The sequence below is a fragment of the Talpa europaea genome (genome assembly GCF_964194135.1).
Source record: "Talpa europaea genome assembly, chromosome: 14".
In the NCBI taxonomy this organism is placed as follows: Eukaryota; Metazoa; Chordata; class Mammalia; order Eulipotyphla; family Talpidae; genus Talpa; species Talpa europaea.
This window is the reverse complement of record NC_140082.1, coordinates 10,487,965-10,632,143: the sequence shown is the minus strand read 5'-3', so window position 1 is coordinate 10,632,143 and position 144,179 is coordinate 10,487,965.

Here is a 144,179-nt window from a genome sequence, read left to right as displayed (position 1 = left end):
ACATGTACCCCAAGCCCACACTCCCAAGTGCCTCCTGCATTCAAGGCCACAGGTGATAACCACAGAGGCCAGCGGCACAAAAGCCTGAGCCATCTTCATTTACCCTGCACCTCACAATACTTACCACCTAGGCTGATGAAGGACTCCAGAGAGGAGGCGACTTGGATGAAAGCCCTGGAGAATGAGAAGCTCCTCCCAATTTGGAGACATCAGAGTTCCAGAGACAAACAGAAACCAGCTTTGTTCAAGCCACTTCCCTCGCTCAAAGCACTTCGCTGACAACCTTCCTCCCAGTTTATCAAAAAAAGAGCTACTCATGGGCATGGGGGTCAATTGGGAACAAAGCTGTTATGCAGCAAAGGACCGTGGTGACTGAGTGACTTGTGGCCTCTTTCAAAGCACCAACAACAGTCCTGGCATAAATGGCAACAACAAATTCCCGGCATAAAATATACCACTGACTCCTAGCAGACATCACTAATCGATTATAGCACACCTTCACCCTAGGTACAACTTCAAATGCCTCTCATCCCACTGATTTGAGAAAGTCACTACTCATTGATTTGGGGTGCCATGCAAGATTAAAGCCACTTTCCAACCTGACCTCAATGGTCCACTGCTTGTGTCTTCTCCATGATTGCAATAATCTCATTAGCTATTCCTCTTTCGGTTCCAAATATGCTCTTCATAGTACCCTCTGTCACCACGGAACAGACTACTTGCATTTTATCATATTACCTCTTCTCCCTAGAATGCTTTTACTTTTCTGAATTGCACTTGGGGGGGACATGATATGAAACAGTTAAATGAAATCGTGTTTACTGTGAGAATATTGCTCAGGTATTGTTCATTACTTTATATACTATCTTCTCTATGAGGCTCCAGGAGATATAAAAAATGCCTTTTTGATCTTCAAATAAACCATGGATGTGCCTCTTCTGAGCCACCAGATTTCATTGCCTTATGAACCCTCTGCATTCCCTAACTGACACATTTCTCCCATAACATTGGCTGCAGGAAAATAGCAGGCCAGGAGAGAGCTACTTGTCTTGTAATCCATGCATTAATCTCTTTCCTGGATCCATCTTATTTATCTGACTATCCCCCCACCTTTGTCTTATTTATCTTAATTTTTCTTTATTTTAACCTGATGGTTTTGGAGACTTCTGGATATTTGGGTGGGGGGGATGTTTGGTGTGAATAAACATAACTATTATGCTGATGCATGTGGGGCATTGTCCTTATGTCCAATTCATGTCAGGGTGGGGTACACCAGACTCTGTAGCCATTTCTACTCAGAGCCACCAGGGTGGGTGCTGATTAGACACACTCCTCTCCCCCAATAAACATAATCTGAGCATGTGTGTCCTTGCTTCCCTCCTTTATTTATGCTCTTAAGAACCTTTGATGACCTCAAAGCAACTTAACTCAGCCAAGAGGCATATAGTTTACCTTAAGTATTTAACACAGCAAGAAGAAAGAACAAAGAATCACAGTTCTCCATCACCTCAAACACTTGTCCAAGCCACTCATTCAACGCATGGATTTGGAAGTTTCACATACCTAAGTTTCAATCCCCACCCTGTCATTCAAAATAATGTACTTACTCAACCTCTTTTCCTAAGCCTCCCTTCCCGCTTCTGTTCAATGCCTACTTTGGGAAGCTGATGAATGGCTTATGTGAGATAACATATAAAAAGCATTTAGCATATTGCTTGGTACATGATGAGTACTTAATATTTGGCACCTCTTACTTCCTAGCTTTTATTACCCTTTCTCCCTTAACCTTGCAAATTGCGGGCTCTGCTTCACTATATCTGGTAAACATAAAGAATAATTTGACCCCGACCAGCATCTAGCCCAAGGTCAAGATCACAGGAGGTGTTCACACTTGGTTGCTGAGTATCTGGAAGAATGTGCCCTCGAAGACACCATCAATATGTTTACCATGCAGGGCAATGCTTTATTATACTGTTCTATTTCCTCTTTGCTAGCATGGGTTCTGTTCAATTTGCACCAGTTGTATTCAGAGCGCCCTCTGCTAGCTGGCAGTAGCAACAAATACCCTTCCAGACTCAGCATGAGTGTTGCGCTGAATGAAAGGAAGAAAACAGGGAATGTCCTGAGTCCCTGCTGTGTGCCAGCCAAAGACCTGGCCATGTCCATCACCCAACATGAAGTTGTGTGGCCAGTGTGTGAACAGCCATAGCAGCCCCCGTCAGGTCAATTCTCCCTGTGTGTAAATTCTACTGCCCGAGCACCTAACAATCTATATTCTTTTCCAGGTCAAATGAAATGACAAGAGGATTAAAAATGTGTCTCAGAAACCCACATGTGTGTCTCAGAGCCCAAGAAGCCAGCAACAGGGAGAGCCGTGGTTAATTTCAAGATGCCAAACAGCCAACTTTCCATCAATTTCCAGGTCCTCATTTCTCCCCCTTTATTCTCAGAATTGATGTTTATGTTTCCACCAGGATAGAGACCAATTCTCCTTGGCATCCTCCGTCAGAGAGAATCAGAAATTTTCCACCTGGGATGCTACAAATTGCATTTCTCAACACAGTTCTGGAATACGGGATATGACCAGCATCGCTAATGCTGAGTGATCAAAACTCAGGTGCTCTAACTTTATAACAATCATCATCAGGCTGTCAGAGTTTCACCAAGGGATGGAGCCTCTTATCCTCCAAGATTAAAAAAGAAAGCACTTATCAATCTGAAAACAGCTGCTGGGGCAAACGACAGCTGGATGAAGACTGCCAGTTCCCCCAGGTGACTTTGGGGAAGCTGCATTGCTCTGAGCCTCAGTTTCCCGATTTTTGAAATGAGACTAGAAGAACGACCTAATCCAGAGGACCATTGGGAGGACTAAATAACAACACTTGTGAAGCATTTAGCCCAGCCCCGGACTCATGAAAAGTGATAACTCCCATTCAAGCTGTAGCAGGCAATGAATGCAACTGGTGTTTGTCCTTCCTAAAAATATTCCTCACACCGTACCAGAGTTAAACACTTGGAAGCTCATTCATACTCTCTGAGCCAACTTCCTGCCCCAAAGTTCTCAGCCCATGGTGGTTGGACCAAAAAGGCCAGTTCACCCAACTGGACCAATCAGATCTCCAGGTGATGAACCGAAGTGCCCAAAGGAGAAGGGTCAAAGTCCCCTGCTTCCAGTCACTCCTGGAGTCAGCTGGAAAGCCAGTGTAGGGTAAAGAAAATGTCAGGCTTTTCTGCCCTTCCTCCATCAGGATAGATGATGGATCCTTGTCCTGAATGCATGCCTGATGGCGGGCACCTGGAGTAGGGTGTGGGCATAGGTAGATGGGATTCAGCTGAGTTAAGGCTGTGCTTTTAAGGGCGGCGTCACGGGGACGCCAGCAGCAGCAGCAGCAGCCGCAGCCGCAGCCGCAGCCGCAGCCGCAGCCGCAGCCGCAGCCGCAGCCGCAGCCGCAGCCGCAGCCGAAAGAGAAGCCGAGAAGCAGCAGAACGCATGCTAGAGAGCCCAGATAGAGTGAAGACTTGCTGGGGGCTGGGAGGCCTGCCAGCCTCCCAGCCCCCCAGCCAGCACCCCTGCCTGCCATATGCCTGGTGAACCCCAAATAAAAGACCTGCAAAACTACTGAGGACTCTGACTCCTCCTTTACCCGGTCTGCATGGGATCAGAAAACCTGCACTGTGGCCAGTCCTGGCCCTTACAATTGGCGTAAGTTGGCAAGATCCATGCAGACGGGTATTGGAGCCCTCCGAAGACCTGGAGGGACTAAGGAGTAAAAGACTGCCTGTGACGACGCTGGAGGCGCCATGGCGGTATAGAAGATGGATAAGTCCACGAGCTACAGGATGAGACCTGGCGTGAAGGAGACGCCCGAAAGGACCAGCCAACGACACCGGATAGGACCAGCCAACGACACCGGAAAGGACCAGCCAATGACTCCTGAGGCAGCAGGCCATTGCTGAAGCAGGGAGAGGCCAATGGCCTTGAACTGATGGACTGATGGACTGACAATACCGCCAGAAGGCAGAGGACCTTGCAGGTTGATATGTTTTGGGACCCTGGGGGTGGAACAGTTTTGTTTGTAAACCCCAGGAGATGGGAATCTGGGGGTGGCCAGTGGGCCTAGATGGCCAAAAGCAGCCTGTGCATGCCCAGCAGCCAGGTGGAGAAGAAAAGCCAACTAAGAAAGCAAAAGCTGGTGTTGATGCTAAGTTGAGCAGCCATGAGCGGCTGTTAAGCAGCCTGGGTATGCTGAAGGACTGTGAGTCTCGTAAAATCACCTGTGGGTGATGCCCTGCTCATTCTTGAGCGAGGGTGAGGAACTGAGGAACCTGTCCTTGGGGGACGGGTGGGGAACGTGGCTTGGGGTGGAGCCCAAGCCGAATGCAAAGTTTGGATTCCCGACCCATGTGCTTGTGCAGTGGGTTGGCCTGAGTGCAGGGGTCTGCGAGTCGCATGGGTGGCCATGAAGGCCGAGTGTTGGAGCGACTGCAGACAGAAACCCTGAGGGTTGGCGATTACCCCCAGCAGAATAAAATTGCCAATCCCAGAGCTAGTGCATCCTGGGGGTGGATGCTGTGTGTGCCTTGTAGCCGAGACTACAGCCAGAGAAGGCCAGGAAGCCTGATGGCTCCTGGTGTGATATAGTAGATGCCGTGAGTGATTCCCCTCCCTCGTATGAGCAGTGCCTTCGGCAGCAGATTTGGTGGCTCATCTGCTGGTACCAATAATTGTCTTTTGCACTTGGTTGGTGCCCTGCCTGGACTTATTTGTGTTCTGTTGTATTTTGTTATATTGTATTTTGTTCTATTTGATGTATTTGTTTTTGTGGGCCATGGCTGCATTGTTTGTTTGCTTAGAAAATTGTATATATATATGTATAGACTGTATGGCAGAAAACCCTGAGGGGGTGGACTGTAGGGTAAAGAAAATGTCAGGCTTTTCTGCCCTTCCGCCTTCAGGATAGATGATGGATCCTTGTCCTGAATGCATGCCTGATGGCGGGCACCTGGAATAGGGTGTGGGCATAAGTAGATGGGATTCAGCTGAGTTAAGGCTGTGCTTTTAAGGGCGGCGTCACGGGGACGCCAGCAGCAGCAGCAGCAGTAGAAGCCGAAGCAGAAGCCGAAAGAGAAGCCGAGAAGCAGCAGAACGAACGCTAGAGAGCCCAGATAGAGTGAAGACTTACTGGGGGCTGGGAGGCTGGCAGGCCTGCCAGCCTCCCAGCCCCCCAGCCAGCACCCCTGCCTGCCATATGCCTGGTGAACCCCAAATAAAAGACCTGCAAAACTACTGAGGACTCTGACTCCTCCTTTACCCGGTTTGCATGGGATCAGAAAACCTGTACTGTGGCCAGTCCTGGCCCTTACAGCCAGGCTCCCAGCACCATCTCCAGGTACACATGGGTCACCTTCATGTCAGTAATCAAGATGTGTGTCAAATGCCTTTCAATGTGGGACCCAGAGGTTAACAGGAGCATGCCAAGCATCTCAAAGGCTGAGATTTGCTCCCCAGCCCTGTTCTGGACTGAGCAGGGCCATGAATAGATGTCAGGGGAGTCCTCTGATCCCCATAATTCAAGCATTTACATATTGAAACATGGACTATCTTAATATTGCCTAATTTCACTTTCTTCTGTTATAACACTATTAAGACATGATACTGATTTTTGGAAGTTGTGTGTATATGTAGATTCTATTATCTGTGAAATTCACTTCTGGGTAGTAAAGAGAGTATTATAAAAAATTTTTCTGGGCCTCCCCGGTGGCGCAGCGGTTGAGCGCTGGGTTGGGAAGCTGCCCGCGGCCTCTGCGGCGCCAGTTCGATCCCCGGCTGCTCCCCGGCCACCAGAGGAGGGTCCCACATGGTGCGCAGACCTCTCCTGCCGCCCGCTGCTCCCCTCAGCAGTGTACTTCGGTCCTTCTGCCTGCTCTGCTCCCCGCTCTGGCTCTGGTGAATTCTCTCACCCTCCCGCGCTTCTGACTGTACCCAGTGCTTGTATAAACAAAACAAACAAACCAGCAAACAAATAAATAAAGCATGCCTCTATAAAAAAAAAAAATTTTCTTTTCTAAAAAGGGGCATTGAGTCTGAGTGAGGACTGATGCCATCTAAATGCTACTATTGAGCTTGAGAAAGTATGCCCTGTGGAACCAGGCACAATTATTGCCTGAACTATTTCAAGAGAAACTGAGCTTCCAGATGTTGAACTTCCCTTTGCAAGAGGTTCCCTTGGTTCTACTTGGTTCCTCCAGGAACAGGGGGATCCTGAATTCTTAAGCAGTCCACTCCCACCACATTTGAATAGTTCAAACGTTTAGAAAGAGTGTCTTTAGTGTGCAGCTATTGAGAATTTTGAGATAGATCTGCTTGAACTGACACAGAAAAATCTACAAGATGAATTATTAAAGACAAAAAGCAAGTTGAAGGACTGTGTGCCTAGTATGATCTAATTATTATGCAAAATACAAAACCTTCTGAGTGTGCATGTAATTGCATAGGAAAAATATTGGGACTCATAAGAACAAATCAATAACAATGGTTAACTTTAATAGGAAGAGGGAAATTTAGAGGGAGTAAGTGCATTTTTTTCCTGCATGTAACGATGTGTGCCTCATAGGTTATTGTGAAAATAAAATGAAATAAAGGAAGTAAAATATTTATTGTGAGCCTGCCATATAGTAAATACTAGGTAAATGGTAACTAAATATTTTTTAATCATAGAAAAACTTCAAAAGGATGACAACTGTGATTATTTATGGATCATATAATTTTTGCTTGCCTGTTTAAATTTTTTTTCTAAAATAAGCATTCATTAGTTGTCAAGAAGAAAGAAAATGAAATCATTCCTGTAACAGTTCAAAATACATTTAGCTTCAAGTGACAGAAATTTTGAACAGGAACCGAGACCCCAAAAATGGAGTGGGGCTAACCCTAAACAAAGTGCCCAGAAGTAGGCAGCTGCTGTTGGTTCAGCCACCAGGCCCACCTGCCATTCTTAGCTCATCTGAGTTCTTCTCCATGCTCCTCTCTTGTGCATATTCCCACAAGATGGCCGGCGTATCCACAGGTATCTCGTCTACCGTGCAAGCAAAAAGATGAGGAAAGATGCCCTCAACTGTGACTTGCCCCTTTTATTGTGAAAGACTATTGTCCCCAGAAACACAGGTCACTTCTACTTCCAAGGGAGGCTGACAAAATAAGCAAGAAGGTGTCACCATTGGCTTCAACTCATCATGCCAATGGGCAGAATAAGGGGCACCCCAGAACCCCCAAATCTGCCCATGCTAAATGGGTTCTGCCATCCACCACATCAAGACAAAACATACTCTAATGCATAAGGCCTTCAATAGAAAAGAACTTTAATACAATTAGTGTACAATAATTAGTGTTCAACAGAGAGAAGAGGAAGAAGAATATAGTTTCCAAACCAAGCACCCAAAGTTACCCAGCCCCTTGTGGGAAAGTGCCCAGCCAAACAGGGTTGGCCCAAAGCAGGGCCACTGAGGCCCAAAAGCTTGCCCCAAGTCTAAGGCACCTTCTGGTGGGATCCACAGGAAAGGGGCAGAAGGGGCCAGACAAGTCTGGAAGGAAAAGAGCAATATCAAAATCAAGATAAAAACAGCCATTGGCAGCCTCCCCATGGGTCTCTCACCCACGTCTGTTTCTTTCAAATGTCTCCTTCCATGTCCCCCAAGTCCCTGGTACAAGTCCAATGCCAAGAAGCCAGTGTGGTTTCTTCTTCACGGCTCTCTGCTCCATCTGCCTCCGCCAGTCTCCTTCCTCCATCTCCCTCTGCTTCTCTTCTACTCCCCTTCTTTTTCCCAGTCCTTCACACTGTTACAATTCCTAGCTTCACCTTCCTGCCCAGCTCCATCTTTCCTTCAGATGGGGCAGGGAAATTACACTGTTCCAATCATGACTCATAGCCAGGGATTGCATACACCACTGCCTGTAAAAAAATGTTCTTCCAAGGCCTCCCCGGTGGTGCAGGTGGTTGAGCGCAGCACTATGAAGCTGTCTGCAGCCTCTGCAATGAGGGTTCGATTCCCAGCCAGCCAGGGAGATACCCACATGGCACAGCAGACATCTCTGGACTTGCCCGCTGCTCCCCTCAGCAGTGTATTTCAGTAGATCTGCCTGTTCTGCTCCCCACTCTGTCTCTGGTGAATCCTCTCACCCTCCCACATGTCTGTCCTGTACCCCAGCTTTTGTATACATAAATAAATAAATCTTTTTAAAAAATTTCTTCCAGTAGGGGGAGGGGCTTTTGGAAAGCGGGTACACAAGTATCTGCCAAAATTTCCACACATGGAGCCTAATCTCTCTCCCAAACATTCACCATTGAGCCTAATTGTTATTTACAAAAATAGATGCATTATTAATAACTCCACTTGTAAGCTGCTTAAAATACGACATATAACTTATTTAACATTTCATGGGGAACCCAGCAGGGTCAGCTCTGAGATTTACAGACTTCCACCAAGTATTTATTTACATCCAACTGAAGTATGAGATGAAGAACAAGATTTGATCTATTCCATAGTTGGGCTTTATCCATGTTCAAACATCATCTGAAAGAGAGCTGGGCGAGGCGGAGAAGGTAACAGAAACCTAGTTATAGGAAAATGGTTCAGGTCCTTAGAGAAATGTCATCATAAAGGGACATGGAGACTTGGCAGTCTCAACAAGAAGGTATGCAGGGTAGCAGGAAGTGGCAGGTCCGGAGAAAATGCAACAGAGAGAGGATAAACCTAATGATATGTGTGTGTGCCTTGGGCGGGGGGGGGGGGGGGGAAGGATTCTAGGAAGTAGTGACGTGAAACCTCAAATTTAAGTCTAGGAAGGACACGGAATTTGTCTTCTCATTCCACAACAGAATACTGCGGATCACAGCCTGAACCACCACTTGGAGGAGAGGCTGAGAGTTCTGATACAAGAGTCACACTACACAGGTGCACACCCCGCTTCTCCCACCTACTATCCCTGTGACTTTGGACAAGTTGCTTAACCTTCCTTTCAACAGCTTCTTCGTGTGCAAATGGAATTTTTTTTCATTCATTTTGCAAAATGCACAAACCTCAAAATGTTGTGATGAGTATTAGCTAAGCGAAACAGTGTCTAGCACTTAATAAGCTCTTGCTATTTGTCAGCTATTAGCATTGTGGTGCAGAAGACTTGAGACCACCAGAGATTACAGTGGGTCTCAGACTGGTCAAGGTCAGCAAATGTTGGACACCAAAACTGAATGAAAAGTACATGTGAAACCCTGGTTAAACTCAGGTTCCCAAGTGGCCATTTCTGGACCCCTGGAGTTTCACTGTGGAAACTTAGTCCTGCAACCAAAGAATGCCAGCCTGGGCTTTCTGCATCTCTTTGTCACCCTAAAGGATCAAATTCATGAGCTACAGAAACACTTCACTAAAAGACCCCATTGTGTCACACACCAATCTCCCCCATACCTTGTCTGAACATTCCATACCCCAACTTACCCCCCACCACACTCTTCTGTCCATGAGTGTCTCACATACCCCCTCTCTTTCCTAGCAATCTGTTCTCTTTCTTCTCGGACAAGTACATCTATGTCTTTTCAGAAGAAAATACCAGTATCTCTTCTGTGGTTCTCCACCCATGGATGAGCACATCTTGCATTTGGCCTGGGGTAGGAACACTGGCAATGATACTAAATAGGCAAAGCCAAAAATTATCCCAAGAGAATGAAGGATGGAGAACATGTTATGGATAGTCATACATTCATGAATATTGTCTCTGCTTTTTACATAAGGTGCCTTTCCTTTGTGAATCTGGTCATCCAACAGATTTCTATTTGTACTGCGCACAATTCTCAGCACAGGGATAAGGGGATGGTAATACACAGTCCCTACTCTTAGGAGACCACCCTCTATCCCCTCCTGTCCCAGTCACTTCCCAGGATGGAGGATGCCCCAGATCACCTAAGATCCAGACCAGGAGAGAATGCTCAGCTCCCCCTCCCCCAAAGGTCCTCCCTGGTGGAGGATAGGATTCCAGCCTGATGACTATTTCCAGTCTCTCCATTACAGTCAGGGGAAATGAAGACACTGACTTGACAGTGGCCTTGGCAGAGCCAGAGAGAGAACCCAGCACATTTATCACCAGTCCGGGAGCTGCTGTTCAGCCTCACTGACCTGTAAAATCTACACTAAACTCAGGGTTGGCTCTTCAGCTTCTGAATTTGATTTAGGCCCTAGGAAAGGTCCCCAAGGCCTAGTACTGACAAATCACCATTTCTCAGGAATTATCTAGTAAATGTGGCTGGCTAGAGAGTGCTTGAAGCCAGCAGGGAGAGCCGAATTGTCTCATGAGCTAGGTACTCAGAACCACCAGGATCTGTTCCCCACAAATGTCTATTCAATTTGACACTTCCCCCCACTTTGTATTCATCACATTTGAAATATTAAACCAAAACCTGTCTCCTCTCAGAATATAAACTCCAGGAGGGCAGGGGTCATGTCTGATTTATTCATGGCTTAGCCCCAGAATCAAGTCCTGTGGGGTCCATGGTAGTAAATACCTATTGATTTCATCACATGTGATATGGCTTTCATAACACAGCTCAAAAAATGTGATAATAATTACAATATTTAGTCAATATTGACTCAATACCAAGTAGGGTGCTAAATAATTTACATTCATTATCTCAAACAAAAAAATCAGAGAGACAGGATTTATATCCTCACTTAGACATTTCTGAAATGCATCACTTTGGACACTTGATATAACCTCTCTGAGATTCAGTTTCCTAATATGTAAAAGAGATAAACAATAATAACATCAACATGTATGTGAAGTGCATAGATAGGAGAAATATTTTTAAAGAGCCAACCCCCTCCCAAGTACCAAAATTTTAACTGCTCATGCCCATTAATTCTCAGTAATTACATTTCCAGGAATTCCTCCAACAGAAAATTTTGTGCAGCTGTAAAGGACCATTTTACTGCAATACTGTTTAAAATAGAGAAAACTTGGCAATAACCTAAATATACATCAACAGGGGATGGGCACATAGATTATGGTGCAGTGTGGCAGTTTCTCAGAGTTGCTAAAACTAATTATCACTAATGAGGTACCCAAAAAACAGCAGAGATGCATTCTATCACAGTGCTGGAGGCCAGAAAGTCTGAAGTCAAGGTATCAGCAGAGCCACCTTGTTCTAGGTTCTAAGGTTCTAGGTTCTAGGGAACAAGCTGCCTCTTCCAGTTTCTGGAGGCTGCAAGCATTCCTTGGCTTGTGGCCACCTCTCTCTCTCTCTCTCTCTCTCTCTCTCTCTCTCTCTCTCTCTCCCTGGCTCTTTCCTTTACATACACCTCTCCTCTCTGTGTCTATCTCTGTAAATTCTTCCTCTATACCCTATCTTAAAGATACATCTGGTTGTAGTTAGGACCCACAGGATAATTCAGGATGATCTCCTCATTGCAAAGACCTTTCCTCAAAAGGTAATATTAGGTTTGTTATGGGCTGAATGTTTGTCCACCCTTCCTTGCCACACACACACACACCATGAAATTCATATGTCGAAGCCCTAACCATTCCAATGTCCAAACTCCATTTGGAGATGGAGTTTTTGAAAGGTAGTTAAGGTGAGATGAGGTTTGAGCCTTCATGAGATAGTGTCCTTATAAAGGGAGACAACAGAGATTACTTCCTCACTCGCCCACATGCACACAAATAAGGGGTCATGTGAGAATGCAGCAAGACGGCAGTCATCTATCTGACTAGCACCTTGAGCTTGGATTTCCAAACCTCAAGAACCGTGAGAAATAAATTTCAGTTGTTTAAGTCAACAGTCTCTGTTATTTGGTTATGTCAGCTCACAGTAGCTAAAACAAGGTCCCAGGGATTAGGACATGCACTTATCTTTGTAGTGACCTTTCAGTACACTACATACAGCATATAATGGAATACTATGCAATCATCAAAAAGAATGAAGCTATGCCATTGTCCAGATAACAGATGACAGTGGCTTGTATTAGGGAGGAAATGAGATGGTAATACAAAGAGAATAAATTCTGTATGTTTCTGACAATAGAACAGAAAAAACTTAAATTTTGAATGTGACCAATGAAGAAAGAAGAAGAATCCTCCTATATGCCTCTGTAGCAGGGGAAAAGGACCTGGAAGATCACACAGGATGATTTAAGGACTAAGCCTAGATTTTTGAATGCATACATATTTTTTATTGAAATTTCTTATTGAAATATAACATATCATAAAATACACAAATCTTTATTTTATGGTTCAGTAAATTTTTGCATGTGTATTTACCCATAAAACAACCATGCAGAGCACCTTATATAACATTTTCAGCATGGCAGAAAGTATATCTTGTATTCCTTCTAAGTCAATCCCCACATAAAGGTAGCCATTTTTACTTCTGTAAGTTTAGATGTTCTTACATTTCTTATATTCTTACAGTTTTACATTTTGATTTCTTTAATTGTATTTATTCTTGAAGTTCGTGCAGATGCAACTCTTTTCTATCTTGTTTCTTTCATTCATCATTATATCTCTGAGATTTATCCATGGTGTTGTGTATGTACATAGCTTGTTCTTTTAACTGGTGTGTAGTATTCCATTGTATCCAGATGGAACTCTAGGATTTGCTGATGCGATGTGAAAGAAATAATAGACATGACTTCTGCTCTGAGTCCCTGAAAGGTGAAGCTGCCATTAACGAGATGGATTGCTTTGTGGGAAGAGTAGCTATGAAGTGGGCAGAGGATAAAGATCAGGAACTTGATTTTGGACATGGTCAATTTAAATTGCTTATTATATATCCAAGTGTTGATAGTTAGTAGGCCATTAAATCATCAAGCAATAAGCAGGGGAGTGATAATAAGGGAGGTGATTACTACCAGGTAGGGTAGTGAATGATGGAGAGATGACAGGAAAAGTCAGAACTAAAAGAGGGAGGAAGCCTGGAAAGTGATCCAAGATGATGAGGAGTATACTAGAAAAATAGCCACCCCTTTGAGAGTTATAGGGGAAGCAGTGTCCTTGGGGAAAGCCAGTTAGAAAGATATCTACAGAAAAGATTTTCCAAAAACCTCTCTTACCAAGCAGACATCCTAATACCTACCCGCAAAGGCATATTAGCACCCAATATTTTGGTTGGAGACCACTGCCTGGCATTAGTCATCCAAACAGTTTTCATTGCAGCTTATCCTCTTGTTATTCTTAACATCTACAAGGTAATAAACACAACCATGACGGCATGCACCATGACCATTCCCCACGCCTGCCAAGCAAATGATTGACTCTTCGGTCTCCTGCACAAGTCAGAGTGTAGCCCTGACTGAATATCAGGGAAAAAAAGTCCCCAACCCACATCTGCTGCTAATGTAATATGTGACTTTCAGGAACTGCGTTTCTCTGACTCTAGCTCCTGCCTGTAGAGTAGGGATAAGAAGAATATTTTTTAAAAGTGTGACTTTGAGCTCAGCAGACTTAATACAAGAAATGAGATTTCACCTCCTTAGCTCTTAACTTCTTCTGAATTAACAGTAAAAATAGCAGTATCCTGGGCCTCCCTAGCACTCCCTGGTGGCGTGAGGGGTTGGGATGCAACCGATGAAGCTGTCTACAGCCACTGCAGCATGAGTTCTATCCCTGGCCGGGCAAGGAGCAACCCACATGGTGCAGCAGACCTCTCCTAACTCACCCACTGCTCCCCTCAGCAGTGTATTTCAGTCAATCCCAGTCAATCTGCCTGTTCTGTTCCCTACTCTGTCTCTGCTGAATCCTCTCAACCCCCACACCTCTGGCCTGTACCCCAGTTCTTCTATGAATAAATAAATCTTAAAAAAATAACAGTACCCTGATATTTTTAAGAAGCCCCTCACCTACATATTCTGGTGCCTTTATAGGAAAAGGAAACTTCACAGCAGGAAGGAGCTTCCCACAAGCCAGAAGAGGACTCACCGGGAACAAAACTTAGCCAGAATCTCAATCTGGACTTCCAACCTCCAGCACTGTGAGAAATAAATTTCTGTTGCTTTAGTCACCCAGGCTATGGTATTTTTTTGTAATAGTCCAAGCTGATGCCCTTGTCCCCCCCCCCCAGTCCCCCTTTCCAATAAAGAAAGTCAGTGAAGGGAAAATTTAGGAGCTGGGTGCCCTAGCAGGAAGGCAGATGGACTCTCAGAATGGCACACACCCAGGCTCAGTGAAATGCTGGACTTGCATAGGGCTCAAAGGCGTTGAGGAGCCATTCAGGGAACAGAGAGTGGATACAGTGGGATAGATGTGCATAAAAAGGCGGGGTAGGAACTGAGAGACCTATGTAAAATATACAGCCACTTCTCAGCATCAGTCAGTCTTGCCATGTGTAAGGATTGGTCAAATATGGGCCTATTGTGCCCTTTCATTTTTAATAAAGAATCTCATAATGTACATTTGCATGTGAAATCACCAGATTTTTATAAATTGTACTCTTGTATTGTCTAAACTAAACACATGTATGAGAATTTTCTAGACTGACAGCAGACAGCTTGTGGACTGTACACAAAGCTCACATAGGTGGGAGGAAGGGAGAGGAGCAGGAAAAGAACATGCTATGGTATCACAAATCTAAATTCAAATCTCGATCCAACACTCACTTGCTGTGTTACTTAACTGGTTGCATAACCTCTCTGATCACTCCTGTTGTTTGCAACATTTTGCCAGTACAAATACTGCTACTATCAACTATGCTGTACTCATGGCATTTTACATTGTGGAAATATATCTGGGTGATAAATTCCTAACGGGAGACTGAAGCATTGTAGGTTGGATTCTCTGGAACAGACATGGAGATGGAGTTTGGGCTGCAAAATGTTTATTAGGAACATATGTCTGCACAAAAACTTGTACTTGAATGTTCATAGCAGCATTACTCATAATAGCCAAAACAATGGCAACAGCCCAAATGTCCATGAACTGATAAATGGATGAATAAAACGTTGCATATCCTTACAACAGAATAGCACTCGACAATAAAAGGAAATGAACTATTGCGGCATGCTAGAACATGGATGAACATTGAAAATATGATGCTAAGTGAAATAAACCAGGCACGAAAGATCACATACCATATGATTCCACTCATCTGAAATGTCCAGAATAGGCAAATATTTAGAGATGAAACATATATTAGTGCTTGCCTAGAGCTGGAAGTTTGGTGGGAAATGAGGAATGAATGTTAATGGGTATGAGCTTTCTTCTGGGTGTGATGAAAATGTTCTAAAGTTGACTGTGGTTCACAACTTTATGAATAGAATAAACACTAATTGTGCATTTTAAATGGGTAGTTGATATGACATATAAATCCTGTTTCAATAAGGTTGTCCTAAAAACGTTGATGGGGTAGGGGAAAGAGGCGGAATTGGGTACAATGTCGACCCCATGAAGCCACTTGATCAGCCAGACACTGGCTGAGACAAAAACCCCAAGCTTTTATACCAAGAACACCCAGCCATCCTGCCCTTGTGTCGTTCAGTTACTGGATGTTGCTCTCCTCTCCAGGAGAGCAGGGCTTTAGTTGAGGGAGCTCTCTGCAGCTGTTGAAGGAGCTGACAAGTAGAAATCACCCACTGACCGCACATGCCTCCCTGCAAAGCAGCCTGTGCTCCCTTAAGGTTGGGGTCTGGGAAGTGCAATGCCATGTCTACCTTCCCAAGTCAAAAACCAATTAATTTCCATAGATATGACCAAACTACTTCATTGTCCAGATTATCACAATCACCAACAATTCTTCAACTACTGGTAATGTTTATATCCAGCAAGTGTGGGGGTGTGGGGCTACTGAACAGCAGAAGGTAAATCTTAGGAGGCCACTGAGAAATCCCTAAAATGCCACATGAAAGACTCTTCATTTTCTCCTGCAAGAGTCAGGAGACTCTGCCTGGTTCAGTTGTTTTCCCAAGAGAGCTGACATGGTGTAAAGCTATGTTTTAGAACACTTAGTCCTGTGACAGCATGCAGGATGATTTGGAATGGGAAGACCCAGAAGACAGGGAGTCTAATTAGTAGATTATTGAAATCACCCAGCCATGGCATCGGGAGGGTGAGTGGTTGCAAGAAGGGAAAATAAGGCATGGAAAGAATAAAGTACACTTGAGACTGATTAGACCAGGGAGTAAGGGGGAAGGGAACGCCTTCAAGTCAGGGCATTGGATGGATACCCTGACCCTCCCCCACCATGAGCCTGACCTCCTAAAAATCTTTCCTGTCCACACACATGTCCCTTCATCTCTACTATCTCCAGCATAATCTCTTGATTGGACAACATCACAGTCTTGTCACTGTCCTCAGAACATCCATCCTGGCTTCCAACAATCCATTCTCCTAATAGCAGTCAGAGAGACCTTCATAAAACTTAAATCAGGACCTGTCGCTGAGATTCAAACTCCTCCAATTGATCTTCATTATCCTCTGGAAGAAGGACTATTGTCTACCCAACCCCTCATCAGCTTAATGAGTGGCCTCTGCTTACCTCCCTAGTCTCATTTGTCACCACAACCCACTCTGTGACTTACTGAAATTCCTGGAAGTCTCTGAAAGTTCCATGAGCCCTCCTGCCTCTGAGCCTTCACACATGCTTTTCCTCGAGGATCAATATCCCATGGTCTGTAACCTACTCTTACTTAGCCTGTGGTGTCTGGTTACCTGATGCCTCTTCCGGGAAACCTTCCCTGACCACCACCCCTCAAGACTATTGCAGGTTGTCTGCAAAAATGGCACTAACAATTCCCCCACCTCCTTTTCCATCCATATTGCTCTTCCCATCATGAGATCAACTCTATTTCTCCACTTCTTGAGTCAAACTGTTGGCTTACATTACACAATGCAATGCATCAGAAGTGACCTGGTAGTTCTTCATATTTGAGACCTTACAGGCTACCACCCCCTCAGAGGGGAACACAGCCATAGCAGCCACAGGCACCATGTGGAGAAGAACCAAAGTCCCAGGCTATGAGTACAAAACACCACTGCAATCATCACACTATCCCACTGAGGTGCCAGTCATGTGATTGAAGCATCTTGGATCCTCCTGTCCTAGTCCAGTTGCCCAGTCAATTCCATCTGGAATAGCAACAAACCATCCCACCGAGCCCTGATGGAATTCCTAACACACTCAATTGTGAATAAAAATGTTTGCATTAAGTCACTATATTTTGGAATGTTTGCTATTTAGCAAACGATCATTTATACAATATCCCTCCTCTTAGTTTTCATATTGCTTGATCCCTTCTATCATGGTATCTATTTTATTGTCTTGTGGTTGCTTGTTAAATCTCCTCAACCATCCCCAGTCACACATACATTCAGAACCAGGAGGAAAAGGACTAAGATATGTCTTCTTCATACTCTCTTTCTGGACGTGGCATATGGTAGATGCTCATTAAATATTTGTTGGGTTACACTCCACTAAGATAGGGACACTCTAAACCAATTTAACCATTTCCCTCAATAAAACCAAGTTATCTCTCAGTCTTCCAGGGATGAGTAAATTTCCATGTGGCAACGGGTGACTAGACCTCATTACCAGGCTCTTTCTCCTGCCCTCCCCAAGGCTTAGCCAACCGTTGTCTCCTTTGGACAATCTCATTTTATGAAAGGAACTATGGGTGCCCTACCTTCAAAAAAACCTCACAACTGTTTACTGCATGCACTTGTATGAGTTTCCTGTAATGAAAACCATAAAAGTAGTGACTTAGAAGGGTACGCATTTATCTCCTTACAGTTCCAGAAACCAGAAATTCAAACTCAGTCTCACTGGGCAGGAAACTGGCTCCTTGGAGGCTCTAGGGGACACTCTGTCCCTTGCCTTTCATAGCTTGCAGAGGTCACCCCACGTTCTTGGGCTCACAACTTCTTCCTCTTGCTGCCATGTTACATCTCCCACTCCCTCCTTTCATCAAATCTCCCTCTGCCTCCTCTGTAAGAACAGCTGGGTCATATAGGACCCAACTGAATAATCTTGGACAATCTCCCATCTCAAAGTCCCTCCCTTAGTCCTTTTGCCTTATAAAGCGATGACAATCACAGATTTGGGGATTAGGAGCTGAGCATCTTTGGGGGTCATTATTCAGCCTACTACACCATCTCAGAAAGACTCAGTGAGCTGAAGTGACTGCTCCAGGCTCTGAAGTTAGAGAGTGACCAGGTCAGCACTGGAAACCAGTTCTTTTTGACTCCTACTCATTGTGGGCCAGAGTTCTTAGATTATTATAAGCTTATATGGTTATAAGCTTGTTACCTGTGCTGACACTGGTATTTAGGGAGGGATCCCTAGGGGGAGGGGATATTCAGTGATAGCCTCAGGAGAGGGCTGCCTCATGAGACACCCCGTTCCCTCTGGAAGCTTGTTGGTCTCACTCCATCTGTCCCTCTCTAACCTATCAGGAGGGATTTCCTAATCAGGTTCCAGGAGCTTTAGGATTTATGTCAAGGGGCCTCAATTTATTGAATTAATGCTGCTGAGCAGAACTGTAGCTGTTAAACAGTGTGGAGATCTGGATTTTACAGCAATGTAACTAATAAGGCTATTAACACAAACTGGGCCTGCCGCTGGCATTTATAACACCATAAATCTCTCTTCCCACTGGAAATATTTATGGGATGGCACACACTCAGAGTCCACTGCCTTTTCTGTGCTCTGCTCTCAAGACTTGGCAAGGAGGAAGTGCTGTCCCACAAGGAGCTAGTCGGAAGGGAGAAGGAAGAGGACGAAGCCTCAGCTGATTCTCAGTTCCCATCCCTCTGTTGACTGGAAACCCTGGCCATTGCTGTGGGCACATAAGGAAGTTTAAATTAGTTCTTGTGTATTTATTTCCCATTTGGGGAGCACATATCATGTGCCAAGACCTTTGTGAATCTTTTTTCTTTTGCGTAGAAGAACTGGGGTGTAGGCCAGAGGTGCGGGGCATGGAGGATTCACTAGAGACAGAGTGGGGAGCAGAACGGGCAGATCTACTGAAACACACTGCTGAGGGGAGCAGCGGGTGAGACAGGAGAGGTCTGCTGCGCCATGTGGGTCAACCCCTGGATGGGGATCGAACTCAGGCCTTAGCAGTGATAGCACTGAGACTTAACGCCTAGGCCACTGGGGAGGCCCCCTTTGTGAATCCTGTCTATGAATTCACCAGCCCCTTCTCAGGGGTAAAAGCATGTTCACTTGTGTGCATGTGTGTGTGTGTGTGCACGCGCATGTGTTTTCTCACACTGAACTTAATTTCTGTCTCGATCTCCTCAAACTCTCTAAAGGAGAACATTTAATCTTGTCTCTTCCAGCTAAAATCAATCATTTTAGTGGTTTTCTTTATCTCATTGATTTCAGGTTAAACCAAGTCAGATTTTGGATTTTTGCTCCCCTTTCCTCTCAGTGGGAAGATGCCAGGCTCCAGGAGGTGTGCCAACATGCCCAGGCCAGGTGTGCAATGCCATCTCTCTGTGACCTCTGTAGGTTCCACTGAACTATGACCTGGACCTCAGCATCACCCTCCACATGACCCTGGGTGGGGCACACCTCGTCTGGCCCACACATCCTTCACTGCAGCCAGGCCAGTGGGAGCAGAAATGCTTTGTCACTGTTCCCTCCTTTCTTTTGATCTCCACTTAGGGGGCAGGGACCACAGCTCCCTAGGGATGCTGAAAAGACACTTCCCCCAGGACGCAGCACCCACTGTGTCTATGCTGTCTCCAGTTAGCACAGCACAGCCCAGAGTCACACTGGGGACACCCCCTCAAGGCCTGCCCTCTCCCCCTGCTATCCTTTTTTTCTTTTTTTTTTAACATTTTGAGGCTTTCTCAGGGGATGTTCTGAGCACTTTACAGCACATGCTTCATTTAAGCTCCACAAGGTTAGAGCCATTATTATGCCCCTGACATAGATGAAGACACTGAGCTCCAGAAGCTTGAGGCCCTGTATAATGTCGCAGTCACTGACAGGTGGAGCCGGATTTGAACTCAGCCAGCCAGCCTTCACTAGGACAATGAACTGCAGATCTCCAAACTAAAAGTGGGGTGCTGCTCTCAACACCCTTCCAAAGCTTTGTCGCAGAGAGACATGGTTCAGTCTCACATGCATCTAAGTGTTTAATTCTCCTGCCTTCCTCCAATTGAGTTTAAGGCATTTGGGGGATAAAGAGCTTCCCAGGAAATCTTCCTAAACTCTTGTTCTTATCAAGCCTTCAGCTTTTAGATTTCCAAAGCTACAGATTTGACACTGTCACAGTGAAACAGTCACTGTCATTCTTTTTCCTCTGTGTCCTCTGTGGAGGTCAAGGTCAAGGCCTGGTCTGAAGAGAGTCTAAGATGACAGGTGAACTTGAATATTTCAGGGATCAAAGAATCCCCACAAAGGTGGAAACCACTCCTCAACCGTGCCCACAACATCACAGTCACCCTCATAGCAGTCCAGAGGAAAACAAAGGCCTTCTCTTTGTGAGCACAAGGTTGCAAAGCTCAAAAAACTCAATGACTTATCCAGAGATGTGGAACTGACAAGTTGGGAGATGAGAATTTGGACTCGGGTGTGCCTGAGTTTCTGGGGGTGACCACCCTCTCTTCTGGGAGCAGAAACTGAGTCTTGCTTTGTCTTTCTGTCTAGCCAGATGATGGTGAAACAGTTCAAGAAATACCCTTCACTGCCTGGATGCTACATACACACACATGCACACACAAAATGCAGGCACCCTTGACGGTACTGGGGATTTGGTTCCAGATGACGGCAATAAGTTAACTATTATAATAAAGAAAATCACACAAATTTTTGGCTTCCCAGTGCTTTCAAGAGTTACATTTACACCACACCAGTTTGTTAAGTGTGCAAAGCTTAATTAAATGTGACACAAGGCCTGCCCTTTTGTGCCAGAGAAATGTGTACTGTCAGAGAAATGGCACCAACACACTTGTGCAACAGAGTCACCACAAACTTTCAATTTGTGAAAGATGCAACATCTATAAAGTGCAGCACAGTGAAAGAGTGTGTCCTTACATGTCATATACATGTATGTCACACACATGACTTGCATCACATGCAGATATACTGGTGTGTATCAAATATGCTTACGTGCATACATATATCACATGTGTGCACCCTGTATACACATGCCTATGAATATGCTATATCTACATATGACACTTGTGTTCTCAATAGGTAATTTTTCTCTTCCACAACATTATGATCTTGCTGCTTTAAAATTTTCTCATGTCACTTGAAATATAACATATATTTTCCCAACATTAAATTTTCTTCTATCATTTTATGTATATGCCACATTTTGTTTATCCAGTCCCAGTTGTTAAATATTTAGCTAATTCAGTTTTATGAAAAAATGCTGCCATGAACATCTTCAGAGCTTTATCTTTGAGCACATTTGCGATAATTTCCTTAGGATTGATTCCTAGAATTGAAATTGTAGAGTTAGGTGGTGTGTGTGTATGTGTGTGTGTATGTGTGTGTGTGTGTAAATAGAGAGACATATTTATATACATGTTTATATATTAGTGTGTATATATGGTTATATATGTCTACATACATATATATGCATAGAAACACATATGGGTTTTGAGATCAAATTTATTTCCGTAAAGACCGGGTGAATTCATCCTCCTGCGATACTCTTATATGTAGAAGTGCTCACTTCTTCCCATTTCTACCTTCACCGAATGCTATCATTTTTTACGTGTCTTTCAATTTGAGAGATGAGAAGTGATGCTTCAAGAATAGCTTAATTTGTAATTTTTATGACAAGTGAGGTTAAATCAATCACTATTGAGTATCTGCTTGAGTTCAGCAAAGAGAAAGTGAGTTGGGCGGAAAAGTGAGAAAAACAGAGAAAGTTACTTAACACAAGGACCAGCCAGTGGAAAACAGCAATCCAGGGGGCAGGCTGAATGGCACAGAACCAAGGTGCTAGAGGTCAAAGTTGAGTGGGGGTTGTACGTAGGGGGCATCAGAATCTGTCCTGGAGTTGAAAGGGAGACCTTGGGGAGGAGGAGACAGGGCTGGACCCCTGAACCCCTCAAGTCATTCTCCCCACACTTGCTCAGTTCCTTGCAGCTGCCCAGATGCTCCAACATCCTCCCTGTGCTTCCACGCGCCTCCCTTCCACATTGCTAAGTCCTTTTCCTCGCCTTTCAGGCAACAGCTTCAGCGTCTCTTCCTCAGGAGCAGCATCTCAGCTCCAGACAAGTTCATGTCCCCTGTTATGGGCTCTCCCAAAGCTCTGTACTTTAAAATACATTTTAGGACAGTAATTAATTACCTCTGTTTGTAATTATTCATGCGCTGTCTCTGGACTCTAAGCCCTGGACTAGACAGTAAGTGCTGAGTGACTCTATCTATCTTGTTCATCTCTGGGTTCCTAAGACATAACAAGAAACCTGATACATAATAGCTTTGCTATATTCACCTCCTGTCTCTCAGCTCTAAATCTCCCCTTCATTATTCCTCTGTATACTACAGGCGCAAAGTCTGGAAACTACATTTTTCCTTTGCCAACAGGATCTGTCAACGGGAGGGGAGGGATTGAAGCTGGAGGAGGGAGAAAGACTCACTCCTTTGCTCCTTCTTCCTGTGGGCACAACTGCCCTTTACGCTCCTCCCAAACAAAGATGCTGATGGCCCTCCCCTGGTCATCTTATCAGCCCAACAAAGCATTATCTCCAAGTCCTCCACTCCTGCCCTCTATCCCAACCTCCACTGCCTGAATCACACCACACCCTGCTTTGACAAATGGCGCCAGTCCCCAGTTGCTTGCAGGATTCCCAGAACCAGCTCACGTGTGCCCTCGCAGGTGCCAGCACAAACTAGGGGTGCTCCCTTCTCAGAGGCTTAAGCCCCAGAGCTATGGGCCCCTCCTCCTAGTTTCTAGGCTTTGATAAGCTCATATTCTTCCCTTTTATTCCCCTGGCCAGAAGAGCAATAGCTGTTTCCTTCAGTCACTGCTCTTGGGCTATTTCGCTGTTGTGCTTTTGTTTCTCTGTCCTCTATAACCCATCCCCCCAAGTCCCAATATTAAAGTCTCTCTGTTAAAATGCCCAGTGTGGTTTATGTCTCCCTTGCTGGACCCTGATGACACACTTAACATTCAATTAAAATTTCTCTGAAGCTAGAGACCTTTCTGTGGCTAGAAAATGTGAACAACTCAAATCAAGGTTATAGGATTGACTATTTACTGTGTGGCTAGCATTGAGTGAGGCCCTCGTGGCCCGTGACGGAACAAACAGAATGAGCCAGAAGTGCCCCACCCACTTCCCAGTCTGTAAGCAGCCTCTTAAAGAGGGTCAATTAAGGCTAAAGTCTCCTCCAGCTCTCTGCTCTTGGCAGAGATTTTCAAGTGCTGTCTAATGGCATCCTGGATAAAAAAATAAAGAAAAAATTCTTTAGCATGCACACAGGACTGACTTGGTAAGGATTTAGCATTTTGGGATCCCTCATATAGATGCTAATGGCCCTCCCCTGGTCATCTTATTAGCCCAAAATGCCTGCCCCCCATTGACAAATGTCCCTGTGGCCATGTCCACCCTCCCTGGCCACTACAAGGCCACTCATGGAAGAGATATCCCCAGGGGAGAGAGAATTTGCTAATTATTTCTGACATTATCAGCCCCAGCTGAGAAACCTTTAATAAATGTAGAAGACGGTATAGTTCCACATGATACCTGCAAATTAACCAAGACAACCAGTGGAATGAAACCTAACAGCGGGTGTGACGGGGTGGCAGACTGGTAGGTGGTGGGTAGGGAAGAAGACAGCCAGGGACCTAATTAGCTAGGACAACTCCTATCCAAGCCCCTCTGTTCCCCACTGAGTCCTGACTCATGACATGTTGACAATGAAATCACCAGGAAGCACTCACACAGTCCCTTGTTAGAAACGGGTCCTGTGTGGCTTAATTGGAAGAGGGGGCATGGGAGGAGGTGGGGATTGGAAGGAAAGAAAAAGACATGGTGGGTCACAGTTGACGCTGGGTCCTCCATAAAGATGATACCATCTGAAATGGGATGGTTTAGAAGGAATTGAGGTTTTCTTCATGTTTCCCCTCTCTCCTCTCCTCCACCCACTGGTGACTTAGAGAACACCAGTGCTCAACAAGGTAGCATGACACACATCTAGTGCATGGGAATGTGGAAAAAGTAACCCCACTGAAGGAAAAAATAATGAACAACAGTTTTTAAAATATCAGAATCTGACGATGATTTTCTCTGGTCCTTCTCAACCTGTCTTCAATCCTTTCTTAAAAAATCAATAAAAATAATTCAAGTTGTCTCTCTAATAATATCAGTCTCTGGCACCTAAATTCCAATATCCTGTTTTACCTAAAAGTGAAAAAAAGACGAGAGTTTCTGGGATGGCTCACAGTCCCAGCCAATTTCATTTCCCAATCCAATTATAAATGATATTTGCCCTTTATTCCTATACCCTTTGCCCTCCACCAAAGAAAAGAATTTCTGGTTGTTTTTTTTTTTTTTTTTTTTTTTTGCTTGCTTGTTTGTTTTTATGTAGAAGAACTGGGGTGTAGGCCAGAGGTGCAGGTGTGGGGGTGAGAGACACCACCAGATATCACCAGAGACAAAGTGGGGAGCAAAACGGGCAGATCTACTGAAATACACTGCTGAGGGGAGAAGTGGGGGAGGCAGGAGAGGTCTGCTGTGCCATGTGTGTAACTCCCTGGGTAGGGAGCAAACTCAGGTCGTAGCAGAGATAGTGCTGAGATTTAACCCCCAGGCCACCAGGGAGGCCCTGCCTTGCTATCTTTTTTTTTTTTTTCCCCTAAATCCCTGGCATTAACCCTGAAGCTGACCTACCTAGAGAAGTCTGGATAATTAGGATAATTCTGGTGATCATACATCCTTGTTTTAGTCAGCTTAGGCTAGTATAACAAATTGCCATAGAATAGGCTGAGTGACTTAAGCAATAGAATTTTACTTCTCACAGTTCTGCAGGCTCTGTGTGACCGAGCTCAGAGTGCCAGCATCCAGGTTCTGCTGAGGACCCTCTTCCAGACTGAGGAAGGCCAGCTTCTCCTTGTATTTTCACATGGTAGAAAGAAAGGGCCAGCTAGCTCTCTGGTATCTTCTTACATAAAGAGCATTAATCTCATTCATGAGGGTTCCATCCTTATGACCTCATTCCTTTCCCAAAGCTCCATCTTCAAATATGGGATTAGATTTCAACATATGATTTGGGTGGGGGAGGGGCACAAACATCATGTCTATAATAATTTTCATTTTACCAGAACAGCTCCAATTTATATTTGTGCCAGTGGAATGTCTAATTTAGCATTTGCCCTGAATAAATGCTGGTTTGAATGATAAATTATATGGGCTCCCTACTGATAATAAATGTCCTTATTACTTGAGTCACTTTGAGTTAGTTTTATTCTTTGCAGCCAAAATTTTCTCATTAACATAGGATTGGAGAGAACTACAAAGGATGTGTGTACACACATGTGTGTATATGTACATGCACACACTCACATGCATTGACTACCCAAACCTTGGAATGAATGCTTTCTAGCAAGCTCCACTTAAAATTTACCATGCTTTCTTTCCTCCCTCCTTTGTAAACATCATTATTGCGGGAACAGAAAGAACACTGGAGAGAAACAAATAGTGACATTATAAACAGAATTCATCTTTTCCCAAAAGTCTCATGAATCTTTAAGACTGAGCTCAGTGCCTCCCTTATCCCCACACATTATATTCTCACCATTGTCTCAAGCACATAAAACCAGATTCCTCTTATTGCCTGTAGCTGTTTAACTTGCCCCAAAGTTACGTATCCATTGTCAGAAAAGGTATTAGCAGTCCTTGTTCTTACTCTCTCCTTCATCTGTCCTTTCCAGGCGCGCCATCTATGGCTTCAATTAGCCAGCTGCCCTGTTCCCTGCTGCTGTGATCTGCGGGTGTGGCTGATGGGCCACTGCCACAGAGGAAACTGAGCAGTTGGCTGTCGTGCCCAGCAAGTGCCCATTAGTTTTCCTATCAGCTTGGAGATGCAAACAGGTAAGCCTAACAGGTGCACCACTAACTTAAGACAAAAGCAAGTCGGAATAGTCCATACCTGCCAGCCTGGAAATAGTCCTGGCAGATACACTCTCTCTTTTATTGTTCACCTGATGAAAATCCAAATGTCTGAACTCAATCTCTAACACCCAAGGTCAGGAGCATCTGAACTTAAGAGAGAGAAGGCACTCACAGCTGGTACTATCACTCTCTCCCAAACAACAAAAACAGATGCTCTTATATTCTGATGGTAGGAACAGAAAAGGGACATTTTCAAGAGGGTGATATGATATTATGTCTCCAAAGCCTTAAGAGTGTTCATATACTTTGATTCAACAGCCCAATTTCTAAAAATTTATCTCAAGGACATAGGGGACAAATATACGTTGATAAACAATGTTTGGAACATCGCCGTAACAGAGAAAAATAGAATTGATTTTTTTTGCAGGGGATTAACAAAATAACTTGGGTACATTCATGCAGTGGTGCATGACTTTGTTGTTTTTCAAACAAGACCTGGGCAGTTTAACAGGTATAAACTGGCACCCATTCTGGAGGATGCACCAGAAACCTGAAGAGTGTTCACACCACTTGAAACAGTCACTAAAGCTGTGCAAAATGCTTCTTTCTCCAGCTCCCAGACATGAGGCAGAACGAAACTACTTCTCTAGTTGGTGTCCTACTTGCCATCTGTCTAGTTATTTCCATGTAACAGATTGTGGCTAACGAGTTACAAGCAGAAGTGGTAAGTATTAAGTGGTAAGTAACCCTCAGGGAACTCTTTCTCCCTTCATGATGACTGTCAGTGTTTGTGGTGGTGGCAATGCCATCAGCCTTGTCCCCAGATGGAGTAGACAGAAGCATGATTCAGCTGGATTCAGTGTGATAAGTGGGAGACAAGATTTGCTGTTTTAGGATTTTTAGAGGTGCTTGTAACTGCAGCATATCCCACCTATGCTGACTGATAATACTCTTTGCCCCAGCATGCCCCTCTTTAGAATGATATCATAAGGAAACACCCATACACATGGTTATACCTGTTGGAGGATATTTTGTACACAGAGACACATGTTGAAGTCTATTGATGACAAAATTTCCCTTAATCCATACACACAAAACCACACAGCAGGAAGTTCTGCAGCACAGCTACAGTACCACAAGAGTTAGGTGAAAAGCATGCCAACATCATCCATGCCACCACACTTCCTAAGAAACCCTGGGCCCTGATTTTGAATCGAGTCACCATTCCAGCTTCTTCCTTCCATCCCTCATATTGACTTTCCTTCAGAGTCCCCAGAGTCCAATCAGCTGACTTTAGTCAAGGTTTCCCTAGTCCATCAAAAATGTTCTAACTATATTAAACTTCAAAATACAGGGGTTAGAACCTCAATCTCTTTTGACCCAAGAATCTCTGAGGTTCCTATGCAAAATTATCCAATTCCTCTCCAAAAGTCGTCAACAGGGAGGAAGAGCCTTTATCTATCCCAACCATACCTGCCACATGTGTTACCCTGCAACACTGGGTTCCTTCTTGCTTTGCTTCCACATAAGCCATTCAAGCCCACCAAAGGAAGAAAGGCAACTGGAAATGTAGCAACTTCTGTCAACATTGATGAAAACAGTTTTTAAGTTTACCAATTCATCACATTATTATGAATATTGACGATGTTGACAATGTTGAGAAATAAAACAATAAGGATGGAGTAGAGAGAAGAAACATGTTTTGCCACCCAGAATAGAATTTGCCTTGGGGTCTCAGGATGGCCCATTCAGCAACAGAGCTTTAAATTTTAATGGCTCTACTGGATACACCTCTGAGCCCTAGAAAGTAGTTGGTGAAGAAAATAAACAGAATGAAAAATCCCTGAGTCTCCCAAAGTGATGGTTCCTCAGTTGCAGAAAGACCTTATAAAGTTGCCAGTAGTGGCAATTCTGGCAGTGGTAAGGGTGAGGCAGGGGAGTGTCATGCCAGTGGCAGTAATGGGTAAGCATGGTCGACCCACTCATTGGCCCAATCCTGACCTCTCAATCCACAAGGCTGAATTAATGTGACAGTGATGGTGCATTAATATTTACTAGGATTTAATATTTTATAACCAGTAGCTCACTCTAGAAATGGATTGAAAACAGAGAGGTCAGCTGTCACCAAGCAACTCAAAGCAACAAGAGAGGAGAAAGCAACCAGGGAGAGGTCAAAGCAATGAGTAGAAAGGGGGAGAACAGACAATCCCGTGATGAGACTTGAGGATCTTGGGGCACCTGCCTTCACTGGCTTGAAATCTATGAGACACAAGCATCACTAGAACATCTGGTCAACCACTCTTCCTTTCTTCCTTTCCTTCTTTCCACAACATTCTGCTTCTGTTGGCTCACCTGTCTTCCTGTGTAGGGCAGGAAGGGAAGAGACGATACCCTATTATACCTCAAAAGACAGACCAGGAAGTTAACTAGGTAGGTCAAGGCTACCAGGCTAGGCTAAGACTAGAACCTACTCGCTGCCTCCCATTGCAATATCTCCCCCCACAAATAGGTGAGCCCAACTCAGCATCACAGTTTTCCCCAAAGCATATTTGGGGAAGTAGAGTGTAAGCTGGACTGGCAGCTCTGTGAGGACAAAGACAAGATCTATCTTGATCACTAATGTTTTTTGCCTGCAACCTAGTTGGAATTCAATTTGACAGATAAGCAAAATGAATGGATAAGTCCCATGGGACATTGAATTTTAAAAGATTCCATAATCAAGTAACTGTGAGAAGAAGTAACTTGCCCTTTCTTGGAAAATTATAATGTAACATTAGAGAAGCCTTTGTCTGATTCTGTTTATCACAGAAGTTCTCAAATTTACTTAAACAGATTATCCCCACCGTTTTGTCATGTCTTAATTCTATTTTTCTGGGATATGATTTGGGGAAAACTTTCAACATCATAGAAAGAACAAGAAACCTAGAGTCAGACAAACCAACACTTAAACCCCAGATTTAGGGCCTCCCTGGTGGTGCAGGCGGTTGAGCGCAGCGCTGTGAAGCTGTCTGCAGCCTCTGCAATGCAGGTTCAATCCTGGCAGGCCTTGGAGATACCCACATGGCAGAGCAGACCTCTCCTGTCTTGCCCGCTGCTCCCCTCAGTAGTGTATTTCAGTCAGTCTGCCTGTTCTGTTCCCCACTCTGTCTCTGGTGAATCCTCTCACCCTCCCACATATCTGACCTGTTACCCCGGTTCTTATATACATAAATAAATAAAATCCTTAAAAAATAATAAAAAAAAACAGATTTACCACTTTCCAGCTGGGTTACCTTAGACAAGTTGCTTAGTGTCTCTGAACCTCTCTTTCCCCACCCATGATATATGAACTATAACAATTCCTCCCTTATGTACCCCAAGGGAGTTGTGATAAGGATCAAATGAGATCATACACATGGAAAGTAAACCATCTACACATTGCATTTGTTGCTGTTCTAAAAACTGGAATCATGTCAAGTTGATATTGCCAAGGGATTTCCATTGCAGCTTCAGGTCCTACTAGAAACTTGCCAAGGTCTGATCTCTGGGAATGTCTTGGGCCTTGAAAGTAAATTTTCAACTAAAGTGACTCTTCCTATCATAGAAAATAACCAGTTTTTGGAAAAGACCACTTGAAAATTTGTGGGAGACACAGGCCATTCACAATACCTTTATCGGGGCCTCCCCGGTGGCGCAGCGGTTGAGCGCTGGGTTGCGAAGCTGCGCGCGGCCTCTGCGGCGCCGGTTCAATCCCCGGCTGCTCCCCGGCCACCGGAGGAGGGTCCCACATGGCGCGCAGACCTCTCCTGCCGCCCGCTGCTCCCCTCAGCAGTGTACTTCGGTCCTTCTGCCTGCTCTGCTCCCCGCTCTGGCTCTGGTGAATTCTCTCACCCTCCCTCCCGCGCTTCTGACTGTACCCAGTGCATGTATAAACAAAAACAAACAAACAAACCAGCAAACAAATAAATAAAGCATGCCTCTATTAAAAAAAAAAAAAAAAAGTGTCACAATACCTTTATCGCTTGCCGCCTCCCACTATTGGAAGGTTGGAAAGCCAAATACTCAATTTCCAGATTCTCTTGGAGTTCCAGGAGTTATGGCCTGTGATATGTAAGCAGACATCTTCAATGAGGCTTGGGGAAAGGCTTTGATTTTCTGATTTAATGAAGACTCAGACAAGACCAGCACAAACTTCTCCCCACTCCCTGCTCGAAATGAGTGCAGATGTTTTGGCTGGAACAACAACAGCCATCTTGCAATCTTAAGGGAAAATACAAGAGAACTACAGAAGCATCATTCTGGAATGATGGAGCCAATGCACCAGAGCTAGAAATCACTCTCCCTCAACCTATTGTTATTAAAAAAAATTTAATTCCTAAAGCCAGGTTTATGCTACTTATAACTGAATAAAATCCTACCTAATAAAAAGTGAGAAAAAAATGTTGCATGGAGACTTGGTCTTTAAAATCAAACAAAATTACAAAAAAAAATGTTTTTTATCTCATCTTAAAACAAATTTAGGTTACAGTTAGGTTGTTGAATGATCCCATGTTCTTGTTCTTAGAGCCCAGAGTACATTACTGATCTACTTGGTACAGAATATAATTCTTCTAACGGAATTATAACTCAACATACTTAAGATGCTTCATCCCATATTTGATTTTTACAGTCAACTCATCAAGAGGAGCTTCCTCAACTTTCCCTCTCATCTCTCAATCCTCTGCGATTGTCACCCCTGCCCTTTGCAGCTGCCCATGTGGGATCACCCTCCAGATTCACTCTTATTTAATTGCCCATTTCTGCCAATGCTCAGTTGTCTGGGGCTGTACAAGAGGTGTGAGTAGTTCACCACCAGCATCGCCACCAGCTTCATGAAATCCTGAGTTTATTTATTTATTCATTCCATAAAATGTTACTGGTTTACCATTAACTTACAATACTACTACTTAACATGCATAAATTTTTGGAGTACATCTTCCCTTCTATGTGTACTGTCCTCTTCCCTTCACTCCCACCCCTTTCTCCCTGGTATCCACTATATTTTTCTAGGAGGTTTTTGTTGTTATTGCTACTGGGAAAATTCTGAATCTTACAGTCAGTTTGCATTATATTTCCTTAACACCGATGGATGTTTACAATATCTGCTAATTGAGGAAGAGCCTGACCAAGACACTGACTACCAGTTGGGGATCAATTCGTGTTGAGGGAAAAGAAAGATCTGTTTCAGGCCTCCACTGGTGGTGCAGGCAGTAGAGTGCAGCGCTGTGAAGCTGTCTGCAGCCTCTGCACCTTTTTGATCCCAGCCAGCCAGGAGGGTCCCACATGGCGCAGCAGACCTCTCCGGCCTCGCCCGCTGCTCCCCTCAGCAGTGTATTTCATCAGTCTGCCTGTTCTATTCCCCACTCTGTCTCTGGTGAATCCCCTCACCCTCCTGCGAATCTGGCCTATACCCCGGTTCTTGTATGAATAAATAAACAAATCTTTAAAAAAAAAAGTTGTCATTTTAAAATCATGAAATTAGAAATAGCTTTAATTCTTTAAAAAAAAAAAAGATCTATTTGGAAATTGACTTTTTTTTAAGATTTATTTATTTATTTATCTATCTATTTATTTATTTATTTATACAAGCACTGGGTACAGTCAGAAGCGCGGGAGGGTGAGAGAATTCACCAGAGCCGGGAGCACAACAGGCAGACTGACGAAGTACACTGCTGAGGGGAGCAGTGGGCGGCAGGAGAGTTCTGTGCACCATGTGGGACTCTCGCCTGGTGGCCGGGGAGCAAACCAGTGCTTCAGAGGCTGAGGGCAGCTTCACAACCCAGCACTCAACCACTGCACTACCGGGGAGGCCCTGGAAATTGACTTTTTAAGTGGGCAATATATTAGTGAATATTTGCATGCACAGGTGGCTGTTGAAAGTCTACAGTTGGACTTCATCTTGATTTAGCAAGAGAGGCAACAATCTGGAGTCAGTTCCAGTTCTGTCTGTGTGTGTGCCTGCTGTGTGACCTTGGGCAAGTCACATCTCCAGGATGGGACTCAGTTTCTCAACTGTCAAATGACAGGGCTGTGCTCATTTTAAGGTTTTCACCTTCTAAAAAGTCCATTATCCTTCTCCAGATTGACAAGGGGTGAGGAGTGCCAAGCTTGAGTTCAAAAACAAAGAACCTCTGACAAGGGCAACTAAAATCGCTGGACAAGGGCCTTTGCTACATCTGACTCAGGCTACACATTTCCATTTTGAGGATGCCCTGGATCTCTTAGCAGCAGAGAAGCTAATTAGATTTAATAAGAGACAAGACTTCTAAATGAAAGTACATGGGAAATATCACCCAGCTGAAGATGAACACGTGTTTGGTCTGTCGTCATTATAAAACCAGGGCCTGCATTTATCCTGGAGTCTGTGACCTAGACCGAGTGAGAGGAACAAGCAGTTCATTCATTTAGGATAAGGATTTCATCCCAAAGGAAGAACAGGATTATATACGTAGCAAAAGGTCCATGCTCCCCCATCTCTACTCTAATTCTTAACATGCATAAAGTCACTAATGCTTAAAATTGCTCAGCGGCCCCCTGCTAAACCAGCCTGTCCATCCAGCCTGGTGTCAGGCCACATTCTGACTGCTGCTGGTACCTGTCCTTGTCACTCACTGTCTCATGTCTCTTTGTATTTCAGCATCAAGGAATTTAATATTTTAAATAATGAGGAACATTGCATATACATGGAGCGTGAAACTCCGAGGAAGTGTAGCCATCCAAGGACAGTGCCCAACAGGTGGTGGTCACCATCTGTGGGGTCTTCACCCACACACACAATTGCAAGACCACTCAGGCTCAGGGAATAATAATGGGGTTTATCTAACAAACAAGGGGAGCAAAGAGTTCCTAAGGCCACAAGTAGCCAGCTAGCTCACCCTAGAGAGGGTCCACAGTGTTCAGAAGTCCCAAGCAAAAGACTGCTCTTCCAAGATGGCACCATCCCACCAACGAGGGCCTGGAGCCTGGCAGCTGGCAAGGAGTGGGCCGGGATCCAACTCAAGGTGGCAGCTGGAGGTGCTCACAGGTGGGGCTGCTGATCCAATACCCCAAGACCCCAGCAACAGTCTGAAGGTTGGGATAAATAGCATCCAATGCTGGAACAGACAACAGTGAAGGCAGCAGCCCTAGGAGATGATGTTGGACGATCTGATAAATAGCTCTTTGTGAGTGGCTGGCCCACACCAACCACCACCAGCTCAGAGAGGCACCAGTCCAGGGGTCTTCTGTGTCTTTCCAGGCAGAGGCAGCGACAAGGCCGGAGGCAGTTTTGGCTACCCAGTTACTTGCCAAATTTTTCAGCTTTTCTCCACGGAGCTCAGTCACCATGTCTTCTTCTTTCTTCTTCTCTGAAGCCAGGGACAGAGTGCAGTGAGTCTAGGCTGGGGGTCGGGTCTCGGGATCCAGGGATCACTCCTGTGCTTTCTCATCTCCACTTGTAGGGACCCCCACCCTAGATGACACCTCCTGATTGGACCATTCACCTTGCTGGCACCTGAGGGAGGGGGTGCCCACAGGTGGCAGCTTTTGGCGTGGGCAGGTAAACCCACCACACTATTCTAACGGTTCCTGCTGCTTAACCAACAATGAGAAAAATGCCAGTTTTGCCCTGCAGTCAAAACTGGGGTCCTGGTTACAAACTCTTTCTCACTTCATGGTTGTGGTCCTTCTGTCCGTCTCAGTGTTATCTTTCCTACTTTCCACTCCAACCTGCAGCCAAACTACAGATCCCAGAGCATTTTCCTCAGGTCTTTTATTTTTGCAAGAGCTGTACCCTCTTCCAGGGATACTTTCTCAATTGCAATACATTGAACTACCATTAACAAAATTCCCAATTAAAAACAGCACAAATAATAAGGATTTTTAACTCATTTGTTCAGCAGCTCAATGTCTTCCCTACCTCAGGGTGGTAAAATGGCTGCCACAGTTCCAGACATCACAACTCACACAACAGCGTGCAAAAGAAGACTTTATCTTCTCCACTCTTTCTAAAGGAGAAAAACCTTTCCCAGAAGCAAATGTTCCTAGTAATGTTTCCCCAAATTTCTTTGGACAGAAAAGTTCTTAAACTCCTAGTAGTAGAATTTGTCATTTACCCTCTACTGCAATCCTACATGTCACTAGATCTTCCCCTGGCCTCTCCTTGGCTTTTATTTTTCAATTTAGCAGCATTTACTGAGTATTACTATATACTAGGCACTTTTCTAGGCAAACTACAAACATGATCTTCTTTGGATCTTACAACAACTCTGTGAAATACATTTTGTTGTAACCATTCTAGACTTGAGAAAACCAAGTCCAGAAAGGTAAAGCAAGTTGCCCCAGGACACACAGCTGGGAAGAGGTAGAGCCAGGTTTCAAATTCAAATGTATGCAACTCCAAAGTCCAAGAGTTAGCATGCAGATTAGGGGTGTTCTGGGTCCCTCACACTTGCATATTCCAAATGGGGTCTGCCACACACTGCATAAAAAACAAAGCATATTCTTGGTGTGTAAAGACTTTAACAGGATTAGTGTGTACTGTACATGCAATAATTCAATCTTCACAACAACTCTATGAGTTAGACATATTAGTTTGGCCACTTTGCAGATGAGAGAACTAAGGCACAGAATGGTTAAGTAACTAGACCAAAAATGCAAAATCAACAAGGGAAAGAAGCAGAATTTGAACCCAGACAGACCAGCTTCAGAGCTAGGAATGCCACACAATTTTAGAAGCCGGTTTAGAAAAACCTGGTGCCCAGGAAATCCTAGTGGTGTGAGTGTGTCTATGTGCACATGTGTGTGCACATGCATGTGTGTGACTATGTAGATGGGATTGAGTATGTGGCTATACACGTGTTAGACCCTGTATGTGTATTCAAGTTCACACACTTGCACAGTGGGAAGGAGATTTACATTCTGAGTCCCATTTTGGATCCTCTTTGCATTTGAGCATGTAGCTTTTGGTTGTGAAATTCTTGCCTATTTGTTTTTCTCAGCACTCCCCTTATTCTAAAGCATGATCCCCTTTAGTGGTTCAGAGAATGATGAAAAAGCCCCCTTTGGCAAAATGGAACTTGCCTTTTAAGGGCACATAAAAAGAACTACACGACTCACTTAAACCTTTCCTACTGATAAATTATAGGGAGATTTCCTCAGTAAAGAAGACAAATGAACTGAACCGTATTTCATTTCAATGCACTTTCCTCCTTGACTCTATATATTTCTAGAACATTATTGGAAGAAGTGCTCTCCAGGAGGCAGGCCCTGGATTCATCCTGCCAGCGCCCTCCCTTCTCGACCCTCTGACCTGGTGTCTTCCTCACACGGGCCTGACAATCCATACACCCTCCCACTCTGAGGACACTGTCACCATTTGGAAATGACCAGTTCTGGGGTCACAGAGTCCACCACGCCTCTCTCCCTCTCTCCTGCCTTCATAGTCATCTTAGGCTTTCTGCTTCCCTCCCACTACCAAAACTCTCCCTCCTTCCTCTGCCCTTCCTTCTACTTTCCATATTTATTTATAAAATTAGGATGCAGGAGTGTTCAGAGGTAGAGAATTTAGGTCAGATTCAACTCTACCATTTACTACCTACGTGACCTTGGGACAGTGGTGTTTTGTTTTGTTTGTTTCAGAGCCTCAGGTCCTTCATCTGAAAATTGAGGATTATTGTGAGATTAGATGACCTATATAAGGTGCTTAGGATAATGCCTGACACATGGCAAGCACGAAATATATATTTGAAGTAACTCTTAAATTCATAATGAGTCACCATGAGCACTCAAAAGTTTCTTGCTCTAAGAATCCACCTCTGGCCAGGGGTGAGTGGTCAAGAACACAGACCTCGTTCAAATGTGAGCTCCTCAACATGGTGGTTTTGTGATCTTGCGTGAAAGAATTAAGCTCTCCAGGCATCGGTTTCCTCAGCTGTCAAATGGACACAAGAAAAACCTCATCCTTCAGGAATGTGTAAGGGATTAAATTCCTTAGGTCGGAATTCGATGCATATAGCAGGTGCTCATCAGTGGTTATTATCAGGATTGGGGTACGTCCTTCCTTTCACAGTGCACGAATGCCCCTAGCCCATTTTCAGTGCCCCTTGCTCTCTAATTGAGCTTTAACCCTCCTCACTTCCTGGTCACACAAAAACTAAGAAAGTTGGGACTCCCTGGTGGCACAGAGGTTAAAGACAGTGTTATCAAATTATCACCAGCCACTGAAGCACCAGTTCGATGCCTGGCCAGCCAGGGAGCTACCCACACGGCACAGCAGACCTCTCCTGACTCGCCCACTGCTCCCCTCAGCAGTGTATTTCAGTCAGTCTACCTGTTCTGCTCCCCACTCTGTCTCTGGTGAATCCTCCCACCACCCCCACCTCTGGCCTGTACCCCAGTTCTTCTATATCAAAAAATAAAATAAAATAGTAGAACTCATGGGAGGGAACAAAGTCTTTCAATGATGGATAAAGCTTCAGTTACACAAGATGAGTAAGTTCTAGAAATCTGCTGTACAACATTCTGCCTATAGTTAACAATACTGTGGCGTATGCTTAAAATTTTATAAGAGCAGGTGTCATGTGAAGTGTACTTACAAGTTTTAAGCCCCTTTTATTTACACCGGTATATGATTCTTGCCACTGACTTCACTGCCTTATCTCACTAGAACATGTAGAGTATTCACCCATTTCACAAATAAGAAAACTGAGGTTCAAAGCAGCTAAGCAACTTACCCAAGGTGACACAGTCACTGAATGGCCGCGTGGAGCCCAGAGTGACTAGCATCCAGGAACCCTTTCTCCTGTAGCTTCCTGACCTGTCTCTTGAGAGCACACAACCCCTTCCTGGGAATTATTCCTTGGAGGTTGCCATGATGATATTTTAGCAATATCCTTGATATTTGTCTTTGATATATGACTTTGCCTTAGGACCCCATCTTTCTGATGGAATTCTTTGATTCCACCCCTTCCCTGAGCTGAGTTAATTGCCAAGACAGTGGGGAAATTTCACCACCTCCTTGGTTCACCCAGCAGGATCCCAAGCCTTTGCAAGACAACTTTCTGATAAAGAATGTTAGATAACCTCAGTCAAAACTTTCCTAGCAGGGGATTGGAGAGGAAAAAAAGATTAAAAAGAGAACAGAGGGGGAGGGGGAGCTAGTTTTTTTTCCATTGATTTCTTTGCCAATGAGAAGTCTTTAAAAATCACTTTTTAGCTGCAGCCCTCAGATGCGTGAGCTGTTGTGCTGAGGGAGGAGGTAAAAAAAATCAAATTCTGAACCAGATCAAACTGCGATCTTTCATTTATCTGAACAGGCAGCCATCTTGGCAAATGGAAAATTGGAAAATCAAATGAAAGGAAGAGGGCGTGTATGGGATAGGGTTGTGAGGTTGGCAGAGTCTGACTTCTGAACTTCCACCTTCCCTGTCCTGCTCCCTCCCACAGGAAGAACCTGCCTTGGTGGGGGGGGGGGGGAGAGAATGTGTCTTGTCCTCCCTCTCAACTTCTTTTTCTTCTTCCCCGGTAGAACTATCACTTGGCACATCCAGTCTTGGTGTCTTTTGTCCCATTATTATTCTCTGCTGCTACCAACTGATTCCCAGGAGGGGTTAACTGATAGTTTAACCAACTGTTAATTAACTGATAATGAAATCTAAACTGTAGAGGCCCCCTGCCCACCAAACCAAGGATGTTTGGGATTGAAGGAGTAAGCACTTTAAGGAACCCAAAGTCTTCAAGACACAGACACCATGATAGAGGTATGGTAAACTGTGTTGATTGAAAGGTGGATGCTGTGAGGTATTTCCAGACTCCCTGCCCCCCTGAAAAGGGAAGGATGTTATCCAAGCTGCTGACATACTTTGAAAAGGAGAATCCTTTGCAATCAGCTCCTTTGGGGGATTACCCCCACTGAAGAAAGGTACTTCTTCCAAGGTCATGCCCAAGGTCACGCCTCCTCCCCTGGAAAGCCTGCATCCAATTACTGATTAACAGAAGCTACACAGGCTTCATGCTGAGGCAGCTTCTGAGACAAGTTTGAAAGATCATTCCCAACATAGACTGAGGTTTCTGTTGAGAATACATTACAGCTCGATTTCCTCCTCTTTTCAATCCTGCTTCCTTCCTTTTGCCCCATAGAACCTGATCCCCAAGAACTCTCGGAAAAAACCTGCATGCTTCAAAGTCAGCTTTCCTGAGAAATCCGCCTGTGACAGGGAAGAACTGTCTTCCTGGCAGAGACCATGAGCTACACAACTCCAGGGAGCCACACTTCCATTGTTCTGTCTGGGAATGGTTTCCATAGAGTTGCACAATCCTAAAGTCCTGCCTCCTGTTTGTGTCTTAAATCACCCCATCCTTCACATAAGCATCAAGGAGCACCCGTCCATCCACACTGCCAACTCCATATGAGTTCCTCCAGGTACCCAATTCTTCTACTGGGGCCTGTGCTTTCTCTGCACCACTATCTGGCCTACCAAGACATTTCCCCATATTCTGACACTTCTCCCTCATCTGTTCCTCCTCAAAATGTGCATCTCCATGTTTGCCATTAATTATGTGGCGCTGGGAAACTAGTTCTTCTTTTGAGCCTCAACTTCCTTACCTATGGTGTGGCAGAGACTGCTGATTATCTCCCAAGAGCACATGGCCACCATGTAGACATGTCCCAGGCTGCCTTGCAGTTAGGTGCCATGTGAGCACATTCTGACCAATGAAATATAAGCAGGAGGAACTGCTTGACAAGTGTAGCTTCTGCATGTGCCCCTGAAAAAAATCAAACTGTTTCCTCTCACTTCCCTTTCTTCTTTTAGATGACTTATGAAAACAGAAGAGGAACAGCTGCCTTGAGAGGACAGCCTCAGAACACCAAACTCTGCCAGTTGCACAAGAGAGACATAAGCTGCTCTCTCATTTAAGTCCCTGTATTTGAGAGCCTCTTGGTTATAGCATTTTAGTATGATCATAACCAATATTTGTAAAAGGAAGATAATAACCCTTACCTCACAGACTTCCTAGCATTTAATCACCCTCTGAGACCTTTTCTTCACCTTATTCCTGTTGAATCTCATCTCTAAAATTAAAGCTTTATAAAGAACTGAGCTCAAGAGATACAGACCGACATGAGGAATGATCTGGAGCTCAGGGCCACATAAGCCTGAGTTCACCACATACAAGCTCTGTTATCCAGGGCAAAGTCATGTTATTAACCTGCCTGTGCTTTTGTTTCTTTAACGTAAAATGAGTTGTGGTCACCTCCTAGCATAGTTGTGAAAATCAAGTGAGAAAATGTATGTAGCAAAATTATGTAAATGACTGTTACATGATAATTGCTAGTTTTGCATAAACAGACTCTCATTCAAGGGCAGTTACTGTTATTAGAACCCCAGCACATGCTCTGGAACTGAGCAGTCAGGATTTTAAGACAAACCTCCACTTGCAATATGTATGGATTTAGGTGGGTTTTTAAATCCCTCTGGTTCTTAATTTCTACCTCTGGAAATAACGTGTGTGTGTGTGTGTATGTGTGTGTATGTGAAATAGGTATATACCTGTTTACCCAAAGGATACAGAAACATTAATTCCAAAGAGCACCTGCACCCCTATGTTTATAGCAGCACTATTTACAATAGCTAAGCTTTGGAAACAACCCAAATGCCCAAAAATAGATGACTGGATCAAGAAGATGTGGTACATATACACCATGGAATATTACTCAGCATTCAAAAAAGATAAACACATGCAATTTGCAGCAACATGGGTGGAGCTGGAAGGGATCATGCTCAGTGAAATAAGCCAGAAAGAAAAAGAAAAGTACCGGATGGTCTCACTCATAACAGGAATCTAGAAAACCTAAATAAGGGACCAGGAAAAAGAATAACTATAAGAAAGAAAAAAAGCAAAATCAACAAACAACTATGAACCAGAGACACACTTGGGGGGGTGCGGGGAAAGGAGGAATTGGGGTCAAAATCAGGGGGTTGCAATTGTATGGGGAATATCAAAATAAAAAAAAAAGAAATAGGTATATACCTGAATATATCCACCTAGTAGGTTCATCCTAAGAATTGAATGAGTTGATAACATTAAACCCCTAGTAGTGTGCCAAGCAGATGGCAAATGTTCATTAAATTCTACCTATTGATTATCATTATCATAGACTCCTGTCAGGGCTGGTGTGAAAAGACTCTTCTCATAAAATTGAAAAGCAATCAAAGTTTCAGTCAAAGCATACTGTGCTCTCTGATGCACTATGAAAAATGATATTTGCCCCGTTGTTAGCAGAAACCCTCATTCTTAGAATCACACCTTCAAATTAAGGTGCATTTTCATAAAAATCCTAGCCCCAAGCCAAAATATATTAACAGGACATGAGACTACTTGGTCTATTTGATAGTGCAGCAGAAATTCACTCAGTCATTTATTCACTTAAACTTTTTCTAAGCAACTCTAAGCACAGTTCAGGCTCTTGAAGTCTAAAAAACAATAGGAATCAGTTGCTCAAGACGACAATCTTATATTGTAAAGTAAAAGGGCAGTCACTGTTAGCTGCCTCAGAAATATCTATTCTTCTTATTTCTTAGTAACAGAATCTGGGAAAGTAAAATGTCAACTGCAGGAAGTGGGTCAATATTGGTCTGAATTGATCCTAACAATCTTGTTTCCTGTTTCAGCCTCCCTTGCAGCTAAATGATGGTCATGTGATGTAAGTACAGCCAATAAATATATGCAAAATCTCCCAAGGGCATGTGTTTTCTGGTAAGAGACAGAGCAGCTGGTGTGATGCCTTTGCCTCTTTCCCTACTTATTTCTTTCTGTCATATATATATATATATATATATATATATATATATATATCTGAAACTGAAGCAGCTATCACATGATCTTAAGGAGACAAGCAAGAAGGAAAAGGCTAAGGAGAGAGCCGATACACTGGCTCTGAAATTCTCAAGCCACTCTCTGAACCAACACCAGTAACCATGTACCTCCTTTCCTTTTGTTATAAAAGCTACTACAGATGAAATTTTCCTGCAGGTAAATGTACTCCTAATTATACAGGTACTGCCACTGAATGTGGAGCTATAGAAGGCAAGTCTAGATAGGAGTTCCCAAGACATCCAAGTTGTGGGGATGATATGGAAGATGTGAAAAGGGCACTACAACTAAACCATTCCTGCTTGCTCATTTTACCAGTGACCATGATCTAATTCAGCCCAGTCACTGATGAATTTCCTCACCATGGATCCAGGTGGCTTACTGATATTGCTAAAGGGCACAGTTCATCTAAAATAATAGAGAATATGTGGCCCCTCCTCTCAAATAATAGCACTGCCCAGTGTGGACAGCCACTCTCCCCAACCCACAGCTTTCCCCTTTTCTTTCTTTTCCTTTCGTTTCTATTCTAGCACATAGCAATTCTGTCCCAAAGGCTTCCTGTGCCTTTTCAACTCAGCAATCACCCAGCGGTTGGTCAAGCCTATTAATATTTCAGCTCATTTTCCAATTGCAGGGCCACAATAATCACTGAACACAAACCATCTATTTGTCTACCCCCAAAATGCACCCAAGTGTCTCAAATGCCCTGCTGGTTACAAAATGAGACATTACTTCAGGACCTCGGACAGCACTCTTTCAGGTCAGTACAAGGTCAATTTCTCCAGAACCTCTTCCACAATCCAGGGCATGATATTGCCTCTGGACATTACTAACCAGAAGTTAAAAATCATTGTAAAAAAAAAAAAAAAAAAAAACCACTGGATGTAGCGAGACAGTCATTTCTTTTACCTGAAATACTGAATCCTCCCCAGAAGGATCTTGAGGGGTATATGCTCCTATTTATCAAGATAAAAATAATAATCATAACCATTCACTGAGCATCTGATATGTGCCAGAAATGTAAGATATTGTTGTGATTTCACAGACGAAAAGAAAGGACTAGAAATCTACCACATTACAACATACTACATGGAGGCAGTCAACCAAGCTTATAGGAAGCCTAAATATATATTTACATATTTACACGTACACAATCCTACATAGTCTCCTCTTTATTTTTTTTTATTTTTGTGTAGAAAACTGGGATATAGATCAGAGGTTTGTGGGGTGGGAGGATTCACCAGAGACAGAATGGGGAGCAGAACAGGCAGATCTAGTGAAATGCACTGCTGAGGGGAGCAGCGGGCCAGACAGGAGAGGTCTGCTGCACCATGTGGGTCAGCTCCCTGGCCGGGGATTGAACTCAAGCCATCGCGGTGATAGTGCTGAGACTTAACTCCTAGGCCACCAGGAATGCCCCCAATCCTACATATTTCTACTGATATGTCTAGTTACATTGATCTATTCAGTCCTTGAATTTGGATAAAAATAAATGATGTAGTGAGAGCTCCTTCTATTATTAACCTTATTTTATGTGCTGAAATTGAAGCAGGAAGTACCTAGCTCTTAACAGCAGCAACAGAATTTAACCCAGGCAGGCTGATCGTACCTAAGTTGACCATAAAGTTTACTGCACAAAATACCATTCTTTTGAGGGTGAAATAGTTGTTATTAATAATAAGGCCAGAAAAGCAGAAATGAATCAAAACAATTCTGGGCAAACCAGAATCTATAGTCACTCCAGCTCCAGGGACTTCAAAAAAATAATGAAAAAAAGCAATGTATTTTAAGCATTAACTCCCTCATACATTATTGCTGGGTATACATTAGCTGTTTTAATTATTATCCATCTTTCAGGGTCATGGTGAAGCCCTCTGAGATGAAAGCATGCAGTGTTTGGAGATACATAGTAACATCACGTGTTTTTTTAATGTGCCTCCGCCATTCTGCCCTCAGTGCTTTCCAACAGAGCATAAGTTCTGGCACATGACACCTGTCCTGTGTGGTATGATTCAAGGCCCACCAGCCCTGAGTTGATGAATGGCAAACCAGTGAACTGCTGAGACTGGCTCAAACACCCATATGCCATGTGCCAGACAGAACTGGGGATTCTGAAGCAGCCATTGAGGTCCCTCTGGAAGTCTGATATCTCAGCTAAATTCAGATTGGCCAATACACTCCTCCAGAGACATCACTGTCACCAGTTCTCTTAGATGACCGGCATGTCATGTTGGCATGGGGGGGGGGCTTCCTTTAGGTCGCTGCTCCTGTTTCTAATCACTAATCTGCAGGTTCCAGTTCTGCCCCTACTCTCCTCTACATTGAATCAATTCATCTTGCAGCAAGGAAAGCATTTCTATTAAGGACCACTTTCCTCAAGGTGAAATGTGCAGCTATCAAATCACAAAAATCATAGAATATCTAGATAAGAGCCAGGTTGCCTCAAACATCTCTAGCCTGGTAGCTTCGATGTACGGATCAAGAAACTGAGACTCGGGAAGAGAAAAGACTTGCCTACCATGATAGGCAGATGATTTTAGCCTTATGTAGGGGTTGGGGGCCAAACTCTGGAGTCAGACTACCTTGATTCAGATTCAGATTCTACCTCCAGTACCTTCAAGTTACTTCATCTCTCTGTGCCTCAGTTTTCTCAGCTATAAAATGGGACTAATTGTAACAGCTACCTCCTTTTATTGTGATGAGGGTTAAATGAGACAGAGAATATAAGCCTTTTAGCACATTTTCCTAAGACTCAGAATAAACACTAGATAGATGTTGCTTTTTTTATTTTTAATATTGATAGAGCTGGTGTAAGATTCTAGTCTCTTAGAAAAATTATGACTTGTCAAATTTGAAGTGAATCTTTAGAAAGGGATTTTCTTAGTTTCCAAGTTTTAGATTTTAAAATGTTTTTCCTTTGTAGCATTTAATGTTCTCAAGGTAATGAACTTGACCAATAGTTCTTTTTTTTTTTAAGATTGATTTATTTATGCATGCAAGAACTGGGGTACAGGCCAGAGGTGTGGAGGGTGAGAGGATTCACCAGAGACAGAGTGGGGAAAAGAACAGGCAGACTGACTGAAATACACTGCTGAGGGGAGCAGTGGGCGAGTCAGGAGAGTTCTGCCACACCATGTGGGTAGCTCCTTGGCTGGGGATCAAACTCGTGCTGCAGTGGCTGTGGACAGTTTCATAGATTGTGTCTTAACACCTTGCGCCACCGGGGAGGCTCCTTGACCAATAGTTCTTAAATGTATTTGTCAAAATAGTTTCCTTCAAAGCTAGGAATTCCTTGTTGTTCCTAGTCATAGACATTTGAGAAATATTGGACCTTCGATTTCCCTCTCCCCTGGAGATTCATACTGTACACAAACATTTTAAAGCTCTAAGAAGCCCTAAAGGAAAGAAGTCCACATCACGTTGTTATTCAAGCTGGCATTTTCCAAAATACTTGACCACAAAATCCTTTAAACATTCCCATTGACACTAAATCCATCAATAGGGCTTGAGAAATTCTGAATCAGATGATAATTTCTTGAAGTCTCTCACTCAAAATCAGAAGCCAAGCCCTTCATCTGACATTCCACAGCTTCCCAACCTACACCCAAAATCATTCTAGCAAATAACCCATAATTGTCACCTACTGCCCCAGCCCAAGATTACCACCAGCACTGAGTTCTGACAATCACCCTCAGAACTTTACTCTGCCACCCCTCAGCTGATCTGCTTGGACACAGGTGGACACATGACTGAAGATGAACCAAATTCTCTCCAGCAAGAGCCTAAGCTCTAAGGCTAAGGAGATGCCACAGCTCTGAAATTTAAAGTCCTCAAATCCCTATTGTTTCAGACCCAGAAATTCTTCTCCTTATGGCTTCTCCCTCAGACTCCCCCAATGTAGTGGTAAAGATGGCCACCACATTCTGTTCTCACTTCCCACAATTGTTGGCCCCGATGGGTCCCAGCTGGGTCACTGACTCCTCCTGGACCAATCACAGAGGATAAGGGAATATGTGTTTCTGATTGGCTGAACTTCAGTCACATGACCATTTCTGGTACCAGGATTGTCAAAAACCCCTCTGAATCTCCCAAGATTGAGAACACAGGAGGAGTGGTTCCCTTCCCAAAGGAAATTGAGGTTCTGTGACTGGAAGAGGAAATACATGCTAGATGAACAAAATAAATCCGTCCCCCATACCCAGGGTCATATTATGACTTTTATGGGCCTTGTGCACTTTTGTCTGCATGAGCCCCTTCCTCCTAAAAACATATATATTAAAATTTTTGACCAATAGGGATTTGAGGACTTTATTTTATGACCGTGTGGCTACAAAGACCACTGTAAGCCTAGCTGAATTACATGTAAGCTTTTCAAATTAAAACTCTGAGCCTTAAGCACTGCTATGCCAATGGATAAATCAGCCCTGATAACACCTGCTCTCAGAAAGAAACCTCCTTTTCTGCAGAAATGTGTGTCCACTTATCAGCAAGTATCCCTCCCACGCCTGCCTTTCACACCACCCCCAGCTCATCCTGAGAGCTTACGAGGAGCCAGTTTTCCTGTAGAACCAATCTGGAGAAAAGAAAGCCAAGTAAATGATGGGCTTCTTAATAAGCATAATCTGCCTGCTATGGGATTTATCAGTGTCTTGATCTGCTTCATTAACTTCCCAGTTTCTGAAAGGTGCTGGCAGCCCCCTTCATAAATCTCTAGCTTGCTGTAACCCAAGTTATAGTCATGGCTTTTATTTTTAGGATTGCATGAAGTCAGTAAACCTTTTACTTCCTTCCCCATGTTTTGAAGAGAAAGGAACCAAGGGAATATTTTCATAGAGAAGAAAACCAGAAAAAAACAAATTGAAAAGGAAGCAGACTAGTAGGACCCAGACTGCTCTGCCTTAAAAGGACTTTCTGGGTTTAGCTGGGAAATCTCATCTCTAGAAACTGACTCTGAACTACTTTGGCTGCACTTGTCAGTAAGGTGTGGCCCATACATTCTCACCTGTGAGCCATTTGTTCACACTTGGGTAGTTTTTGCCATTGTTTGCATATCAACTGTAGTGTTAGTAAATTTTTATTTACTTTAAACTAACTTACTTTTTTCCACATAAGCTCATTCTAAGCAATCCCATCCATGAGATCAAAAGTTTGAGAAACCAGAGAAATCTTTCTTGAAACATTGAATATTCAAATAGAAAATGTTTGGAGAGGGACATCCTGAGGTTTTGTGAGCAAAGCCAGTCACATGTACCCTGGGTAAGACACCTGCCCTTCTCAGTGGTGTCTCTAGCTACCTCTCCAGGCTTCGGTTTCCTGCCCAGGCAATTTCAAGATACCGTGATTCTGAAATTCCAGAGCTGAATTTAGCATTTGAACATCACAAGATTGCATTCCACTACCCCTTCTACTCTTTCCTAGCTTTTCCTTTTCTGGGTAGCATTTGAAAATGAGGAAAACCCTATATAGACTTTGAAAATAAATACACCTTTGAACAGCTCTTTCTCCCTTATTCTCTGTATGCCAAATCCACTGGATCTTATTTTTTCAGATTCATGGCCACCCAAGTTTCTTTAAAACCTCAGAGGCTTTGCACATGCTGTTCTCTCTGGAGATAATGCTCTTCCCCAATAGCTCATCCTTTAGATCTCAGCCCAAATGTTCCTTGGTCAACAAAGTTTTCCCACTCTCTTAGCACAACTTCTACCATAAGTTAGTTCTTCCTATTAAATGCTTCCATATCATTCTGTTTCTCCAGTATGTAATTCATTTTTTGATTTGGGAGATCATTTTATTAATGTCTGGACTCCTCAGCAGACTATAAATTTTCTAAAGGGAAGCAATAGCTCCTGTTTCCCTTGCCAACGTTTCCAGAAATTTCTACAGTGCCTGGTGCACAGTTGGCACCCACTTTATTGAATGAATGAATGAATGTCCAGGAGGGAGTGGTTTTGAAATTCCATAAAAACTCACATTTGTTTTTTGGTAAGCTATACTAAGGGCGCCTCAACCTTTTCACTCACAAAATTGTCCTGAACATTCAGCCTAAACCTGTCCTCATTCCTGGCAGAGAAAACATTTTACAAATAGAGTTATACCTGAACATGATAGTCTCTGAGAGCCAAGGAGAAGTCACAAGCTGTTTCTCTGCTAGAGCCTTGGGAATTTCCTCCTACTCCCCACACCAGGCAAAATCCAAATGTTCTCGATGTGTATTAATTGTGAATGAAGCCTACTGTTACCTGGTTCAATGCAATTATCTATAAAGCTGGTCAAAAACGTTGCGATGGAGGTGGTTTAAGAACAAAGAGGAGGGGAGAACGTTATTCGAGCAGCAAAGTAGGCAAGCAAAATCCATCATGGTTAATTATTTGCTCTTAATTGTCAGGAAATGAAGGATGGATGGAAGAGGGTTTAAATGGAATAATACTAAAAGTGTTCTTCTACCCAAATGCTGTAGCCAAATTTGCAAGTGAGACTTTTCATAATCCATGGGTTGTTAATTATCTAAACACGGGTCCCTTGGAGCTGCCTGAGTGAAGATTAATTAGTTTTTGAAATAATAGCTAAATTGATGTGGGGATGGAGTTCAGACTCCAAAATAATAGCTGAAAATTAGCCATCCTATTTCTTCATTTCTCTTTGCTGGGTTCCTAGAGGACATTTATCTCTGTTGCTTTTGCAGAGAGGGCTCATTAATCAAACCGGCAGATGGGCCTTCCCAAATCCGTGACGTGGAATGAAAAAGCAGCCTCGCAAAATGCACGGGAAAAGAAAAGCTGGTGATTTTCTGCATAGACTCACTCCAAACTCAGTCATGGCCAGATCCTTCCTTGTCAACCAAAGTGTGACAGGGCGCAAGCTCCAAAACTCCTTCCTTGCTCCTGAACTGGAAAATGGGCTTGCAGATGGAAATATATTCTCCCAGGACAAGGCGTGCAGCCCAAAGCCTGGGCTTCTGACTCAGAGAAGGATTTCATTTCATGCATAGAGGCTTTTTCTTATCTCTATAACTAAAATTAAGGGCTTGTTTTTTTTTCCTGTTTACTTAGCACATTATGGCACGCGCATACACACACAGAGTCAGTTTTCACCAATGTGGATGGTATGTTTGGGATGCGCTTCCTCCAAACAGTCTAAGTACTGTTGGTGAATTTCATTTCGGAGACAGGCAGTTGTCTTAATTTGGGTTTCTCCAAAATGCTGGACTTGCATGCGAGTAATTTATTTGGGAGGTGACCCCAGTAAGCCAAAATGAAGGGGGTGGGGGCGAGGAGTCAGCCATGAAGGAAAAGATCCTACACCATCTGTGTTCATGAACCAATTACCATGGGGCAATGAGAGCTCAAGCCTATTAAAAATCTTTGGAAAAATCACGTAAAACACACCTCCTCATGGTCTCCTGGAGGATGAGGGCACTGGAGCATTTATTTGATCATTCCCAGGTCCCAGTGGTTGAGGGTTTTTTGTTGGGCATTAACTCCTGACATACTTCTCCCTGATGCCAGAAAAAAGTCCTTGGACAGAAATAATAGGCACAGGTGGAATCTGTCCATAGCAGCAGGTGAATTGAGATGAGGGGATATGGGGGGTTGGCAGGGGGAGGTCTCCGACATGTGCAATGGCATCCAACCCCCAGAGTAGGAGAAGCTGGGATACAAGAAGTTGGTGACAATCCAGACATACTATACAATATATTACAAAATTGTGCATGAAAAAAAAAAAAACCACACAGTGGTGTTAGCCATGAGCCCTAAGTGAAAGTCACAAGGACAAAGACAGCCAAAATACAGCCTTAATGCAGGGTTGAGCTACTTCTCCCAGGGGCAACTTTGTAGTGTGCTTTAGAAGGATGCAGAAGAGATTCCAACCATTATCTTGGGTTTGGTTGTTCCAGAAGAAGGTGGAGAGACAAGGGTGTAATAGTTTATTTAAGAGGTGATCCTAGGAAAGTAGGGGTTATTGGTTGGATTCCCTGGACAACAGATTCTGAAGTAGTTAGTAGGCTTGATATCAATAAGGAAAGCCCTTGAAAGCAAGACCTATAAAAGAAGGGGAAAGAAGAGTGGAGGGAGAAACTGAGTCACAGTGCAGGCTCAGCCACCTCAGCCAACCCTACAAGAAGTACTGCAGGTAGGAGAACCCTTCAAGGTGTCCTAAATTGTCTGGGAGGCTAAACTTTTATAATCCACATCAATCAGCCCTTGGATGTATATTTTCCCAGAATGAGATGTGTCCTTGAGCAAGGCAGCTCCCTACAGCTGCAGCAATCCCTAAAGGGTCTGACAGCTGAAAGTCATCTGTCAACACAACTCTCAGCAGCTAGGGCACAAGTCCTTCAGTGAAGGGACACCTGGATGATGTGTCTCAGTGTCCAACACAGTAAGAGGTGGGATAAGTGAGTTAGACAGTGAAAGGAAATAAGCCAATAAAGAGTGTATTTTTGAGCAGATAACCATTACGAGCAATCAGATTATCCTACCTGGCATAGCATGGGAACTGGTCTATTTATCCACCAACTCACATCAGTCATTGGTTGAGAGCTAATCCCAAGGGGCATTAACCCTCTTGGCAGAGACTCGCTGGACTCCAGTTACCAGAGAAAGCCACAAGTCAGAGTCCCAGTGCAGCTCTTGGGAGCGCTGGATTGAGTATGCGCCATGCTCCATGGTGAGTGCCAAGGGTATGGGAGTAGGACACCCAGGGTATCCACTAAAGCAGCAAATTGTTAAGCACAAGCAACCCTTAAAGGATTTTCCCCCCATGCAAGATGGCACTGAGAAATCACACCATCTTCCCAACTACCCAATTATCACAGCACTCAGAGAACCATCTTATTTCAAACATCAATTAGAGTGATCTCCCTAAAGTGCAAAACAGAACATGGAACTCCTTCTGCTTAAAATCCCATCCTCCCGCCCTCTCTTGTGAAAAGAGTAACTCCACATTTGTTACTCTGGCTTAAATGGCCCAGTTGCTCCCTGCCATCTCTAAAGCATCTCTCCTCACTTGACTTCTATGCCCACCCAGTTATACTGCACTCATTTAGAGCCTTCAAATTCACCATATTCTCCCCATGGGTTTTGCCTGCACTGTTCCCATTGCTTGAAATACTGTTCCCTACTTTCCCACACCCCTGTAGGTTCCTCAGGTCTCGGTTTAGTGTTTCTTCTTTCAGGAAGCCTTCCTTTTATTATGGATTGGGTGGATCCCCTCCTCTTTACAATCCCCTAGGACTTGGAGTTGAACTTCTCCACAAGTTGAACTTCTCCATTGCTAGTATTTATATGCTGCACTGTAATTATTTTGTTGACATGTCTATCTTGTAAGTTTTGCAACAGTAGATATTGACCTACTCACGAATATATTTTCAGTGCCTACTGCCAATGCTCAGCACAAAGTAGTTACTCAATAAACCATGTTGGGATAAAAGTGGGGCAAAGCTTGCCACACACCCACAGCCCTCACCCCTTCCCAATATGCTCCAGTTCCAGTTCCAACAAACACTGTGAGGCTATATGGCCAACTTCACCATGGGTTATGGAGGAAGTCTTTGCTGTCTGGTCTAGCCTGGTACCAATGGAATCATGACTCTTCATGCCTGGGTATTAGGAAAAACTGATTTCATAAAGGATGGACACAATAATTCAAGAAAGAAAAAGCTTTTGTGACTTTAGTCATGGAAGTGAGGAAATGTGTGGAAGGATGGAGTTTCCTCCCAAAAAGAAAATGAGATTTGGTTAATCAACAAGAAGTATGAATTTAATGAGGATTCTATGGTGGTGGAGGTACAGAACTCATCTTTCATAGCTGCTTCTAGTAAGAGGAATGGAGATGATCAAGCAAAAATCTGGAATCATTAACAACATGCAAAGATCCAGTCTATACACTAATTGATGTCCAGGAGTGACAATAGAGTTTTGGGACCTAAACGCATCCACATATCCAAGCAATCGATATTCCTCAGGGAAGCCAGTCAAATTATCTAGACCCCAGCAGACTGTAGGCTGAAAGTAGACAGAGCTTAAAGGAAATTCATTTGTAGTCCAGAATTGGAATGGAAATCAGAGAATAAGGTTTTGACATTGGTGCTATAATTCTTCTGACAATAGATGCCTCTTTTTCCAATAGACTATAAACTCTATGAGGACAGGAATTTCCTTCATCACTTTACAAATATATGTCAGAGCCTAGCTCAGTGCTAGGTATGTAGCAAATCTTCATTAAATGGTTGTTGAAAGAGTGAATGTGTAATTAAATGCTGGAGTATCCTTAAAATCTTGCAACATCATGCTGCTATCAATTTCTCCAGTTTTGTGCCTCTCCATTGAGCTGTTGGCCAAGGTGAAGATGTGGAGGAACTGGAGTTCTCACCCATTGAAGGCAGAAATGTAAATTTCAACAAGTACTTTGAAAATCTTGGCAGAATCTAACAAAGGAGGATACATGCATATACAATTACCCCGTCATTTCATTCCTACATATATGCTCATAGAATGTGCATCTATATTCCATAAAAGACATGTAGAAGGATGTTGATAACATCACTGTTCACAGTGACCCCAAAATGGAAACCAACAAGATATCTATAGATGGTTGAATGGGTAAAATGGAGAAATAAATATTGTGGTATGATCATACAATGGAGTAGGGTGGTGAGAATCAACAACCAATGTCAGGGCCTCCCTGGTGGCACAGGCGGTTGAGCACAGCACTGTGAAGCTGTCCGCAGCCTCTGCGGTGCCAGTTCGATCCCTGCTAGCCGTGGAGATACCATATGGTGAGCAGACCTTTCCTAACTCACCCGCTGCTCCCCTCAACAGTGTGTTTTGGTTGGTCTGCCTGTTCTGTTCCCCTCTCTGTCTTTGGTGAATCCTCTCACCCTCCCACACATGTGGCCTATACCCCAGTTCTTGTATAAATTAAAAAAAAAAAAAACAGTGGCAGGTGACATTGTGTATGAATGTGACAAATATAATATTGAGTGAAAAAATCCAGACACAAAGGCACAAGTGTATGATTGAATTTATAGAAAGTTCAAAAACAAGCAAAATATTCTACTGAAAGACAAGAAGTGAATGGTAGTGACCTAAATGGGTTACAGTGAATGCCAGCTACTAGCAATAACCCGCTTCATAATCTGGGTGCTGGTTATGTGGACTTGTTCAAATTGCAAACATTCATTATATCACATTTACTTCCAATTTATGCTTTTTGCCATATTAAGGTATTTTTTTTAATTTTAATAAAAATAATAACACCTATCTAGCCAATGAGTTACAAACCAAAATACCTTCAGAGTGTACTTAATGTGTATTGAAGAAATGGGTCAGTGGGTCAGGCATGAGGAAAAAATAAGTGGTAGGAGGTTCTAGTGAACAGATTCCCAAGAGGATAAAGATTGGAACTGTTTCTTTATTCTATTATAACACGATGCCAAGGCCTGAATCTACTCAGTGGGTACAAGGATTTCTTCTTGATTCTCAAGAATGACATTCCATGAGGTATATCCAGCTGGGACACAACTTCCATTTGGACCCTCATTCTCTACTTCCTCTGCCCTGGACCCTTAGCTCATTCAGTCTATTGCTCATCCTTGTGTTCAGTTTCCAGCGCAAATTCGGGCCTTTCTGTTGTTCTGTTACTGGGTTGAAGCATGAGGAGGGGCCCAAATTCTTTAAGAAGGAAAGGAGACATACCCCGGCCCCACGGCCTCCCTTAGGATGGGTTATCAAGAAAACAAACAGATCCCTCACACTGCCAAAGCTAACCCCGTTATATATGCATTATTATGCTAAAAGAACACATCCTCCTACTGTTATATTAGCCTCAGTATATGGCGTGCAGGGAGAAAAATATGTCCCCCATTCCTCTAGCATCAAAATGACTGCTCTGTATTTTGATTAGTTGTGTACAATCTGTTTCACCTAGGAGATTGTGCACGCCCTTAGGGCATGGACTGTGTTTTCTTTTTCTATATACCTAAGTGTCCTCAAGGCATCACAGAGGAATGGAGGAGGTGCCATATGGTGATGTGCTCCGCTGGGTAGTGTTTGAAAGAAACGCTGTTGCCACTGGCAAAAGGGAGCATTTTCAACCAATGCTTGCTTGCCCTCAACAGATTGCATCTGTGTGCTGTTCTGTACACTTGTGCTTATGCCACAGAAGACAAAAGGCACCAAGCAAGAATGTGGGCAAGTGGGAGGTTGGCCCCTGCAGAAGGATGGGTCTGCATGCAGTTTGGGGTGCCTGCACTGACTCTGGGGTGTGGGATCCTGCATGTAGAGGTGATGTAAATACTCTGTTGGGATGCAATGGCCGCCACAGACACCACTCCATACCCGGCCTGACACAGGGCAGAGTTCCAGGTTTAACTTTCTTCTTAAAAAGAACTTCTGTCTTGATATAAGCACAATTAATATGTTAATTGTGGAAGATGTAGAAAATACAAGGAAGCATAAGTAATGTTTTAAACACATGCAATACTTGTACCTAGAAATAAACACCAACCCTCCTTCCAGATTTTTCTGGACCAGTCTGGAAACTGGTCTCCAAGAGTACTTCAGTGTATTTTCATGATGATTTGCCTCTGTTCCACTGCCAGGTGGGGTCATCTCCTTGGTGCCTTGTCCATGCTCATCAGCCTCTCCTCTCTCTTCCTTCCTTCCTTCCTTCCTTCCTTCCTTCCTTCCTTCCTTCCTTCCTTCCTTCCTTCCTTCCTTCTTTCTTTCTTTCTTTTTTAAATACTGATTTTTTTTAAAAGATTTATTTATTTATACATATAAGCACTGGGTATAGTCAGAGACACGGGAGGGTGAGAGAATTCACCAGAGCCAGAGCAGAGAGTAGAAGGGGCAGAGTGACGAAATACACTGCTGAGGGGAGCAGCGGGCGTGGCAGGAGAGGTCTGTCGCGCCATGTGGGACCCTCACCCGGTGGCTGGGGATCGAACCAGTGCTGCAGAGGCTGCGGGCAGCTTTGCAACCCAGCGCTCAACTGCTGCACCATCGGGGAGGCCCAGCCTCTCCACTTTCTACCGATGTGTATCTCCACAGATGGTAGGCGTCGCCTACTGCTCCCTTTCCATTCTCTGTCACGGGTATAGTTGTGGCCTGATCTCTCTACTCTGCTCCTCTCAAGTCCTTCCCTTTGGATTATCAAGAGCCTATTTTATAAATCAAGACCCTGTTTGGGGTTCTTGTTCTAGCCGCCCTAATTCTCCTTAAGGCAAGATAGATGGATGCCTCTGATTAAATAGGGGTACTCGCATAGTAGGGAAGAGAGTAAAGACAATATTCACCCAACACACAAACACACATTTCTGCATTTCATCAAGTCAAGGATGCTAGTAATTACAAGACATGCCATTTTAAAGATTTTTATCGAGAAACAGCACACACAGAGAAAAGTGTACAAAGCAGCAAGATACGAATAATTATAAAGGGACTATCTGTGTGACCTACAGCTGGGTCAAGAAATAGAACAGTGGCAGCCTTACAGAGATCTCCACTCATGATCCCTTTATCTTCCAGAAAATACCACCCGCCTGGACTTACTACCCTATATCTTGGTTCTGCCTATTGGTTTTGTATTTTCAGGATATCATATTATTATTATTAATGGCCTATCATTATTTTACATCCCTGTTGGTTTCTACACAATATAGGATTTCTCCCCTCAGCTGTGGTTACCCTAGTTTTCCCACCACCAAAGCACCCATAGTTCCCCACCATAGTCCACTGTGCACCCCTCCCTCACTGTCTTCTCCCCTCCCCCTTCCCGCTCCCCCCACCTCACCTGTTTCCTCTTCCCTCCTCTCCCAGAGGCCTCCGATTTATGGTCAGCTTCAAGCGTCAGTTTTAAAGTTTGTCTTTCTCTGGTCCTTGTTCAGTTTCTCTGTATTCCATATGCCTGTTTGTTAACCACATAAGCAGCATCATACATTATATATCCTTTTGTTTATGTCCCCTATCATTCAACATTACACTGGTGAGATTCATCTTTGACTCGCCTCTATTTTATGTAGCCCTAAGAAAGAAAAAACACTACCAATTAAACAATGGCACAAAGCTTTCTCATCACTTATAATTTTTATTTGATACCTATTTAAAGAGCTCTCTTAGACTTATTTGTTCAGACTTTCATCACATATTATTCCTTCACACTCATAAAAAAGGGAAATATAAGCCCAAAGAAATTGGTAAGGTGTCTATAAAACTCCTTTACGTTCAGAATCCAATTCTCTAAATCACTCTGACTCACAGTCAGAGATGTCCATTTCCTTTTTTCTCTTTTTTTTTCTCATTTCTTTTTTCACACATATTGTACCATCATCTTATTGATACGACTTTTCTTTAGGGTGCCCCACTACTGTCTCCAGAGGTTTCATCAAAGCTGAAGATCCCAGCCTGCAAATACGGATGCTAGAACTTTCTCAATCTTACCAGAAGAGTCAATGAAAAGTTTTTCAGACAACAACCAGGATTCACAATTCATCCCCGTATGATCTTTACCAGCTTGTTGATTGAAGTATTATAAATCTGAAGGGCCACATCAGGCTACCAGGGATAGGAACCAAGTATCCAGATACTCAGTGACAACCACAGACAAATGACTGTCCAGCAGCCCCCAATTCCCAGATGCAGCCCAGTGCCTGAATGACACAGTGTCATTAATACGTGTTTTAGTAACAATGAAATGCAGCAGTATTTTGATGTCTTTATCTTGCCTTAGAAGACAGTAGAAAATGGTCATGTGGTGGAATTATACTTCCCTAAGAAAGGGAGGGAAAATAAACAACGAGCAACGAACAATTCAGTATAGCAAAAAAATATTTGGGCCAAAAAATTTTGAGAAGCCTGTTTCAGTTGAAGTATAAAATGAAGTATATGGTGGATTTGGCTGAATTTATCTAGATTTTAACTAAAAATATTCTTTGATGTTTTATGCCTTTTTTCTCTATCAACTTCATAGTAGCTCTGCTTGCCATCACAGGGAATACCACCACCATCCATCCACCCAACTTTCCCAGCCAGAAACTTAAGGCATCTCCCTCGATCATGAGCCTCATTTCCAATCTGTGTCTAAATGGCATCCCTCTCCTTGCCTGAAGCTCCCTCCTGTCTGTCCACACATCTCCCCTTCAACAGAGAGTCCAGTTCGGACCACCATCTTTGCTCAAAGCGATGACTACAAAGGTATCGTCACAGGTCTATCCTAATCTCTTCCAGACCTACCATCATCCATTTTCCACAGAGCAAAGAAAGGCTCTTTCTAAAATATAAATCTAGTCATGCTACCCCATGGTTCTACAAAGTGATGTCCAAACTCCTTGCTATGGCTCCTCGGCTCCTGCGTTTTCTGGATGAGGAGTGCACATATGGCCTTGCCGGTGTGTTCGAACAAGTTTCAGGCACCCCACTCCCTAGACTCTGCTTTGACTGTGATGCTATTGAACTGTATCCTGTACAACGTGCCTGACCACACACAGCAGCCCTGGCCCCACTTATTGTCAGCCTCATCTCTAATATTTTTCCCCTTGCTCCTTATATTGGACCAAATTATACTAGTCCCCCAAATATACACCAATCTCTGACCCTATTTTGAGTGTGCTGTTCTGTTTTATTAGGCACACACACCTTCAAGTCTCCTTCACTTGTGACTCTTCCTCCTTAGTTTGAATGAGTCCCCTTCTATAAAGCTTTCCTTGACTGTGCAGGCTTTCTAGGCAGCCATTCATAGATCTGGTTAAAATTGTAACAGTGTAGTGTGTATAAACAATGGAATACTACTCAGCTGTCAAAAAGATAAACTGATGCCATTTGCAGCAGCATGGGAAGGGATTATGCTCAGTGAAATAAGTCAGAAGGAAAAAGAAAAATAGTGGATGGTTTCATTTATAGGAGGAATATAGAGAAACTGAACAAGGGTTAGACAAAAAAAAAAGAGACAAAACTAGAAGGCATATTATAGATCTGAGACATACAGCAGAAGTGGGGGAAAGAGAGGGTCAAAACAGGAGAGGGAAGAGCACAAGGGACTATGGTGATGGTTCACGGATGAGGTGGTGATGGGAGATTTATGGGGATTACACCTGAGGGGAGAAAGCAAATATTGTACAAAAATGAACAATGATGTAAGAAAATAAAAAATAAATATACTGTAACAGATAGCTTTTCACTTTGTGGTATAATATCTATATTCTTATTTGGTATATAAGCTACTCAAGGAAAGAAAACTGTGTCTTCACTGATATACCCCCTGCCCATCACAGGGCCAGACACAGAGCAGGTGTTCATCAAGCAGGAAATGAACGAAATAGTAGAAGGAAGGATACAGAATGGATAACCAGGTAGATGACTGAATGAATAACTGAATGTATCCACTTAAGATGAATGTAGGCAGCATTAATCCACTGGATGAACTTCACCGGGCTGCTTGATATCTCTCCAGTCTTCACTCTCCTAACCTACCACCATCTAACTTGGTCTGAGACCTAATTTGGTTTCAGATCAAATTTGGTCTGAGTCTTAATTTGCTCCGGTTCCAAAATTGCTTCCAACCTACAGTGACCAAATGTAGCCAAGAAAATACAGCATACCCAGGGAAATTTGAATTTCAGATAAGCAATGAATTTTTTAGTATCAGTATGTCAAAATGAATAATAACTTTGAAATAATAGTTTCGCTTTGACACCTACACTTTAAAATGTCATTGTTTATCTGAATTCAAATTGAATTGGGAATCCAGTATTGTATCCAGGAACTATGTTTCAACCCTGTGCAAATCCTGGACCTAACTGACCTCAGCTCCAACTGCCACCTTCTTCTTCTCAGGTCTGTCTTAGAGGGTCTGGCCTCTGTGGACTACATTTCCCAGAACCCTTTGTAAGCTGGTGGCTGGTTGACTTTGTCCAGTGAGAGGCTGAGGTGGGAGGGTGGTAAGTGACCTCTCAGCAAGAGAGTTGGTCTTTCTCTCCTTTCTTCTCAGCCTCAGGAATCATCTCTAGTAACTGCATCATGTCTATTAAATCCGGCTCCACTGATGTCTTTCTGTGGTTCCAGCATCCAAAGGGAGACTCCTGTTCCTGGTCACATCACCTCTCTCTGCTCCTGACTGGGAAGAGTAGCAACTTCCTACTACCCTGAGTGACTGCACCATTTCAATTTGGCTGCTCTGTTCTTTGCTTATCTGTATAACATATTGCCTTTGGTTCCCTTAATGCAGATGTCTTTTTGTGTTACAGCTTCAGAAGACTTCTATTTTCCTGTTGTGACCCCTCACTTGTAGCCCCCAACTCCTTGGACAGACTCCTGACGTGGTCCGTCATGACTCTTGCTCCAAGACAGTGAGCCCAGTGCAACACCCCAACACCGTCCCCATTTTCATGTCTTCCACTTAAGAGTACAGTAACAGCTCACTTCACCTGCCCTCATGTTTGGAGAAATGACTTCATTATTATTTTACGAGTAATGATTATAGAGTTGACATTTATTGAGCACTTACTATATGCAAAGCACTACTGCTTCTTCCTCTCTTTTAACTTCAATGTAACTTTATGACTTGGTACTATTATCCCCCTTGGGCAGAAGAGAGACTTGAGACTCAGAGACCAAGGTGATAAATATAAGAAGGGCAAACCCAAGCATGTGGGAACCCATGCTCTTAATTGTCCCCCCTTCTTGCCTGAGAACCCAGTCCTGTCTTCCTCTCACACCATCTCACACCCATGCCAGTTATCCCAGATGACCTGAGTGTTTTTAGTAGTTAGTGTGTAGACACTCTCTGGAGGGGTCTTTGAGTCAGGAGGCTGTATCTTGAAGCTGTTTCAAATGAAACTTTCTTAGTCATGGTGGTGGTAGTGGTGCTGCTGCTGAGCCTGTGTGTGTGTGTGTGTGTGTGTGTGTGTGTGTGTGTGTGTGTGGTGGAGGGAGGAATCACAAAGAGGGAGTGACCTTGAAATGTGCAGTGAAGTCACTCTGTGTCAGCTGTCACCATGGTGAGAAGCCAGCAGGGCAGCTCCTCAGGGGACCCAGGGAAACATGAAAGGCACACAGAGCCAGGTTGAAGGAGATGTCATTAATCAGGCAGAGGGCCTGCTGGCACTGAGGGAGTATCTGTTCGACAAAATATGAAGTGTCACCCAAGCAGCACTGAGAAGGCCTCCTGATGTATGTTACCTTAGAAAGGTCCATTTTATAACAAAAATAAATAATGAGATGAGGTTGAACCCTTCTCTCCATCACTCTTTCAGGATCCTGGGGAATTTGCAGCTAATGGAGACTTGCCTGACTCTGAACTTCACAAGCAGAAGCACATAGAGGTGCCCCCACCCTAGGGATTCCACTCCCTTAGGGCAGCTCACATGCTGCAGAACTCAATCCTGTTAGACCCTAGCTGCTGGCTTCACACAGATCCAGCTACATAACATTTACAAACCAGTACTTAATTTTAACGTGGTGTGGGCATCAGAGTGGGCAGAAAGCCAGGCAGGGACAAGTTAGCACCATTTGATTTGCCTAAGTTCCCTAATCTGGAGACAGATGCAGAAAAAAGGCAGGATCTGGTTAATCTGGAGTGCAGATGGGATACATGCCTGACAGTTTCCATCTGAGGACTCACCACATCAAACACCCAGTGTCACAGGTCATTGCAGCAATGCCCCAGGGAAGCCAATGTCCAAGGTCCTACCCACTCATTCAACATTTAACAAGTACTTACTGAGCATCTACTATGTCCTAGGCCCTATGCTGAGGGTAAACCCAGACTCTGTTAGAAAAGGCCTTTCCTGCCTTCTGTCACATTTCCTCCAGATCTTGCTCCAGGTCATCTGTTTCATTCTATTCAAAGAGTATGAACTGATCACTTCCTATGTCAGCATGGACAAAGGGCCTAGCTTTAGGCCCTTAGAGAGCCAGATCTTCTTCTCCAGGGAGGTGGTGTAGCTTAATGTGGATGAGCTTGGACCTTGGTCATCAGACAGCCTGAGTTTGAGGAAAAGCTTCACCTATTACCAGCTCCATGATCACCAACCCTGAACGTACAGCAGTGAACACAAGACAGATCCAGTCGGTGACATAAAGTGGAGAGGGTAGCAGGTCTGAAGGCAAAAGTCTGCCTTTGGACAAGTCGGCTCACCTCCCAGAACATCAGTTTCCTTATCAATGAAGTGAGGATGGTCCTACCCCCTTGACAACGACAACGAAGCTCAGAGATCATGGATATGAAAACGTTCTAGAAACATCAACGTGCTCCTCCCCCAGGGTCCTGATTGACATATGCAAATAGCTATTTGAAGACCATTGAATGAAAGGACAATGTGTGGGCAGTAATAGTGCTAGACACCCTTATTATGGGAATGGTTCACGGGGTGAGGCCGCACCCAGGAACCAGCAGTGGCAGCAGCTGTTACCACCACGAAGGTCTTAGGAGGCGAGGAAAGGAGTGGGAGATGAGAGCCTGGCAAGAGCTGTGATAGGTAGAGGAGCCACCCAACAGAAGCTGTGACGACTACCAAACCCCAGGGGGCTTGGAAATGTAGGATATGTTATTATTTGGGTGTGGCGAGGCCAAAAGATCAGGAGACAAAAGAGGGACACATGTCACGCAGGGCCACATGAGGTAGCACCAGGGTCAGTTGGGAGGCAAAGGGAGCAAAGAGAATGTGGACAAGAGTCTTTATTGAGTTTTCCCTGGGAGGAATGGACAAGGCAGGGTAAGCAAACTAAAGATGGACTATTTTGAATAATTTCAGCTGATGTTAGAGCATAGCTGACTTCAGCTGTCAGGTACCTAGCTCTGGGGTGCAGGGCAGGTGGCTAGAGGTCCAGCGTATAAGAGGAACACACACCACCAACTTACAACTTCTACTGAAGACCAAAGAGTGACCCGATGGTGTCATTTTGGGTAGAGCAATGATGAAGACGTGGGCACCTGCCCGGCCTTGCAGTGTCTCTCCTCTGCCTGCTGTGGGATCAGTGTTTGTGAAACCTGCAAAACTTCATAAGGAGAAATCAAACATTGCACAAAAATGAACAAGAAAAGAGCAGGGACTGTGGGTGGGGGGTTTCCGGGGTCACACAGGAGGATGAGGATGTATTCTCCGAGCCATTACTGTCCCAGATGTGACAAAAGCATTTTCTTGAACTTTCCAAACAAGCCTGCAGGATAAATATTATTTCCATCTTCTAAAGGAAAAGACAAAGGTTGAGGGAGATGAAGACAGTTGCCCAAGACCACAGAGTCAAGTGATTCTGTAATCCCAAAAGCAATCCCAAAGTAACCCCAAAACTTTCCCCCATGTCTGCTTCGCTCTGCAGCTCACGGTCTTTCAACTACATAATGTTCTTTCTCTGCAGGCACCACAACCAGCCACCATCAAGTGCAAGCTCCCCTCCAGACTTCCAGCCAGGAGAGCGCCCAAACCCCCTAGGTGCCAAAGCTCAAGTGTCCTAGAGGTTTACATATCAGTCTTGGAATATTCCAAAGCAGTGTTTCTGGATGACAGGGCAGCTCTGATGAAACAGTAACTCAGGAACCAGAATCTTTCTACCTCCTGGCATCACCACCTTCAAAGACAAATGACGTCCAAGGTTGCCAGGATGGAAAAGATCAGAGATTTAATAGGGGGGCGACAAAACTAGCAGGCAAGATAAATTGGAGACATTCAGCAGGGTGGGGAGAGGGGTTAAAACAGTGTCGGGAAGAGCACAAGGGACTGTGGTGATGGTGCACGGGTGACTTGGTGGTGGGAATTTTACAGGGACTACGCCTGAGAGGAGAAATCAAACATTGCACAAAAATGAACAAGAAAAGAGCAGGGTTTGTGGGTGGAAGGTTTTCGGGGTCACACAGGAAAAGGTCTACAGCATTTCTCTTTACATTCCGTTCACCTTCTCCAACTGTCACATGGTAACACCTACTTTGAGGGAGGCTTTGGAACTGTAGTCTGTCTGACCTATGAAGAAGGGAAACTAATTTGGGGAACAGTTAGTGAACCTGCCACAGTTCTGGTTGTAAATCTTTTAAGTGCTTGCAAAAGTTTTCCAAGCTTATTTTCCCTTCGGGCGTGTGCGAGGAGTTTTTATTCATGTGCCTTACAGTTTTATATTTACAATGACAGCTATTTAAAGTCAGGACAGGGCCTCCTCCATGGCACAGCGGGTTGAGTGCAGCGCTGTAAAGCTGTCTGCAGCCTCTGCAGCATGGGTTCAATTCCCGGCTGGCCAGGGAGCAACCCACATGGCACAGCAGACCTCTCCTGTCGCGTCCGCTGCTCCCCTCAGCAGTGTACTTCGGTCCTTCTGCCTTTTCTGCTCCCTGCTCTGTCTCTCATGAATCCTCTCACTGTCCCATGCCTCTGGCCTGTACCCCAGCTCTTGTATAAAAATAAATAAATCTTTTTTTAAAAAAGTCTGTACAACTCTTTGACATTCACTATCTTGCATGTTTGCAGAGGTTAGAATCTCAGGGAGAGACACGCTTTCTTTTCCCTGGAATAGAAATGAATATAGTCCCCTAAGCAATCTTGCCAAGGTCTAAGAAAATGAAATAAAGAATGAAAAGCTTTCAAAAGGAAGATATTACTCACATAGTCATCTAGGACCAGGTCTGCAAAGGAGATATGAATATACCATAAGCCAATTTCAAGCAAATGTCATCCAAGACTCTTAAGAGGTTCCCTCTTGTCAAGTTTCCCTTTATGACACATTGAAAATTTTAGGGTACATCAATAAATCATGATTTGCCATTTCCCTCCAAAGCCTTCCCTGTTGTGAAATTCCAAGTGGCTAATCCCAAGAACAATATCTTCTAGAAGATTTTACAGGCTATGTCTGGGTTTATTTTATGTTGCCCTTTATGTAAAGAAAGAACTCTTGCCCTATTCGCTACCAGCAGGGAGTGTATGATGAAATGGGCTTCCCCCCATCTGGGGAAGAAATTACACACAGCCTTAAATGCCTCCCTTACATGAGGAATTACTCAAACAGGGTTTCATGGAATAATCTTCCTGTGGATGTCAATAAGTGAGCGGCAGGAAAATGGGAAGGAAAGAAGGGCGTTTGGAGAAAAAATAAAGTGGGACAACTGGGTTAGAGAAAAGTAAAGCAATGTCTTTACTGAAGGACTTTCAGAACCTTTTATATGGCCGTTCTGGATTGACTAAAGAAGGGGGGCGTGTGGGCACTGAAGACACGAACAGCTGTCGTCCTCTCAAATGCACATCAGAGCCCAACAGGGGGGTGGACTTGCTATGTATTTACCTGAAATCACTCTCCTGAGTTTGCAAAACAAAGATCTCTGCTCTGCAAAATATTCCCACATGAGATATTGGATGCACCTGATTGTCAGATAAGGGTTTAGGGAAAAAAACCTAATACAAGTTAGGAACAGAGAGCTTGAGGTCAAAACTAGTTTTTCTGGAACCTCGTTCAATAAACCCCTGGCCCAGAGATGTGAGTGATGGGAATGAGGCTTCCTCCTTCTCCAGCTGGGGGAGGAAACTGAATCAGAGCTGTCACTGGGGACCTAGGGCAGGACTGGAAACCACGAAAGAAAAAGAGGGAGGCTGGACCACACCAGGAACCTCCCCACCGACACTGGCTGGAGCTGGGTTCCCAAGGCCCAGAATTATAAGACTCAGAAGCAGCATCATGTGACAGTCATTTGAATGGATAGGACAATCAGTGTGGGTGAGAAGGCACAGAAGCCAGAGACCACAAAGTCTACAGGAAACAGGACAGTCTCCTTTTCCATAGCAAGCTTCAAAATCATGGAATCCGGTGAATCACACCTTACACCTGCCCTTCAGGTGGTTCCAGAACGGCTCTGGCTTGCTACCCACCTCCCAGCTGCTCCTGGGGATCTGAGCAGCCTGGTCCACTGCGGTCCAGGAGCCCAGGGTCCTTGCCCAGAAAAGTACAAGTTTCCAGAAAAAGAACAAGGCTCGTGGGCTGATCATCTATCTAGGGAGGAGCTGGAGTGATCAGAGCTGGGGAGGGAAGTGTGGGGGACCAGGGTGGTGGTTTGTGGGTGGAAAATTGGCGGAAGGCCACTATATAGGGGGAGCAATAACTATACAAAGGTGACTGGCGGTGTTAGGAAATTAAAAATGAAAATTTAAAAAGAAAAAATAAGTTCAAATCCTGGGTTCAAATCCTTGTTCTTCCACTCCCTTGCGATATAACTGGGCAAATTCATCCCTCTGAGCATCATTTCTTGCTGTTCCATTTCATTATGATGACATGGGGTGATAATAATAGGACCGATCTCATTGACACATTGAGAGAATTAAGGAGAAAAAACTGGAAAATACTTTGGTTCCCAGGCACTCACGATCACCACACCTTCAAAATATTGGCCATTATCATTGTTACAGTATAGGAGTTAGAGTAGCAGTTATAGGTGGCATAGGAAACTTTTCACACAGAACATCCATTAGCTTCTCAAAGAATGCCATAGAACCTAATTTGGGAAACCAGAGGGCATCCTAGGAGACCACAGAACACAGGGAGCTACAGAGGGAGTAGACCCAGGTGCTCAACATGATAAAGACATCTGTCCTACCCAGCTCTCAAAATCCAAAATGGTAACTCTGGAGATAGCCCCAACTTCCTGAGTCACCCACAAAGCCTGGGCCTTCTGCTCACCAACTTCCAGCCCTAGCCAGGGCTTAGCAGAGTTTTTGGCTGCCCTTTCTCTGTGCCAAATGAGGATCTGCTGGCTAGACACCATCTGCTACTCTGAGATCCCCCAGACTGCCATCCCATGCACCACAGAGGCCACTGTGTTATCCTCTGCTTCTGGGGCTTATTCTGCTCCTCCAAATAGAGAGTCCTCTTCCCTTCAGACTTCACTTCGTCTACTCCAGGTTCTATGCAGTTCTAGCTATTTGAGTTGCAATGCATGGCAATCCTAAAACTTGCTAGTACTTCCAACCTGCCAGGCAATGTACTCTGTATCTGAAAGGCACCTGATCCTTTTAGGCCTTACAAAAGTTCCGAGAGGCAGGCTCTATTGAGAGGCAGGCTCTATTGCTATACCGTGTCACAGATCGAGAAAGGAAGGCTCTGGGGAGTCACATGTCCTGCCCACGTTCTCACAACCAGAGCCTGGACTAGGTCTCCTGAATGCATCCCCTCTCTCCTTCCCTCTCCCTGTTTTCTTCAGTGATCGCCAAAAAGGAGCAGAATGGCTTTAGGCAGAGAAGGGGAATGCCAGTCAGACACATTGATTTTTTTTCAGAAAAATAGCTTTCCTCTCATTGATGTCTTCCGCTCTTCAGCAAACTGGCCAGCTTCCAATATCAGAGCTCCTAGCTGGTAGGTTATTAAAGAAAGCCACCGTGAAGAATCATAAAACATAATGCACTCCTACCCTCACTGGTTTACTTTAACCCAAAATAAGCAATGTCATTTGTTCACCAAACTTTTGAGGTAAGGAGAAGGTCTTATTTTGGAACCTAGAAACCCTAATGGATTTCTCTTTTTTCTTTCTTGCATAAATCAAAGCTAGAATATATTAGCTATGATATCTAGTTCCAATTTCTTCAGCAGGCAGCATTTTAAAGAAGGAAACTGTGGAATAATCTGCATGCTGCTGCACTCTTCCCAATTTTTGTGGGATTTTTCTGCCAATCTCTTAGCTTTTGTCCTCTAAGTTGACAGCATTTCTTTGCAACTAACCTTTTCAAGTCTTTTCAAAGCATTTAACTTAGTGCTCAGAGAAACAACTCTCTTTTAACTTGCATTTCATCTGTGACATGTCATATTTAATTAAACTATACAGTTATAACAAAACAAAACAGTGGAGCTGTGATCTCCCCACCATGTCCTCCTGGCTCCCTCCCTCACCTCCCTCAGATCATTACTCAAATATTATCTTATCAATAAGATAAAATCACAGCATTCCCGACCCTGTTCACATTTCCCAGTGGTGATTATAAGCACCTGAGACAGTAAACATTTTACTTCTTTTGTTTATTGTTGTCTCCTACTAGATGTGAGTGCCATGAAGACAAAGATTTTAGACTGTTTTGTTTGGTGATATCCACCCAGTAGGTCCTCCATACCTGAAAGACACAAAAAACCTAATTCAAAAGGAAACTGCCCTCCTGTGTTTATTGCTGGACTACTTACGATAGCCAAGATATGGAAACAACCTAAACACCCCAAAACAGATGAATAGATCAAAGAGGATGTGGCACAAATACACAAGGGAATACTAACTACTCAGCCATCAAAAAAGATAATCTGATACCATGTGCAGCAACACGGATGGAGCTGGAAGAGATTATGCTCAGTGAAATAAGTCAGAAGGAAAAGGAAAAATATCACATGGCTTCACTAACAGGAAGAATATAGGGAAATCAAACAAAGAATTGGATAAAGACAAACTTGAAAGGTGACCATAGATATGAGGCACCCATGAGGGGACAAGGAGAGGGAGTAGGAAAGCTATAAACAGAGTGAGGAAGGGCACAAGAAAATATGGTGATGGTGTGTGGGTGCTTTGGTGGTGAGAGAACCACAGGGACCGCACCTGAAGGGAGAAAGCATATGCTGTCCAAAAATCAGCAACAATGTAAGAGAAAGTTACTTTATAGAAATAAATATTTTAAGTATTTAGAATACTTAAATTTATTTAAATATATAAATGTATATGATCTATGTGTGTGTATATATACACATATGTATATACATACATGTGTACCTATATACATATGTGTGTATGTTTAAATTTATATATATTTATTATGTATATATAAATTTAAACATACACACATATAGCTCAAAAACGGTGACTAGGTAGCAAAAGAAATTATCATTAAAATGAAGATGTATTACTGAATGGGAGAAAATATCTGATCAGGGGTTAACTAGCAATCTGGGGTCACTTCAATACAAATTGAGGGATTGAGGTGAACAACGCTGAGCCCAGTCCCTGCGAGAGCCTGTTAGCTTCCAGGTCACCTTTACTGCTAGGGTGCAGTCCTGAAGGAGCCCAACAAAAAGTAAGGTAGGCTCGCCAAAGCTGCCTCCTCCAGGCAGACCCTGAGCTCCCACTCCTGTGTGTCCCGGCCCTATGAGGCTGCTAAGATGACCACGAGAGGCCCTTCGTCTAGAGTTGTCAGATATTGGCCTCATCTCCCTCAACTTCCAGCCTCCCCAGATTCTGGCAAATTTTTACTACTTGTTAGCTCTCTGATGTCTTAAAGTATTGTATGTGTGTGTGTGCATGCACAAGAGTGTGTGTATATTTACATAAATGTGTATGTGTGTATGTGTAAATACCTAGACATAAGTCCTCACTTACCATCAATGATAAATTCTTAGAAACTGGGAATGAACGCTTTTTTTTAAGATTTATTTATTTATGCATACACGGGACTTCAAACTTTTTTTTTTAATTAATAAATTTTATTTTTATATTCCCCTTAATGACATATAAGGAAACTAATTTGAACACAGACTAATGGACACAGACAAGAGTTAGCTTCCTATGGCCGATTTCTGGTCACAAAATCACCAAACACCCAAATGAAGACACCAAAACACCTCTAATATTAAACAATCAAGCTTATTCATCCACTCCTTTTCCAACCTGCTGATGGGGGGTCGCAGGTGGCAGGGCGTAGCCCAGCTGCTCAGAGTACAAGGTGGGACTCTCCTGGACAGGAAATCCCACCCCCCCACCCCCGTCTCAGGCTGCATCACGCACACCCACTCCTGCGGGGAGGCACACCAAGGAGCCTGATGCTCACCTCTTTGGGATGTGCTGGAATCCAAAGCGTTGGAGAAAACCCACATAGACTGGGGAGAACCTGCCAACTCATATAGACAGTGCCCCTCCCCGATTTTTTTTTCTTATCAACATTCTAACAAAACAGTGTTGAAAGACTGTTAATGGGGGATCTCTCTATGGTCCGGTAGAAGAGCTGGTCCCAGTTACTGTCCGCCATTATCAGAAGCAAAAGTTGCTCCATTACCAGGGTGAGAAAATGGCACCAAGTTTAAGGTCCCAGGATGCGGGGCTGGCATCTGACAGGGAGCACATTCTTCACCAGGGCACCCCAGGCACCTGGTGGGTCTCGCCCCCTCCCAGTCATGATCTGCATGTGATTGCAGGGGGCTGAACACCTGGGCTGACTCTGCCCCGAAGACTTTTATCTGAGAAATGGCCTGGGGGATAGAGACATCACTGCTTTTTCATTCACTTCTAAATTGCTTGGCTGGTCTTAAACACCAGGACATTGTGCAAAAATGAAAAATGATGTAAAAAATATGTAAAAATGAATTTTAAAAAATAAATAAATAAAAGATATTACTGTTTACAAAGTGCTAAGGGCCTGCCACACCTCAGCTCATGTGCCCCTCACAGCACCCCTGCTAAACAGGAGGCATCTCTACCCCCAGTTTGCCTATGAGGAGAGGAGCATGCACAGGCATTAGACGACTTGTCCATATTCCCCAGTAGAGAGAGGGGCTCAAGGCAGATTTTGAACCCAGGCAGCCAGATTGCTAAGCCCCCACACCCAACCACCCCGCACACGGCCGCCCCAGACGACTCGTGTTAAAAGCACTGAGTTATATTTTGCAATTTTAAAATATAGTGCAATATAAAGTCTAATATATATTTAAGTATATATCTGACATATTTGAGATATTAAAAATATCTATTGAAAGGCACCCTCATGCCCGTATCTGCCACTCTGGCCCCGCCTGCTTCCAGCCCATCCCTCTGCAGGAGAAGCAGGGCTCCCGCTGGCTCCCTCCTCACAGCCCCTCCCTGGGCTTTCACGCTCCCCGGCACAGAGGAAAAATGACCAGGAGCCTGTTCTGAGATGTGTCCAGGGGCCAGACTATTGCCAGGGCCACATCGGTCTGCCTGTTGTTACCATGTCAACTCGGGCCTTTGTCCGCGACATGGTGCCCGACTCCCATTACTCACTCTGTCCTCTGCTGTCCAGCTGTGCCAATAAAATGATTTATCAGCAGGAGCTCAGGACCGGGAAGGAGACATAGGAAGTGTTTTACAAAAAAAGCCTGGCTCCCAGAGGACACACTTCTCAATCTCAGATGCCCTTCTTACACTCTGGACATTGCATTCACTCACTCACTCACTCACTCATTCATTCATTCATTCATTCATTCGATAACTATTTACGATTCATTCATTCATTCATTCGATAACTATTTACTAGGACCTACAGGTTGGCCAGACCCATGATAGAGTGGTGAACCAAGAGACAATGATGCTTCTTGGAGCTCTGAGGGCAGGCAAGTTACTTACTACAACTTATTTACAGACATAGTGAAGTATGTACATGGTATCCAGGCAAGAAGCAGGGGTCTCTCTAGCCCAGAGGGTGGCAAGATCTCAGATCTTGAACTCTGATCTAAAGGCAGATTGGAGTCAAGTCCACCAGGACAGGGGGACGAACGTGGCAGGTGGAGGATAAAGCACAAGCTAAGGCCCTGAGGTCAGAAGGAGCTTGGGCACAGAAAAGTGGGGGGAAGAGGGAGGAGAAGAGGAAGTAGGGTAGCTAGCAGGGACCAAATGCTACAGAACCTCATAGACCATTAGAAAAAAACTGGTTTTTCTCCAAAAGAGTTTGAGAAAAATCACTGGAAGGTTGTAGACCAAGGCATAGTAGGATCCTACTTGTGTTCTAGAAAGACCACTAAGGAAAACAGATTAGGAGAGAACCTGCATGGAACAAAGAAGTCCCTTAGGATCCCAGCACAGTGCTTTCCAAGTATATATAGGGAAGGACCATTATTTCCCCCAATCCATCACAAAACTTTGCTTTTGTAAAATACAACAAAAATCTGCTTGGCCATCACAACATAAAATCACTACAGAAGTTTCTAAACACTTACTTGTGATTTCTTGACTTAACTCATTGCAGACCAGTAACTGTTTCATGACTGTCAGGTGTCTGCAGAGAACAGTCTGAGTAGTTCTGGCTTCCTAAGACAGACACATGGATGGCCAAAGAGAAAATAACTTTATTTTCTGAGACCTAGTTAAGTTTCTGACACCTAGCCTCTGTTCGGGCTGCTGGAGGAAATGGTCTCAGTCCTTCCAGACAAATCTGCAGTTGGCTATTCACATACACCCAGCTGTTGATATCCTTCACCTCTCTCCTTGCCTCTTCCTCCCTGCTGCCCTCCAGGAATTCATGCACACAGCAACCTGGATGGCTTTGGTGGGGCAGGTGCTTCTCCTTTTAGTGTTTATCTGCCTCTGCCTGGGGTCACCAATTGCTCTAGGTGTAATTAGTCCCTTCTGGTCCCCGAGCTCATCTTCTGTTCTCCACTGACCTCCACCTGAATCCTCTTTTGATCCTTACTGTTCAACAGACCCCCTCATTCTGGAAGCAGGCTTCCCTCTGTCATTTCCTCCTTTCATCCCTCCCTCCAACTGGCTACATTCCTGTCCTCTCCAGTGCCACACACAACCCCAGTAGCCTTCCTCTACCCAATACCCCTCAAGGCCATCCTTGGCCTTTAGCTCATCTTGCCCTTGAAGACAGAAGAGACCAAGGTTGTTGGTTATTAGAGTACCCCAGGGGGCCACCAAGTCCCAGATGCCCCTTGACCCTTGGGTCCTGTACTTAAAGTGGTGCCCTCAGCACTCAAGAAGATGGACTAAGCACTTGTGTTCAATTCTTCTCCCCAACCTTGATTCAGCCTCTCTCCCAACCTGGCCTCTAGTCAGAGATGGGAGTCAGGGAGCTGGGTCTTGCTGACACTGATTCCCTGAAACTTTCTGTCCCACAGTCAGATCAATACTGTGAATCCCAGAGGTGATAAATCACCACCCTTGTTATCAGCTCCTATTCTGCCACCCATTCCCCGGAGGGAAGTGATTGAACACATGTACTACTCACCAATATTTCCAGTGCCTCTTCTTCCATTGCTCATATGCACTTTGGGGTTTTTTTGAAGATTTATTTTTTATTTATACAATAGCTGGGGTACAGGCCAGAGGCGCGGGAGGGTGAAAGGATTCACCAGAGACAGAGCAGGGAGCAGAACAGGCAGACAGACCAAAAGCACTGCTGAGGGGAGCAGTGGGTGCAGCAGGAGAGGTCTGCCACGCCATGTGGGAATCAAACCCGTGCTGCAGAGGCTGCGAACAGCTGCACAGCACAGCACTCAACCTGCTGCACCACCAGGGAGACCCTCATATGCTCTTTTGAATTAGATGTGCTCCTAAAATTTGTTGTGGCCAATGAAAGAGGAGCAGGAGAGATAGATATATGCCACTTCTGGGTGGAAGCAATTCAGAACTGCTGAACAATTCTCTCTCTTTCTTGCTCTTCATATCTCTCTCTCTCTCTCTCTCTCTCTCTCTCTCTCTCTCTCTCTCTCTCTCTCTCTCTCTCTCTCCCTCTCTCTCCACTCCTCCTTGAGCAAACTAAAAGCTTGTTTCCTTTCATTGATATGGAATATTCATAAGAGCAAAGCAACCTGGAATGCCAACTAATCACAAGGACATCTGCCCCAGAGTTGGCTACTACAAAGATAGTAGCCAACTTTGCAGGGGTGCAAAATAAGCTTTTGTGTGAACGCACTGGTTGTGTGTTACAGCAGCATAGCATTGCCTATCCTGACTAATCGATCACATATCTGGCCCAGACAGAGGATGGTGACAGTGAAAAGAAAGGCACCCACTCGCTAATATCTCTGCAGGTCAGCGTCTACCCAGGGGAGGTTGAGGCTCCAGGCGATGGTGATATAGTTTGGAAAAGAGGTGGCAGCAAAGATGACTGAAGTGGAAGATTGGCTGCCTGGTGAAAGGAGACAAGTCTTGTTGACTGAATAGACAGGATGAGGAGAGGGCTATGCCAGGTCCTGCCCTGGTTTCTGGCTTCAGGAATTGGGACAATGGCAGGGCCATTCCATGACATATGAAGCACTGGAAAGCAAGTGAACTGTTCCTCCCTGTCCCAAGAGTTCTGAACACAGCACGTTGCAATGGCTGGGACAGCCTGATTGGAGTACTCTTCTGATTCCAGTTTGCAAGCTTGAGAATGAGTTTTTTCAGTTCTGTGGCAGGGACTCCAAGGGACAGCCAACAGGACTCTGCTGTAATCATTCCCATTTATAATCATCAGGAAAATTCCAAACTACCAGGAGGACTGCCGTACTCCAGAAACCACTGGTATTTTAGGCAGCTGCCACAGCTGCCAGTGCTGAAGGTTTGATGGATGAAGAAGGCTAAGGAGAGTGTCTGATTTAATTGTTCAACATATCAACTAATTACATGGTGCTCATTCATCAACACAAAATGGTGGGAGGAAGAAAGTCCTCAACTTGAGATACAGAGGCAGGGGTCTCAGTTCCAACTCTGTCATTCAAGAGCCTAGGCAAGGCACCCTCCCCCCAGTCTGGGTTTCTGTGACCCTACAATGCAGGGTCCTTTACCTGGATCTTGGAGATCCTGGGAGATGCATGACTGGTCTCTAGGACATCCCAGAAATTATTCCAGAACTTTGTTTGAATGTGAAGATGTTTATATATTAGAGAAGTAGGTCTGTGACTTTGAGCAGATTCTCAAGGAGTTCTGCAACATGGAAAAAATTAAAAACCACTGAAAGTGAAGATAGACCCACCCGAGGATTGTGGGGAATGAGGCAGAAGAAGTTGGCAGGACATCACGAAGAACCTCGCAAGCCACACTAAGGAGCTTGGCCTGTATCCCCAATGAACATGGGCATCCAGCCGCATCTGGGCAAGCCAAACAAATGCCAAAATACTCAAGGACAGAACAAGGAGAAAAGAACTGAATCGCTTGTGTACTTTTCATCCAATTGGATTTATTGGACCCCTCTTGTGTGTCACTACCTGAAGTTCGAAGCTGAGGTATTGTGGTGCAGAAACTGTGAGTGAGACCGATGGGCAGAGGGCAGTGTGTATCTGTGTGTGTGTGTCTGCCTGTCTGTGTATGTCTTTGTGTGTATCTGTGCACGGGTCTGTGTGTGGTTGTATGTGTCTCTGTATATGTGTGTCTTTGAATCTGTGATTGTATGTCTCTGTGTGTCTGTATGTCTGTATGTGTCTGTGCCTGTTTATGGGTCCGTGTGTGTCTCTGTATGTCTTGGTGTCTGTACATATATTTGCATGTGTCTCTATACATCTGTGAATGTGTATCTGTGTGTGTGTCTATGTGTCTATCTGTATATGTGTCTTGTGTGTCTGTATGTGTCCTTGTGTGTTTATATCTGAGTGTGTCTGTCTCTGTATCTGTGATATCTGTATGTGAATGTACGCATCTTGTGAGTGTCTGTGAAGGCGTGTCTGTGTGTGTGTTGGCCTTGGAAAATCTGTGGGCTGGGAGCCCCATCACAGGCCCTTCACCCCCCAGTGCCCAGCTCTGTAAAACTGTGAAGGACAATGTGCATCCTGGTTAGAAAGACATGATGCTGAAGCTGCAAGGCAGAGAAGGAAGATGCCAGGAGCGAACGTCTGGGAACTACAAAGTCATCTTCCTAAAATGCAGAGCTGGGTTAGCAGGGACAGGCTGTCCCCAGCCCCCTGCCGCCCACTTCCTCTCTCCACCACTGCTCAAAGCCAGAGCTTTATTGCCAAGACCTGGAATCTTGCTGCAAGTGGATCCAGGGACCCACTCCTGGCTAGAAAACCCACCACATCTGAGCTGTAGAAATCCAGCATTCTTGGCATCTCTATTTACTGCACATTGAAAAAGGTTTTGACTGCTAAAACTTTCCCCAGTCCAAAGCCATGAGACATCAGTCTCTATTTGGGAGCTACTAGCTGGAGTCCCACAGCCAGAGAGGTGGCAGAAGGAGTGGTCAGTACGGACAGACTTGAACCAGTGACCACTGTGTGCCTCGGTCTCTTCCTCTGTCAAATGGAAATAATGAGAGTATTTTCCTGCTAGGGTGACCTGAGAATGAAGTGAGTCTAAATGTAAACGAGCTGGCAGCGTGACTGGCACATAGTAAGCACTAAAATAAACATCACCTATTATTATTATTATTTTGTTATGATGATTGTTAATGGAAAATGCTTTCCTCAAAGTCATTTGAAACTACATTGCCAGAAGAGAAAGGCAAAGGAGGGGGGAGAAGAGGAGAGGGGAGGGCAAGGAACTAAGATGTGACATGTCTGCCCATTAATGATATCAGGCAAGAAAAGAGCAAATCAATTTTTATGACACATTAATATAAATATTTTATCATATCAGAACTATCTCGGACTACACGAGATTTTTCTCAACTATAAGGTATTTTTTTGTCTTTTCCCAATTAATTATGCCACATTTCACTTAGAGGAGAAGGAGAAAGGAAGGACGAACAAAAGGAGGTACCATGGGAGGGAACAAAGTAGGGCCAAGGTAGGACGGGAGGGTGGAAGGAGAAGCTGTTGGGAATCTGCTCCCCACGTGGTAACCCGGTGCCGGGGGACATCCAGGCAGCCTCCTTAGGTTCTGAGCACCCGCGCCTTGCCAGCCTCTCTGGCTGCTCACAACCAGCCCCGGGAGTGCGTGTTCTCTACTCCAGTGTACAGATAAGGAGACCAAGGCTAGAGAGGTTAGGCAACTTGCCCACGGAGACTGGACCAAGCACCAGTTCCTGGGGTCCCCTGGGGAGGAGCCCTGTGTCCCCTCCCTCTGCCTCTCAACATTCCTCACTTACCCATTCAACAGGCATTGCTTCCAGCTCTGCCCTGCACCAGCTCTGCCCTGCCTGTGCTGGCTGCAGAAGCAGAAGTGGATGCAATATGTAGTTTTGTTAGGGGAAAGGATGTTTTGAGCAAAATCCATGCAGGCTTTGTGGATGCCACCCCCACACCATCTGGACACTGGGAACTACAAATCCCATGATCCCCAAAGGGAAGTTGCGAGGACCTAAGGGCGGGGTTAAACAGCCATTTTTCTCTGTCTGTAAATAAAACCATTCATGTTAGTGGGGTCTCGGGCACTTGGCCAGGCAGGTTTGGTCTGGGGGTGGTGAGGGGGGTGGTGTCATTTGGGATTCCAGGTCAGCCAAAGGGGTAGGAAACATTTAAGAATTCATCTCCCTCTTTTCTCCCTGAGTTGTACATTTCAGAGTGTCCTGAGCCACAATCCGGATTTCCCAGCCTCAGCACCTCTGACATTTGGGACCAGCTCTTCTCTGTGTGGGAGATGATCTGTGTACTACAGGATGTTTAGCAGCATCTCAGGCCCCTACTCACCAGATGCCAGTAGTAAACTACCCGCCCCAATCCCATACTGTGACCACCAGAAATGGAAAATATCTCTAGACATTTTCCAATGTCCCCAGTGGCAAAATCTTCCCAGTCCCCATTGAGAAGCTCTGATCTAGGGGCCACATGGGTGACTTAGGGGTTAAGTCTCGGCGCCATCACCGCTGTGGTCTGAATTCTATCCTGGCCAGGGAGCTGGCCCACACAGCACAGCAGACCTCTCCTGTCTCACCCACTGCTCCCCTCAGCAGTGTATTTCAGTAAATCTGCTTGTTCTACTCCCCACTCTGTTTCTAGTGAATACTCTGACCCCCTGCACCTCTGGCCATACCCTACTTCTTCTATGCTAAACTGAAAAAAAATTTTTTTAAAGAAGCTCTGATAAAGTAACTATGCATGCAACTTAAAAATTTTAAATGCTTTTCTCACGTGCTTAATGCAATGACTGACACATGGTTAGTGAACAAACGGTAGTGATACATCACTTCCCTGCCCTTGCTGGGGCTGCCTTCTCAATCCATCCACACAGATTTCCTGCATCACCACAGGAGATGTGCCAAGCCCAAATGAGCTGCTAATCCTTCATATTTGAAGGCAAAACCACGGCTACTAAAATTAATTTTTAAAAAACATAGCTATTAATCACATTAATATTGATAACAGCATACTATTATGCATACCATCTCTGGGCCTGGCACAGTGGGGTTGTTGGCAACGGTGGGAGGATGACTCACACTTAACAATATCTTGATGTCAGACTCTTGCACCTGCTGCACAATCAGTGTTCATTTCACACACCAACCCAAAGAGGGGAGAGGGACAATGTTTTTCAGGCTGCAATGAAGAAACTGAGGATCCAAAAAGTTAAGCAAGTTGCTTAAAGTCACACAGCCAGGAAGTAGACGGGCCTAAGCTGCAAACTTAATTCTATCCAACTCCAAAGCAAACCAGCCCCAGCACAACTGTGATGTACACCTTGCTATATATCAGAATCAGCTGGGGATTGTTTGAAAAATACGGGTGCCCAAGACCTCCCCCAGACCAACAGATCAAAATCTGTGGGAGCAGGGCTGAGGCATCTGAATTTTTCAGATTCCTCCAGGTGATCCTGATGCACAGGGAAAGTTGAGACAAACTGCTCTAAACCAGAGCTTCTTGACTTTCTAGGTGCACATGAATCCCCGGGACGGGGGGGTGGGTTACTAAATTAAAGGTTCTTATTCAGAAAGATTCTGAACCTGTGACTCTGCATTTCTAATAAGCTCCCAGTAATTGTACCTGGTGTACAAACCATATTCTAAGGAACAAGAAATGCTGCACATCCACTCTTTTCAACTGCCTACCAAATGTACCTTAGGAGTTTCCTACAGAAAGAGGTAAACTGAATTTCCTCTCTAGGGAATAACAATAATAGCCATTTATTGAATATCTACTATATGCCAAGTGCTGTGCTAAATAGGTTTTAAATATATCAGTTTATTTAAACTTCATAATAACCCTATGTGGTAGCTACTTTTATTATTATTCCTACTTTATAGGTAATGAACAGAGGCACGGAGAAAATTAAGTGACTTATTCAAGAGCAATACAGTTAACAAATTCATACCTGAGTCTCTCTTGGAACTCTTGATCCCTGGTTTTCCTGCCTACCTTAATTCAAGGCTGCATTCTGTGCAGGCTTAATCAAGTCACTTGACCTCTCTGAACTTCGTGTTTCCCATATTTATCTGGATACATCTCATCGGAAGATTATATTTTGATGTCAAACTACCCTATTCCTGAATAGGAGATACCTGTATTGAGAGTTGGGGGTCCTGTTTTATTTTGAATCTTGAACAGATGGGTGGGACTCAGGTCCCTGGGAACATAACTCTCTGAGGGGCTGCAAGGCAGGTAAAGACATCTGCAAAAGGAGATAAGGTTTTTGCCATCTCCAATAACTGGCAGCTTATTAGGGAGGAATGGCCGGAGAGATGCTATCTCCCCCCTGAAATATCAGCCAGTTTATCTCTGGCAGTGGCTCAGCCTGGGAGGGGAGTAAATATAAGAGAGTGTTCAATGGCCATGCTTTCTGTTCCCCAAGGATTCTGGGAAAAGCCACAGGCCCACACCTGGCAGGGCGGGGCACTGCTCAGGTGAGGCAGTGCGAGCTGTCCAAGCCTTCAGGGAAATAAGTGGGGGCTTGAAACTTTTTCTCAGGGTAGAATTTGTATCCAGTCTGGAAAATGATAGAGGTAAGAGATGGAGCCCGAGGGCCCTGTTCCAGTCCTTTCTGGCTGTGTGAGCCTGGACAGGTCACTGCAATCCTCAGAGCCTCAACTTCCTCCATGGGAAAAAGGGGGCAGTGTCCCTGGCCCACCTACTCCTTAGGGTTGGTAGGAGGTGTTCCAAGTGTAGTGTGGAGCTGCATGGACCTGGTGGCTATTAGGCAATGGGACATTTTTATTGTTAACAGTTATGTGTGGATTGTTCGTACATCAAGAGGGTAAGAATCTCCCATGCTTTATTTTATCTCAAACCACTTGACATTGTGTAAATATCTTAACTCATTCAGTGTGTGTATCCCCTGACTGTGAGATCAGGTTTTTTCTCTTTTGGTGTACTGACATACTACTTCCTGTGCCACACACAGCACCTGGTACCCAAGTGTGCTTGTTGAATGACTATTAGACCACAAGTTCACTTAAACTACTGCTTAGGGTGGGGTCAAATTACTTTTGTTCTCAGATTGGTTGTGAAATGAGCAGATTTAAAGGTTGGTGAATGTGGTACCAAGAGCCCAAAATTCAGTGGACCACCAGGTGTTTAGATGTGGCAATGCTCAGCCCACTGTAAAGCAGTGCTGGAGGATCCAGGGTTATTGGCAGCAGTGATAGCAGTGGGACTAGACACTGAAGAGAGGTCCCCAGTCACAATGGTCTGTAAAATTAAAGTTATAACCGTTGAGAGCTACTGGCCAGATGATGGGGTTTTATTAATACCATTTATGAGCACTCTAGGTACCAACCAAACTGACAAGAGCAAGGACCTCAATTCACTGGCATAGTGGATGCTTCAATCGGAATCAGACCTGGCTCTAGAGTGGAGCCAGACCTCGGTCAAGTCCCAGCACTGATGCTTGGTACTTGTGTGATCTGAGTAATCTCTGAACCTCATTTTCCACACTCAAGGTATCATTTTTGCTCTGTGTCTATAAAACAGGAGCAGCATGACTTTTCTGCAAAAGATCAGTGCTGTCAACAGCAATGGTAAGTCCCAGGTCCCTGCAATAACCAATAGTCCCCATTGGATAGGTGGGGAAACTGAGGCACACGAAAGTGGGGTAGATATGATCTCAGAGCTGGCAAAAGGTGAAGCTTTTCCTCAAACTCAGGCCATCTGATGACCAAGCTCCAAGTTCATCCACAGTAAGCTACACCACCTCCTTGGAGAAGATCTGGCTGTCTAAAGCTAGAGTCTTTGTCTGTGCAGCAACAAATGTTCACAAGCATTCACCGTGTCCCAGGTCATGGGTTTGTCACTGGGGATGCAGCTGTCAGTGAGTTGGAAAAAGTCCCTGCTCTCTTGGAGGGTTAAATTCAAGAGAATCCGAAGGTAGAAAATACAAGAAAGAACAAATGGGGGTGGGCTCTTTCAGCTGGTCAAGGAAGACCTCTCTGAAGATAAGACATAAGTGGTCAAATGGAATCAAATTGAAACCCATAAATAAGGCCACACATATAGGGTCAACTAATCTATGACAAAGGAACAAAGACTATGCACTGGAACAAGGATAGTCTCTTTAATAAATGGTGCTGGGAAAACTGCACTGCTGCATGCAAATGAATGAAACTAGTCCATTACCTCACACCACACAAAAACCAACTCAAAATGGATAAAAGACTTGAACAAAAGGTCTGAAACCATAAAATATATGGAAGAAAACAAAGGTAAAACACTTCATCACATACATCTCAGAAATATCTTTGAGGACTCATCCCTAGAAGCAAAGAAATGAAGGAAAAGATAACAGCTGGGACTGCATCAAACTAAAAAACTTCTGTACAGCAAAAGAGACAATAATCAAAATGAAGAGACACCCTACTGATTGGGAGAAAATCTTTGCACTCCACACAGCTGATAAGGGGCTATATCAAAGATCTACAAAGAGCTCGTGGGACTCAACAAAAACAAAGCAAACAACCCAGTCAAAAAATGGGCAGAAGCGGGCTTCCCCAGTGGCACAGCAGGTTGAATGCAGTGCTATGAAGCTGTCAGCACCCTCTGCAGCACAGGTTCAATTCCCGGCCAGCCAGGGAGATTGCCATATGGCGTGGCAGACCTCTCCTGTCACACCCGCTGCTCCCCTCAGCAGTATATTTCAGTCTGTCTGCCTGTTCTGCTCCCTATTCTGTCTTTGGTGAATCCTCTCACCCTCCTGTGCCTCTGGCCTGTACCCCAGCGCTTGCATAAAAATAAATAAATGTTTTTTAAAAAATGGGCAGAAGCACTAAAAATACACTTCTCCAAAGAGAAGCTGGTCAACAAGTATATTAAAAAAATGCTCAACATCACTTATATTCAGGGAAATGCAAATGAAAACCACAAGGAGATGCTACCTTACACCAGTGAGAATGGCACATATTTAAACAAACAAATGTTGGCAAGCATGTGGGGGGAAAGGAACTCTCTTACACTGCTGGTGGGAATGCAAACTGACCCAGCCACTATGGAAAGCTGTGTGTGGAGGACACTCAAGTTACTAAAAATGGATCTACCATATGACCCAGCAATTCCACTCCTAGGAATCTACCCCAAGGACCCAAAAACACTAATTCTAAAGAAACCTTGCACTCTTATGTTTATTGCAGCACAATTTACAACAGCTAAGATATGGAAACAACTTGAATGCCCAAAAACAGATGACGGGATCAAGAAGATGTGGTTGTGTATCTACACAAAGGAATACTACTCAGCAATCAAAAAGAAAAAAACAACAACAACTCATGCCATTCGCAGCACCATGGATGGAGCTGGAAGGGATTAAGCTCAGTGAAATAAGAAGGAAAATGAAAAATATAGGATGGTTTCACTTATAGGAGGAATACAGGGAAATCTGAACAAAGGGTTAGTAAAAAGACAAAATTGCAGGCAAATTATAGATCTGAGGCATACAGCAGGGAAGGGGAAAGGCAGGGGAACAAGACATGAAAGTCAAAAGGGGTAAATCTTAGGGGAAGCATTCAGGAAGTGAATGCCAAAAGAGGGAGTAACCAGTGCTAAGGTACATGCAGGGAATGAACTAGGCACATTCACAGGACAGAGAAAAGAAGGGTGACTGAAGCATGTGAGAGAAGAATGGGTCAAAGAGAAATAATTATGGCAGGTAAAAGCCAGGTCAGGTAGGCCAGAATAAAGCATTGGAATTTGTTTTAAGTACCTTAGGAAGCCTTTGGAGGCTTAATCAATTGAGTCACACAATCTTATTTAAGATCACTCTGAAAGCTTTCTAAAGAATAGACTAAAGGGAAGAAGAGTAGACACTGAGACATTAGTGAGGAGACCACAACAGTTTTTGGTGCAAGAAATGGTGGTAAAAAGATGGACTTCTGTTCATCAAAAGATTAACACAGGAATGTCCCCACAGCATTATTCATAGACCTGAACATAAGAAATAAGTCACATGCCCATCAACAGTAGAATGTATATTCTATATACAAATTGCAGGGTGATGGAATATTATACAGCAACGAAAAGGGAGGCCGCCTGCTACTTGTGAGAAAGTAGATGAATCTCACAGACATGATGATGAGAAGCGAGACACAAACCAGTACATCCATCTATGAGAAGTTCAAAATGGACAGAATTAGTCTATGAGGATAAGGGTTAGGAAGGAGTTACCTAGGGGCACTGTGGACTAGAAAGGAACAGGAGAGAGCTTGCTAGAGTTGGAGAGATGCTCTCTATCTTGATTTCTGTGGTGTGTTAGTATAGAAAACCCATCTAGCTATGTATTAAGATCTATGCTCTTTATTGTAATGTGTCACACCTCAATTTTAGAAGAGAAACATTAAAATAGAAAAAAAATCATAGCATGTGTCAGGCTAGTAGCCAGGAGTACGTCTGGTCCCTTCCCAAGCAATTTGGGAGAATTTCATACATACCAGGGATGACTCTGTGGCACACCCAGCCCCAAGAGACAGGCCTCCCCAAGAGAAAAATCTCCAGCAAGAGGACTAGCAGGATGAGTTCCAGCACCCCCATTCCTGCCAGCTGAACCTGCCTGGTTTTAAACAACTTTTGATCTCTGTCACCTACAGAGCCACATCTGCACTGGAAGAACCAGAACAACCACAGACTCGACTCCTCCTGCCTATTTTTAGATCAAGCAGCCTGCATTGTGATCCACAGCCCATAAAAATGATGGCAGGTTGGAGCCCTGCTGCTCAGGGAAACTTCCAGAAAGGATCCCCAGGGGCCAGTGGAAGATGGACTGGGAGTTGCTTTATTTTTTGCCATGAGACATATATCGTCAATGTTCCTTTCAAAAATCAGGAAAAAAAATTTAAAACCTCAAGAAGGGAAAATTAATTACACACAGATAGAGAGACACAAACTTAAAAATCGGGTCCCTTCTCAGCTGCCTTTTTTCCCCTTGCTTAATAACTGATCTTGACTATCTTCCTGCACCATTTAATAGACTTCAAGAGCATCTGTGTTGTTAACTGTGTAATAAAATAATAATCAATAAAATCAGACTTCATTTACTACATACTGTTCTAAGATCTTCTCACAAGTGCCTCTAAGATCTAAGATCTTCTCACAAGTGCCTCACCTTCAACCCACATGGCAAGCTGTATGTTCATTTCATATTGGGGAAACTAATCTTTCCCAGGGTTTGCCCAAAGTCAGGACACAGTCCTGTCTTACATGAAGGTGAGGCCACTTCAGGGTCAGCCAGTGATCTCCTGGGGTCCCATGTTGTGTGTGGAGTCCACACACCCCTCATCACATATCCAGATGGAGCCCATGTTTTGTTATTCAACATACAACGATGTTGAAGAGCATCTTGGAACAGACAGCTGGGATTATCAGGGCAATTTCCTCAGGGTAAATGCCTAGCCTGGGTGAGAGAGGCAGCTGGGTGAAAAGGCAAGACCCTCACCAAATTAACTACCTCCTGAAACAGCTGTGTCATTTACCTCCCGCTAGCAGGTGGAAAGTCTCTGCCTTTGTGTCCCCTCCTGCCTGTCAAAATCCCACTTAGGAGCAACACTCCACCCCTGCTCTCTCTTTCCTCTCCTTGAGCACATGGATGAGGCCTCAACCGAAGCTGACCTAGGAGGACGGGAGCATTTGCTCTATCCTCACTCCTAGACCACAAGCTCCCAGAAAGCAGAAACCACAATTTACTCATCTTTATGTCCCTCCAAGCTCCAGGGGTAGGGACAGGCATTTGCAGGGGGAAAAAGTTATATCCTTAAAGGGCAGAGTCTCACCTCCCAGCCTTCCCACATGCGGTTTCCTCTGCTTGGATCCCTCTTATGCCACTCTCATGCCAACTTATCCTCACAGCTGTGGCCTTGACATCCCCCCACTAACACCACCTCTAGGAAGCCTTCCCTGCTCCTCCCCAAGTGCCTTCTTGGCACTTCCATGGCCCATCTTCAGACCCCCATGTAATGAACACTGCTACAATACATCATACCAAGTTTCATCAAATCTGGCCACTGTCATATTGTGCAAAGCCCCAAGAAAGGGTTTCCAGAGGATTTTCCCAAGGCTTGACACAGGCCTGCCTTTTCGATGATTTTTTTAAAGAGAGAATTCATATGCCCTACAATTTACCCATTGAAAAGTGTGTTTTGATACATTCATTGGGTTTTAGTACATTGACAGATGCACGCAACCATCACCAAGTACATTTCCAGACATTTTCATCAGTTCAAAAAGAAACCCTCCTGTTAACTATCACCTCCCCATCACCCTGCCCTCCGCTCCTCCCCATCTATAAGCACCCACTAATCAACTCTCTGTTGCTATAGATTTCTCTACTCTGGATTTTTATATAAATGGAATTATACAATGTGTGGACTTAAGTAGCTGGCTGTTTTCAGTTAGCACATTTTCATCCCCCCCCCCCCCCCCCCCGCCCCGTGTATTCTAACAGGGAAAGGGAAGGTCTCAGGTTTCCTGCCCCATCCAAGGATGGGTGGAGCTGAGCAGGGAGGAGAAGCTAGAGAAGGAAAGAAGATCAGGAGCTCTACAGGAGGCACATGGAGCAGAGAGACATGTGAAGAAGCGGCACTTGCTTCTTGGCCTTGGCCTTGTACCTGGTCCACGGGGGACTTGAAAAAGACAGACGTGGGTGAGAGACCCATGGGGAGGCTGACAACGGCCGCCTTTGTCTTGGCTTGGGTTTTGATTTTGATCCTTTCCTTCCTGATATTCCTGGCCCCTTCGGCCCCTTTCCTGTGGGTCCCACCAGATGGTGCCTTAGACTGGTGGCAAGCTTCTGAGTCTCAGTGGTCCTGCATCGGGCCAATCCTGTTTGGCTGGGCATTTACCCATGAGGGGATGGGTAAATTTGGGTGCTTCATGTTTAGGGAAAATGGAGCAGGTCAGGCGACTCTTTTTTGATTCCTGTCACCAGCCTCTAGAGCCACCACCTGCAGCCACGCTTTCCTCCCAGCTTTCATCACCCACATGTGATATGGTGATATTGCAAATGGTACTTAGAAGCGGGAGCATGGCACATGCATACCTATGCTTACCAGGGCCGAGAAGACAGAGAGTATGAGGTGCACACCTTTAAGTATAGGTGCTGGGGAAGGTGATTATGAGAGAGAAGCCAGAAAGAGAGCAGGGAAGGGGTAGGGGAAGTGATGGGAGGCTCAGCTGCTGCCTGCCTCCCAGCCTCCCTGCCTCCCTCATGGCCACCTGCCCCCGTCTGCTGGTCTGCCTGAGGAACCGGTTCCCCCCTTCAGCATGAAAGGTCTGTCAAATCTACCAAGATTTCTTTATTCGACTGCCCAAATCTGCAATGAACCTGCTGATCCTGTGCCTGGTTGCTGTGACAGTGGGGAAACTATTTTATCTATTCTTTCCCTTCTTTTTATTGCACATTAGTTGTATTAAAGTTCCTTTCCAGGGCCTCCCTGGTGGTGCAAGGGGTTAAGCACAGCACTGTGAAGCTGTCCGCAGCCTCTGCAGCATGAGTTCCATCCCCAGCCAGGGAGCTACCCACATGGTGCAGCAGACTTCTCCTGCCTCGCCCGCTGCTTCCCTCAGCAGTGTATTTCGGTCGATCTGCCTGTTCAGCTCCCAAGTGTCTCTGGTGAATCCTCTCACCCCCTGCACCTCTGGCCTGTACCCCAGCTCTTATATGCATAAATAAATAAATCTTTTAAAAAATAAATAAAGTTCTTTTCCTCTGAAGGTCTTGTGCATTAAAGTATGTTTGTCTTGATGCGGTGGATGGCAGAACCCATTTAGAATGGGCAGGTTTGGGGGTTCCCAGGGTACCCCCTCACCCTTCCCTGAAGCAGCATCAGTAATTTATTCCTTTTTATGGCGGAATCCTCTTCCATGGTCAGGGAGACCACTGTAGTCTATCTGTTCATCTGATGGACACCGGGCTGCCTCCACTGTGGCTGCTGCGAAACGGTGGACGTGCTTTGATTCGAGGATGTTTTCATTTCCACCGGGTATACACTGGGCATCACAATGCTTTCTTACTGCTTAGAATTTTTATTTCTACTTACTTAGAACTCCCTTTTAGACTTATTTAGCTATCAAATTTTTTATCACATATCACTCTGGTGCATACTTTCTAAAAGAAAATAAAAGCAAAATCCACTGGCTGAGATATTCCAAAAATGTCTCCAATGCAAAATCTAGGGCTTTTAAATCATAGTTACCAGGGTCTGTGTTTACTTATAAGATGCTGGCCTCTGCACCGTGAAGAGCAACAGAGATGCAAGAATTCTTAAAACACAGCTCCTTTACTGTCTCCAGGCAAAGCTAACCTCACCCTGGGGGCTGCCAGCAAAGCTGATCTCATGCCATCTATTATCAGACACCTCCCGATGTCAGAGGGTTAATATGCAAAAAAGTCACCTGTAGGGTAAATGAGTTAAAAATCGGGCTTTTTACTCACCACTAGCACCTATGACCAGCACCTGCAGTCTTGTGAGCACACCTATAATTATGGACACCTGGGCCCAGAGAACACAGGGCATGCAAGTATGTAAAGACAGGGTCACCTGTGCCAAGGGGTGAGGGGATGCAAGGGGGGCTGTGTGAATGATGACGACTACACAGGGAAGAGACAGCCAGAGATATACTGAGAGAGAAAGCTGGTCTGTCCCCTGGTTCAGCATTAAAGGCCTGTAAAAATCTACCAAAGGCTCCAAAATTATCTTTTCATCTGCAAGAAATGAAGATGAACCTACAAGTCTGGGACAGTTGCAAAACATCATGCTGCTTAAAATTCATGCTATTCTGGGGCCTCCCTGGTGGCACAAGGGGTTAAGACGCAACCTATGAAGCTGTCCGCAGCCACTGCTGCACGAGTTCAATCCCCTGCCGGGTAGGGAGCAACACACAGGGCGCAGCAGACCTCTCCTGTCTCGCCCGCTGCTCCCCTCAGCAGTGTACTTTGGTCACCCTGCCTGTTCTGTTCCCCACTCTGTCTGGTGAATCCTCTCACCACCCCGCATCTCTTGTATGCATAAATAAATAAATCTTTAGAAAACGATTGATGCAGTACAGTCATTCCCTGTCTCTCTGTATCACACATGAAAGATCATAAGTGTTTTGAGGACAGAAGACAATCTCACCCACCCTTGTATTCATTTGTGTGTTTAGTCAACAACAATATATACACACAGCTAGCCTAGCCCCCAGGCGCCACATATTCTTATGAGATGCATTGAATGAATGGCTATTGGTCTCCTTTGGAAAACAGAACTCACTCACCCTCTACCTGGGGCCACCATCCACTTATTTCATCTTCTCTGAGCTATTTTCCCACGTGTGAGATGAGGATGGAAATGGGCTGATAAATACACCCAGGGGAGCTCCTGGCACACAGTAGGATGCATAAAAAAATATCTAAGTAATGAAAGAATTCTTATTGCTATTTCTGATTGCAGCTCGAATTTTTTGCACGTGTTTCCATGTGCCAGACACTGTTCAGTGCTCTTCCTGTGTGTTCTCATTTTTTAACCCCTCATTTATCTTCACAAGAACCTCACAAGGAGGGTGCTGATGTTATCGCCAGCTGACAGATGAGGCATGGAAAGGCGGTTGAATGAATGACTACTGGAATGAATGAATGAATGTTAACAACCCACGTATTCCACTTCTAGAGGGATAAACTGGTTTAGTTCTTTAACCTTTCTGAGTCTCACCTCTTTGTTTGTAAAACAGGGAAGTAAATCACCTGGACCTCACCGGTGGGAGCTGAAGAGGCTTTGAAACATGTGTGTTAAGCACCTGGCTCAGGTGCAAATGGACAAAATGCAGGCTGAACCACCAATATGAAAATCCGCTCACAGCTTGGGCAGGTGACCTTGGGTCGGTCACCTACATTTGAACCTCATCTGTAAAATGGGCATATGAGCACCCCACATCCGCAAGGGGGCAGTGAGGAAGCTTGAAATCACACCGGCAAAGCTCCTACTCAGCCAACCACCACCTTGGAGGAAGCCTCGGGCTCATATGGTCTTTACCCAGCCGGGCCTGCTTTCCAGGAAACTCACAGACCGGCTCCACCCTCTCCAGAGGAATCCAACACTCGCAGGCGGTGCCTGCTCCAAGCTGTCGGGCAGGCTGGGCTGACTCCAGAGGGTGCTTCCCCCAAATGAATAAATCATTACAGGAGAGCGTTATGATCCCACCAGCATCCGTAAGGACCTGAATTATATATAACAAGGCAGCAAAGCAATTTATCCCAGGCACGTGCAAGTCATAAAATGGGAGTTCTTAGGCGCCCGAGACAATTTTCAGATATTGCAGTTTTTATCAAAGCAATAAGGCCCACCAAAGGAGCGCCCTGCCCCATGGGGACGGGGACGCCTTCATCAGGTTTATTTATTATCAGAGGAGAGAAGTCTAACTCCCTTCCCAGCTTTGCCACCTCCTCCACCCACCACCCCTGCATGGCTGTTTCTCAGCACAGGGACCCCAGGATATAAGGATGAGGGGCAAGTGCCATCCTGGTGGGGACCATCAGCTGAGAGTCTCAGGGCGGGGAGGAGGTGCAGGTGTGCTCCAAATTCCTAGAGGGAAAGAGGAGCAGAAGTAGGGGTGGCAAGAGGGAAAAATGGTATGGCAGCAAGCTCTACACCAGAGCTTGAGCCCCACCTTGGCCACTGAATACAGGTGGAGAAACTGAGGCACTTATAGCTTAAGTAGCTACTTGTCCAGGGTCACACAAGAAGAGAGGAGCTTGAATGACAAGGCATTTAGGTTGGACAGCCACAGATTGAGTGCCTACTATGTGCTGGCACTAGGGACACCCCTGGCTGCCTCTCCATCCCTATTGCCAAAAGTCACCTCCATCGATGGAGGCAGCCCTCTGGGCCACCTTGCTAAGGATACTCAAGTGTGCCAAGTGCATTCCTACCTCAGGGCTTTGTCCTTGCTGTTCCTTCTGCCTAGAACACCATTCCTCCAGTTCTGCACATGACTGACCCCCTCACCTCCTGGTCTCTGCTCAAAGATGGTCTTCCTGACCACCCTACTCAAAATGGCAACTCCCTCCCATGCCATCACCTCATCACATGGGTTCTCCTGTAGCAAACACAGAGAGAATGTGGGGGTGGGGGGTGCAGGCAGGATTGGGAAAAAGGGGGAAGACAAACTGTGGCAGATTCAATAAAGCCTCATCCCACCTGGTGAAGAGCTCTACAGGCAAGTATGGCCCAATAATGCATCCCAGGGAGTCTTTGTACCCCCACTTCACATAGTCACTGGGAAAGGTATGACTGGCCAGGCTGGCTCTCTGCTGCTCAGGTAGACCATGAAGGAGCCAAAAGGTGGCTGGGAAGGGCTGTGCTGATCACATGCCATAGCTGAACAGCAACCCTTCCTTGCCTGGGGGTGAGGGGGCATGTCCCCATGTCTGCACCACTCCTTATCCTGCTCTCAATTTCTTCCCAGAACGTACCACCTCCAAGCATCGTCTCACTCCATGTACGTTGGTTAACGAGACTGGGAGATTTTCCCACTCAACTAGACTGGGAGATTTTCAAGACATCAGTGATGACTGTCTTATTCTCATTGCCTAGAACAGTGTTCAGCACTGAGTAGACATGCAATAAATATTTGCTCAATAAATGAGTACATGAACGCGCGCCCTACATTTATTACAGCAGAGTGTTTATTAGGAGACATTGACAGTGAGCAGACGATTACATTTCAACATGGTGAGTACTTTCAAAGACAATATCCCAGAGGGGAGGGGCGGACTCTAGCCCAGCCTTGGGGGTAGTATCCAGGCAGAGCTGTCTCCCTGTAAGGTCACTGCTATTTCCATGGCAGCAAGGCAGGACAAGTAGAACAGAAACAGCCTTCACTGCACGGGAGCTGCTCTATCATCTTGATATGTTGTCCATGGTTACTTAACTATTTCCTGTCTTTATATATGGCCTCTCCATCCAGGTTGTAACTACTCTGAGCCCAGAGAATATGTCTTACGTTTCTGTCTCCCCCTTAATGCAAGTATGGTGTTTTATGCCCTGTTGTCATTATTGAATAATTGCAGAGTGTACAAAGATAGCCTTTCAGGATGAAGACACTGCAGCTGTGGGTGACAAGTTTTCCAACTTCCAGTTGGGATACAAGGTCTATAAAAATAAAAGAGTGAGCACTGAGTGAGAGCCAGCTCCAGTCAGATACTATGCCAAGCACTTTGCAAACATCACACCTGTCCATTTTCAGGGCTGCCTTGCAAAGTCTGAATATTGTCTCCATTTTACAGAGGAGGAAACTGAAGCTCAGGGAGGTCAATCATTGCCCATAGTCACAATGTCAGTATGATCGAGCTGAAAGATGAGCCTGGGCTGATATTCTTCAACATTGCTCTAGCCTTTTAAGGTTCACAGGACAAATTGTTTGAAAACTGGGTGTGAGATCAAGCATTTTGACAAGGCTGAAGTCAGCAGGGTTTCTGGGTATTCGGGAGGGCAATGAGCAGGACAAATGACCATTCAGCCCTTTTCATTCTCATCTCTATAGAGATTCCAGAAGTTTTCTCTCTGCTGCCACCTGTGTCCCCACCAGAAGTAAGAACAAGCAAGTTGTCTCCCAAGATATTTATGTGATTGCATGAAGGTTGGGTGATGGTACCCAGTTGTCACAAAAATGGAAACCTGATGCTCAGCATGCTGAGAATGTTAGACTCATATTAACAGCACTTTGAGACTGATGTATAAATCAGAGGGTAATTTGTTCACTGACAAAGAGAAATTACAACCAGTCCTTTCTCTCCTGGTAAGAAGACCAGTCTGGGGGAAAGACCACAATCTGGCTTCTTAATGAGTAAGACAGGGACAAGAAGAGATGGCCATATTAATTTAATATTGAGTGGCATGAACTGAAATGACTTAAAACCTCTCATGGAAAAGAGAGTTCAAATGGGATCATAACTATCACAAGTCAATAGGCAACAATGTCTGCATCCATCTGTGGCAGAGATTTTTGGATAATGCCAAAGGTCATGGTCAACTCCTCTTCCCATGGCTGCTTCACTCTATAGGGATTAGATAAACATACTCACTTCCTTGGAACTAAAGATGGTCATTTCTGGACAATGAGGCATGATGGCAAGTTATCTTAGGAGCTTCTGGGAAGATATTTGACTTCGTGGTGAAAGGTACAGAAGCGAGAAACGTGCTCACTGTGACTACTTCTGTCCCCTTCTGCCTTAAACATGGATGTGATTGCTGCAGCAAGCCCTCTTGCAACCATGAGGAAGATGAAAAGCCAATGTGATAAGGATTGTACTACAGGCTTCCACTCTATTGTGTAAAGGTAAAAAGAGCATGGATAATGGATAACGTTATTGATCTGCTGCACCAAACCTGAAATTTCCTGCATTCAGACTTCCCATCAGAGGAGATCATTAAATTTCTTTGCTGATTAGGCTATTGTTGTTTCAGTTATCTGCTGCACTGTTACAAACCACCCCAAAACTTAGTGGCTTAAAATACCAACCATTTATAATCTCTCATTATTGTCTCCTAGTCCATGCATTGGGTAGGCTCAGCAGGGTGGTTATTCTGTTCCCTATGGTGCTGACTGGAGCTGTAGTCATCTAGAGGTTCAACTGGGAGGAGCTCCCAAAGGGACTCACTCACATGACAGGTGGTTGACTGAGAGGTCATCCTTTCTCCAAATGCCTTGAGTTTCTCAGACCATGACAACTGGGTTCGAAAAGGGAGTCTTCCAAGTATATAAAAGAAGAAACCTCAGATCTTTTGGAGCCCAACCTTGGAAATTACACAGCATCATATACATTTCCTTCTTCTTTTCAACATAAATCACATGGTGAGCCCAGATTCAAGGGGGAGGATGCTTCTTTTAACGGGAGGAGTGGCAAAGCATTTTCAGCCACCTTTCTGGACCACAGTTATTAATTTGCTTTTCTATGACTTGTAGCTGGAAGCATTTCTCTTGACCCAACTTTGCCAGTGGAACAATATTCAAAAATCAAGACTCTCTCTCTACTGGGATGAGCTGCATTGCCATGGTCAGCCTTTGTGACACTCTACCCTCTGGGCCTCCATGGCAGACTATAATGGACAGTCTTTTAAATATGTTAATACATTCATCACGTGACACATAAGCCTCATAGGCCTAGGAGCCATTCTATCTTTTTAAGGTGACTTTGCATTGCTCTGCTTTTATCTATAATATATTGACTTCATGATTTAACTCTCAAGGCAAACTTCACTCCCTCCATTTTCCAAGTGCTTGAGAAAACATCACTGTAGCACCCTAGACCTGGCAGCAGTTTTCATTAAGATGATAATTCTTGCCTTATCTGCATCACAAGAGTGTTGAGAGAAGTAAAGTGGATTGATGGCTGGAAAATATTATGCTATGAAGGATTATTATTATCATAATCAAATAAGCATGTTGTATCAGGTGTGGCTTTTTTAGTGACAAGTGACATAAAACCCAATTCAACCAGTTGATGCAAAAGGGAGAAATTTTGACTGGAAGTCTGAGGGAGTCTTGCCAGTTTCCACCTCTTGGTCCTGTTCTCCCCCAGGCTGTTTCATTTCTCATCAGGAAGACTGCAGCAATCTCAGAGATACATCCTGCTGGATTCTCTTTATGTAATTCTTCGAACAAAAGTCCTTCCCCTGTTATTGGCCCAAGTTGGCCAATATGCCCATCCCTTAACTTATCCTTCTGACCAAGCACACATAACGAACCTCAATCTCAGGACAGGATCGATTCTAGCCAAATTATATGCACTGAAAAAATTGTGTCGCCAGGAGAAGGGTGAATAACTACCCACTCTATGTGATTCGATAGAAGAGCATTGGGTGAGGTCTCTGAGGCCTGAATAACTCAGTCATTTGGATAACTCATTTATGTTCCTGGAGCTTATGTTTGGGTCATCATGGCCTTGGGTACTCTGCTGTCTTGATGTACTGTCAGGTCGTCTTTGTATCTGACTAAAAATAACTGTATTCCATAGGGATTCTTGAGAGTGAATCTGATTGGTCCAGCTCATGTACCTTTTTTTAAAATAAAGTCTAATTCCATGACTAGCCTTTGGTTCATGGACCACCCCTGGTCTGGGTCCAAAAGCTGATGGCTGGGAAAGGGGAGACACATGATATGAAAGATGGATCTTGGCAGTTACACCATGAATGAGCAGAGAACACAGAAGAGAGAAACAGGGACTGGAACTGTCATGGCAAGAAACAGAAGAGGAAGACTGGACAATCCCAAGGAAAAAAGGACTATATCCACACCTTTTTTTTTCCCATCCCTGAGAGGAAAATCAATCTTGATAGAAGACATTCAGAATAGCTCAGTTAATACTGAGTCCAAATTCTCATAGCCAACTGTTGGGGAGGAAAAGGGCTGGACTTGGAACTTTATCTTGAAAAATGCAACTAAAACTTATCAACATTATAAAATTTAGGTTACCATTTCAATGATGCATGAATTCTTATGAAGAACAAAAAGCAAATTAAGTAGTATATTTTAGGGGTGTAATTTTTCTGACAAAATCCTTCATTTCAGGTTTGGCTTTCATAGCATGATAGCAAAAAGGTCATTTTTAAAAATATTTAAGGGCTTTCCCAATCTTTCCTAAATCTCCCTTGAATCTTGATATTTACATTTTTCACTTTTGAAGTGTTCACAATTTCACTTTCTTTGTCATTTTTTTTTCTTTAGCTGCTAACTGGTTTTGTAATGATATTCAAAATATTGAATAACCCATTTGATATGGGCATTGGTCCAGCAGAACAATCCCTTGGAAAGCCAGGTGGCTACACCTGTGCATTCCAGGTAAGTGCTGGTTACTGGTTATTTGAAGGCCACCAGACCTCATGGGTCACCTGTGGTTTTCTTGCTCCTTAAGCAGGTTTCAACACTACTTTTGTCACCTTCATGGAATCCTGCATCTTGGGCACAATTTTCAATCAAACATTTGCAGTGTGATTACACTGAATATGCACCAGGGTCAGACTGTGAGAGAGAGATTGATTCTCTTTGACAGGATTCATTGGTTGTAAGAAACAGCCATCCATTCAAGGACATGTGACAGGCATTCAAAATTCAGGGGGTCCTTCAGGAAGACTGAGCCAAAAGGAAGCTGGTGTGGCAGGAAAGGATTCATGTGTTAAACAGAGAGATTCATTTAATCATTAAAAATGTTCACTGGTGTTGTCTAATTGTTGAAGAGATTTGTAACAACTCCTGCTACTCAAAATGACTTTATTTCCTCGAGACCTCCTATAATAAATATTCAATACCAGAATTATGAAAGCCTGACCTGTGTGTGAACTAGCTTGCATGGAATGTTCTTCTTGCAACCACAATGATCAGGATTTACCAATGGGGTCACTGATAGTTTTAACAGAAACATCAGGCCGACTTGAAAAAATACAATGATCATGCATGGCTCTACTATTTTCTGAATTTGCTTCTCATGGGACATGTTCAAATATCAGCCTGAGGAGAACTAAGTAGACACTTCTTGAAAGAAGGCATATAAAAGGCCAATCTGCATATCACCTACAGGGAAATGCAAATCAAAACCATAATGATACCAACTCACTCTTGAGAGAATGGCCCATATTAAAAAAAATAGAAATAACAAATGTTGGTGGGGGTATGAAGAAAAAGTAACCTTCGTACACTGTTGGTGAAAATGTAGACTGGTCCACCCTCTATGGAAAACAGTATGACGGTTCCCAAAATATTAAAAATTGGCCTATCATTTAATCCAACAATTCTACTCCTAGATATCTACCCGAAGAATACAAAACCACTAATTCAAAGGGAAGTAAGCACTCCTATGTTCATTGCAGCACTATTATAATAACCAAGTTACGGAACCAATCCATTACAGAGCAGTGGGTTAAGAAGTGGGACATATACACAATGGAATACTACTCAGCCCTAAAAACAGATGAACTCTTGCCTTTTGCAACAATATGAATGGAACTGGAAGGGACTGTGCTAAGTGAACTAAGTTGGAAGGAAAAAAACAAATTCAAATTATTTCACTCTTATGTGGAATATAGAGGGGACTAAAACAAAACAAACCCTAGAAATATGACTACAGAATTGAGGCTGCTAGAGAGAAAGGAGGTTAGAGGTGAGAACAAAGGGGGGGTGGGTGCCCAATGGCATAGGGTAAAGAATTATGGGTGCTTTGATGGTGAGGGTGGTGCAGAAATATACATCTGATGAGTCAAGAACCTATTTCCCTAAATAACATAGAGTGTTGCAAACCAATGTCACCTCAGTAAAGATAGATACAGATAAAAGTGTGTATATGTGTGTATGTATGTGTGCATGCACGTGTGTGTGTGTATGTGTGTGTGTGTGTGTATCAGCTTGAACCATTCAAACTAGAAACCCTGTTTATAAAATTCAGGTCTGGTCTCTTACTCCTCTGTAGACTTTGCCTGCTGGTTCAGGCAGGAGTGGGACTTGCTTTGCTACCCATGCAACAGAAATCACAGTAAACACAGAGGAGGAAAAGCAGATGAGTTGGTGAATTTCCCCATTTTGTTTCCTTTCGGAGACTTTGGAGTTCTCAGGGCTGGGATGGTAACAAGTCACTGGGTATCTCTTTGCCCCCAATTCTGAGGAACAACAGCCATTACTTCTCATTCTGCGATGCTAATTAACTTGAGTTGGTCAAAATCAGAAACATTTCTAAAAAGGGACTTAAGAATCCTGCAGAGGGCCTCCCCTGGTGGCGCAGTGGTTGAGCACTGGGCTGCAAAGCTGCCCCCAGCCTCCGCAGCACCAGTTCGATCCCCGGCCCCCGGCGAGGGTCCCACAGGGTTCACAGACCTCTCCTGCCATGCCCACTGCTCCCCTCAGCAGTGTACTTCAGTCCTTCTGCCTGTTCTGTTCCCCGCTCTGGCTCTGGTGAATTCTCTCACCCTCCCACACTTCTGACTGTACCCAGTGCTTGTATAAATAAATAAATCTTTAAAAAAAAAAAAAAAGAACCTGCAGACTGTGAATTTTCCTTAATTAACATATTAACATACATCCTTCTCCTGCCTGAAATCAGAGCTTATTTCAGTCTTAGAAACAGAAAAGTACGAGCATCCAAGACTAGCAGTCACTGGTTCTGCAGAGAGTGTTCTAGAAAAAGACTGAGATTCTGCATCCAGACAGGCATGGATGCAAATTTTGGCTCAGCTACTTATTGACTGCATGATCTTGGCTAATTTCACTCAACTAGTGTGTGTGCCTCAATTTTCTCACCTATAAAATGAGAAAAAATAACAGTATCTACCTACAGTGTTGTCCTACTAAGTACTAGGTGCTTTTATGACCTAACATATAATAAATGTCTAGTAATTATTAAGAATCTGACACAAAAAGACAAGATGTCCTTTTTCCCCCCCAAGCATCTATTATTTTTATTTTGTTTAATTTTTGTTTTTGTTTTTAAATTTTTCGGTTTGTTTGGTTTTTAGTTTGTTTGTTTGGTTGGTTGGTATTTTGTTTGTTTGTTTGTTTTTCCTTTGAGTAGCCACCCCTCTTCCACTGATCAGGTAGTTCAAGGGTATTAAATAAATTCACCCCAATTCCAGGGGTGACACTGTATATTAGTTTGCCAAGTCTGCACAGATTGCATGGCTTCAACAACAGAAATTTTTTCACAATTCTGGAGGCTAAAAGTCTGAGGTCAAGATGTCGACAGAGTTAATTTCTTCTGAAGTCTCTCTCCTTGGCTTTTCAATGGCCATGTTCTCCCTCTCTCTTCACAAGGCCTCCTCTCTGTGTGTCTCTGTGTCCTGATCCTCTTCTTATAATGACACCTGTCATAAAACCCTTATCTCCAAATACAGCCCAATTCTGAGGTACCAAGGGGTCAGCACTTCAATATATAAATTGGGGAAAAACATAAGAACCCACAACTTGTGACCCATTTCTAGCCAATTGCAACCCTAGTTGTAACTGATTTGATTCAAGACTATTTTTTAAACTTAAATACTGAGTTTTTTCATCTATCATATTGTGTGTTGTGAGGGTAATGTCCAATGGAGTTGCTGGGATCATCAAGCGTAAAATGCCAGTATAGAAGAAAACATAACAAAGAGATGAAAAGATACACACACAAGGAGAGAGAGGGAGAGAAATTCCGCTGTCATCAACCGAGCCCCTGGATCCAGTTGAATCTGGATCATGCTCAGCGAAATAAGCCAGAAAGAAAAAGAAAAATACCGGATGGTCTCATTCATAGCAGGAATCTAGAAAACTTAAATAAGGGACCAGGAAAAAGAATAACTATAAGAAAGTAAAAATCAAAATCAACAAACAACTATGAACCAGAGACATTCTATGGGGGGTGGGGGCCAGGGAGGGGAGGGATTGGGGTCAAAATAAGGGGGTTGCAATTGTGTAGGGAATATAAAAATAAAATTTATAATAAAAAAATACATAAATAAAAAAGAATTCACTCATATATATTCCACTAAACATACAATTTTGTGACTTGAACCATTTTAAGTTTGGTTTGTGACACCTGTAAACAAATAAGCTTTGATTGGTATATCCTCTATTTAATTACTAAGGAGTTAGTAGATCCCACAGAAGAAAGAGAAGATCAAGGGAAAGAGTTGGAAAATAGAATGAATATTAACAGAAAATTTGGCTGGTAATTGTGAGTATATAATACAAGATGAGGGTGGATTTAAGAACAGATTATTCCTCTAACCAAGCCTAATATAGGAAAATATGACTCTGTATAGCAGTTAGGGTGAGGAGTTCTTTACTAAACCATGGGCTTCTGGGATGCAGCAACAATGTCTTGTTCAGACACTCTTGTTCGTATCCCTAGTGCCCAGCATAAAACAGACACTCAAAGAATATTTGTGGGGTTAAATGGGCTTACTAAGAAATCTTTTGCATTTTATGATTCAACATAGACATCCTTTAAATAATGAATTTGTCATAATATTATATTTGCAAATTCCCAGTATACTCATTGTTGAAGAATTACATTGATAATCATACAGCAGCTGGGTATTAATTTTAATGAGGTCTAATAACTCAGAGAGGAAACTTTCAAGTTTGTCCCTCTCACCATTAGCTGACCTGTAACTGGCTCTTTCTTTGCCCATTAAATTGCATTATAATTATCTGTTGCAATCTGGAACCACTTGGCTTGGGATATGCTACAATCCCCAGTGTAAGGGGTTTAAATGGAAAAGCAAAGAATGTATGTGTGTGACATTGGATAACAGCCTTACTCTACTCAGATTGTTTCATACATCTCCATTGGCAAAGAACCCTAAACTTTAGAAACTCTGAGTTTCTATCAAGCTACTGATAATCTGTCCACCCTCCCCTCTGAAGAGTGAGAGTAAGTATATGTATCTGACACATGGCGAAGGTGTCACAAGGTTTATTGTCCTAGAATCTAAGAAAATATCTTTCAGGAGAAGAAAGGAATTTTATTATCCTGAATGTCTCTAAGGAGAGGTTCTCAATTTTCAGTTTGCTATCTAATCATCCCTGAGCAAAACTTGTCAGCGCCCTTTCTTAGGGCCCATACCCTACAAGAACCCAAGAAATCCAGGGGGAACTGTCTCCCAACAGATACATGTTGAAATTGATGGTGCCACAGTATTAGAAGGAACCTGGATCCCTGAGTGAACAGATGGAGGAGAGCATTTGTTGAGCTTTGTGGAGACTTTCCGTGAGCAAGAAATAAACTTTGGGGATGTTTTACTGTAACTGAGTCCCACGGTGCCCAGAGGCTGAGGGGCAAGGCAGTTTCGTTGCTCCCCAATCTCTGTGCCCTATGAAATGGACTCCAGTCAAGGCTCCCTGGAGCCCACAGTCCCAGGATCCTGCCCGTAGCTGAGTACAAGCTGGCATAGGCATGGACCAGGCTTTTCACTTTTATATATGGCTCCAGGACCCTAAATGGACCAAGCAGGTTCAAGCTAAATAGAACAATCAGGTTTGAGCTAAATGGACCAATCAGGTTAGAGTTCTCCAATTATCAGTCAACCTTGAGTTACTCAGATTGAAAATGGAAAGAAAGTTGACTGATGCTAAGTGTTCCAATAAGATGCTTAGGATTAAAATCAGTCCAGGGCCTCCCTGGTGGCACAGGGGTTAAAGTCTCAGACCATCAAGCTAACAGCAGCCACTACAGCAGCCACTATGACATGAGTTCCATACCCAGCCAGGAAGCTAACCCATGGTGCACAGACCTCTCCTGTCTCGCCTGCTGCTTGCCTCAGCAGTGTATTCCAGGCAATCTGCCTGGTTTGCAGATTGTCTCTGGTGAATCCTCTCACTCCGCACCTTTGGCCTACACCCCAGTTCTTGTATGCATCAATAAAAAAAATACAAACAGTCCAATCAGGCTTATAGGGTGGGAGACCCATAAGAGGATATAAGGCAGAGCAAGAGCAAGCTTGAGTCAGTCAAGAGCTGGCCTCTAAAGAGAACAAAGCATCATCAGATCACCTTTGAAGACAAAGCATTCAACATGGTCTCCAAAGAGAGGCCAGCATGGAAAAGACGGCCTCTGTGGAATTCACCAGACTTGCAGAGTCCTGGCCATTGCACCTGCCCCTGACATCACCTTCAAGGAGCACCACTGGCCTCAGCCCAGTGTCTCAAAGAGCTGTTCACTGTTGACATGTGCGAGTGGCTCACAGAGCTACTCACAGCCTCCGGTTCTCCAGCATCACCTCCCTGGGCTGTTGAGTCTGCACTGTCTGGTCCAGTGTCTGGCTCAGCCTTCTGGCTGCTGCTGTGGGCTGCTGCACTGTCACCTCATCTTCCACAAATGCCTTTTGTTTGGGATTTCTGGACATTGTGGACACTATCTGGGGTGAGACCGCCAGCCACTCATGACCTTAGAAATGCTTTCCTTTTCCCCAATCTTCTGTTTGTTAAATAAACCCTGTTGTTGTTGAACTCTGAATCTGAGTGTCTTGCAGTTGTGTGTGCAGTTGAGAACCAACTGACAGTGACCTATCACCCATGTTGGCACTGTCTTTTACATACTGTTTTGTATTGTTGTACTACCACTTGTCTATTTCACATCTTGCCTCTAGTGGCAGCTGCCGTTACTTATCCTCATTTTAACATACTTTAAACAAATTATTCTTGTATAGGAAATGAGAACGAAAAAATACATATAGCAAATTCCAAATGACAAGTTGGGGTGGAATTTGAAAGTAGATAGAAGATGATCAAGAAGTCATCATCTTACTAGTGACAGAGTAAGAGGGAACAGAATGTGATAGACATGCCCCAGCCATGCTGGAACCCATCCCCCAGTCTCGGCACATCCAAATGTCATCAGTCCAACTCCTTCATGAGCATCCACCCTGGAGCCAAAGCTGTGAATGACTTTCACACCAGTTTAGACATTTTCAGATCATCTTAAGCTCAATTACAGCTAAACCAATAATATACCCCAAATATCATTATCGGAAAATCACCAGCCGGGCCCACTAATTGTATTTACAGCTTCTTCATCATATTAGTAAAGTCATAAGTGCAGCTTGCTCTACCCAGGGGACAACCATTCACAAGGCCAATTTCCTTAGGATGAGACTTTCATATCACATCACTTTGGAACTAATGTGTCTCGGGAAATAAACTGTCAGATCAATAACATTTGCAACCAGAAAATATTTGGAGCAAATAACAGAGAAGAACCTGCAATTGATACTGACATGATCCTTACCTGACACTTGGAAACTGTCATGACTTGGAACCTCTGGGTTTTTCCAAAGGGTCAGTTTGGAGATAATTGTTCATATTCCCTGGCAAGACACAAGGAAAACTCATTATATTACTTTGCAACTCTGTTCTGGGAAACTCACCATATCATCACTGATCTGGAAAAAGCCAATATTTATTAAGTTCCTTCTGTGTTTCAGGCTTGATACCTTGAGTGGAATGTGTGGAAATAAGCCATCTTAATGGAAATCCACAAAAGGATTCAAATTCTGGATCTGAAAGTTTCCAAGGCAAACTGCTTTACTTCTCTGAGTCTTAATTTCCTAAAGTATACAAAGGAGATAATACCATCTATTTTCAGGGAGGTTTTGATGATTGAAGAGAAAGTGATTAAAATGCCTAGCTTAGTGCATAGCCCATAGGAGGCGCTCAATAAATAGTTATTGCTATGACTATAAGTACTTCTTCTTAATTGAAATTAACAAATATTCATTAAACAAATTAGTGTTCTTCCTCAGCTGGGCTATTTGAAGGAAATAAGTTTACACACAAATCTGGAGCCACCCACATAATCTTTCCAATCAAATAGAAAAAGCATGTCATTTTGTTTTTGAAGTAAAGGGGAAAATCGCTTTTTTTTCTTTATTTTTCCCCTTTATTTTTTCAGGAGAAGCCCTTGATGTAACCTGACATTCTATAAATATCAGATAAAAATTGAAACATCAATAAAGAAAGAAGAGAGCTAGAAATAGCATAGATGAGTAAGAAGTTTTAATAATCCACAGTCAGGGTAACTTTTGAGCCAGGTAGATCTGGGTTTAAATTCTAGATCAGGAATTTAGCATTTTGAGGAAATGACATAATTTATCTAAGCCATGGTTTACTCTGAGCAAAATGGTAACACCATCTTTCTCAAAGAGTTAAAGTAAAACTAAATAAGATGATAAACAGTAAGACGTATAATGGATGTGAGTTCTCATCACCTCCTTTTCATTTTTCATCCCTATGAGGCTCAGTTTTCACCAGGTACCATGGGGCAGACACTAGTCAGAAAGTGATCCACGAGACTGACAAGGTCACCTCTTCACGTTCCACATTCTAGAGGGGAATAGATAAATCACTCAGCCAATGCCACAAATCAGTGGCAGAGAATACTTCTGAGAACTTGAAAGCAATAAGGTAGGGTGTCAAAGAGTTTGCTAGGAGTTTGCCCACAGCCTCTGCAGCACCAGTTCAATCCCTGGCCGCTGGCGAGGGTCCCACATGGCACGCAGACCTCTCCTGCCACACCCGCTGCTCCCCTCAGCAGTGTACTTCGCCGGTCTGCCTGTTCTACTCCACACTCTGGCTCTGGTGAATTCTCTCACCCTCTGCACTTCTGACTATACCCAGTGCTTGTGTAAATAAATAAATAAATCTTTAAAAAAAAAAAAAAAGGATGATGGCTCTTGTCCACTCTGGACCCCCCTAAAGGGGAGTGAATCTAGGGCCTCCCTGGTGGGGCAGGCAGTTGAGTGCCACACTGTGAAGCTGTCCACAGCCTCTGCAGCACAGGTTCCATCCCGGCTGCTCTGGGAGAAACCCACATGGAGCAGCAGACCTCTCCTGTCTCGCCCACTGCTCCCCTCAGCAGTGTATTTCATCAGACTGTCTGCCTGTTCTGTTTCCCGCTCTGTCTCTGGTGAATCCTTTCACCCTCCCACAACTCTGGCATGTACCCCAGTTCTTGTATAAATAAATAAATGTTTAAAAAAGAAAAAAAGAGGAGTGACTCTAAGAACCAGTGTCTCTAGAAAGGAGAGAACAAGCAAGGGGTCAGGTCAAGCGGAGCTTATAGGGTAAATACAGGGTCACCACATGGCACAACCACTGCAGACCCCAACCCACATTGAACACACAGCCTGAGTTGCAGGCTCAGCAGTCCTGGTAGACAATATGCAAACAGTAGACACCCCAGGATACTGAAACATCAGTAAAATACAAAGTGAGCATGAGAAAATGTACATTCATTCATTCATTCATTTATGTAGAAGAACTGAGGTGTAAGCCAGCGGTATGGAAGGTGGGCAGGGAGACAGAGTGGGGGGCAGAACAGGCAGATACACTGAAATACACTGCTGAGGGGAGCAGTGGGCGAGACAGGAGAGGTCTGCTGCTCCATGTGTGGGTCAGCTCCCTAGCCAGGCATCCAACTCAAGCCTTAGTGGTGACAGTGTGGAGACTGAATCCCTATTCCACCAGGGAGGCCCACGAGAAAACATTTAGAAGAAAAAATAATGCAGTCTATGTTACCGCCAAGGATAACTAGAAAAGTTGGCTAAAACACAAACACACACTGGGCGTGCATATCACTTTTTTAACAGAGACACTGATGACTCTTTAGCATTATGGACTGAAAAGCTCAGAAGCAGAGCAAAGGGAGCTACTAAAAGGCAGGGATGGGCCTCCCTGGTGGCACAGGTGTTAAAGTCTCAGCACTATCAAGCTATCACCAGACACTATGACATGAGTTGGATCCCTGGCTGCCGGGAAGCTGACCCACATGGCGGGGCAGACCTCTCCTGTCCTGCCCACTGCTCCCCTCAGCAGTGTATTTCAGTCAGTCTGCCTGTTCTGCTCCCCACTCTGTCTCTGGTGAATCCTCTCACACACCCCCACCTCTGTCCCGTACCCCAGTTCTTATATGCATAAATAAATAAATAGCAGGGAAGCCTTTTGAGGGTGGTAAATAGACAAGCATTTGGGGTGTTAAAAGAGCTAAGTATTGAATATCAAAAAAGGAGGTCATATGAGGAATCCAAAAACATTGCACCAATATCCCCTTATTTATGCTGTATAAAGTAAATGGCTTAGAGTCTAAGCAAAAAGCAATTGAAAAGCTGAGTGATGTTTTTGATATATTTTTAAGAGTGAGGCATAAATATGGAGGGCCACCAGCTAGGAGACAGCCTAGTAAACAGGTCTGGTTCTTACCTGGAAACCTCTACAGAGAGAAGAGGTGAGTAAGAGGCAGACTGAGCATTACAAAGTCCACAATCCAATCCTGAGTCCACTTAACCCCCTGAGTGAGTTGGGGCAATCTGTCCCTGTATTAGCTGCCTGCCGCAGGTCAGGGAGAATATTCCTTGGAAGAAAATATATCATCTAGAACCTCTACAGCATTTATACATGGGGTGTGACAGTCCAGCTAAATTTACCAGGCATACTAAAAACCCAGATCACAGAAGAGAAAAATAGCCAACAGGAAAAAAACTTATAGGTGATACAGATACTGGTTATCTAAAATAACTGTAGTCAATATGATTAATAAAATAGATAAGAAAAAGAATAGACCTAGTTGGTCAAGTTACGTTAGAATAAAAGTTTTATGATGCTTATATGAAATATACCCTACATATAAGGATACAAAAAGATTGAAGATAAAAGATTAAAATAAATAGAAAAGTGTTATAGTTGTACTATTATCAGATCAAGAGAACATGAAGTCAAAATGCATGATTAGATATAAAGAAGAAAATGTCAATAGAAAGGTTAATCCACCAGGAAGATATAACAATTTTATATTTGTATGTACAAAGAGCATGCTTTCAAAACACACCAATCAAAAAACTAAAACTAAAAGTAGATAAATCCATAATAACAGAATATTTTAATAACCTCTCTTCTAAGTAATAAAACAAGCAAACAAAAAGTGGTAGGAGTATAAGAAACCAAAGAACATGCTCAATAAAGTTGACTTGTTCGAAATTAGAATATTTAACAACAGATTGGATACAGCTATTAGTTTTAAAAGCATTATGAAAGTGGAGATATAGTAGGAAAAAATCCATTACTCCCAGTGATAGCAGAATATGTATTCTTTCATGAGGACATGAAGCATTTACCTAGAATGATGAAACACTGGGTCATGAAGAAATATAGGGCCTCCCTGGTGGCACAGAGGTCAAAGACAGCACTATCAAGATAATCACCAGTCACTGTACATGAGTTCAATCCCCAGCCAGCCAGGGAGCAATCCACATGGCGCAGCAGACCACTCACTGCTCCCCTCAGCAGTGTATTTCAGTAGATCTACCTGTTCTGTTCCCCACTGTCTCTGGTGAATCCTCTCATCTCCCACACCTCTGGCTTACACCCCAATTCTTTTCTTTTCTTTTTTCTTGTATGCATAAATAAATCTTTTAAAAAGTAAAAAGTAAAACAAATATAAACAAATTTCAATAATTAATATCATTCAGAATATATATTCTGACAACAATGCAATTATGCTAGAAATCAATAATAATAACAACTTAAATATCATTAAAACCTGCCAGGAAATTAAGACATCACTAAGGAAATTAGGAATATTTTGAATTGGATTATAATAAAAATATGACATAGCAACAAGTGTGGTTAGTAGCTAGAGCTCACATAAGACAAAAACTTATACCTGTAAATGGATATGTTAGAAAAAAAGAGAGAATGAAAATCAATGATATAAACATCCACCTCAAGAAGTGAGAAAACGAACAACAAATCAAACTCAAAGAAAGTAGAAGGAAGACGATAATAAAGATAAAAGCAAAAATCGATTAAATAGAAAGCAAGTTTACAATAGAGAAAATCAGCAACCCCCAAAATTGGTTCTTGGAAAAGGATAATAAAATTGTTAAGTGCCAGGCAAGATCCTATAGACACTGAAAGATAACAACGTGATATTATAAAAAACTTTATGCCAATAGAATTTGATAATTTAGATGAATTATACAAACGAGAAAAGCATATCTCATCAAAATTCACACAAGAAGCAACAAAACATCAGAATACTTCTCTATCAAAGAAATTGAATCTGTAACATTCCCACACACACACACACACACACACACAAAAAAAACCCTCCAGGTCCAGATATCTTCACTAGCAAATTCTTCTAAGCATTTAAAAACGAAATAATACTGACCTTCTATAGCCCCTACTAGGAAATATAAAAGATGAAACACTTCTCAATTTCTTTTTTGAGGACACCATAACTATTATACAAGCACCCTGGTGCCATTGCCTGACAAGAAAATTATAAGAAACAAACATTACTGTCTGATCTCTCTTACAGGCCCAGATGCAAAACTCCCCAATAAAATAATATCAAGTCAAATGCAATAATACATAAAAGAAAGCTATACCATGACCATGTTTGGTTTATTCCAAGAGTAGAAAATTGGTTTCACATTTGAGAAGAAATCACTATAATTCTCCACCTTCATGGAATAAAGAATAATAAAAAATTACATAGAATTGTCTCAATAGGTGAGGAATAGCATTTGAAAAAGTCAAATAACCCATTTATGATTTAATCTTAGCAAACCAAGATAGTTTTTATAGAGGGTAACTACAAAGAAACTGGAGCCAGCATTGTGCATAATGAGCAACTGTTGAAAAGTTCCCACAGAGGTTGGGACTGAGTTAAGAACACCTATTATCAACTCTTCTACCCACCATATTAGAAGCTCCACAGACCAACTGTTCAACCCAGGCCCTCTGTCACTTCCCTCCCCACCACTGACTGGTCATTCCACTGGTCAGCCTCATCCCACACCCTCCTGATTCCCATCACAGATGGATTGCATGTTTCTATGGCAGCCATGCCTTCTCCAAAGAAGTCTGAATCTCAGCGTTGGTGACCAGGAAGGGATTCCTTGCAAGTGTTCAAATACCTTCACTTAGTCACTGTAACACTACTCCAAAGGTAGCAGCTGCATTCCTCTGTATGATTTAAAGTCACCTTCTACCCTTTTCAACTGCTGTCCCCTGCTTGACTCACTGACAAATTTTTATATTCAATTTTTCCTGTTCAAATTACCAATCTGGTTTCATACATCTTGACTGATACAAGACCTTCATAAGTGCAAGAATAAATAATGTTCATGGGATTGGAAGACTCAGTATTGTAAACTGAGCTATAGATATCACAAAATCCCAAGCAAAACAGATTTCTTTTTTTTTTTTTAAGATTTATTTATTTATTTATTATACAAGCACTGGGTACAGTCAGAAGCACGGGAGGGTGAATGAATTCACCAGAGCCAGAGCAGGGAGCAGAGCAGGCAGAAGGACCAAAGTACACTGCTGAGGGGAGCAGCGGGCGGCAGGAGAGATCTGCGCACCATGGGGGACCCTCCTCCGGTGGCTGGGGAGAAGCTGGGGATCGAACCGGCACTGCAGAGGCTGCGGGCAGCTTTGCAACCTAGTGCTCAACCGCTGTGCCAGCAGGGAGGCCCAAAACAGATTTCTTTTTTGTTGGAACTGACCAGGTATATCTGAGAGACTCTTGATGATGAACAAAGTTGGAGGATTTATACTTCCAAATGTTCAGAATTATGATAAACTACAATAATCAAGATAGTGGAGTAATGGGATCAGAAAAGAGAACATGGAATCCACAAACAGACTTTCAACATGGGGCTGCTTAATTTTTGACAAAAGACCATTGCAGCGCAGCAGAAGACACTATTTTGAGGGTATTTTTTGTTTGTTTGTTTTCTAATTATTTATTTATTTGGTTTGTTTGTTTTCTTACAAATCCTAGTAGGGGTTGTAGAAGGTCAGTTGTATCTATCTATCTATCTATCTATTTATTTATTTATTTATTTATTTATGGAGATATTTGTCATGCATACCACTAACAAAAGCTTCATCACCAGAATATGCAAAAACAGCAAAATAGCAAATCAATTTTTTATTTTTTTTAAGATTTTATTTTTGCATTGAAGAACTATGGTATAGACCAGAGGTTTAGGGGGTGAGAGGATTCACCAGAGACAGAGTGGGGAGCAGAGACATATTTACTGAAATACACTGCTAAGGGAAGAAGCAGGCGAGACAGGAGAAGTCTGCACCATGTGGGTAGCTCCCTGACAGGGGATCAAACTCAGGCCCCCGCAGTGGGTCGTGGCAGTAATAGCAATCTGAGACTTAACCCCCAATCAATTATTTTAAAAAGACAGACAACCCATTCTTTAAATGGGTGAAATACTTGAATAGGTAGATCACAATGAACATATAAATGATCAGGAAGCAAGAAAGGATGCTCAAGATCAGTAGTTACTAGGAAAATGAAAATAAAACTTCAGTGAGTTGCCATTGAACATGTGACAATATAGCTCAACTTTAAAATGACAATATCAAGTGTTGTTAAAGACACAGAGCAACTGGAACTCTCATATACTGCCAGTGCAATGAAAATCAATGCACTCACTTTGGAAAAATATTTGATTCATCTACTATCATTGAAACACACCCTCTCAGTCAACAATTACATTCCTCAAAATAGCCCAAAAGTGGAAAGGCCCCAAATGTCCATCAACAGCAGCAGGGATAAATACGTAGTGATAATTTTTAAATGGAGTGTGATAAAGCAATGAAAAAAATCTGCAGCTATATGAATAAAATTCAAAACATAACATTGGTCAAAATAAACAAAAGGAAAAGAGCAAATTTTATGAGTGTATTTATAGAAAGTTCAAAAACAGACCAAAATAATTGGGGTGGTAGTAGTAATATTGCCTTTTGGAACACAAACAGAAACACAGACCAAAGGAATAAATATTTAATATAACTCAATAACAACAATGGGCAGAAGTCCTTAAATAGATACTTCTCCAAAGAAGACAGTCAGATGGCCCACAGGCACATGAAAAGATCTTAGGCTTCACTTATTATAAGGGAAATGCAAATCAACACCACAATTGATGTCTCCCCTCACAATTGATTCTCACCCCTGTGAGAATGGCCTATGTCAAAAAATGGGAAACAACAAATACTGGAGGAGGATGTAGAGGAAGGAACCCTTATTCACTGTTGGTGAGAAAGTAATTTTGTGCCATCTCTATGAACTGGCATGTCCATCTATTTGAACACTACTCAGCAATAATAAAGAATGAAGTATGGTTATGTGCACCAGCTTGGGTGAATTTCTAGGGCATTATGCTGAGTCAGATAAGACAGTCTCAAAAGTTACATATGGCATGATCCCATTTATATGACTTGTATAAGGAAAACATAAATGTAGATTGAAAACTAGATCAGTGGTTGCACAGCATTAGGACAGGATATAAGAGAGAATTTGGGGATTATGGCACAGTGTTTATCTCTGATGACAGGTACATAAATTTATACATGCATGTTAAAATGCGTAGCACTGAATATCTCCCCCCAAAGTCAATTTTATGATATAATCATTTTTAATGAAAAATAAAGTGTAGGCTTGGCAGCCAGATTTCCTGGGTTTGAATCACTTACTAGATGCTTAACCATGTTACTCCATACTCTTATTTCCCCATCTCCTCATAAGAATGGAGGTAGTAATGACACCTCTCATAGAGATATGGTGAATATTAAATGGGCTAAAATATATTAGCTTTTAGAACAACACTTGGTACATCCAGATTGCTCAGTAAATTCTAGTGGTCATTTTTATATGCAGATCTATCATGTGGAACTTATGTTATAAGCTGTGGGATCTTCAAAGAGCATTACTTTTCAACAACCCAGATTTTCACTCATCAGTGAGTGGATAAACAAAAATGATATATCCATACAATGGAATATTATTTGGAAATAAAAAGAAAGGAAATGTTGATCCATGCTCCAATATGGGTGAACCTAACAAACATGGTGCTACTGAAAGTCAGACACAAAAGGTGACATATTGCATGATTCCACTTATATGGAATGTCCAGAACAGACAAATCTATGAAGAATAAAAGTCCATCAGAGGTGGTCAGGGACAAGGAGAGGTGGGAATTAGGATTGATGGCTAATAGGTACAGGATTTCCTTTTTGTAATGACAGAAATATTCTAGAACTACATAATGGTGATGGTCACAATTCTGTAAATATATTAAAAGCCACTGAATTATATACTTTAAAATTGCTAACTTTATGGTATGTGGATTATATCCCAGCACAGTTGTTATTTTTTAATAGTAATTCTTAAATATAAGCTCATTCCTCAGTCAACTTAGTCTAATTGATCATCACATTATATTGTGTGTAAGACCCTTAAATTGATTTTGGTTAATTTGCTTCTTTGTAAATTATACCTGTTTTTTTTTACATAATAAATCAATTTGCAAATGGTCAAAGACATTTTTTAGAACAGATCTTGACTTTAAAAGATTTATTGTAAGTGTCCATGGGCATAAAATGATGTTTTAAATAATTAAAAATAGTTTTTAAATAACATTAACCAACAAGAGGTGTGATAAAACCATTTAATGGCTGTTAATCTGAATAAATAGGTTTTAAATCATAAGGTGGCACTTAATTGACCTGCAATAACAGCCTTGTTAAATCTAAATTAAATCATTATCTGAGGCACTTAAAAAAAAATTAGGGTTCTTAAAGATTTGCAGGAAAAAATTAGCAAAGCCCAAGAAAGAGCCAATGATAGCAGGATACAGACCAATAGCTGAAGAAGCCTGTGAACCTTCACATTCTCCTATGTGCCATATGACTTAATAAAAAACATGCAAGCACCTACTATTACCAGATATTGTGTAGACTCTGAAAGCACAGTGGTGAAACAAAACAAAGTCACTACCTTCCTTGTCCTTACAGTCTAGCTATCGGCACTATCCAGTAGGAATAAATGTGAGCCTTACCTGTCATTTGACATGTTCTAATGGTCATGTTAAAGAAGCAAAAAAGGACAAAACTAGCAGGAAGCAGGCACTATAAATTGAAGACATTCAGCAGGGGATGGGAAAGGAGAGGGTCAAAACAAGGTAGGGAGGAGCACAAGAGTCTATGGTGACAATTCACAGGTGACTTGGGGTTGGAAAATGTTATGGGGATACACCTGACAGGGGAAAAAGAACATTGTACTAAAATGAACAATGATGTAAGAAATATATATATATATATATATTCATAAAAAAAATAAGAAGCAAAAAGAAATAGTTGGGATTCACTGGAATAATATATCAACATTTCATTTAGCCCAATATCTGCAAATATAATTTCAGCATGTTACATTATAAGGAATTATAAATGAGATCCTTTACATGTTTTTCTTCCTACGAAGTCTTTGAAACCTGGTATGTTATTCACACTTAAGGCACATCTCAATTCAAAGTGGCCACGTTTCAGGTGTCCCAAGGCCACCTGTGGCTTGTGGCTACCATGTTGGGCAGTGCAGGTACAGCCGTACGCCCCTCATTTCTCTTTCTTTTACATTCTATTTTTTTAATAATAAATTTTATTTTTAATATTCCCCATACAATTGCAGCCCCCCCATTCTGACCCCAATCCCTCCCCTCCCACCCCCGCCCCCCTAAAAGTGTCTCTGGTTCATAATTTTTGTTGATTTTCACTTTCTTATAGTTATTCGTTTTCCTGGTCCCTTATTTAAGTTTTCTAGATTCCTGCTATGAGTGAGACCATCCGGTATTTTTCTTTTTCTTTTTGGCTTATTTCGCTGAGCATGATCCCTTCCAGCGCCATCCATGTTGCTGCAAATTGCATGTGTTTATCTTTTTTGTACATTCTATTTTCTTTAATGTTCCCAGTATGTCATTTGGTCCCTGCCTTTAAGGTTAGAATATGGAAAATAGGGCTGCACAAAAAAGAGTATATTTTTAACCATAAAATCTTTGTAATAACAATATAAGTATTGTCACATGATATACTCAATAACCCAATGTCTGGCATCTTGTTGGCTGTGGCATTTTTGCTACTGGCACATGGTTGATTGACCTACGTCAACAATGGTGGGCACAAGACAGAGTAGATGCCAAAAAATGTTTACTGAATGAATACGAACCCAGTGTGTGCTGTGAGTTTACAGGGAGAAGGGATGTCTATAACTGGGACAGCTAAGAAGACTTCTAGAAGGATCTATTCATTCGTTCATTCATTTGACAAATATTATTGAGCAACTACTATGAGGCATTTGAACTGGGTCTAGATGCATCAACCAACCTTTGTCTCTAATGCCAGAACTTGATGTCCTCAGAGAAGCCAGTCAGAAGGGAGGCAGGATATAAAGGGGAGAGAACAAAAACATTCTATTCCACCACCACAGGGGCCAGAAACCAAGACTGCTCTTGTTGCCTCAGGTGTAGGTGAGGAAGTGTGGCCCTTACTTAAAGAACTGAACATGTACATGGCTCTGGAGTTAGAGGTGCTGAAGTGTCCAGGGGAAGATGGAGCAGTGGCACATCCAGCTGCTTGCTGCTCACATATCCCCAAGATAACCAAGCTGACCAAGTAAAATCTGTATGACTACAATATGGCTGCTGCTGCCCTCATGCCCTGCATACCTTCCAGGAATCTCCCTGGTGACTCACCTCATTGGACAGCCAGGAAAAGGACTGTGGGGGATGTAGTTCATACCAGTCAAGTGATGAGTATGTTACAAACCCCCACAGATTCCAAATGCAAAAGAATGTCCATGAAGGGGTTTGTACACCACAGCGCCATGGACTGCTACTTGCTCAGCTCTGTGGAACTGTCTTATCTAAACAGGCATACATAACCAACAAAAATCTCTTTTTCTCTCTCTCTCTCCTCTCTCTCATCTTTGATGTATCTCTGTATGCAAACATACAAAGAGCTTTAAGACCTCTTGTTAAGTGAAAAGAACTTGTCATAAAGCAATAGATATAATAAAATCCCCCTGTGGTTAAATACACACGTGCACAAGCACACAGCAAAAAAAATAAATAAATAAATAAATTAACTATATATGGGATCTGAGCTCGTAAGTTCATAGAAAAGTAAAATTTCCAGAATGACACGTTCACTGGCAGCAGTGTTGATTTCTGGGGAGGGGGAGAGAATTGCAGCATCATCTTTCTCTTCCCACTCCATATAAGTCTGGTACATCCAAAAACATTGTATTTGTCCTAACATATTATTTATTTGAATTAGTTGCCAATGCTTCAGAATCACAGGACTTCACACAAAAGCTCCAATTCTGCATTTTATCATTTTTGATTGCACAAGCTGGAAATGTGCCATGTGCCAACAGTGGACTGGAGCCCAGTAGCCACTGACACCTGAACAGAGCGCAGGATTATTTCAATATACTTCCAAACTCAGCTCCAGGCTTCCATTCCTGCCCCCTGTAGTCTGTTCTCCCGAGGAGCAGGGGTGATCCTTCAGAAATATGAGTTTCCTGCTTAAAAAACATCCAATGACTTCCTCTCTCTTTCAGAGGAACATTCAAATGCGTCACCATAGCTACAGGGCATGGCATAATATCTGGCCCCGCCCAACTTGCTGACCCTCTCCCTACTTCATCCACTGTGAGCCACATTCTGTCCCGTGTTCCTTACCCACCAACCTCATTCCCATCTCAGGATTTGACACCAGCTGTTTCCTCTGCTCAGAAAACTATTCCTCCAGATCTATACATAACTACTTCTCATCATTCAAGTCACCATGGGTAAAGGAACTTTACTTATTTTAATGTCTCCCCATCATCATAGTGCCAGGCAACTGTCAGGAGCTCAAAAAGTACTGAATGAATGAATTTATATTTGAATAGCAGGGCACCAAATGACTCAGTATTGAGACACACATTTGGCTGGATGAATGTGATAAAATTCCTTTCCTACTGCCACTTCCCAGATGAGAAGGAAAGTACCCTCCAAACAGATACCACCACTCTTCCCTTTGGATGCTGAAACCCACTATCTCTTCACATCAGCTTCAGTTCACTTTACAGGGAGGGAAAAAGCACAGTTCAGCCTCTGCAGGTTAATTCCAAGCTCCAATATTGGCTGACAAATGATGGATGCAGCATAACAGCCCTTCTCTATCTTCAGCAAAGAACTCAAATATTTGAGGAAGGAAAAGCCAGTCCACTAGGGTTAAAAAGTCTTGTTCTCTACTGCCTGGAAAGTCTGAACTTTGGCCTTAATTGCTCCATGCCAACCCTCAGGATTTTACTGGTGACTTTTAAGAATCCAGCACTAAGCTAAACCCAGAGAAACACAGGAGAAGACCAAAAACAGGCTCCTAGTACATGTTCCGTGAGGGAATCTGCAAAAACTGGGGGTTAGAATCAAAGTTCAAATGTCAGCACAAACACTTTCATCACCCCTTGGCTGACCTCTTACTATTTTAGGGGCCTTGGAGAGATTACATATCATTGGAACCCCAGTTTGTTAATCTATAAAAGTGGTGTATCAATCCCTGCCTCTAAGAATCATTCCAAGAATTACACACACACACACACACACATCGTAAGTGGTTAGTACAATCTGGCACATCATAGTACAATCTGGCACACAGTAAGTACCCAAATGATCAGCTATGAACATTAACAATATTAGTATGAATGTCCTTCCCCTGACACCCAAGTCTCAGTTTCCACACTTTTAACACAGGTTAGGAGAGAAGGTTTGCATGAACTTTTTTTTTTAATGAGGATTAAATAAGTAGCTCTCAATTTCTGCTGCACCTTAGAATCACCTGGGGAGATATTAAAGCTCGGTGACTGTCCCCAGCAGTTATCCCTAATTACATCATATTCTCTGAAGATCAGGACTAGGCATCAGATCTTTTAGCTCCTTAGATCATCCCAATATGCAGCCAACTTGAGAACCAATGGATCAAATGAAATTACCTTCCTAAGCACATAGTAGGTATTCAACAAATGGCCCTTCTATCTCTTAAATGGCTCTGGAGAAAGAGTCCTTTGCATGATCTGAGATCTTTGACACTTCTAGGATTATATAAACAGAAATGACAACACTTTAGGAAATCAAGTATGATTTCACAGACCATGATAGGTTATGCAAAGCATATGCAAATAAGTGGTTAGTTATGCAAATACTCCCAAGGCTCTTCAATTTCATATTCCCGGATGGGGCCCCAGGAAGATGTTAGTGGAAATACCTGCCTTAAATGATAGATACAAGGAGAAAAATTTATTGTCGCAAAGGCAGATGTTTCCCCAACAAGGCAGCTCCTCTGAGTCTGAGGGAAATGGAGAGACTCAGCAAAGAAGAGAAGGGACTTGTTTGGGCTCGAAGCAAGGAATAGTCATCTTTACCTAGGGTTTAATTACCTCAAAAATAGGTGCTACCTCTTCCAGTTTCAAGAAACACATCTGAAAGAACTGGTACAAAGGGAGAGTAAATTATTAATAGCAATATCACGAGGTGTTTTTACCTGGCTTTTCATGTGGCTTTGGAGGCACTTTATAAATATTACTTAATTAAGCTTACCCAACAGCTTTGCAAGGAATATATTATCATCCCCATCCTTCAGATGCATGAAACCACCCTAATTGGAAAATAATGCTAATTCATTACCCCAGGACTTGGCAACTCTCACAGTCCCATCGACATCTCAGTTGGGAAGGCACGTGCTCACCGCATTCATTTATTCATGCAGTCATTCATTCAGCAGACATTACATAAGGACCTACTATGGACTCCAGGCTTGATGGAACATTTGTGACTTTGAGGACAGGGACTTAGCATCTTAGTGCTGAGGTTGAGAAACTCTGCCACAAGCAATATCATCATCATAACCCAAAGAGGAAAGGGTTGAATAGGCCAGGTTTTATCTTCCTATGTTGGCTTGAATTGGGGTTCCCAGGAAGATATTTCCTTACCCTGATACCCATGAACTTACTAGAAAGTAGGGTCTTTGCAGAAGTCACTAAGTTAAGGAAATTCAGATAACCTCAAATTGGATTTAAGTTGGGCCCTAAGTCCAAGGACTGGTTCCCTTATAAGAAAGAGAGGGGGATGTGAGTAAGAGAGAGAAAGCCATAGAAAAATGCAGAAGTTAGGAGAGAGGCATGGGACAGATTCTCCATCAGAAATTCCAGAAAGAACCAACCCTACCAACCCCTTGAGGGGTAGGTACCCTGAGGTCAACTCAGACTTCTGGCCTTCAGAATGGTAGCAAAGTAAATTTCTGGTGTTTGAAGCCACCAACTTTTCAGAACTTTGCAGCCTAGGAATCTAATACACCCCCCCTACATATGTCAACCTAAGGACCACCTTCTATCTCTCTTTTTAAAATTTTGATTCTTATGAAGTGCCTCAAACCTGATTTTTAAAAAAGGAATAAAAACTAATATAATGAGTACCATGAACTCATCTCCATCTTAGGAAGTGAAGGTTTCTATACTAATCAAGTGCCCAAAGTAGCCCCATTTCAGTCCACTCTCTCCCCCCAAAGAGTAAGCACTCTCCTGAGTTTGGTGCTAATTATTCACTTGTATACATGTTTACCTTTCCTACATAACTCCGAATTTCTAAATAAATGGAATTCCTAAAAAACTGCATATAAAAGGTATTTCATAACATGCATTCTTCCTCACCTTGTATTTTCACTCAGCATTGTTTGTCAGAGCATGCTGATGGGGGCGTTGAATTCATTCATTTTCACTGTTCTGCTGTGTGTGTGCGTGTCACCGGGGTGCTGAAACATTCTCCCGTGGCTAGCTCTTTCTAGTTGTTATTTTATTTTTTCCAGTTTTTTGTTATTACAAACAATGCATCAGTGAAACTTGTTTCCTGGTCTGTATGTCCAAGAAATTCTGGAGGATTCTCAAAGTGTGGCTTGATACTCACTGGTGAATAATGAAATCATTTCAGAGGTTTCTGGCCAATATTGTTCTTTTTTTTTTTTTTTTTTGATCAACAGAAGGAGGAAAAATTATTAGAACCCATCCTTTAGTGAGGATAGGTATTGTTTCATGGAGAGCTAGAACATGTTTCTTGTTTTTTAAGATTTATTTTTATTTATTTATGCATACATGAACTGGGATGTAAGCCAGAGGTGCAAGGGGTGAGAGGATTCACCAGACACAGAGTGGGAAGCAGAACAGGCAGATCTACTGAAATACACTACTGAGGGGAGCAGCGGGTGAGACAGGAGAGGTCTGCTGCGCCATGTGGGTCAGTTCCCTGTCTGGGGATCGAACTCATGCCCCAATGGCTGGTGAGAGCTGGACAGTGCTGAGACTTTAACCCCTGAGCCTCCAGGGAGACCCTAGAACAAGTTTCTAACTGGCAGACAGAAGCCATAGGAAGTTTATAAAAGTGCCCTCATGTCTTGCTACTCCTGGTCGGGGGAGCATCACAGGGAAGTTAGCCGAAAATACAAAACCTTACGCCCCATTCAGGATGGACTGAATCAGAATCTGCATTTTATTAAGATCCCCAGGTCCTTCATCTGTCCTTTGAAATTGAGAAGAAATTCTCTAGGACTATAGCCGCGCATAAAATAGTCAGGTCATAGAATATCCCCATGTGTATTTAGCTTTACTAGATCATGCAGACCTGCTAACCGGTGTGTTTATACCAAGAGGCTCCTTTAAAAATTTGCTTTCTGTGTGAGTTCATAGAAAGATTGCATTTGATCGAACCATCCTGCAAATGCAATTTTTTCCTTAAAAAAAAATTTTTTTTTTTTTTGCTATTTTCCTGCAACTTTCTTATTCCCCCACCCTCCTGGTTTTGTACGAAGAGCGAGGGAGCCTCCCATTGGGGAAAAAGGATCTTCCCTGGAGGGAAGGACCCAGAAATAGAGCAAGGGACAGCTGCTATCACAGGGAACCACCTGAGAGCTTTAAACAGAACAACCTGGAAGGAACCCAGCCTCAGGGAACAGCGCGGCCCTGGCAGCTCCTGGGGGGGAGGAACACTCCAGCCTTTTTCAGTGAAGCTCAAGTTTTCTGGCTGCTTCAGCCCCCCTCCAGGATGCAACCTTTGATTTGATATTTTTCACTTGAGTAACTCAGGCATTTCTGACGCTTTGTTTCTCATGAGATCCTGGCACCGGGCCATTGAGCTATTTCCACGGGGATCCCCCGCTCCATGCTCTAGTTCTAACTTCCTTTTCCTGGGGTCTCAGGGCTTGACTCACTACCCTATATCCCTTATTCAGGGTCCATGTGACACTTGGCCTCTGGGCTGACAGCCGCTATGGTATTCAGAAGTGCTGGCCAGACCTAGCGGTTCCCCAGGAAGATTTTTCACTTTCCTCATCACCATAAGCAATAATGGTGCTAAACTCTCCACCAGGACATAAAAGGTCCCCTTTCTCCCCGTTTCCAGGAACACTTGCTCACTCTTCTCGAGGCTACCCCCAGCAGCCTTCTCAGGGACACAAGGCTTCCACCAACACTCTCTTTAAAACCCTCCTGTCTTTGTTTCATCATCCACTTTCAAAACCAACGTCACATACTTTAGGCTTTTTTACAGCCCACTTTTTACATCTCAAAAAATCTCTTACTTTGGATTCAACCACTGGGTGTGATCCAGAAGAAGGGATTCATTCTAGAGAGTTCACCTCCGACAATTTGGAAAATTGGATCCGATGCTGTGCTTGAGGAAAGGAGAGCAGGTCATCCGGAGACATGATGGGTGTCAAGTGGAGAAGATAAATGACAAATTGGAAGCCAAGAGGGTGCACGGGAACGGACCAGAATGAGCTGGAGATGTGGAGGAAGAGGACCCTGTTACATTGTTGGTGGAAAAATAAACTGAGGCAGTCATTGTGGAAAGAGATCGGATGAACCTTTAAAAACTTGAAGTGGAAATACCATGTGACCCAGCATCCAACCAAAGAATATGAAACCATCAACTCAAAAAATTATATACTCAACCATGTTTATTGCAGCATTATTTACAATAGCGAGGGCATAGAAACAACCTAAGTGCCCATGGAGAGAGAATTGGATTAAGAAGATGGGGTCTGTCCACAAAGTAGAATATTATTCAGTCATACGGAAAGACAAAATGTTGCCATTTACAGTAAAATGGCAGGGAATTGTGTGTAGTAAAGCACGTCGGAATGACAGAAACAAATATTGGAATTTTACATTGCGGATGCTTCAACAAAGCAAAATACTTATAAAAACAAACAGACACTAATAAAGAAATAAGGCTTCTGAAGTTAGGGGGGCAGGGATTATGGTGGGGAAAAAACAAACAGAAATCCTGAATGGCTGATTCAGATGACAGAGCGCTGTTCTAAAAATTAAATTTTAAGATACTCTATTCCCAGTAAAAAATAAGAATTTAAAAATTGGTTCCACAGGATTTAAAAGATGAATGCATTAAGTAATCATAAATCTATATTATTTTACACATAATATATAAAAATATACTTTGTCCCAATATAAAGGAGGGCAGAGCTGCACAGAGGTATATGGGCCTTGGATGCTATTAAAGTTAAGTCAGAATCTATTTAAATGGGATTATTATAAATTTAGGATGTTAAATGCAATCCCTAGGGAGATTAAAAAGAATGAGCTAGAATCCCTAGCTGTCCCTCACTGTTGCCAAGCTTCCATCAGCGATGCAGGTGACCTGCAGGAAAAGCTGGCAGCTGTTACCACCCAGATAAGCCCACAGCTGGTCCAGGAGACGAGCAGGTGAAGGAGGAGATCCAGGAAGTGTCGGGAGCTCAAGGCTGGCCGCTGCCATCAAGACGAGAGTGGAGATGTACTTGTGTCTCAGAAGCACCAGACCCCAGCGGACCTCTCTCTTCACTTCAACATTTCAAACCTCATGCTCCTTCACTTCAACATTTCAAACCTCATGCCAAACCCAGCCCAGAGACAGAGTGAGAAGGGAATTCTAGAAAATGCAGTTCGGACTTAGCTAACACTGGAGAAAGTCACTAGAGGCACAGAGGATATGGAGCGGAGGGGCTTCTGTGACACTGAGTCACAGATTATTCGAAGGAGCTGGGCCCTGAATGCCCCCAACTGTTGGATGTGACAACATGAGCTAATGCTTGTGGGATGCTTAGCACAGAGCCTGGCACACAGCAAGTGCTCAATAGATGTCTCTTCTGATTTTATCATCCCTGGCCTGAAACAGCTTCTCACCCTCAAAATAATTAGAGCAGTGGCCGTGACCCTCAGGACAGAGCTGCTGACTTGGTCTGGCTGCCGCCTTGACTCATTTTTCCATCGCTGCTTCTCAAGTTCCACTGCAGAAGCTCCAGTGCCAGATGGCCAGGGCCAGACAGCGACAGATGAAAACTAGTACAGTGAAGGTGGTAGCTGCTCTTGATGGACAGCGAGGCCACGCGGTGCTGAGAAGTGGGTAGGAAAGAGGCAGTTAGAGGCTAAATGAGCCCTGGGGACTTATGAACCTCCAGACCAGCAGCTGTGGGGGGGTCAGCCTGGGCATGGGCTTGTATCCAGGGTCCAGCAACCTCAGGCCAACCTCATCCATCTAGCAGGGGGCTCTGGCTTCCCTGTTGCCTGTGCCTTTTGTTGAATCATCTCCACACTTCTCTCTGCACAGTGAGGTCTCAGCAGTTGCCAAGGATGTTGAGGGACATTGTGAGGGTGGCTGTTGTCAGCAGTGGTGGGGAAGAAACAGGGAAGAGGTATAGGACCTGGTTCTTGGTGTCTCCCCCTTGAATGTGATCAAGGTGGGAGATGATCACATTGGCCCCATCTGCCCCTTGATGTTCACTCTCCTCCTTGCCCTCACCTCCTCTCTTTACTGCTTCACCTCCCTCTGTTCCAGACAATGGTTTTCCCCACTCTCACCACTCCGGTACACCCCAAACTTCTACGTATTTTCACAGCCAAAGCTTTGCACCCATGACCTTCTTCAGAGTATGGTCCTGGAACTCCTGGAACTGTGTGCCCCACACATGCAGCCCCAGAAGTCCCTGGGAATTCATGCAACCAGGGAAGCCCATGGCCAATGACTGGTCTGTGGGTCCAAATGCCCAGTTCCTTGAGGTAGGACATGTAATGTCTTGAGGTGCAATGTATACTCGAGAGCTCCCCACGGGATCAGGCTAAGGCTGGGTCTTCACATGAAGTCACAGGCTTACTGGGCCTCCTTCCTGTCCCTTACACTGCTTACCCCCTCCCTTGCCAGTTTCTGCAACAAGCATTTCTTAAGAAATTGTCTACACAACAAATCTATTCTGCTCCTGGGAGAGCCCAGACTAACATACATATCCAGCACTCATTCCCCTTCTTCTAGCAAAAAGAACCTCGATCTTCCTTTGAAGAAACTCATAGTCCCTGTGGTTATTTCAAACTGATGACATCTCTAAGTTTGAGGGAGAGACACTCCCCAAAATTGGACAGTCAACTTATTTTGTCGACTTAAAGGATGGTTTGGGTGGTTGGTTCAAGGATGGACTTAGAGGGACTCATACTCATAGATTTTTCTGTATCTACAGAGAAATAGATCTTGGAGGACTTGTAAGGGCTACTGGAGAATGTCTTGCCATCAGGAGGAGAGGACCTTCTTTGGAGTAAAGTCAACCTGAATGAAAGCAGAACTAAGAATACAGAGTGGGATGAGGTCATGGCATCCTATGAGCACCTGGATCCAGATGTACCTGTAGATCTAATTCATTAACTTTAAGTTAGATTTTTGATATTGCAGAATCTCAGTCAGCATCCCATATAGTATTAGTAATAGCATCTATTTATGGGTATCAACAAGTGTCAGGCATTGTGCTAAATACTTTGTACACTTCATTTCTAATGCTCAAAAACCAGACATTCTTATTTTCCATTTACTCAAAGACTGAGGTCCAAAGAGGTGTAACAGCTTTCCCAAAGTCATGCTGCTATCATGTGACAGAGTCCTCACAGCCTCTCTACCAGTCAGTGCTCAATCAATCCTTTTTTATTTTATTTTATTTTATTTTATTTTATTTTATTTTATTTTATTTTATTTTATTTTATTTTAATCAAATCAACTTTCCAATCCCCCAAAACTGCCAATGTGTGGGGCATGAATATAGTAAGGTTGAGCAACAAACAGTGGGTGCCACAATTTTCATAGAACTATGCCAGCAATGTTAAACTAAATACAACCTTCTACCCCAAAATGTTTCGTCAAACACTCCTCATAAGGCCACATGTCTGCCCTGGAGGTGGATTTATTCCTTGACTCTCAAATATTTCACAGCCCTATGAAATAGGAATCATTGCTATCCCCACTCCTCAGATGAGGAAACCAAGGCTAATTCTAGATCACACATGACTTAGTCTTTAGCTAAAATCAAGACCCTGGAGAAAAGAGACTCAATGGGATTATGTCTTTATCCCACTCATACTCACAGAAAAGGAAACAGAAAATGCTTGTTGGATGCATGCCTGGATGAATAAATGGGTGAATGAATGATGGATGGAAGAAAAAGCAAGCTAGTGCTTTAATATTTTATTTTATATAATTCTTACATCATTTTTCATTTTTGCACAATGTATGCATTTTCATTTTGGTTATATTCCCCATACAATTGCACCCCCCCTTATTTTGACCCTAGTCCTTCCTCTACCCACCCTCCCCACCCCCACCCTGTAGTGTTGCTTGTTGATTTTGATTTTTACTTTGTATTTTAATTAGTCTTTTTCCTGGTCCCTTATTTATGTTTTCTAAATTCCTGCTATGAGTGAGACCATCCAGTATTTTTCTTTTTCTTTCTGACTTATTTCGCTGAGCATGATCCCTTCTAGCTCCATCCATGTTGCTGCAAATTGCATGAGTTTATCTTTTTTGAATGCTGAATAATATTCCATGGTGTATATGTACCACATCTTCTTGATCCAGTCATCTATTTTGGGGCATTTGGGTTGTTTCCATAGCTCAGCTATTGTAAATAGTGCTGCTATAAACATAGGGGTGCAGGTGCCCTTTGGAATTAATGTTTCTGTGTCCTTTTGGGTAAATACCTAGGAGTGGAATTGCTGGATCCTATGGAAGCTCCATCTTTAGTAGGTTGAGGAATCTCCACACAGCTCTCCAGTGGTTGGACCAGTTTGCACTCCCACCACAAATAGTAGTTTCTTATTTTCAATATTTTGTAGAAGGTAAGAGATGGTCATGGCTGATGAGAAATAATCCTTCCAGTCTAGTTCCCTTGCATGAGACTCTAAGCAAAGAGATGGGAGCCAGCTTAGTCTGAGAGCCAAGAGAAATAAGATCTGACTATGACTTTATCACATGTAGTGATAGAATGGTTAATCCAACGGCCTTGTAGGGTCTCCCCAGTGGCGCAGCGGGTTGAGCACAGTGCTGTGAGGTTGTCCGCAGCCTCTGCAGTGCGAGTTCGACTCCCAGCCTGCCAGGGAGATTTCCACACGGTGCAGCAGACCTCTCTGGTATCACCCACTGCTCCCCTCAGCAGTGTACTTCGGTCCTTCTGCCTGTTCTGCTCCCTGCTCTGTCTCTGGTGAATCCTCTCACCCTCCCACACCTCTGGCCTGTACCCTAGCTCTTGTATAAAAATAAATAAATCTTTAAAAAAAAACAAAAAACAAAGGCCTTGTAGATAAATTCAGGGTCAAGTCCAAGGTACAACACTTATTAGCTGTGTGATAGTAAGCAAGTCACTTGACCTCTCTGAGCCAGTTTTCTCATTCATTAAAAGGGGACACCTCCTAAGGTTGATAAGATGTGCATAGTAGGCATTCAGTAAACACCAGCTCTCCTAAGCACTTCTCTTTACTCTCCCATGACTCAGTTCCCCACCCTTTAAACAGAGATGACCATCACCCTTTCCATTTGAAGAGAACTGAAGGGCAGAAGGGCAGCAGCCCATTCACATAACAGCCACCGGCTGCTCCCTGGGGACTAACTAGAGGCTGAACTGGGACATTGCATATGAAATGCTTTGAAGGCCTTGGAAGAAAAGGGGTGAGAGAATCCAGTGGGTTATTATTAGACCTGGAAACGAGAGAGCAGGAGCCCACACACGCCTCTCTTATAATCAAACTGACATTGAGGTTTACAGTGCATTGAACACTGCGTTCCAGTCCGGGAGCTAAAAATGGAAACCTGTGAAAACAGCAGCTGGGTTAAAAAGGGAGCAGGCCTGGTGCACACCAAGAGGGCTTCTGCAGGCTAGAGAGCAGACAGGACGCTGGGCCTCTGCCACCTGAGCTGAAGCAGCAGTAGGTCCCGCGCAGAAGGCACATATTCTCCATCTGCCACAAACCTCCGAATGGGCCTGAGACCCCACAGCCTGCCAGGATGCTCAGAAACAGCCACCCCTATCCTTGGGCAAGATACTTCAATGCTCTGGGCCTCAGTTTCCCATCTGTAAAGGGGTAATATTGTAAAGGTCATTATGAGGATTTAATTAGCTAATACATGAAGGCACTTAGCAGAGTGCCTGGTGTTTATTAAGCTTGCAAGGGACGTTAGCTTGTATTGCTGCAGCGTCTGCTTCTCCTACCTCTTAACCTTCACTTATGCTGTTTCCCCACCTGGGCTGTCCACTCCTACCCCAGTCGCATTTATTTCTTCCTAACAAATACTATCCACCCCACAAATCCAAGCCCAAACACCATTTTCTGGTGAACGAGAGAGAAAAGTGGGTGAGAGGCCCATGGGGTGGCTGACAATGGCAGCGTTTACCTTGACCTGGGTTTTGATTTTGCTCTTTTCCTTGCAGACTTGCCTGGCCCCTTCTGCCACTTTCCCAGAAGGTGCCTTAGACACTTGGGGCAAGCTTTCCGGCTTCAGCAGTCCTGCTGCAAGGCCAACACTGTTTGGCTGGGCATTTACCCATGGTGGATAATTTGAGAAATTTTATTGGGAATCTTATTTGAAATCCTTTCATCTCTCTTTCTCTGTCTCTTTTTCTATGCTGACTAATTCTATTAAAAACCTTTGACACCAAGCGTCTGCTGCTTTTGTCTTTGTGTGGTAGATGGCTTGTCCCCTATTAGAGCATCCACCCCTTAACAGTTTGGGGTCCCTGAATGATGCTCTTGATCTCATTCTAACAATTTCTAACCTGACAGCTGCCTGGTTGCAATGTTTAGTAGCTGGTGAACTTGGACAAACTGTTTAAGCCTCAGTTTCCTCTTCTGGAAATGGGCTCATTCATGGGTAATGAGGAATAATAATACGTGCTACCTCAACTATTCAGGGCTACCCACCTTCACACCTTCAGAATTTACAACAATCCATGGGGCAGAAATTATACAGATGAGAACCTCAAGGTGCCGGGAAGTGCTTTCTTCAATCCTCACAGGTAGGCCTGGGGTTGGAATACAGGCAGGCCGCAGGGGCTAGGCTCTTAACTGCCTCGTTGTGCTGCTTAAGTGAGTACAATAAACCTACCACTTACTGAGCTGCTTGTTCCTGCCTCCCCTCTCTAGATCCCATAACGTGACTGTCATTAAGTGATGGCCCCTGACAGTCACCAGTGGGTTTGCAAGGACTCTCTCCCCCTTGGGAGGAAGCCTGCTTTGTTTTAAAGCGGGGGTCCTTCCCAGACCTGAATATTAGGTGCATGTTGGGAAATCATAAAAAATAATGATGCCAGGCCCTACACCAAAGCTTCTGATTCTGTCCATCAGGAGGAAGGGGCCTGAGGGGGCTTTGCTTTTAAAGTCCCCTGGGTGATTCCAATTTGTAGGCAGAATTGAGAGCTGCCATAGGGAGGTGTTAGTGTATGTGAACAAGAGCACCCAGGGAACCCCCAAACTTGCATGCTTGAAAGGGACCCAGCCACCAGGCACAAAGGCAAAGCTGACTCTTAGTGTGAAAGATCTTTAAAACAGGTAACGTGTACAGAGAGGGAAGGGAAGAGGCGGGGTTCCTAATAATGGTTTCCTGATAAAACACCCAAAGTTCCCCATCCCCTGTGGACAAATGCCCAGCCAAACAGGGTCCACCCAAAGGGGGGCTGCTGAGGCTGGGAAGCTTGCCACAAGTCTAAGATACCTTCTGGCAAGGAGCTTCTAGAAAGGGGCTAGGCAGGTTCCTGAGAGCTGGAACAGGTGAGACTCAAAATCCAAACTGTACCACATAATAATTGACATCGACATGAAGATAACAGCTCCTGTGGCTTTTGCCACGTGTCTCGCCACAGCTCTCACCCACGTGTCTCGGTTCCAAGTGTCTCTACGTGTCTCCCCTCCATGTGACTCCTCCAAGTCCTGCTTCCCTTTGTTCCATCTCCCTTTATCTGTCCACCTTGTTCCTCCCCAGCAGCTTCCCACCCAGGAAGTCCTGTTCATGGCACACTGGGATTACAACAGGGTGGTCCCCAGAAAAAGGGGAAGTTCCAGGTTCCCTGCCCCACCCAAGGGAGGATGGAGCTGAGCAGGGAGAGAAGAAGCTGGAGAGGAAACTGGGGAAGGAAGGAGATGGATGGGGAGCCAGGAGACCTGGAGGAGGCACATGGAGCAGAGAGACACGTGAAGAAGCTGCACTTGCTTCTTGGTCCTGGACTGGTTGAAAGAGACGTGGGTGAGAGACCCGTGGGGAGGCTGACAATGGCAGCTTTTATCTTAATTTTGATTTTGCTCTTTTCCTCCCAGACTTATCTGTTCCTGACCCTTTTCTATAGGTCCCCACAGGAAGGTGTTTTAGACTTGGGGCAGGTTTTCGAGGCTTGCTTTGAGCCAATCCCATTTGGCTGGACATTTATCCATGAGGGGATGGGTAACTTGGGTGCTTGATTTAGAAACTATATTCTTTGTCTTTTCTGTATTGTTCACTAATTGTATTAAAGTTCCTTTCCATTAAAGGTCTTCTATGTTTTGTCTTGATAGGGCAGATGGCAGAAACTGTTTAGAGCAGGCAGGTTTGGGGGTTCTGGGGTGCCCTTCTCCCTGCCCCATAACAAGATGCGTAATCCAAGGTGGCTGCATGTAAGGGGAGTGGGAAAAGAGGCACCTCCCCTTCACGGAGACATATCTGTAATAAAGTCACTTGCTCTGTCACTCGTGTGGCCTCGCACGCCCTGGCTACATGCCCTCCCCTCTCCCTGCTACCCTGACTGTCCTCCGTGTTCTTCCCACCATTTTCTTGATTTAAGTTTCTGGGGCCTGCAGCCACAGGCAGACATGCAACACTAATCACTGAAATGAGTTCTGGGTCAAAGACACAACAAAAGCAGGGTCCCTGCATCCAGGAGAGACTCAGAGTCTGACAATCTTTCCACCTTCCCCTTGTTAGAAAACAACTCCTCTAAATAAATTGAGGGATCTGATTGGCTTTATTAAACGATTCATCCCATCTAGCAAGTAGAAAGTCATCTCCGAGGAGTTGTTCAAAATGAAGGGTTTTTTGAATAGTCAAAGAGAGGGTGGGAAAGGAATAGATGATTTCAGACAAAGCCACTTTCCCTTTGGGAAAGACAGGGGGTTTGTCATGCAGATCACCTCACAAATGCTGACTGGGAACTCTAGACTGATTGGTTTAAAATTCCACTTTTGGGAGAGGCTGAACCGGCAATTAGGTTAGCATTAAGTCTTGGGGGGTTTGACATAAAAAAATTCCATTTTGGGCCTGCTATTTCTTACTTATTTTTTATTATTATAGTCTCTTATTCTCTTATTATTTTTTATTATAATTTTTATTGAAGTAACATTGCATTATAACATTATATGTTTCAGGTACGCATCATTGCAAATCATCACATCTCTTGTAATATGTTAAGTTTGTTACAGGGCAACCCCAATGTGAAATGGGTTGGCCTGACTGTGAGTTCTCACCCGCGTGCTTAAAAGGGACTTATAATGCGACTCAAGTGCAGGCACACGCAAAAAGGTTAATAAAGGGTTTTTTTTTTTTTTTTTTTTTTACAAAAAGGAGAAATGAAGACAGGAATAACTCAGGGAGAAAGAGGATAAATTGGTGAGTACATCCTACCAGTTCCGCTGAGCTGGGACCCCAATAGCACCCTGAAAAATGGCAATAAACCAAGGCCCCAAGGCCCACATGTCTGGTTATAGACCAAGCCTGGCTGCTCAACTCCACATTCACTTCCCAGCATCTTCCCTTCAGTGGTGAAGACATTATGGGATTTGTAGTCCTTGGTGTCGAGTCTCTTTGGTCCAGGTTGGGTCCAAAAAACCTGTGTTTGTGGAGTTCATTCAGGATATACTTCCCCCCCAACAAGTTCACCACTAGAAGTCCCATTCTGGGTCTCCCTGGTGGCCTAGGGGTTAAGTCTCAGTGCTATCACTGTAACAGGGTGGTCCCCAGGAAAGGGGGAGGTTCCCTGCCCCACCCAAGGGAGGGTGGAGCTGAGCAGGAAGAGGAGAAGCAGCAGAAGAGACTGAGGAAGGAAGTAGGATGGAGCCAGGAGACCTGGAGGAGGCGCATGGAGCCTAGAGACACGTGAAGAAACTGCGCTTGTCTTTTGGTCGTGGACTGGGTGACACAGATGTGGGTGAGACCCGTGGGGAGGTGACAATGGCAGCTTTTATCTTGATGTTGATTTTGCTCTTTTCCTTCCGGGCTTGTCTGGTTGTTTCTGACCCTTTTCTGTGGGTCCCCACTGGAAGGTGCTTCAGACTTGTGGCAGGCTTTGGGGCCTTGCTCTGGGCCGATCCCATTTGGATGGAGTTTTACCCGTGAGGGGACGGGTAACTTTGGGTGCTTGATTTAGAAACTAGACTCTTTGCCTTACCTGTATTGTTTCCTAGTTTTATTAAAGATCCTTCCCATTAAAGTCTCCTATGTTTTGTGTTGATGCGGCGGATGGCAGAACCCATTTAGAATAGGCAGGTTTGTGGGACTTGGGCTGCCCCTCTCCCTGTCCTATAACATCACCACTACAGCCTGAGTTCGAGCCCACACATGGCGCAGTAGACCTCTCCTGTCTCACCCACTGGTCCCCTCAGCAACGTATTTCAGTAGATCTGCCTGTTCTGTTCCCCACTCTATCTCTGGTGAATCCTCTCACCCCCCCCCCCGCACCTGTGGCCTACACCCCAGTTCTTCTACACAAAAATAAAAAATAAATAAAAGTCCAATTCTATCCTTCATTGTAAAGTTGTCCCCTTTTACCTGACTCACCATCTCCTTCGTCCTCCTCTTCAGGTAACCACAAACTTGACCTTATAGTCTAAAAGTTTATTCTTTGTTCTGTTGGTTTTTTTCAGCACCCTTCTCTGTAGAGAAGCCAGACCCTGTGAATACCTGATGAAATTACCTGCCAGCCTGGTCTAAGGGCTTCACACATATTACTCATTTGATCCCCAAAACAACCGGATGAGATTCTGCACTGCTACTGTCCCCAATTCACAGATGAGGTCAACGGAGGCTCAGGGAGCATTAAGAAAATAGCCCCAGGACCCCAGGACACTCACCACAGAGTCAAGCTGTCAGCCTGATCCTCTCTCCAAAGGCAGGTGAAACATCAGTCCTCAGTGAAGATGGAGGTGAGGATGCAAGTCAAAAAGAGGGTGTCTGTCCTGGGTTTTGGTTTTGGTTTTTGCTTGCTTTTTATTTGTTAACTTTGTGTTTTTTTCTTACTAGCTTCATAAAGAAAGCCTAGGCCAAGAGTAAAAGGAATAAGAAGAGACCAACACAACATTAAGGAGAGCTATCCAACAATCAGAGCTGCATCCTTCAAAGAGCAAGTTTGCCATAGCCATTCAAAAGCATAGTGGAATTAGTAAGTATGGTTAGCCCGAGGTTGGGGGGGGAGGGGCAGTGAGTTCTGGAGTAGGCCCAAAGATCTGACTTAAAACCTCTAGATGCTCCAAGCTCTGGGATAATCTTATAATCCAAATCTTTTAGATCCAGAAAAATATGCAGAAAGAATGCCAATAAATGCTTCCTTTGAAATATTAAAATCTTCCTCTCAAGAAGAAAATGCTCTATGGATAATCCAGCAGTAGGGAGTGGAGAGATTTTTATTTTCTATTCTATCAACTTCTCCAATGTTTGGTCTCTGGACAATGATCATGGGCTACTTTTACAGATAAAATAATATAAAAATTATTTTTAAATGATTTGAAAATGTATTTGGTAATGAAGGAATGTTTGTGATATCAATTAAATGAAGAATGACTTAAGTAACATTTCACAATGTAACCTCTTTTCTTTTTTTTAATATTTTATTTTATATAATTCTTACATCATTTTTCATCTTTGCACAATGTATGCATTTTCATATGGTTATATTCCCCATACAATTGCACACCCCCACTTATTTTGACTCTAGTCCTTCCTCTCCACAACGCCCCCTCCCGTAGTGTGTCTCTGGTTTATAGTTGCTTGTTGATTTTGATTTTTACTTTGTAACCTCTTTTCTTTTATGTTTATTTTTACATACCTACACATTGACAGTAGCTGGTGGGTGGTTGTATGACACGCAGTTTTTATTTTCTCCTTTATGCTTTCCGACTTTTTTTTTTCTATAGTTCATACGTATCAACTGTGTAGTAAGATAAGACAAAGGTATTTTTGAAAAGGAGAGAATCCTTGACAAGGATTAAGCGTCCAAGATAAAAAGTTTCTAGCAGAAGCAGGGAATGGGGACAGCAGTGTTCTAGTTTGGGGGAAGAGGACAGAGATTTGAACCCAAAAGAATCCTTGGTGCTGGGATTCTGGGGTTTATAAAGCCTGTTCAGCCAAAGAAATCATCTTTGCACTGGTCAAACACTGAAATAACAGAAGAGGAATCTAGAAAAATGAAAAGGATGGTAAGAAGAAATGATGGTGAGGAGATGTTAAGAGGTAGACAGGTCATCTGAAGGGATTCAGCTAAGAAGGTTCTAGTTTCTGTAACAAAGTCACCTGCTGGAACATGAGACTCAGGAATAGAAGTAGAAATGGAATTCAGGGACCTGAGGAAAGCAGGGAAATAGAGGGAAAGCTCTTGGGACAACTTTGAACACACCTAGTACAAAATAGTGCTCAATACAACCTGGTTGCTACAAAAGCAAAAGCCAACCTAGTCCATGAAGATGTCATTGGAAGAAGTAAAATCTGTGTTTTAAATGGCATTTAGAAGAGAGTCCAGGTGTGGGTCCAGAAGAGGACATGAAATTGCAAAATGTATGTGGCATCAAAAGAAGTACTGATGGGCCTCCATGGTGGCGCAAGGAGTTAAGACAAAGCACGATGAAGCTGTCCACAGCCACTGGAGCACAAGTTCGATCCCCGGCCAGGGAGGTAACCCATATGGCACAGCAGATCTCTCCTGACTCACCCGCTGCTTCCCTTAGCAGTGTATTTCAGTGGATCTGCCTGTTCTGCTCCCCACTCTGTCACTGGTGAATCCTCTCACCTCCCTGCACCTCTGGCCTGTACCCCAGTTCTTGCATGCATAAATAAATAAATCTTTAAAAAAAAAAAAAACAAGTACTGAGCTGTAAATCAACCACTTTCCCTGTATATGATTAATTGTCTAAGGTTGAAAAACAACTGTATTCTGGTTGCTGCCTGTTGAGAAGTATTTGACTTCAGTGGCTTCTCTGCCCAGCAGCAGGGAATTGGCAGGCTAATGACAAAATTCAGCAGGCTGACCTTTAGATCAACATCTGCTTGGGATAAGGCCATAGAAGGTCAGCCATGCTGGGAGCAGAAGCCAACGGCTAGGTCCAAAATCTTAAGAATTTCCTGGCACTGGTAATGAAGTCACAATGTTGACTGTCTTCTTTTACAAAGTGTCTGTGTATAAGCACCAACCTTTCAACTGTAAAGTCCACTTTTAAAAATATATTAATGATGAATTAGCTACAGGGATGTTGATCAGAGTACTTTATAAAACAATGGCAAAAGTATGGGAACAACCTAAGTGTCCATCTGAAGGGGATTTGTTATGTACATCATAGTCTGACATGCCAGGGAAGAGAGTCATTAAAAATGACATGATACAAAGCAAAGGAGTAGACAAAATCAAACCAAAATCAAACCCTTGAAATCTGACTGCAGAACTAAGATGATCAGAAAGTGGGGGAGTGAAAGTCAAGTGGGAAGGGGCTCAAAAGACTGTGGTGGATTATAGGTGCTTTGGTGTTGGGCACCAATGACAGACATGATAGCACCTATCTGTAGAGGCGTGAACCTGTACTTCTAAAACATACTGTGCTGTATGTACATCAATGTTACCTAAATATACACACTTTTTGAAAAATGATGGTATAATATACAACTATATTTGTGAGTATATAAGGACATGCCTGATGTATTGTTTTTTCTTTGTTATTTTTTAAAGATTTATTTATTTATGTATATAAGAGCTGGGGTGCAGGCCAGAGATGCAGGGGGTGAGAGGATTCACCACAGAGTGGGGAACAGAACAGGCAGATTGATTGAAATACACTGCTGAGGGGAGCAGCAGGCGAGACAGGAGATGTTTACCTTGCCATGTGGGTTGTTCCCTGGCCGGCCGGGGATTGAACTCATGCTGCCAACAGTGCAGATTGCTTCATAGTGCGGTGCTTTAACCCCTTATGCCACCAGGGAGGCCCATGCCTGATGTATTGTTAAATAAAAAGGCAGTGCATGCCATGTGCCTGCACCCAAAGAAAGGGACGGAGGAAGGAAAGGAAGGGGCTGGAGGGAAATGATAGAAAGGAATATTGTGGTTCAAATCTGTGATCTCAAATTGCTCACGGGAAAATGGCCAGGATCCTCCTGAAGTCCCAAAGACAGAAGCTGATCTCAGGGCAATTTTTTCAAGGGCCCACTTTCCAAGGACAGGAGGAACAAAAAGAACAGACAATGATGTGGCAAATCAACAGTCAAGATCTGTCTTCTTTCTACTTTCTACTCCAAGATCTGTCCCCAGACGGCTTCCTGACTGGGCTTGTTTCCCCAGTGCGGAATGAGTTGGCCTGAGTGATTGCTGGGGTTTTGTCCAAATTTGACACTCCTAATTAAAGAATGATTTTAAGTGCTTTCTAGTTGATTGTCAGTCCCCACTTTGCCTCTTCTTAGCCCTCCTTTGTCTCTACTGCTGTTCCCTTACGATGTCCAACTCTCTAAAGGCTACTAACTACTCCTGTCTGTTTTATATATTGGATTTCTTTTTTTAATATTTCACTAAATTAAAACACTTTTTTAAACGTTGATCTAGACAAGTTAGATCACACATTGATGAACTGAGGTCCGGAGGGACTGAGAGATTTATCAGAAAGGCAGAGAAAAAACAGTGAGAGGCAAGAGTTCTTTCTAGTCCACACTGGCAGTCGCTGAGCTACACAGGCAATTGCTGAGCAATCAAACTGAAGGGAGTAGCACATGGTGGTAAAGAATCTGAACTTGGGGGCACACACAAGTTTAAGCCCTGCCCAGACACTTACTGGAAAACATGCTTCTAAATGTGTTATGAGGAGGGATTGAGGAAATGGACAGAAAACATTTAACACAGCACATACTCAACCACGTAGGCTGTCGTTATTGACTAGCTGGCATCATCATTACTTCTAGACATTTCTTGTCTCTCAAGCTTGAAAGTGGTACCTGAGGTGATCTGGTTTTATGGCACAGCTGTGTCCTTCACTCCCTCTCTTTACCTCTCTCTCTTCACGTCTCAGTTGAAATAACCCTTCCCTATGGAACTCATCTCAGACCACCCAGAAGGCATCAGGTTCCATGTTTTACACTCTCATAACATCCCAACTCTCTCTTGTAGCCTTCATCCCAATTATCAAGTAATTACTTATGCAATAATTTGTTTGAGCCCTGCTTTCTCCTACACAGCAAGCTACAATACAAGCTCTCCAAGGACAGCTAAGCACACCAAATATTCTGTGTTCTCCCTTATTCCTCAGCCTCCTTTGCAATTAACTGGGGCCTTGTTACTAATCCTGGCTCATGGACTGAGTACAGGATTGACACAAGTTGCTTGGCTGATGCATAGAAAAGCTGGCCGAGTCATCAGTTCCCCACTGCAGTGATTGGCCAATGTTCCATCAGCTTGGGTCCCAGAGGGGCACACTCTGTTAATCCACACTGGATATGTAGCATGAATGAGGAAAAGACCTTTATCATCAGGGAAATGCAAATCAAAACCACATTGATACCATGAGATACCATCTTACACCAGTGAGAATGGCACATATTAAAAAACTAGCAACAACAAATGTTGGCGAGGGTGTGGAGAAAAAGGAATTCTCCTGCACTGTTGGTGGGAGTGCAAACTGGTCCAACCACTATGGAGAGCTGTGTGGAGATTCCTCAACCTACTAAACATAGAGCTTCCATAGGATCCAGCAATTCCACTCCTAGGTATTTACCCAAAGGACACAGAAACATCAATTCCAAAGAACACCTGCACCCCTATGTTTATAGCAGCACTATTTACAATAGCTAAGATTTGGAAACAGCCCAGATGCCCAAAAATAGATGACTGGATCAAGAAGATGTGGTACATATACACCATGGAATATTACTCAGCATTCAAAAAAGATAAACACATGCAATTTGCAGCAACATGGATGGAGCTGGAAGGGATCATGATCAGCGAAATAAGCCAGAAAGAAAAAGAAAAATACCAGATGGTCTCACTCATAGCAGGAATCTATAAAACTTAAATAAGGGACCAGGAAATTGAATAACTATAAGAAAGTGAAAATCAACAAAAATTATGAACCAGAGACACTTTTTGTGGGGTGGAGGGAGGGAGGGGAGGGATTGGGGTCAGAATGGAGGGGTTGAAATTGTATGGGGAATATAGAAATAAAATTTATTATTAAAAAAAAAAAAACCACATTGAGATGTCACCTCACACTGGTGAGAATGGCCCGTATCGAAAAGACCAGAAACAACCAGTGTTGGCAAGGATGGAGAGGAAAAAAAGGAGCTCTGATACATTGTTGGTGGGAATGTTGACTGGTGCAGCACCACTGGAAAACAGCATGGAGGTTTCTCAAAAGCTTAAAATTAGAACTACCATATGATCTAGCAACTCCACTTCCAAGTGTCTATGTGAAAAGCACAAAAATATTAATACAAAGTGATAGACGCATTCATTGAAGCACTATTCACAATAGTTAAGTTATGGAAACAACCTAAATGCCCAAAGACAGATGAGTGGATTAAAAGATGTGGTATACATACACAATAGACTATTACTCATCTATAAAAAGAGATGTAATTTTATCATTTGTCACAATATGAATGAAAGTGGAGGGGATTATGACAAGTGAAACAACTCAGAAGGAGAAAGACAGATACCAGGTGGTTTTAATCATATGTGGAATATAAATAAACAGACAAAACTAAACCAAAACAAACCTAGAAATCTGAGAGTAGAATTAAGGCCACCAGAGAAGGAGGGTGGGCATGGGGAGCAGGAAGGAAGGTCCCCAATCATTTACAGCAGAGGATGATGAGGTTATGGGTACTTTGGTAGTGGGTGGATATGCTAACATATATCTGAAGAGGTATGATGCTGTGCCCCTGAACCTGAATCACATACAGTGTTATAAGTCAATGTTACCTTAAAAAACAACAACAAAAAAAAAAGAAAGACAAAACCTTCATTGTATCAAGCTTCTGGGACTTTAAAGCTAATTTGTTATAGCAGCACATCCTAGCTTAGCCAAACCAATACAATACTACATTCACAGAATCCAATAGTGTTGGGCACATAGAAAGCACTCCTTAAGTATTTGTTGACTGAATGAATAGCTTCTGAAACAACACATAGAGTGAAAATGGAGAGTATTTCCTGAGTCAGTGGAGAAAGACAGCTCTCTACTGCCAAAAAACACACACACACAAAAAGACTGAGCTACTAGTTAGTTCCAAAAGTGAAATAGCAGCATCCCTGAGACCCAGACAGACAGATGTTGGAAATGCAGGCTCCTTGACCTTGATGCTGCCGGGTTCTGAGTCATTGTCATGTTGTTGCAGGTCACAGAAACACTCAGTGAGGCCGAGGACGATTAGGTGCTCAACAGAGTGATAAAATCCACTACAACCAGAGCCATTAGTCACAGGACATTATTTAGAAATTGTTGTAATTTATAATATTTATGAATTGATCTGCAGGAACCCATAAACATTGCTCATCAATATAACTAATTGGCATTTATGAGTTTGTTTGGTTGCCTGATGCATTCAGGTTAGCGTCATCACGGTCTTGAAGAAAAAAGGAACATGGGCCTGCTGGGAACATGGCTGGGGTGTTGGTGTTCTGACAATTCCAACAGATTGGGAGGGAAAGTGAGTGAAAGTAGAATGTTTAGGAAGTGGAGGGAACCCCAGTTAGAAATAAGGAAGATACAGCAAACAATGGGTGGGCTAGTGAGCACACTACCACAGGGAGCAAACAGGACCTTAATCCCAGGAGGAAACGCTGGGGAAAAGTGCAAACATGCCTTTCCCCTCTTCTCTCCCCTCAGGTCTCAAGTGAAATAACCAGCCCAAGGAGCTAGGGAGCTGGGGTATTTACACATAACTCCCATGAGTCATTGGTCGAAGGCATCTCTGGAAGCAGGGGCATTAATTCCTTCATACTCTGAACTGTCATTCATGGGCAGTTTGGATCAGGCAGTCCTGGCATGGACACAGATACTGGTAACTAGATCGTGGCCAGAGCACATTGAGTCTGTGGGTATTTCCTGCCTCTACTTACCTCCTTTGATGGAAACAAAGAAACCCACCCAGGACCATAGTTGGTGAATGCCTTCTCTGTGCCAGACATTGTTCAGGGAGCTGGGAATGGTGCCTTGAGTTTGACAGGCACATGGAGTCTACAATCTTGAGGAGACCCAGGCAATCCCAAAAGAGGGATAAGGTTATAGCCAGGGCTTTGTGAATCCAATGAAGAGGCTTCTCACTCAGCCCGCTAGAATGGCATGGTAGGGAAGACTTCCTAAAGGAATTAGACAGCACCTGGATCATGAAAATGAGTCCACATAGACCATGTAGGGAAAGTGATGTGGGAAGAGTGTTTCAGACAGAGAGAACAGCATGGGCAAAGGTGCAGAGGCATGAGAAAACATCCAGTATTCAAAGAACTGCCAATCTTCAGGAGGGTTGAAAGGCAGGAGACAGGTAGCTAGAGAGGTAAGGACACAGTAAGAGGAATCCATTCTGAAGGGTTTGAGATTGGGGTTGCTTGTTGATTTAGCTGAAGTACAAATATGAGTCACTTAACAACATAGAGTACTGTTAGGTGATTGTCATTATGTGCACAGCATATCGTATAATTACACAAATCTAGATGGCACAGCCTACTACACACCTAAGCTACATGGTAAACCCACTGGGACTACTGCCATATGTGTGGCCTGTCATTGAGAGAAACTTCACTGAGTGATGGGTAACTACAGTCCCGGGGAGGGATGCCAGAATTAACATACACTACTCAGCCCACAAACACAGGATCAGAATCGGGAGATTTAACTAGCTATGTTGAGCAAGTCCTTCTCCCTGGGCCTCAGTTTCTCATCTGTCATATAAAGGAGTTGCTAGGTGATTGGCAAGCTTCCGCCCTTTCATTCATTCATTTATTCATTCAACAAACACTTTTTGAACTCCAAATTGTTTCAGGCACTGTTCCAAGTACAGGGGATAGAGTAGTGAGAAAAATGTCACCTACCATAGAATTTACCTTCTAGGAGGAAAAATAAAAAAACACATAAGTAATACATCACTCATGGAAAATCCTATGAAAAATACAGCAGAATTGGGAGTGATGGGTGAGCAGGCCTCTCTGAAAAGTGACATTTGATCAGAATCAGAGCCGTTAGTGAAGTAAAGTAGGGAGTCCTGGGGATACCCGGAGAAAGAATATCCCATCGAAGAGCATGAGGGAGTGGGGAGTCAGGTCAGAGAGAGCAGCAGTCAGGTCCAGCAGAGACTCCTGGGCCATGGAGAGAGCTTATAATTTTATTATGAACTTGATGCCACAGGAGAGTATGAGCACAGGAGTGCTATGCTCTGACCTGCTATTGAAAATGTTCACAGCAAGTTTTTTTAATGTGTGCCATTTTCACTGGTGTAAGATGGTATCTCATTGTAGTTTTGGTATGCATTTCCATGATTATAAGTGATGTTGAACATTTTTTCATATGCCTGTTGGCCATTTGCATTTCCTAAGCTTTGGAAACAACACAAATGCCCCAAAATAGATGACTGGATCAAGAAGATGTGGTACATATACACAATGGAATATTACTCAGCATTCAAAAAAGATAAACTCATGCAATTTGCAGCAACATGGATGGAGCTAGAAGGGATCATGCTCAGCGACATAAGTCAGAAAGAAAAAGAAAAATACTGGATGGTCTCACTCATAGCAGGAGTTTAGAAAACCTAAATAAGGGATCAGGAAAAAGAATAACTATAATAAAGAAAAATCAAAATCAACAGCAACTATAAACCAGAGACACACTATGTGGGGGCCGGAGTTAGGGAGAGGAAGGACTGGGGTCAAAATAAGGAGGGTGCAATTGTATGGGGAATATAACCAAGATGAAAATGCATACATTGTGCAAAAATGAAAAATGATGTAAGAAATATATATACAAAAAAAAAACTAATTTTACCACCCAAAAATAAATAAATAAATAAAATAAAATGTTCACAGCAGCCCAAATGGAAAAACCAGAGGACCACCTACTCATGGATAAAGAAAATGTGGTATATCCATTCAGTGGAATATGATTCAACTGTAAACAGGAGTGAAGGGCCTCCCTGGTGGCACAGGGATTAAAGTCTCAGCGCTATCAAACTATGTCCAGCCACTGAGGCCTGAGTTCAATCCCCAACCAGGGAGCTGACCCACATGGCGCAGCAGACCTCTCCTGTCTCCCTGCTGCTCCCCTCAGCAGTGTATTTCAGTAGATCCACCTGTTCTGCTCCCCACTCTGTCTCTGGTGAATCCTCTTACCCCTACACCTGACCTACACCCCAGTTCTTGAAGGCATAAATAAATCTTTTTTAAACATTATAAACAAGAATGAAGTATTGATACATTCCACCACATGGATAAACCTTGAAAACATGCTAAGGGAATGAAGCCACTCACAAAGGCCACATAGTGAATGAATTTTTTTTATGTCTTTGCCTCACAGAACATGTGCCAAGATTCTTTAGATTTTTCTTGAATGATGCCAGGTTACCTTATTGACTCTCATTATCGCTCTCTCTCTAGCTCTAGCTCTCCCTCCCTGCCCCCAGACCCCCAGTTTCCTCTCTCCCCAGTCTTCTTGGGAGAAAATCAGCCATCTACCATTTTCTATCTGCTGCATTTTCAGGCGCTAGGAACTAAAGTCTCTGTTCTCAGTCCAGGCCCCCAGGGAAGCTTCCAAAGGGCCCAGCTTGAGTCTGGAGTCCACATCAAGATCATCTAAGGCCAAAGACCCAGGCTCACTGCAGTAACAACAGCTCATGAGGTGCCTCGTGATCAGAGCCATGAATTGGGTGATGGGATGGGGGTGGGGGGCAGAGGGGAACCACTCAGAAAAAGATTTTTCCAGAAAGAATATTGCTTAAATGAATCACCCTTAAGATCCCTTGACATTCACAAAATCTTAAGATTTGAACTTTTGAAGATCTGAACAGATAAACTGTTTATGGTCGAAATCGGCTTAGTGATTTTTAACGACGACGGCTTGTTCAGGCGGGGCTGGAACCAGTCTCGAGCTGCAAGCACAGCATGGCAGCATTTTGTGCCTGGCAGCGTCCAGCAGAAGAATTGGGGTTGGGGGCAAAGCAGAGCTCTGTACTCATCACCAGCCCCTCATATCAAGGCTTGGCCCCCCAGCATGCTGACACCCCATCAGAGTGACCCCACAGGAGTCTCCAGCTGATGCCTGCTGCCAGCTGGGCTGAAATGCATTTCCCCGGATCACACCGCGATGGTCCTGGCCCTCATTTGAGCTACAGATGGCAAATGGAGCACTAGTCTCCGCCCCTCGCTCCCTGGCCCGGCTGCTTCCACATTCCTTGACAATAATGCTGGTTCAGAAGCTGACATCGGAGCCAGCCCTCGCTAGGCACAGCAGGGTGGGCAAGGCAGAAGGAGACCTGGCAAGGTGGGAAGTAGGGGCTATTTATTTTATGCTGGCCCCAGCAGCCTGAAAATCCTGTGAAAAGTGGGCAGCAAGACTGCAGCAGATGACAGAGCTTTATCAGGTAAGGAGTGGCAGTGGTGGAGGGTGTGCAGGAAAATTACGGCTCCACTTGCCAAGTCTCAGAGACACCTGCGTCTCATTTAACATAAGGAAGGTATTATGGAGAAGGGCTGCCATCTTCCCCAGATGCAGACTCTCACTAAATCTTGTCCACTCCGTCTCCTAAATCTTTCCCCGCTTGCTCTCCATTCCCATCCCACCTGCTCGGAGCCACTATCATCTTGTCTGGAGGGCTGTGTTTCCCCCCAGTTCTCATTCTGCATGAGTTCCTTGGCCACAGGAAGTGATCTTTCTGAGTTGTTGGCTGGACCATGCCTCATTCTTAAAACTCAACAGTGGCTCCCCAAAGGGTAGAGTCCAAAACCTTTTCACAAGCTCCTAAGGCCTTTCACACACTGAGCCTGGCCAAACCTATCACCTTCGCGCATCAGTGGAAATTGGGGTGCATGTGGCCGGTGCTCTGTGGGATCCCCTCACCTCTGTTCTACCAGCCAAGGAATCATTCTGTGCATGTCGACTGCCCTGGCAACTGGAGCCCACTTTCCTCGTATGCAAGACAGGGAATCAATTCTCATCCCTCAAACAATGGCTAATGGGAGACTGTATAAAAGCAATTCCATTGCCCTTTGGGTGGGTTGACTGAGGTCCATATTTGACGCTGGGCTCAGAGTTCTCATTTGTCCACAATGGTAACGCTTCTAATGCAGCCTTTCCTGTCCTTTGATCTTCCCTGGCTCACCTCCCTATTCCTCAACTGGTATTGGGTCACCTCCCAGAATTGTGTTTGGGGCAAACCTCTTTATCATTCAAATCTTTATCTCAGGGTCTTCTGTGGGGAGAGCCTTGAAAAAGTAATCCTTTCCCCAAACCAGGTTTCCCAGCTATGTATTTATTGGCACATTTGCTTCATGAATGGGCCACATTCTCTGCAGCCTCAGGGCCTTTGCACAAACTGTTCCCTCTGTTTAGCATACTCTCCCCTGAGCCCCCTCCCCACTGCCTCTAGCTCTACTTTTAGCTTGGATCTCCATTCTGTGGTAGACCTTTCCTGACCACACACACAAGTTTTGGAATTGAATTCCCTTGGAATTCATTCTCACACTCGATTTTTCTTTCGTTTACCTTATCCCACCTATACTTATTTGTTTGAAGGTGATATTCCCCACCAAAAGGAGCTGTGTTTGTGGGATCAGCTCTGTATCCCAGAATAGAGCACAAAACAGATGCTGCTCAAAGTGGAGATGAATAAATGGTGCTTTGACTTCAAAAAATGGTATACAATCACACAGAAATGGAAATTTCCATCACGTACACATTGGATAATCAAAGTCACCATCTTTTAATACATCCACGACCTGGCCCTCAATTAACAAACATCACCTCAATTAACCACCTTAAGTAGATGCCGATGTTATCCTATTTGACAAAGAGGGAAACTGAGTCAAAATAAGGTAGTGACAAGTAACAAGAGACAGAGCTGAGATTTGAACCCAGAGAGTCTGGCACTAGAGAGCACCTGTTTAACCACTAAGCTCTCCTGCTTCCTAGGACACCAAAGACTCCTCCCCCTCAGAAGCCACAAAGTAAGGGAGGATGACCTGGTGACAATCACTCATTGACCAGATCTTCATAAAGCACCTACTAGGTGGCAGGCACAAAGATGGCAAACAAGACACTGTCCTCCCTCCTGAAGCTTGCAACACAGCAGAGAAGACAGTGAAGGAATAAGTACACAAATAGGTGTATAATTACCAGTTGTAACTTCTATAAAGACAGTGAGGCTGGGGACGCACCTGATAACATTTTTTTTTAAAGATTTATATATTTGTTTGTTTGTTTCTTTATACATACAAGCACTGGGTACAGTCAGAAGCGCGGGAGGGTGAGAGAATTCACCAGAGCCAGAGCGGGGAGCAGAGCAGGCAGAAGGACCGAAGGACACTGCTGAGGGGAGCAGCGGGCTGCAGGAGAGGTCTGCGCACCATGTGGGACCCTCCTCCGGTGGCCGGGGAGCAGCCGGGGATCGAACCGACACCGCCGCAGAGGCTGTGGGGAAACTTCACAACCCAGTGCTCAACCGCTGCGCCACCGAGGAGGCCCCCTGATAACATTTAAATGAAGACCTGAGGAACCAAATAAGGGAGCGGGGGTGGGGGGGAGGGGAAGTAATTATAATAAATTAAAAATCAAAATCAACAGACAACTATAAATCAGAGACACTCTGCAGGCGAGGGAAGAGCACAAGGGACTATGGTGATGGAACACGGGTGACTTGGTGGTGGGAATTTCATGGGGACTATGCCTGAGAGGAGAAAGCATGAAGAATGATGTAAAATATATATATATATATATATAAAATAAAAAATAATAATAATAAATGAAGACTTGAAAAAATGTGAAGAATTCAGCCACACCGGGGCTTAGGAAACACTGGAAGTTTTTCTAGGTGGAGTGGGAAGCCACTGGGGACAGGGGCTGGGGAGCTGGAGGTAAGGATCTGTTTACACTGACATCACTCAGCTGCTCCGGGGACAGTGGGTGGCAGGGAGGTAGGAGCAGAAGCAGAGAGGTCGGCTCCCGGGCTCTGCAGGGGTTCAGGTGAGAGAGGAGGGCAGGAGCGGGGGAGATGAAAACACAGGTTCTGTTCAGGATACATTTGGGGGGAAGTGGGTGGCAGAACTTAGTGCTAGGTGGGGCGTAAGGGTTGCAGGCGATGAAAGAATCTAAGCCAACTCTTAGCAGCGGTGATGACTCAAATATGGCCCAAGCGAAAAAGCTTTCACAAAGTTTCATGCAGGCAGTTCCACTGTCCTCAAGGCGCTGACATCTTTTCCAAGGTTCTCCCTCCACCCGGACAACCACATCCCATAATAAGCTGTCAGAGAACAAGTTTCCAAAGAATGAGAGTAAAATTCAATGCTAGCCATTTTTCCATGCTCATTATGTACCAGGCATGTATTTCAGGTCATTCTCCCAAATATCCTGCTTTTAGCACCCTTTGATGGGTGAAGCTTAGGGAGGTTAACGGATTTGCAACTGCTCAGTGATTGAGGGCATTCAAACTCAGAACTAACAGAGTACCCCGCCACCCCCCATTTCTTCACTCCGCATTTGGAGAGACTTAGGAAGCCAACAGATGATTTTTCCTCCTCTATAGGCCCTGAGTACCCTGGGATGCTGAGAAACGGCCTACAGGTGTTAGGGGGAAAAGGATGTCCCAAAGCAAATTCCATATAGGCTTTGTGGACTCCACCCCCACCCCAGGTCAAAGCCAAAGACACTGGGAACTCCAAATCCCATCACCATCAAAGGGAAGGTGGCTGGGACCTGAGGGTGGGGTTAAGCAGCCAGGTGGATACAAAAGGCAGACACGTGGGCTTTGGGGGCTCTCTCCATTTTGGCTCTCCGCCAGCTCACAGCGTCTGGCCAGCTCTGGGAGTGACTTTGGGTTTCCAGGTCGTCAGATCGGGTAGGACGCATTAAAGACTTTATTTCCCTATTTTCTCCCTGAGTTGTATATTTTCCTTATTTTTTTTTTTAATGGGAAGGAACTTCAATAAAACTAGGAAACAATACAGGTAAGGCAAAGAGTCTAGTTTCTAAGTGAAGCACCCAAAGTGACCCGTCCCCTCGTGGGTAAAAGTCCATCCAAATGGGATTGGCCCAGAGCAAGGCCCCAAAGCCTGCCACAAGTCTAAAGCACCTTCCAGTGGGGACCCACAGCAAAGGGTCAGAAACAATCAGACAAGCCCAGAAGGAAAAGAGCAAAGTCAACATCAAGATAAAAGCTGCCATTGTCACCTCCCCACGGGTCTCACCCACATCTGTGTCACCCAGTCCACGACCAAAAGACAAGCGCAGTTTCTTCACATGTCTCTAGGCTCCATGCGCCTCCTCCAGGTCTCCTGGCTCCATCCTGCTTCCTTCCTCAGTCTCTTCTTCAGCTTCTCCTCTTCCTGCTCAGCTCCACCCTCCCTTGGGTGGGGCAGGGAACCTCCCCCTTTCCTGGGGACCACCCTGGTACACAGGAACCCCTGACATCTGGTTCTGAGACCACTGCCTAGGGCCATCCAGCCAGCATCCCAGTCTATGCATCCCCTTCTCAGCCCAGAACAAGGAAACCTCAATCACAATAAAAAAAAATACCAACACCAAGTGTATTTACTCTCAGTTCCTGAGCCACCACCAAGAGAGAAGGCAGAGGAAGGCAAGCCTGAAACACTGACTGATCACACCTTTGTTCAGTTCAAGCAGCCTCTCCTCCAATCCCCTGCCTCATTAACTTTCTCACTTATGTCATCTTCGATCTCTGGGTACACATCATTCTACCCATTCCCACAGATAAACTGAGGATCAAGAAATTGAAATGACCTGTAAGTTCAGAGCCAAGTTCTGAAGCCACATTCTGCTGAAATCTAGCAGCCTTCCAATACACTCAATAGTCTGCTGTGAAAACCTTTTTAAAAGTTTGCTTTTTATTGATTTTGTTCTGTATGCATTTTTACCACTGCAGTATCAGCTAAGAAGTGGAGGGTGGTGAAGGGGGCAGGGAGACAAGGGAAGGCTTAAAACAAATAAGGGCATGACCTTAAGCGCAATTGTGATTTGAAGTGAGCTGATACTTGTTTCCTGCTATCTTTGCAGCTACACGTTTGCAATTCAGGACCAGAGGCCCATGTATGAGGCGAACCATTGCCAACTCTTTCCTGATCAAATCTCCTTCCTTGGAAGACCAGATTAAAAATGTTTCTGTAACTAACCAGGCAATCTAAGCTCTTCCAAAAGATCTAGCTCCAACCCCCAAATCAGCCAAAAAGAATCCAAGAGCCACCCATTTACAGGAGGCCACGTGCTAAGATAAATTCATAAAGGCCTTTGTGAAAGCCAAAGGAAGCACAAAAGCACTGAGACACCAATCAGTGTCTCCCCCCATACCCTTAAGATGATCTGCCCCCAATCACAACCCCTGCCTCCTCATAGCCTCATGACTGATAAGCTGCCATTTCTCACAAATGCAGGCTGCACTCAAGGTAAAAATACTGAAACTCTTCTGTGACCGTTGATAAATTATCTACCTGAACTCCCCCAAGAAACTCCTTCTAAAATCTGAGGACACATCATGTTATCCACCAAGAACTCCCTAAGTAAGGAGGGTTCAGGGCTGCTTGATTCCCTGCCGGGCGAGGACCTTGCTTCTCCTTAGCCCTCTGCTCTGCCAGCCGTGGTGCAAACCACATCCCAAGGTGTCAGGTGTGTGTGATGGTGGTCAGTGGTGCCTGCTGCTGATGCTTCATGTTTAAGTCTCAGAACAGACAGACCGGACCTCTCCCAAATCACAGACTTGCCTTTACTCCATGTGAACCTGCCAAGTCACGTGACTGCCCCGGCCTGATAACAGTCCCCTGGGAAATGTACCCAGGGATGTTTGGCAATGTCTGGAATATTTTTAGTTGTCACAATTGGAGATGGGCTGCTACTGGCATCTAGTGGGTGGAGCCAGGGATGCTGCTGAACAGACTGTGAAGCCCAGGATGGCCCCCACAACAAAGAGTTGTGCCCCAGTGGCCATAGTGCTGAGACAGAGAAGCCCTGGCTTACATCAGTGTAGACTGGGGTCTGTCAACTACAGTGCACACGGGTCACATTTGCCCTGCTGCCTGATTTTATAGGCACCTTTTTACTGGAACAGAACCACACTGGTTCATTTACATATTTTCTGTGACTGCTTTCACACTACCACAGAGAGCTGCTACACAGGTGCACAGTTTTTACACAGTTACATCTGCCTCCCTAAAGCTTGAAATACCTACCTTGGCCCTTTTTC